General features: G+C 40.2%; 4 long non-coding RNA genes across 11 annotated transcripts; 3 read left to right on the forward strand and 1 right to left on the reverse strand.

The window, feature by feature from the left end:
* The first annotated feature begins 1598 nt into the window (after nucleotides 1-1598).
* On the forward strand, nucleotides 1599-11668 carry LOC106043151 (uncharacterized). Of its 3 annotated transcripts, none has more exons than XR_010830081.1 (3): nucleotides 1599-2035; nucleotides 9853-10202; nucleotides 10614-11668. It is a non-coding gene; the product is annotated as an uncharacterized lncRNA (long non-coding RNA). The 3 variants fall into 3 exon arrangements; XR_007168878.2 differs by having other exon boundaries at nucleotides 9853-10073; XR_010830080.1 differs by having other exon boundaries at nucleotides 9853-10073; nucleotides 10742-11668.
* A 2106-nt stretch (nucleotides 11669-13774) lies between these two features.
* Nucleotides 13775-31134, forward strand: LOC125184597 (uncharacterized). Its single transcript, XR_007168879.2, has 3 exons — nucleotides 13775-14570; nucleotides 28326-28423; nucleotides 29975-31134. It is a non-coding gene; the product is annotated as an uncharacterized lncRNA (long non-coding RNA).
* A 15805-nt stretch (nucleotides 31135-46939) lies between these two features.
* LOC106043154 (uncharacterized) lies at nucleotides 46940-60376 on the forward strand. Its single transcript, XR_001211539.3, has 3 exons — nucleotides 46940-47075; nucleotides 47183-47287; nucleotides 59516-60376. It is a non-coding gene; the product is annotated as an uncharacterized lncRNA (long non-coding RNA).
* Nucleotides 50512-110664, reverse strand: LOC106043150 (uncharacterized). Of its 6 annotated transcripts, XR_010830083.1 has the most exons (9): nucleotides 110405-110664; nucleotides 103372-103436; nucleotides 103047-103116; nucleotides 101620-101683; nucleotides 90566-90657; nucleotides 85509-85592; nucleotides 76185-76262; nucleotides 70993-71087; nucleotides 50512-50902 (listed from the first exon to the last, which is right to left on the reverse strand). It is a non-coding gene; the product is annotated as an uncharacterized lncRNA (long non-coding RNA). The 6 variants fall into 6 exon arrangements; XR_010830082.1 differs by lacking the exon at nucleotides 50512-50902 and having other exon boundaries at nucleotides 70958-71087; XR_001211532.3 differs by lacking the exons at nucleotides 50512-50902; nucleotides 70993-71087 and having other exon boundaries at nucleotides 75209-76262.
* Nucleotides 110665-144179: the final 33515 nt, after the last annotated feature.

Below are 144179 nucleotides of genomic sequence, written 5' to 3' on the forward strand. Positions count from 1 at the left end.
ATGATTTTTTGTTGTTGCTGATATATGGAGATTTGATGACTCCAAAAAATATTGATGCTTGTGGGGACTAAATTTCATGCTGTGAAATTTTAGTTTCTGGATTACTGTGTGTCCCAGTATGCTGGGAGATACAACTGGTGTCACTTTGTGTCCTTAGGCAACTGTATGCAGGGTGGAATTCTACTATTACCAGTAGATAAGGTTGTGCAGTAATGGTTGTAACTCAAAAATTTATAATGTAAATAAAGAAATTGTGGAATAATGGAGTGGGAGGTGGTACACAAAACCTGTATTCCCTGATGATCCCTGCCTCAGGAAGAGAAAAGGAAGAGACTGAAAAAGTGAGCTAGAAATGGCTGGAAAAAAAGTGAGCCTAGAAACTGTCTTTCTAGGCCGCCTAGTGAAGATTTCACCATGGATTTCATAGACTTTCTTCCGTCTTACCATGGACACTCACCCAGGAGCCAGATGTTTCTGGTGGGGCAGGTGGTTCTACCACTCTGGTATGACCTGGAGCATGCCCATTAAAATTAGTGGGATTTACACTACTGTCAGTGTGTGAGCTTTTTATAACCTGATTCTGCAAGGTGCATATTTCTGTATCCACTCTGTTTATCTGGCTTGTCCTATTAAGATTGAGCAATCTATTTAAACACTTAAAGTTAGGCATAAACTTAGTACTTCGACGAATCATGTCATAAGTGCAGTGAATGAAAACAACAGTTGACTTTACAGTTTCTGATTTTTCGATGCCTCCATCAGGAAAAAAATAGATCAGTAATGTTGTTTTAGACAATAATAAACTTAATGGTTACTGTAAAGTTATGAACCAGGTATAAGGTCCAGGATTCAGTAACTGATACTCTTTGTACTGTGAAAATTTAATAATGAAGTAGTGAAACTTTACGTTTGAGCAAACTGCAAGAGCAAACTTCAACTAAAATAAATTGTCTTTCTTTTAATGGAATCTATGAACTGTATGAATCTACGAAGGGTACCTGTGAGCCTAGAAAAACGGAAGGCAGAAAAACATGCCATCAATTATAACTAGAATAATTTTTCTTAAGAAGCTGTGTAAGAGCTCTTATCTTCTGCTCAGACAGATGCTTCAACCTGAAGCAGTAGCAAAATCACTGCATGAGGCAAACATGCAGGTAGGTGGGATCGGAGGGTAGTTTACAGCTAGACCATGACACCTCCATTGTCTCTGCTGGTGGCGACTTTGTTCCGTTCCTCAAGGAATGTGTTCCACCAGGATGCCTGGAGAAGGATTTTGCTTGTATCTTGCTGAAGAAAGGAAGAAAATCTTTTAAGAAAGTCATTTTTCTTTTTTAAAAAAAATTGGTGATTTTTCCCTTCACTTATTTTGCCATCATCTTCATTTTCAGAAGAGGGTAAAGGAAAGATGTTAGTTTGTCCCTCATCCCTACCACAAAACAACTCATTGTAGGATTCCACCTGAGATAATCTGATGCTATTCCTAGAGCATTCACTTCCCATTCCCTTGAGTTCAAGAAAAATATTTAAATACCATGTATAATCTCTACTGAAGAGTTAACATGTTTTTTATTTCTTTTTTCCCTCTAAAATACAAGAAGACAACTGTGTTCTTTCCTGTGTGGTCTTGTATGATCTACTGCTCCGCGGGGACAAAGATCACTTGTGTAAGAGAGAGCAATTGCTTATTGATGTGTTAGTAGGAAATGAAGTTGTTATAAAGGGTAGGTAAATGACAGCATCTTTCGGAAAGATATGTGGAGTCTCTCCTGCTTCCTCTTGGGGTACATGCAAATGTTGCCAGTTACTTGCCCTAAGGTGAGTCTGAAAATACACTGCTAGAGTGAAAGTTCAGAACATGAGCAACTAAGGAAGTCCTTCTTATCACTGTTCTCACTTTCTCTCTTGTTTTTCAGTGGTGTTTGTTTCCTCTCCACAAAGAAGACAACAGCTCTGGATTCTGATAAAACGAAGCTTGGCAGAGTCCCAAGCAAGTTCTGGGACTACACTCAGCTTGAGCATCTCATTTATCTCACAGGTATTCAGTGATTTTTCACATGCTAGGCTGGCCAGCACTGATAATTCTAAGAGTTGGGTTTTCTAACTGGGGTTATGCCTGTATTTGGATACCAATATTACATATTTTTTAAGAGGTCTTTGGGCAAACATAAGATCATTCTACCTGTGCTCCAAGCCAACAGGAGCTTATGTTGGTCTGCTATTGTAGGAGAAGATTTTATTAGCTCAGGTTGGTGCCATCTTAACTGTGGCTACAAGGTTTATCTTGGTGTGATGTACAGAGCAGATTAACTCACCTGCTGCATAGACATACCCTTAAATGTACAAAGCCAGATCCTTGATTATCATCGAGTCACTTTGTGAGGAAGTGACGATGGATAATCTCCACCTTCGTCTTGTTCCCTCTCCAACCTGGCGAGCTGTCAGTCCTCAAATGGCAGCGCCTCCTGGAAAGAGATCTTCCCCATCAGTTAGAGGACAGCCTTGGCCTGAGGTGCTCTTGAATGCAGCCCAACGCTCTCAAATACAGGAGGTCATGGAGGCACTGTGAGAGTAATTTGTTTTTCTTAACTCATTGTTTATAATGACTTGTCTTATTAGTTTTGGGTAGCTGTTTTTAATAGTATATTGCACAACTGAGCAAATTAATCTTCGTTTGTATACCAGGCATTGCAGTGCATATTTTATAGAATTAGAATTTTTTGAAGGAATAACCTTAATAACTAATATGTAGTGACTTCTCACTCACCAGTAAAATAAATTTCACCTGAGACTTGACAGTTGTAATATATTGTTGGATAGCACCTTATTGTTCCACACTTTGGGGGGCAGGGGAGAATAAGGAAGGCCTTGCAAGAATTTTCACACATCAAGAAATGAAATTCACTGTCTAGTCTAGTGCATTTTCAATAAGACGAATGCTTATTTATTTGCTATTGCTGTAGCTTGTATAGCCCTGTTTGCAATATGTTACTACACATGACATTACATATGCTTTCCTCTACAACTTGTATATTAATCAGAATATTCTGATCCTAGATCCCTTCCACCATTTAGACCCATTTTTAGATATTCAGCCAGACTGCTCGATAACTTTGTATTATGACTTTTCCACAAGTGTCCTCAAGGAAAGCATATGTCACTCTGAGGTATGCTGGCAACAGGTGAAATCACACTCTGTTTCACGCTACACTGAATCATTTGTAAGTCACCTCACAAATCATCATTTATTTTAAAAAGTTATTAAAAAACAAACAAAAACCAGCTTTGCCAATCAGAGGGTGTATCCAATATTATAAAACTGAAGCACTGGTCAAACTGTAAACACACTAAACACACATTTTTATTTTCTTCTCATACATTTGTTATATATTGAATCTCTAATAGCTTGCTTTAGAATCAATATTTACAATAAAAGCTCATTCATGCTGTTTTCTAGTCCTTGACAAGATGACAAAAACATTTAAAATAGAACGATAAGAAATGTGAAGTGTCAGGATGACTTTTTCAATCAATAATGTTTCTTGGTAAAATGCATTAATGCTTTGGGACACACTCTATTTTTACAAATACCAAGCATTTGTCTGACATCCAAATAGTGTAACTCCACTTGTGTTTACCAGCAAATTTGAAGAACATTTCTATTCCCCCAAAATACCTTAAAAAATAAAAATGAAAAAAGAATTTCAACCAGATTTTGTTGGCTGTAATTTATGGCCCTCAATGCATTATACAGAGCCTGCAAGCTCAAGGAGGTGTATTTCAATATGTTTTGACTGATGTTTAAGCAATGCTTAATATTATTCCTTCTGATGGCTCAAGTAATGTCCTAAGATATTACAGAAAGACTGTGCTATAAGATCTGGAGCAGACCAGAGCAGGGGGAGACAGTTCCAGTATGATATTCCTGATTTGTCTTCAGAATGTACAAATAACTTCAGAGAATTAATTAATATGATATCTGTACTTCCTACTTGCAAACTACAATGATTGTAAACCTAAGAAAATGTAAAGACTGAAGCCTCCTTTCCTTTTGGATATTAAGCTGCATTCTCACTATTCTGTGCTCTAAATAGCACACTGTCTCCATGGCAATGTGTGGTTCAGTTTTAAACTTTCCAACACATAAAAATGTTAATTTATTTGTTTTAAGCACTCCCACAGTTGTCATTGCTATGAAAGGCTTGGGATTGGGAACTTTCCAGGAGCAGTGGAGCCATTGGGTTAAAGACTGGGTTAACTGCCAGGAAATGCCCAACCTGAAGGTCCTTATTGGCAAATTATATTATTATTTCCTGTCAGCTTAGCTTGTGAAGTGGCACTCAAAGCATTAGGCAGTGAGCACACTCAGAGCATTCAAAGAAATTTGTTTTCTTTTGTTCTTGATGATAAGGTTTCTTGGTAAATGAATGCAGCTGTGATGAAAGAAAGATGTTAAATCCTGTGCCTAGCATGCCTGACTTTCACGGTCATTACCATTACAACATTACAACCTTTTTTTAATTTGTGATAAGGGTATACCTTGTCATCCTCTAGAGGAAGCAAAGCGATAAGTTTATATTTCCAACATTATTTTACTGTTGTTTAATCCTCTGATAACTTGGCTTTCTGCTGTAAAAATTGTTGGCCTTGAGACTGTCGGAGCACTGCCTGGTGAAGTGCAAAGCATTTTGGTTTTGATCCAATAGAGCGCTCAGGCAGATGTTCAGCTTCAAGTATGCAGGTAATTTTTACTAGAGACTAGAAAGACAAAAAAAAGAACAAACAAAAACAAAAACCAAACAAACAGCAACAAACAAAAAAAAACACAAAAAACAACAAAAAAACACCTCTTCCTGACCTTAGAGCCTTCTGTAATTTTTCTTGACTACAACTGGAGTATTCATTACTTGTGGGATTTAACATACAGATCAGCAATTCTTAAATTTTGTGCTCTGAGAAAAGCTTGAAAGAAATTCAGTTTTGCTTGATATTTTTGCTAATAAGGTGCTTGTCACCCTTTACAGTTAAATAAATTAATACAATAGAAAGTAGAGTACTGCCATGGTGCTGTAGCAGCAAAGAAGGTGGGCACTCTTACTGCAAATTCAAATAAGCTTAGGACAAGTCTTTATTGGGGATAAGAGGGGGGTTTGAATTTTTTCAGATAATGTTCACAATGCAGACCCCAGTCTGAGTAAAGGGAAGGCACAGATCTCATAGTAGGTCTCATAATTCAGTCTTGAGTCTTATTATTTGCATATAGGAAAAGAAACTCACTCCTCCTAAACAGATATACACCATAAAATCTTTGCATAAGGCTGGAAGAGGCATTTTTCTTCTCAACAAAGGAAAGACTGTCCAAAGCCATTCCCAACAGATGTCTGCTTCATCTGTTTTTCAGTATCATATTGCACAATCTGCCAGGCTTGTTGCTCAAGCTTTCTTCACATCCAGAAAGATCCCTTCTTGCTGCAATCCATCCCACCATGACATAGAAACACGGTATTCTTTCTCTTTTACCAGCAACAGATGAACTTCAAGTTTATGTTCACCTTCTCTAGGCTTCACAGATCAAATTCCATAAATTTTATTTGCAATTTTCCTTTCTTTAAACTTCTATTCAACTTTTTTGTTTGCCTCCAAATTCACTGTAGTTATCTTTCTTGAAATGTTGCCCCCTAGATTGGACTCTCAACTCCAACTTATGTTATGTAAGTGTATAAGCTTTATATATCCCAGTGCAACATCACTCAGTATTTGAAACAGTACAACACTTCTGATTGTTCAGTGTGTGGTTTACAGAGTTTTTCAAGTTCTTTTTTGCTTATGGAAACAGCACATTAAAATTGTAGAGTACAAGAGCTGAAAATGGGTTTGCTGGGAATGCAAATATTACTGCTAAAAACCAAACCAAAAACACTATCATATGGTCAGTAACTTCTCTGACACCAGGTGTCCTGACAAATATTTAACTTGTTTTGTCAGCTTGTTCTATTAAGAGAAGGAACTTAGAGAAGCCAGGTCCATCTCTTTCTATTTCCTGAGATTATGTTTTTCACATTAGTTGCTACCAGACGTTTTATAATGCTATGAAAAAACTCTGAAGAAGTTCAGAGTTTTAGGCGTTAAAACTAGTGCAAGTCTTTCCTTCGCCTATAATGAGAACAGAATGTGGCATTTAATCCATTGGAATAGCCAGATACCATCAAAGAGCTTTCTGAAAACAAAGTCTCTAATCTATATCATTTACAAATATATAAACAAGAGGTCTGGTTTGGTCTCTCAGATAGATGAAAGGATATATATGTAAACAAATTAAAATAATATCAGAAAAGCAAGAAACAAGCTACATCTTCTAAAGCTATTCACTGGATTTAAACAGCTGTGGATAGATCATATTAGAAAATGAGCATGAACAGAACAGAGATGGATGCATACCAACAGACAGAGCAGAGATGTTTATCATACCTTTTCATGGCAGGATACCATTCCATTTCTCATTTTTGTTTCTTAATGGTTCTGAAAATTGTATTTCTATAGATATGGCCATTGCTTAGAATTATTTAAGAAATGTTGCAAGGAAACATGTATATAGGATGTTCACTATGTTCCCTACAGCCTAACTGGTGGCCATTCATTCTGTGTCCTGTGCTTCCATGAATGTTGGTAAAATTCTAATTCTTAAGTATGTCTCATAAATAGAATGGCAAAGGTGTGTTACCTAGTTTTGGGTCATCTGTTTCTATTCCTCGTAGCAACTAGGGGAACACACCCCTCCTCTCCCACCCCTGCCCTTCTTGCAATATGTATGCGTATTCACAGACCAATGAAGCACTTATGATGAACCCATGCCAAGATGTCAGTCAAGGAGCTGGGAAACTTGCCAGAAAACCTGTCCTTGTGTTGGGCTAATTAACTTTCAGCATATCTGTAATTGTCCTTATTAGCTAGAAGCACATGTTAGAAGCAGCACTAAAAAGATGGTGGTAGGAAACCAGACAAAAGGGAACTTTATGGACTGCCTGTGTTTGAAAATGTAATTAAAACTATTAACCAGAACTACAATAAACTTGGCAGAGCACTCAGCATAGTCAAACCTGTGGTGGTTAGCATCACTTCAAGTTACTGCTATATGTAAGCTTGACCAGCTGGCAAGATTGTGAGCGTGTCCACCCCTCTTCTCGCCCAGTGCTCTGTATGGTGCCAGGTAGCATATGCTGCAACATCATGGGATTTCCCACCAACGTGTGCCCTCAAGTTGTAGGCAACTGTTAGTGGCAGTCATAAAAAAGGCATCACTGACAGCTTAGTGTCCTGACCTGGCACAAATGTTAATAGCAGATGCTGGTGGCCTCTAGTAAGGAAATAGCTTAAAAAAAAAAAAAAGCATCAAATTAATTTTCTACTGATGTACATTAATTAATTCCAATTCACACAAGTAAAAGGAAATGGGCTATGAACATGGTAAGTCAACACTTAAGTTTATAATCACCAAAGTGATCACAAATCATTATGATCACTCTTTACCCTCCATAATTACAGTTGTGAGTTTGATTCAAGCCTCAGTGCGTTCAAAGGAAGGCATACATTGATTTCAGTGTACTTTGAATAGGATGGAAGGTAAAATAATCCTATGTTTCATTAAGAAAATGTGTGATACACCCGAGGAGCTTCCTGATATATTAATGCACATGAATATCTCTCCTCATACTGTATCCTCATATGGACAGTTCTACTATATGAAAACATGCAGCTGCATATGCTACCCACCCTATACAACAGAAGCCCAAATTCTGTTTCCTGACTGTCATCTTTGGTTATTTGTTTGTAGCTTGAAAATTAATATAAGTACCAATTTATAATATAAACAGAAATGAGACAATTTGTTAAAGACTTCTTTGAATGTTACCTAGAAATTTATAAATCCAGACACTACAACCATAGAAATGAAATCAACTGCCCACTTGCATGATTCACTAAACATATTTCCAGAAAACCAAAATATATTTGCCTTTCACTCATTACAAGCATATATTTTTTCTGACCATATAAAAGTATTCCTGTTTAGACTCAGATTTTGCCCAGTGCGTAAGCATATTATGCTCTCAGCAGCTTGCTGCTGACTCCCTGAAGACGTGTTTTCATGAATATTTCTTTTGAAGCCTATCCAAAGTGTTGCACAACTGTCTTTTGTTACGTGTTCAACTAGGTCAGAATTCCGGCACATGCGACACTGGAGTCATAAAAACCAATAAAAATGACATGTGAGGATTAATTTCACTGTATGGAAGGGGGTAGGTGCTGGCATTAGGGTGTGCATGATAACTTTTTATTACATGTCCAGTCAAAAAGGATAACCCACCTCACAGAGAGAATACAATTTGATTTTTGTGAGCCATTAAAACAGGAGTAACCACAGAGAGGGCTGCTATTGCCCTGCACATAGATTAATGACCAAGCATAACATTTACAATAAATTTTCAGATATCTTTAGTGGGTGACATTTCTATGGGAACCTCCACTCTCTTTCTCCTCCATTTCCTCCAAGACATGGCTCTTAGTTTATAGTTCAGGAACAGCAAGCTACAATTGAATTTATATACGGTGATTTTTAAACCGGGGGGGGGGGGGGGGAGGAGAACAAAAGCCGTACAGAATTTCAAATGTCTTTTTTCTGCTCTTGTAATTGTGACTCAGATTTATTATTCCTAATCATTTCCATTTCATCAGAATAAGACTGAATGCTGTGTCATAGTGGGTTATGGATAGATTAGATACGCACAGTTGTCATTTTGTTTAAGATGTCAAGATGATCAGGAGTCACAGAGATAAAATTCCTCACTTTCTGAGAATGCTGTGGCTTGACTGCTGCATAACTTAAACTATCTGGATGTGCAGTAGGCTTATACCAACCTATGCAACAAAACCAAACTGTACCACCTTTAATTTTATGAGGTCTACCTCACTTCTTCGAACACTGTATTGGTTAGGCTTAAACCTGGCCCTGTGATTTTGACAAGGCAAAATGTTCGTTGACATAATGTCCCTCAAGTTAGTATTTCACCTCCTGGTATGTCCAATTAGTACTTCAAAAAAGAATTGAAGAACAACATGGTGAAAAAGGAGCTTTCCTGAAGTATGTACCTTCATTGAAATGTCTGTGTTTATGATAGAAAATTCCACATCCTTCAGTGTTCACTGTAAAACTTAAGCACATAGATATGTGAGAAATACCTCAAAAGTTTTCTCAAACAGGGTCTTCTGTGAATCTATTTTATTCACAATTGCAGTGACAGGCATCCTGCAAGCAAGAGCACCCAGCAAAAGTATATCATAACCTTATATTCCCTATTATCCAACACTTGATTCCCCCCTCCATTTCCTCATTGGCTGAGTACTACATGTTCATAAACAATTTGATACTAATTACTATAACATATGTACAATTTTATTCGACCAACCATTAATTTCTCCTTTTCCTTTTTTTTCCCTTCTTCTCTCATAACTAGAGGGCCCGTGATATTTTGTTTTACTGATTTTGCACTGCTTGTCCTGTTTTTCTTAGCTATCCTCTGTATTTTGGGACAGTGGGACCTTCCCCTTATCTGCTTGACATACTCCCCACTGCTATGCCACTGTCATGCCTGAACAATCACTTTTGAATATGCAAGGTTAGTGGAATTTTCCACTGCAAAAACACCTTCTACTGCAAAAACACAACTTTGTTTTTCACACAATATACAGAAGAGAATTTGAGGGCCTTTGTTCAAGACATAGCCTGTACAGATACAAAATAAACACCTTGTTTTGCTCACTTAAAATAGTGCCTCCATTCCTGTATTTCCTTTTCATCAGACTTGTCTGTGTGGTTCCAGAGGTCAGTCCCATGGCCCTGCAAAAGTTAAAAGGGAATGGGGAGAAGTAATGACAGAGCTGGCGACACCTTTGAATCCTCTGAAGTGGATCCATAGCCCAAGTGGTGCATCCTGCCCTACCAAAGATTTTAGAAGCACTTCTACTCCACATCTGTCTATTTGGGCTCAGCCCAGAAACCGTCAGTGAACTCTGATAAATTGGTGAGTTTCTACTAATTTCAGAGGAGCCCCATTTCATCTTACAGGTATTGCCCCATAGGTCTCCTGGATCATGACAACACCCAATACCCCCTTCCAGAACAGGGAAGAAAAGCTGTGGACTGCTGTTGGGTAAGCAGGGTGTTTCAGTGCTATTTTTCATGTAAGATTCCTGTCACAAGAATCCCATAAAAGTCGTCGTGAAGTTTTGTGACTAAATCCTCCTGGAAAGCCTTGAAAACTTACTCATTTTATCTCATCTTAATGAAGCCAGCTGTGGTTTAACAGGGTGCTTATAGATGATGGGAGAAAGACTGCTTCATTAAGTTACCCAACCTTTCTGAACTGTCATAACACAAGCAGAGCAGTCACAAGCTTGCTGTGAAAAATCAAAGCCTAATGAGTGAACTAAAGTATTACAGGTGTGTCCCAAACTAGGGTAATTCATTACTTCAGCTGTCCAGCTCATACAGTAGTTAGGAGTGCTCTGCCACTCTTTTCCATAGCTGTGGTTCAAATGTCATTTTTTCCATTTCCTTTTAGATAACACTGCACTTGAACAGTGACATTAATACCTAACCTGCTGGCAGCGTGGGCTTTGTTATGAATGCTTTACCCAGATGGCACAGACAGTAAGCTGAACTTGTCCTCTGATGGCTTTCCCTCCCCAGATGGCTGCAGAGGTCAGACTGTGAGAGCTGCCCCGTGCAGAATGAATTGTGGTGTGAGTGAACCTCAAGAGAGCTGTCCTGACCTGGATGCAAATATGCTTTGTGTGACGTTGCACTCTTACTTTCCTTCACTTCTGCCATTCCTATCAAGACCATGCCATTGTGTAAGAGGCACGGCAGTTTTGTTGGGAGCTGAGCTACAGTTTTGTCCCAGTAATCAAATACAGAGGCACTCTAACTTTGCTCAAGGCAAGCATGCAACAGGGAGGTGAGAGAAAAGGATGTGCTGCTTGGCAAGAGAGGTGAGACGTGCAGAGCCAGGCGGAGGATTGTACATGTTTTGAGTACCACACATCCAATCTGTGATGTGGATGTGAGGGAACGTTTTGCCTTTGAAGAGCTGAGGAGTCTGCAAAACCATACAAAGAAGTGGCTAGATAACCTCCTTCATATTGCCCAGGACTGGGTTTAGTCATCCAGCTACTCAGTCAAAATTTGTTGTCTGCTCATTTATAAGAGATAATTCCCAGATCATACGTTATTTCCCCAGACCATCATTTTCTTTTGCCTCATATCTTGTGTAAGAGGTAGAAGGGAAACTTTACCGTATATTGAAACTTTACCATATATTACCTTTTGTAACAAGTGGAGAAGCACACTGTGCGTGAGGCCTCCTCACTGGTCTTGACGGTGTTTCATTTCGTCTGTGCCTGAATTTGGAAGCAGTAGAGTTTCGGCCACTCACCTTTCATTTCAAGGTTTCTGAATTGCTTTAATGAAAAATGACTTGATTTTAAAGATGAAAGGTCAGACTGTGACATCAGTTTAATTGGATTTGGTTGTGGCCACTTTGACTTTCATTTGTAATAGGAAAAGCAGATTTAGAGGATTTTAATCACTCTAAAACTCCTAAACGCTGGGGGGAGAGGGGGGGGATGGTTCCTGCTATAGATCAGTGAAAATTTGTGAGAATTTACAAAAATTGGAAATCAGCCTGAGGCACAGGTATAAGGAAAACAACCCTAAAAACTGTCCCTGTGAGGGGAAAAAAAAAATAAAACCACACCTGTTATGTGAGGCACAAAACCTCACCTCTGTGGAAGCTTTTAACTTTTGTTTCCAAATGCCTACCAAGGCAGCCATAGGTATCAATTTCTTTGCATCCTATATGGTGGCATTAGGTATAATTGGAGGAAAGTGGCCATTAAGGTTTTTTTTTTGTCTTCTATGACTTCAATGGGCAAAAAGGCTCCCCTGATTTCTGTTTCATCCTTAATTGCTTCTGAAATTACTTTGATGTGTACAACTTTATCTGCTTAATGTGTCATGGAATCATATTCTTTCTCAATATATTGCTGCTTATTTTTGGACATAGAGCACTGAAATGTTGCATACAGAGTTATTCATCTTGCAAAAAAAAATGTGTAAAAATTCCTAGGGAATACATTTTTGATGTTAGAAGCGTAGAGCTGAATTACCATCATGAAACAACAAAATAACTCTACTATCATGGTTCTGCTAATAGATATAAGAAGAAGATAAACGAAGATCTGCTCCTCACTGCTCCTGAGAAGACTTCTTTAAAAATAATTCATTTAAAATGATTTCAGTTATTGAGGCATGAAGCAGCAAGACCTATTTTGGGAAATTAAAGAACAGCTTTGATGGCAGTTAAAATAAATGACTTGCAGGAGTCTTGTAGGTCATCAATATGCTGCTACACCTGAGTTTGCAGGTGACAAATCCCTGGACACAGTCCCAGGCTTTCAGCAATTTCAGTACAGTAGGGATTTTTTGGGGCTAGACAGTATTCATGGGGATTCAGGATTGATCCCAGGTGGATACATGGATTGTGTCTCTCTTTTTGGTCCCAATACTGGAGCAGGGAGGCTCATGGGGACCAGATGTCAGTGTGCTGTGGTGCTCCTTAATTTTGAGTGATGCATTTCTAAACAACCTCTTTCCTGGTGAATTGCTCTGCCTTAGAAACAATTATATCAGTGCCAACTATATAATACCCACAGGGGCAAGATCAGCATGGGAATAATACCTAATTAAAACTGTGATAAAGTAGGTCAGCTAATATTTCGTGAACAGCAGCAAGCTCTCCAATTGTTAATAGTTCAGAGTTCCTGTATTTACCATCAGAAAAAAAAAAAAAAAAAAACAGAGAAAAAAAGTATATCACTTAGAAATGTGATGAAGGCACAAGCAGAAAACACAAGTCATAGTGGGTTACAATTATAAATATTCATGGCATCAAGTGACTGTCATACCTTAACCCCTGCTGGTACATTTAGCAGTGGATTAATGTTACTCACACCTTTTTTTATGACTGGGAGAGGATTGTCAGAAGAGGGTTAAGCAGTGCCAGGTGAAAGGAGCAGATGAGAAAGCCCTAATTTCAGTAACACACACACAAAAAAAGAACATTGTAAAGAAATGTAATCCTGCTTTCAGATGCCACAATTGCTTGTAGTATCATAGGAATATTTTCAAAAGTTCTGAATTCAGAGCTTTAGCCAAGTCTTCTGGGGTTTACTAGTCTGAGAAAGTTGGTGAAAAATGATCATTTTCCCTGAGATTCATTCACCTTTTTTGCTTCCTCCTAGGGTGGAATTGGAAAAAAAAAAAAAACTTGTGATATAGCAGCACTTTCCATTTCAGTGGGATCAAGGAAGTGCAGTGAGAAATGAAAATTCATAGCAGTGTTTAAAATGTTTGTTTTTAAACTCTCAGAAAGAACATGCACTATTTTATTGTTTACTATGACTAGCTAAATGAAGAAATGTCTAGGAGTTTCATAAAGCCAGATGATCCCACTATACCGTGACTTCGGAAACACCTTATATCTGACCACATCTAGCCCCAAAGTCTCACAGCTTAGCCAAAGTGACATCTGTGTAAGAAGCAGGCTCCCTCAGTTTGGTCTGCTACCATAAATCTGTTTCAGGTCAGAGACCAAATATTTGATGTGGCAAAAATTCCTGAACTTTTATTTTCATTTATGAAAATAAATAAGTCAATCTAGAACAAGACAACGTAAGCCTATATATGAATTTTTATACATCTATACATTGTATAAAGATCATTCAGCACAGTAGTGCAGAAAGTTCTCTCAGCAGAGCCTACAGACAGTTGGTACATATAGTCCACCCTCTTATACTGCCCAAACAGCGACTTCACAGTCTACCAGAAACACCTCCTCTAGCCACATTGCTACCCCTCTCCTTGAACATGTTTCTTGAGTAGCTGGACCTTTGAATAGAGAGGGAAGTGTTTTTTTTATTTGTTTTTGTGTTTCTACATACAAAAGTTGCTCCTAATACTTTGAAGGGTCTCCTCATGCATTTTCTTTGCAGCAGCTTTTCAAGCCTCCCTGCAAACCAGGTTCTTTGCGAGGACTGGAAGCCTGATGATCCCATTGACTAATGTGATTTGGTGGTTGGCCTTAGAATTTCATTTGAAAACAAAGAAGAGTTGCCTGTGATAACTAGCAAGGACCAAATTTTAATCCATTCACTGCTTAGCAGTTTGTTACCTGGCTTAAATGATGCTGTCATTGGAAAGAAAAGGGAAGGAAGCCTCAGAGCCATTACATGTTGGAGGTTGCTGTGTGTTCCAGGTGAAGCATGTCTGCACTGCGCTGCACCACAAGTGACCCTACGGTGATTCTTTGGTGGGGCCTGAAACTCCTAACAGGTGGCAGGAAGATGTGCTTTAAGTTAAAAGCACTCAGAACAGCCTGTGCTGGGGAGGAAGTGGGTAGCAGGTGGGTGTAGCAGTATGTTATCTTCTTTCTGTTATGGGTTCTTCTTGTGGGACACAGGTAGGTTTGTTTGTTTTTTGTGTGTGTATATATATATATATATAAAACATATATAACATATATTGCTGCTTTAGTTGGCTGTTTTCTGTCTGATATAATTAGTGGCATTTTACTACATTAGGTGATATAATGAAAATAAGCATAGCACATCCAACTGGTTATGTAGGCAGAGGAGTAAGGCTTTACTATTAACTACTTGAATGAAAAGATGCATGAGGAATGCAGGTGACTCCATATGTTGCTTTTGTTTATACAAAGCTCTATGTGAGAAACTTCCCCAATGAAAGGCAGGTTTCGCTAGCAGTCCCTTAAGACCCTTTTGGTGACCCTGGGCAAGTCACAGCTTCAGTTCCTCTCTGTTCTATGGGTTCATCATAAGAAGTACATCAATCAACACCTCTCCTATGAAGATAGGCTGAGGAAGCTGGGGTTGTTCAGCCTGGAGAAGAGAAGGCTCCAGGGAGACCTCATAGAGGCCTTCCAGTATGTAAAGGGGGCCCACAAGAAAGTGGGAGAGGGACTCTTTATCAGAGAGTGTAGTAATAAGACAAGACTTAATGGCTTTAAACTAAAAGAGGGCAGGTTTAGATTAGGCGTAAGGAAGAAATTCTTTACTAGAAGGGTGGTGAGGCAGTGCACAGGTTGCTGCATCCAGAGAAGCTGTGGATGCCCCATCCCTCCAGGTGCTCAAGGCCAGGTTGTGTGAGGCTTTGAGCTACCTGGTCTGGTGGGAGGTGTCCCTGCCCATGGCAGTTGGAATTGTTGTCCATATGTGCTTTGGGACTACAAAATTATGATTCTATTCACCTAATACTTGTTCTACCAAAATAAGAAAATGCCTTAAAGATGGAGGGGCAAGCCCTGAATGCAGTCAGGTTGGATTACCTACTGAAGCCAGAGGCTCCAGCCTGCTAACACAAAAAGTGATTGAGTTGCATTTGCTGTCAAAAGCACAGGCTATTCCTTCAGGGCCTGGCTTTACTGGCAGCGGTCCTCCACTTTTGATGGGCTGGTCTTGACCCTGTAAAACATCTACAAGATTATATATGTGGCAAAAGAGCGTGTATCCAATACCACAGAGACCTTATGCCAAAAAAGACCTATTCTGTGAATGTTACCAGAACAAGGTAAGAGGAACATGACAAGTGGCTCAGTCTGGGCAGTCATGAGTAGGCAGAAACACTGGAAATGGCCAAGTAGGCAGGCCTTTTGTGAGGACAGGCAGCTTCAGACTTTGATGGTAACTCAGCAGGGATTTTCTAAGTTGCCATTTGAATTTAGGAGTTTCAATCAGTTCCCTTGGAACTTCTAGCCTTCATCTTCAAACGATGATTGTAATATTCCTTCTGCCATGGCTGTAGCATGGTCTGGGCATGTACTAGCCCAGGGCATCACCAACATGTTGGAATTTTAAATTGCTCATATAAATTTAGTAACAGTTGTTGCAGGGTCTCAAGGATGTGGTATTTATAGTTAGCTTAAATGACCCACATTTAAAGTGAGTGAGATTGAGCTATTCACACACTAATGAGAAGAAATTGCCTCAGCCAATCAAGGTGCGCTAGCTATTGTGCATGTTTTATAAATAAAATTAATGAATCACTTTGCAGTAAATGCTTCAGCAAGGAGGAATTTATTTTGCTATGCTAATTGTCACATGTGTCTCAAAACACCAACTGTGCAAAACTGGATTTCCCTGTTGTGCACAAGATGGCTGGCCTCTGTGCTTTTATTAATGTCATTGTTCCAATTTCTTTGCTGCAGCCGATCGTTTTGAACTTTGCATTTAATGCTGCATTATAAATGGTGGTGTTGGTTAAAAATTATTGTGGAATTTAATCCTCTCCATTAGTGAAAGGACAAAAGTCTTTCTCTAACTTAAGCTGTCCAACCCTACTTTCCCACTGTCGTGAATAAGTCTGACATTGTTTCTTTACGCACACAATTACCTTTTAATTATAATGAAATGATGAATTGCTGTTCAAGTCCTTAATTTACTCGACAGTCCCTGTGATTTTAATGGCACTTTCAAAAATTTTGACATTGTTCCTAACAGGTGTGTTAATGTAAGTGTGAGAAAATATTGTTGACTATGGACCAACATCCACAGCAGGTATAAAATAGCCTTGCAACACTGGAATGCATAAGTGGCACTGAAGTTCTGCGTCAATTTGTCCATTATTCATTCTGTTATTCTGGTTGTGATATTGGATGCAATTGTCCTTACATTTTTCATGCTTTTTACAATATTATAGCCCTGACGTCAGTGGAATTACTCAGAATTCACAGCGGGGTTAATAAGAGAATTGCATCTAAAAATACCATGATGGGATTTTCTTTCCAATGACAAATTTAAGACAACTTCCTCCCCCCCCACCCCGACTTTGGTATGCAGATGTATTTGACAAGAAGTGCAATGTAGGTTTGAGTAGTTTGTTTCCCTGTAAAACTATATTCATAAATCTGTTTCTATGCTTCATGCTTTGTTAAATGTGCTTCTGATTTCAGCTGAAACTATTAACAGTTGCTATATGCATAACTTCTCCCATACCATCGGGCTCTCATTTACAGTGAGAACAGACAGTGTTATCCTCAGCAAAATTCTAAAATGAGGATATCAGTCCCTTTGTCTGGGGTGTATGCACATTTCCAAAGTGGTCCATGAAAAATCAAAAATAGCCGTGTGTGCCTTTGAAGCCTGCAAAGCCGCCCACGGTGCAAGAGCAGCCTCTTTGTTGCCCGTGCTGAAAAACTCAGAAGTAGCAGTTTGGATTCTTTACTGAAAGTTAGTATGCACTCAGCTTCATCCTCCCCTCCCATGCTCAGCCTCGTGGCAGCAGTAAAAAATGATTAGTTTGTGCTCTGTTATATTTAGGTGACAGTCTCGGACAATAAGCAGGGTGTTACTGAGTTTAGGGGCTTTCACCAAGCGTGATGAATAGCCTGCAGGTGTCCCTGAAGATGGTGCATAGACAACTTCATTCTGCAGAATGCTTAGACTGAAACCCAAATGTAAGAGTGTACCTGGCCCTGCTCGTTGTACCTGTGTAACATACAGCTGTGGAGCAATACTGTTAGCCATTATGGGAAACATGACATTTGTAGATGCAGCATGGACTTAGGGACGTCTGTGCAGCCTGATGCATGCCCTCCATAACCTCAGCATGGTCCTCTCCAAAGCAAAGGGGTTCCAGATTTCAGGATCTGATAAGCATTTTTGTATGTGAAATTTCACTTACAGTGCATAGTATTTATACCGTGTTGCCCTGCTTTATTGAAGAGTTTTACAGACTTGAGTATTGTACCCCCAAAGTTTTTGCAAACTACTGTGCGTAGTCTAGTAGACTTCCCTTGCTTAGCAAGCCTCAGTCCAAGCCCTTTACAGTGCCAGCATGGTATCCGCTGAAAATATTTCACAGAAATGCAATATACTTAATGTAATGTTCTGACAGCCTTCTTGTAGGAAAAATTTCAGACCAAAAGGTTTTTGCTTGTCAGTGTATTTGTATTTTATCCTGACAGCTACCTGGTGGTGGAGGGGAGCTTTCAGAATATAAAGGTAATATTAGAAATCATATTGAAACATTGATTATTTTGCATCATCTTTTTGAACTGATTCAAAACACTGAATATGGAGATAGCTGATCTCCAGTGATGTAAAACAGACTAAGGAATGAGAAGTATGGATTTATTAAAGAGACTTGAATTAAGTTCCCCCTAGTATTTTTACCTGACTGGTCTCTACATACTGCTTCCACGTTATGGTGTGAGAGGACCTGCATCCCCAGATCACCATCATGAATTTTTACTCCAACGCTTCCACCTCACACAATAATAATAGGTAGATGGAGATAAAAATGTTGTTTTTTTTTTTCTTGTAAAATAAGAAATGTGTATTTTTTGTTCTATCTGCAACTACATCTAGAAAGTATCCTGGCCAAAATTAATCTTGCATTTGTTAATAAGGTACTGCTGGAAGCTGCTGGTTAATACAATGATGAAAGCAGCGTAAGAACTAAGATACTAAATGAAAAGTTTATATATTACTATTGCATGGGAAATCTGAGGTTTTACTCTGTTACTACAGATTTTTTAAGTGAAGGCTTGGCAACTGTGACTTTTTTATTTGCATAGAAATATAGATGCATAACATGAACAAATATGCCAGATTTGTAATTCTGCTAAGTCTTCTGGTCCTTGTGTTCTTGCTGGAGATTGATTATCAAGTGGGGGGAAAAAATCAGAATGAATTGGTCATCCTTTTTCTTCCTTCTTTGAATAATTTTATTTAAGAATAGTTATTTTTATTTTTTTCTATCAGTCTCACAGCTGTAGCTGTCAGGCTTTTTTCTCTTAGTCTCTGTGGCTTGGTGTCCCATTTCCTATATGTTTTTTTAGCTGCTGGGTAGATGCTGTTATGGCACATCCAACCTTTGTTATAAATAATTTATTCTGAAGGTTCAGTATGTTATAACGTGCGTGAAACATCTTGCATTTATATTTAATGCTCCTGCTTTGCTGAGAGCTCTCTCCAGCCAAAGCTGCCATCAGAGAACTGGCAGTCTTCAAGCGGAAGAGAGAAAATTTTTAGACCATATCATTCTATTTTTCTAGCTATAAATGATACACTTCTGGTGAAGAGTGAAGCAAACAGTTATTTACCCATTTTGAAGAACCTGGTTTAGATGATGTGAAAATGGCTGTTTGCACTGGGTGTGAAGTGTCTCTAAGCAACTTCAGTGCCCAAAAGCATGCAATTCGAGTGCTGATCCCTTCTGGGAAAGAAACTGGTGAATGGGCAGTTGGGTGACTGATAGGTACAAGAGGTAAAACTGTAAAAAAAAATAAATAAAATAAAATCTAGCTAGGGAAGCAGTAGCCAGGAGATGTTTGATACTAGAGCACATCCTGAGGGTAAATCCAGTCCATGCAATGGAGGATGAGAAAGTTCAGTTCCTATGTGGAAAGCTTAGGTGATCTCTGCAGAGAGGACAGTCATAGTGATCAGCATAGTCAAATGACAGTTTGCTCCCTTCTTTCCTTCGTGGTTCCCTCAAAAACTTGAGCCAGCACTATGGGCTGTTAGGAGCTAAGATTTATAAATGTGCAGGAATTATATCCTAGGCTGGCATTACATAATGGAGACAAGTGGTGGTGGGAGGCTGTTCTATTTCTCAGGGATGGTTTGGCAGGTTTTTTTAGTACTTCTTAGAAGTCTGGTTGATGTACCATCCTTGAAATTACACTGATTTAGTACAAAAAATGTACTATGGTTAAAAAAACAAACAAGCAAACTTGCCTTCTGATATTTATTAGGTAAATTGAATTAAAATCTACGTTGTCAACAGATAACACAACAAATGGAGATCTAGCAGTGCAAGAGATGTGGTTTCTAGTAGCTTTCCCTAAAAAGTGGAGCCTGATGCTATTCAGTGTTTCTATTGGCATGCTAGACAGTGATTTAATCTTGTGATCTGCAGACTATCAGAAAAGAGGACTGGTAATAGAGCAAGTTATGTCCAAGAAAGATTGGAAGAGGATGTGAAACTTCTGGAGAGAAATCAGTGGAAGGATACAATGATAGAAGGAAATGTTCCATACATACTAGTTTAGCATGTAGAGAGATTTAACTATTTCTTACTCGAAGTGATTTATGAAATATGAGACAGAAACTGGAACTGAACCACTAGCTAAATAAGAGGGTTTATCACAGGCTTTTTGCTTGCACATGTCTGTTCAGTGAAAATATTCACAGAAGAATTCACTGCTGTAAGTCAGTCCTGAAACCTGGGAAGTGGTACAATAGCAACTGCTACGAGGTATATTGCAGTTCAGTAGCTGGAAGATGAAGTTGAATAATTCAATTTCTGAATAAAAGGGAGATATCCAGCCACAAGGATGGAGAAAGAACAAAAAAGAAAGTCCTTAGAAGTGGGATAATTAAAAGCTGAGGTAGTTTACCTGATGAGTGAGCACTAGGAATCTTTCAGAATCATTACGCAGTATATTTCAGTCTGTGCTGTCTCTGTGGATGAATAATAAAACATTTTTTTCTCCTCCATTCTTGGTGTATTCATAACATTTTAGTTTTGAATTCAAGTCTTTAGTAAATTCAGTTAGCTACTGAATCCTGTGCTTCAGTCAATTGCCTGAAGGCCTTAAAGTTTCTTAATACTTTATTTGTTTCATCCCTCTTTAAACCACAAAGGGAGAGATGCAATCAGAGCCAAAAGGAGACCAGAACTGAAGTCTGGACAGTTATGTATGGATGCTGTTCTCAGTCCATTCTTCGCTTCATCGTTCTTAGCTACCTGTCTGGCACTTGTGAATGCTCAGGGTCAAATTCCAATCTGTTTTAATTAAGAGTTTTTGGTTCAGTGAATGGACTGCGCTGTCCAGGAGATCAGACTGTATAATGGAATGGTCTTTTCCATTCTTAGCATTAACTAAAGCAAGTATAGTCCCTACCAAAGATAGCTGTGCTCATGCTGTACTAACACACTTCATGAAAATGTCTATGCTTACAAACAACTTGGGCAAAATTAACTGGAGAAGAATGTTTAAAAATGTGGAATTATGTTGTTATTATTGTTTCTAGGAGATCAATCTTTGATTCTTGTGTTTTCTTCCCAGGGATGGGTGACAATAAGCATATTAGCACTGTCTGTAGCCTTCTCTGCAGTACATTAATGCTACAAAATATGCTGATTCCCATACATAACACTTTTATTTACCGTCTGCATGTTTCTCTGGAAGTGAATCAGTACTTTCTAAATATTCCATATGACTGATTCACTACTTGAGGAAAAAAAATTCTATATCTGCCCCATTTGTAGAAGTTAATACAAGCAGCAAATGCCACTAGCAGTGTAAGTCTAAAATGAGCTATCCTGCTAGGCCTTTTCTTTCTTTGTATTTGCTATGTTTTACTTGTCCCTGGCAGGTTACAAATGAGTGTAAGAAACATGATTTTTTCAGGGAAAATGAGCCACAGAATGGCTGAGGTTGGAAGGGACCTCTGAGGATCATCTAGTCCAACCCCCTGCCAAGCAGGATCACCTAGAGCACATTGCACAGGATGGCATCCACGCAGGTTTTGAATATCTGCAGAGAAGGAGACTCCACAATTTCTCTGGGCAACCTGTTCCAGTGCTCTGTCACCCTCACAGTAAAGAACCTCCTTTTAGGAGGCAATCAGTATTCTACATACACATCTGCATGGCAGGTGTTTGAACTGCAGAAGCTGTGTAGGCATCACTTCTCTTCCTCACTGTGCATGAAGAGAGTTTTTGGGGTAATCTGTGTATCAGGTATGAAAGCCCTCCTGAGAGAACTTCAATGAGAGAATTCTCACTGAAAGCCCATGAGAGAATTCTAAGTTCTAGAGGAATCTGTGGAGAAAGTTGTGGATAAATTGGCAGAATTTACATGCAGGGGAAAATGGCTTAGCCAGCTGCACCATTCACAGCTGCACTGTTCTTCTTATAACATCCACCTGGTCCTTAAAGTTTATTGCCCATTGCTCTGCACTGAGTTGTAATTGCTGGGTTAATGTAGCTTTGATACAGGAACTCCTGCATTCTTCCTACAAAGACAGGTGGTGTTTTTGCTTCCGCTGCTGTTTTCTGAAGGGGCGATATATGTACGTACTGATTAACTTTTATCGGTCCTTTGCACAGTTTATATATCACCTCATATTCCTGTATAGGGTTGTATAAGCTCAGCAGCACAGTGAGGAGCAAAGCTCAGACTGGTACTAGACCAAGTGCTAGCTTAAGCATGCTCCTGAGGTCAATCCCAGGTGTGTTGCCATATACCACATGGATGAAGGTATTTTGGCTGTTACCTCCTGCCCTGGAAGACTGCAGGCAGCAGTCTGGTGGAACACACAGCCTGTACCCTTAGCTCCTCATGGCAGGCACCTGGCTCTGCAGGTGCCCTACAGCAAACACACCAGCCTTTGCTCAGAACAGCACACCATGCTCTAGCCCTCAGTTCACAGCCATGAGAGATGTATCGTGACTTCACAAGTGGAGGTGCAGAACAGCCTCATAGTGTCCAACACTGCCAGGCTAGAATGGACAGAAACCTCAGCACATTGTTATATACAGATAACTTTTCTCTCTTCTAGTCTCCTTGGTGCCTCCCTGGTGGAAGTGGCACTTGCTGCTTTTGTAGGCAACAGAGTTTAGCTATTGTAATATCCCTCGTGATATAAATATTAAACCTTGGACTCCTCTGCGTCTCTGCATACCACTGTTGATCTTTTCTGCCCTGTACTGCTTCTATTATTTGAACTGGTGCACCTTGTTCCTCCTCTCAGCCCTATTCAAGACCACCCCTCTCTTTCTGAAACTGCTCTCCTTGAAGTGTCTGAAGTTCCTTCTAACCTGGGGAGAGATAAGTGGGAAGGGAGAAAATTTCTATTTCGGAGGAGTTGATACTGCAGCAGCAGGAACTTTCATCTGTTATACAGGAGACTCAGATTTGAACCTCTGATTGCAAGGGCCTTGTTCAGGATTTTCCCATTTCTGCTGAGTATCTTAATGATCGGGGAGCTTGATGCAGTGTTTCTGGATTGCCACTCCCTCACCACTACCCCCAGCCTGGTTTAATTTAGCCTTGGAACAAAAATTCTCAAAACTCCAGATGATTCATGGGCACTTGTAGACAGTTGGAAGTGTTGGATGATTTAGCAGTGCAATAACTTGCTATTATACCCATGATCATCTGTGTGTAACATGCAACACCTGGAACGAAGTAGAGTGACCTGAAGGGGCAGAGAGCTTAAGGAAGATGAGAGCAATAAAAAAGTAATTTATGCCTGGGAGCTCTGCCCTTTGGCTGTGCCAATGCATCCCCAGTCACTTAGTTAAAGCAGGTGGTGCGTGATATCGTGCTTGAGGCTGTTGATGGTGATAGGGATCCTGCACAGAGAGCATTTAACTTGTCAGTCTCAATTGCATCGTCCCCTGGAGCGTGAGGATGGCCACAAAGGGGACCATACACCTGACCCCGCCAGCCAAGCCTCCTGGTGCTGGAAGCCGTGAGACAATGAGGCAGCAGCAAGAACTACCTGCCCTTTGTCTCTGTTACAGCTGTCAGGTTTTATGAGTAAGGAAGGAATGAGAACACGTTTTATTTAAATAGAGCATTATATGGCTTTGTGTATGCTTGCACATATGTGGAGAGGGCAGGCATCTTGGGCTTTTATTACAGGGAACATGGTCATCTCTGATTAAAATAACTGCATGTGTGCCAACAAGCTTAGCAAATTAAGTAAAACAGAAGCAAGTCTGTAGAAGACTCACTGCTTGTATTAAAAAAAAAAAAAAAAAAGCGTAGCCCTTAGGCAGCCCATCTCATACACGTGTCTCTGAAGCATAAGAGAGGTAAAGCAATTCCCATCTTGCCCTGGTTCATTGCATTAGGGGACCTTGAGAAGAGGAAATGGCATCTAGAAATGTGGAGCTCTCCAAAAGACAGACTTTCCCATTAATGTCAATGAAATGATTTCCAGTTTCGTAATAAATCCCTTTGCATAATTCTTCCACTATTTATACATCTCATAAAGATTCAGCCTACATGGAACAAAAGGCAAAAGGGGAGGGTGGAGGAAACACTGGGGGGAGAAGAGAATTAATATGATTACACGTGGGCTGGGGAACTGACATTGAGTGTACCCTGTCCTAGAAAAGAAATGGTTGAAGCCGCATCATATTTATTTCAGTAGTGCGGATGAGAGATGGTGTTTTGTATTACATTTCTAGACTTCATATCACGTTTTCTCCCTCTGCTGGCAACTGGATACAATGAAGTTGTAACTAGTGGAAAACAACAAAACTCTCAAGACTGAAGCATTTAGGAATGTGAAAACGGTGTCATGTGCTGAAAAATTAGGTCATAACATACTTTAGTCCAATTAGCTCTGGAAATGGCTGACAAACATCCTTTGTACAGATCAGAATAATTCTTACAGAGGCTTTAATGTACGGCTGAATGCAGCCCTCTTTTCTTTAGAGAGACACCAGAAATCCTTGCTTGTTAATATTAGAGTAAATAAAGCCTACAGAATCAAACCTTGGAGTTAGTTACAATTTTCTGAAAGAACAACTTCAGGTTTTTAATTTTAGAAACAGTATCTCTGCTTTAAATTACAATGACACTCTGTTCTAATGGAGGTTACTAATTTCTGGAGTCTTCCCCTTGTTTTTTTTTACTCTTTTGAAAATATTTTTATACTTTATAGACTTAGGGGGGGAAAAACCTGGCTAAAGAAAGAAGATTCTGCCCTATGTGTATTTTTAAAACAAACTAACAAAAACGCAATTAAAAAAGGAGGATTAATTTTGCTCCAAAGAAATTCTGTAAAACGATGTGTTTATAAACAGCTTTATGTAAGCTTACCAGCAGTAAGTATTTATTAATAATACAGCCCTATAGGAAAACTAAATGCTACAGATATGCAAGGAAACATTTTCTTATGAAAAATATAATCTTGACTAAAACACAGGTAAAGCTTTCTGCTCTGTGGGACTGGGATATCAACCCAGCAAATAATGTTATTCTAATGACTAAAAAACATGAACTATAAATCTTAGAAATATATATCGACTTGGAATGATTATATATTCCCTGTAGTGAGTCAGAATTGGTACTATTGAATTAATAACATTAAGCCTCTTAACTGTTCTTTGAGATTTTGTAGTAAATATTACTGCCATTTTATGGTTGAATAAACTGAGGCAGAAAGAAATTTGTTCAACAGTATAAGAGTACTGTTTTCTAATCCTCCTTTTATTGATATACATTTTATTAAAAGCAGGTAGAGATTTATTTTTTTCTTCTTCCAAAGGGATATATTTACAACAATAGCTGATGAAGCTTAGAGAAGTAAACTGTATTTAGTGGGAATTTAGCTGGGAGAAAATGCTGGCAGATGTGAAGGAATATTCAAGTTAAACAAAGACATCTGTGAGGAGTGGCAGTGCTGGGAGACCAATTCTGTAGTCAGCAATAAAGAGATGAGAGCTGCCATGGCAAGCACGAGTGGGGCTGGGATGTCAGGGGAACTCTTCAGCAGTGTCATAGCTCAGTTTAAAGTGTCAGTTAGAAGCACAAAGTGCATAAATAGGGAAGGGTTTAAATTCTTGCACTAGTAGTAATGCTTGGAATAGAAACATCCTGGATTTTTCAGACCCTCTTGCCACTGTCTGGTTGCCTGCCCAAGCCAGAAATGGCTCAGTCAATGGGAGATGCTTCTTCCACACAAGCTGGTTTCTTTGTCAGTTGCAATTCTCCTGTAAAGGTTAGGAGAGAGGTACTCTTTTGTCCTGGAGCAACACAATATCTTTTATTAATTTCTTAACTATGTTCTGTGGTGGACACCAGTGCAGTGGTCCAGCTTCTTGATTTTTATTAACTGCACTCAAAAGCGAGTGTCTGGTTTTGTTTTGCTGAACTATACACAAAACCATGCTTGCAATAATGTATGGGAAAGATTTGCACAGAGATTTAACACCTTTGCGTTGTCATGGCTGTACATAACAATAATGAATACCCTTCCCTGTTTCTGTCTCCAGCTGTGGCCACAACTTGCCCAAAATAGCACAGTTTGGCAAGTTCATAGTGCCATATTCCCCAATCTTAGGGCTGAAGTGTCTATCTATTTTGACATGCTTTTTCTCTAGCTTAGGTTGAAAGACCATGAAAAAAATTGCCTCTTCTTTTCTCCCAGTGCTCATTCCCTATGATTGCACACAAAGCCACCACATGTGATGTGGAAGGTTCTTCTTTCCCCTCTGAAGATCCCAGATTAGTCTTTCTGCTGCCCAAATACATTAACATTCATGACTTTAGTCTTCAGCCTCTTCGTTACAGTGCCCTGAGGATACATTGGTAAAAAATGTTATATAATGAGAAATAGATGCACAGTCTTGTTCATTAAAACCATTCATTACTGTTCTCTTTGAGAAACATGTATGAAAACTGTTGATAATATGACAGACAGGGAACTTCAGGAGGTGGTATTCAGAATGGATGTACTACAAAAGATGGTGGGATATTGTTATGAGATGATTTATGAATCCTACCCGTTGAAGAGTAAGGCGGTGCCTAAGAAAAGCCTGGAGAGTTCTGGACACGTTTCCATAAAGCTTAGGGGTAGGGTACCTAGCAGAGTGTTTTGGAAAGAGGTGGCTGGGTATGGTCTGAATTGGCTGCTTCACAAAACCATAATCTGAGCCTGTGCTAGTAGATCACTTCTGTTTTCTGAAAGGATTTGTTCTTTAATAGGTGCTAACATACTTTTAACATCAGAGATATTCTTTTCTGTTGGTAATACTTGATTACAATATATACACAACTTATTTGTCAATCACCACCATTTCTGTAGCAGGTATCGTTGATCCTCTCTGTAGAGGAGGCAGATGTTTTAGCTCTATTTTACATATATATAAACAAAGGACCCCAAACAGCTTTGAAATACACAAAATATATTTGTGGATCTCAGTGTGAATTTGTAACTCCGACTTTTCCTTTGGATAAGGATCTTAGCAGCTTTAGATGATATCTCTATTGACTTTAGAGATGTTCACCTTTCACAGTGGAAGACAAAGCCTGGTAATTAACAGAGCCAGATCCTGAGCTCAGAAAACAGAACAGAGAAGGTCTGAATGCTGACCTCAATATTACATATCTGAAGTTGAGTGTCTCCTGGATCATCTGTTCACCTGTTATTGTCTGATTTACTTCTGTAGTCCTTGTGGAGTTAAGTTGCAACAGCCTGGTTTCTTTTCCATCTTTATCATGCTGCACATGGAAATGGATTTTGAATAGACTCTGAAGGTTGTCTCTGAACTGAGTTCAGCTATTAGTAACAGTTATTAATGCTATTCCCACATACTATTATGTTAACTGCACTGATTTCCTTTGGGTTTTTAAAAAGTATATGCTGAAACTGGTAAGGGTGAAATGGTGTTTTCATTAGTGTGTTGAAGTGATGGAATCAGTCCTGTTGGATGCTAAAGGCCTTCAGCTTCCATAGACCTCTGTGACATTTCAGCTCAGTGGTTTTTAATCATAGGTCTTTAGGAAGTATCTATTTTTCTTTCTGTTAGGTTTCAATAGTAACATGGATTTTCTTAGGGGTCGTCTTTTTTTTTTTTTTTTTGTCCACCTCTTTCCAAGGAGCTGGGTTGAGGACATGTTGAGATCTATTTTCTCATAAGAATAGTTCCCTCATTCTATGCCCTGTGGTCAAATGTAATGTCACACATTGGCAAGTTGATTGTAAGGATTTCCTTTGCAAAAAGTATGTCAGCAAGCCTGATGTCCTGCAGCATCCTGTAATTTGGAGAGTGTGTAAATGATAACGGATAGAAGTGCAGTTAAACATGAAGTAACAGGGATTCAATAAATCAAATATGAAAGAGATTGAAGCAAATTCCAAGGTAGTTCCTGTATGGATTTTAGGCAACTTGACAAAGATAACTTGCAAAAGAACTGCTTGTCTGATTAAAAAAGACCTTTCTCTTCCCTGTGCCTGTTTTTGAGAAGCAGATAAATGTGGTAAGTAACATTTTGATAGCAGAGTCAAGAGGAAAATATAGTCATACCTCCTAGGATATGTGTGTCTATATAGTGTCTGTGTGACTGTATAGTCAGTATGTATATACCATTAAAAATATATATATGTGCATATTGTTGCCAAGTTCCTAACAGTGCACCTTATTCTTTATTTTTCTACATGGATAGTGTCATTCTCCTTCCCTAAATGTTAATCTCACTGGAGCAAAGGCCAAATAATCAGCATAAAATCTCAGTGAATGAAAGATCTGTTTGAGGTAGAACAGGTAAGTCTAGATTTTTTCTTTTCTTTTCTCCTAATAGAGTAAATAAATATTGAAATACTTATGTATTCATACTGAGAGTGCATACCAGTCTTGCACTCAAACCTTACACGCACATGCTCAAATAGATGTTCGTGCTAATTAGACAACTGCCTAATTTTTATAGGCAAAACCATTTTTAGTTGTGCATTATGTGTGTCTGCTCCTATAAGTACTCTCCCCCTTCCAGGCACTTGAAAAATGGGCCACTAATTCACAGACACGTTTTCAGCCTAGCTTGCTATTGCTAGTTATAGCGAATGTAGTAGTTGAAAGGGCAAAAAAAGTTGGAGGAAGGGCTCAAAATTAGGGTTAAATGTTGATCTCATTTTTTTCTACTTGCATTGCCGTATATTAATGGTATTCTCTTACGAATTACAGTGCAATGTATGTTCATGCTGACCCAGCTATTCATCTATTGTGTGTGCCTGACAGCCCAGTCCTAATAGCTTTTTGCACTATTAACATGTCACAGTATGGAAAGATACATTAATGTGGTTTTGACGTTTCAACTGTGTGGTGCTATTGAGCATGTTGGATGTTGTAGCTGGTTGGTTTCGTGTAAATAAAAAGTATATATAACCTAAGGAAACAGGAAAAAAAAGTCACCTCGCAAGGAACCCTTACTTGCAAAGTAGAACTGTTGCCCTTCTCTATCCTGTGCCAGATGGCTGACATCTTTATAGGAAAGAGATTGTTTCATGTTTTAGGGTGCAGTATGCACTGTGGCTGTATTCATACATGTGGGAAGATGTCTCTCAACTGACCTTACCAAAACAAAACAAAAAAAAAAGGCGAAAAGGTACAATGAGAGAGAGAGGTAGAAAGAGGATATAGGAAGGATGGGAGAGAAACAGCATGAGACTGTTCAAGTATCTCCTGTATGAACAAAATGAAATGTGACAGTATTGATCACAGCATGCATTTGCTTCAGCCATGAGGGGCTGCACTCGTATTTTAACTCTGTTCCTTATCATAGAAGCACAGAATGGCTTGTATTGGAAGAGACCTCAAAGACATCTAGTTCCAACCCCCCTGCAATAGGCAGGGATGCCACCGCCTAGATCAGATTGCTCAGGGCCTCATCTAACCTGATTTACTTTTAGTTTCCTTTTTTTCCTTTCTCCTTCCAGCTTTAGCCTGGCATAGTTTTACTCATGGTACATACTCTGCTATCCAAACGTACAATGTTATCAGTCCAAATTTGGTGCCTTCCTTCTAGGACTCCTGTCAGGTACATTTTGCTTGTACGTCATGGTTGCCCAACTCAGGATGGCACTTCAGCATATGTGCAATGACATACAGGGAATACCACATTTCTTCAATATTGGATATACTTATTTTATTAGGAGTCATGGATATTTGAGAAATTGAGATAATATACTACAAAGCATGTATTATTCAGCCAATATTTCTGCTTTTCATGTTTGTGCCTTTTCAGAGATCCATAAAATATGTCCAAAATTATCAGTGAATCAATGTTATTGATTCAAATTCTTCAACTTATTTTTGCAGAAATTTCTAAGCAACACTGAAGCTTTATTGAGGAAATTTCTACCAGAAATAAACTGTGGTTTGCACGCTGCTTGTGATCATTTACTGAAAGTTTGTATTGCAGCAGGTGGCAAAACACAGCATGTGATATGGTTCTCATCTTCTCTCAGAATGGATTATGAGTAGCCAGCAAATGTGAAAGTTTAGATTTGAAGATAAAAGCTATAATCTGAAATTCATAGGTGTAAGTTAGGTAAAGGATTACTTATGTTTGGTAATATGAGTATTAACATAATGGTTCTTCTAAGTATTTTTTCTAAGCAATTGCACAATGAAAGTTTAAGTAATAAGACGAGCATGAGTAAGTGCAATGAGTTGGTCTACTAAGCTAAACCGCATCTCAATCAGAGTCCTACAAGTAAATGAAAAGAAAGGAGAAATTGGTTTTCTCAGACATAAAGTGGAAAGAAAGGAAAATGTAAGAATCATATGATTTTTCTGGAATATATGTATACTCACACTTTTTTTTATAGAAGTTGTTTTTAAAGGAAATATAGGGCAATTTGGGTTGTTCTGCCTCTCCAAAGTACTATTGTGAAAAGTAACTTAGGCTTTGCACTGGATTTATGCTGTGTTAGATTCAGCAATTTTATGCAGTAATAACAACTTTCCCTGTCATTGTATTTCAGTAGTATGCTACACATCCAAGCATTATATTACTTGTTCTGTCTATTACTTATGTTACTTGTTCTGTCAATCCACTAAGCCAGTTGTTCAAAGATAAACTTCTTTCAAAAGAAATCTGGATAATCTTGTCTGTTTGTCATCTATGAGAAGTGAGTAAATGCTATGTTCAAATTAGAAGCAATTACATTCTCTATTTCTGTCTTTACCCTTGATTATAGTCATTGCCAGTCCTGGGATTTCAAATATTTTTTTAGACTGCCTCCACACTAGTGTTTCCACTGTCTCTGTAATTTGGCCTTTTCACAAGTTACATAGAACAAATAAATTCTGCCTTGCTGCGCAAAGGACATTCCAGTTGCAAGCGTAAATGAGATCTTGTTCTGGGTAAAGGGTTGCTCCTGGTTGTTAGGACCTCTCCACCAGTAGAAGACAGCAGCAATGGGGAAGGACACCCATAGGCAAAGCTAGGAGCTTGCTAGTTCCCACTGCCTGTTACTGCCCATGCCATTGGTGAAATGACAAACATTACAGAACTGAAGGGGGGGGGGGGGGGGGGGGGGGGGGGAAACGAATTCATGAGAAGGTGTTTTAATCCACAGTGGTGCCCTTAATGAACAGAAAAAACTGAGATCAAACAAGCAGACAAGGGTGCTGTGTCCTCACACCCTCCAGACAGTTAAATGGTTTCAGTCAAAGCAAGAAAATGGCCCATGTTTTGTGATTTGTCGTAGTTTTTATCATTACTGCAAATAAGATATCCACCTGCAAGCATGGGTTTTGAATTGCTCTGTGGAGGCTAGTGTTTCTCTCCATTGACTGTAAGACAGCTAGAAAGATTAGCCTCCCAAGGAAGGAGTCTAAAAAGATTGTCCAAAGCTAAAGGTTATCCCCTTCCCCCAGCACACCTTCCTTTTGTACTTTTCTCCACTATGACATTTTGGAACAGAAATATTTTGTCTGGTTTCTCCCTTAAGAAAGTTATATTTGGAGACTGCTGAACAGGAAAAAAGATCTCTGCAAGCTGATGCACAGTATTATGATATGCTTTTTTACCCTCATTATTTTTTACTTGCCTTGGCTTATTTTTATAGTTCTGCCTTTCTTCCTCCTCACCAGATTGTTTATACTTAAAAAGAAATAAGCCTTCTGCTTGTTGCATAGTCAGTTCTCTTTACATTTTTCTTAAGTTAACATTGGTTTCTGTTGTCCTTTTCCATGTTTAGACATAGCCAGGATAAATTTCAATGACAGCCTTTCCAACTGTTTCTAAATATTTCTCACTTTTCTTGCAGACAAATTTCCATATGTTACAAAATTCAAATCAAAATTCCATAAGGCGCTCTCCCCATCCCTCCAGCCATCATCCCAAAAGTGAAGGGGTTCAGTTTGTTCAGGTGGAGCTCGCTTTTTACGCCCCCAGTGCCAGCAAATCTGTTCAGAGTAGGAGGACAGTGGAGCATGCCGCCCACAGCCACCTGCTCTGCCAGAGGGCCCAGAGCCTCGCCAGCACGGTGCCAAGGCACTGGCTCAGGGTGGGAGTCTGCAGGAGGCATGGATCAACTGGTAGATGCACTACTTCACTTCTCCCTTGCTCCTGGGTAACCTTTGCTGACAAAGATACAGCCCCATCTGTATTTATTTATTTTTTTAAAGTCATCTTCCTGAAAAATGACTTTGTCTTGCCTATTGACTTTATAGTCAATTGCAAGCATACAGTCTTGGTTTACTAGGTAGGCTGCTAGTTGTATAACGTAGGTAGGGTACAAACACTTCCTCAGTTAAACCAGTTAGCAGTGTGCACAACCACAGTATTGGAATAATAACATTTATATTGGAAGTGTGACCACCTGGGGAGGAGGCTTCATTGCTTCTAGCAGGACATTTTTTTAATGTAGACAAGACCTTAAATAGGGTCTGACAGTCCCCACCCCTTCTCCCCCAACCCCAAAACAACAACAAAAAATTTTCAAGTCTCATTTATGAAAAATGGAAACTACAATCTTCCATATATGCATCTCACTAGAATTAGTGGGTTCCATGTGGCTATTCAGCTATACTGCCTGCGGTCACTGCAGCTTTGCTGTAGTCTCTATTCTCTTAACAGGGACTCAGTGGTAGAGAGATGCCAGATCAGTTTCTTAGCCCTGTGCTAGGAAATTTTGCAGTGTGTTATTGTAACAGGATTTTTTCAAGCTGGGGTTAATGAATAGTCCTCAGAATAAATGTCTAATTCTGGTCTTCCTGCCTTGCTCCCTAGCAAATGGGTATCCCACCATGGAAGACAATGAAAGTGATAAGATATAAATTAGGTCACTGATTACTCTTTTTTAATATAGTTGAGCCCACTTCTCAGTTATCTGTTAGTCTAATTAGTTCCTTAAATTAAGTTATCTGAAACTTAATTGACTGCCCAAACCCTCGGAACACTGTTATGCCAGGATCTAATCAAACATATGTTGACTAGGTACAGATTGCCTTACATTAGCCTACTGTCCCTACTAGGAGCAAGTAGGGCAGCTCTCAGCATGACTTCTTCCCCATCTTGTTGGGTTGTGGATGTCGGAACTTGCCCAGGCATTCAGCAGGGTTCCAAGTATACTGAAGTGTGCACTAAGACCAGTTCTCCTGCAGCTATCTCAGAAAGCTTAGTTGACACTTTCTCACTTTGGCTAGAACACCTTGTATGTTGTTCCTTTTTTTTTTTTTTCTGCACACGACCATAAAAACATCCACTTCTGCTCTCTGAACCTGTAAAACCATGATTATTAACTGATGTGCTTTCTGTGATAAGACTTCTAGTCTCCAGAATCACAGCTGTACTTTCAGGCTATTTGGGTAAAATTGCATGTCTGCAGACGAGTTGGCACAGATTAGCCAGAGGCTTTTGGAACATCATTTCGAGGCTTTTGGAGCACTGGGTACCAGAATCAATGATATGGGCTGTCCAAGCCTGGGGAAGTAATTGCTGCTTTGCAGGTGTTTCTGCAGTGTGTCCCTGGTGTCTCAAGAACCCTAGGGTGTGATAAAAGACATGGGGGACCATGCAGTCATCAGGACATGTAGCCTTTTCCATGGGTACTTGCAAATTCTGTTCAATTTTTTTTTTTTTATCAATGATAAAGAAGTAGAATACATCCTCAGCAAGTTTCCTGCTGACACTAAACTTGGGAGTGCTGTTGACTCCCTGGAGGGACAAGAACCCTTGCAGAGGGATCTAAATAGATTGGGGCACTGGACAACCAATAATGGCATGAAGTTCAAAGGTAAATGCCAAGTTCTGCAGCTGGGATGGAGTGATACTGGGCACAAGTACAGACTGGGAGACAAGTGGCTAGAGAACAGCTCTGCAGAAAGGGATCTGGGAGTGCTGGTCAACAGCAGGCTCAACAGGAGTTAAGTCAATAAAGCTGGTAAAAGGACTGGTAGGAATGTCCTATGAGGAAAGGCTGAAGACATTTGGATTGTCTAGTCTGGAGAAGAGAAGGCTAAGAGGTGACGTGGTTGCTCCCTACAACTTCCTGAGGAGAGGAAGTGGAAAGAGATGTGCCAATTTTTTCCCCTTGGCAACCACTGACAGGATCATAGAATCATAGAATATGCCAAGTTGGAAGGGACCCATAAGGATCATCGAGTCCAGCTCCTGGCTCCACACAGCTCTACCCAAAAATTCAGACCATATGACTGAGAGCACAGTCCAAACACTTCTTAAACTCCAACAGGCTTGGTGCCATGACTACATCCCTGGGGAGCCTGTTCCAGTGTGCGACAACCCTCTCAGTGAAGAACCTCTTCCTGATATCCAGCCTGAACCTCCCCTGTTGCAGCTTGACACCATTCCCATGGGTCCTATTACTGGTCACTGAATAGGTCGGCGCCTGCCCCTCCACTCCCCCTCGTGAGGAAGCTGTAGGCCACAATGAGGTCTCCCCTCAGCCTCCTCTTTTTCAGGCTCAACAGGCCAAGTGACCTTAGCCGCTCCTCATATGTCTTCCTCTCTAGGCCCTTTGCCATCTTAGTAGCCAAGGAAAGGTTGGACCTGGTGTGTAGGGAAATGGTTTAGTAGGTGACATTGGTAGTAGGGTGATGGTTGGACCAGATGATCCTGGACATCTTTTCCAACCTTAATGTTTCTATGATTCTATGTTACACTGAGAGGCTAGAGCCTGAGCTGGAAAAGGTTATGTGAAACAAGGTGGATAAGGCTGCAGTTTGCAAGGTCCTGCAGTTTTGCCACCTAACCTAACCCATAAAAGTGGCCTAAAAAAAAGCTGGAGAGGGACTCTATCAGGGAGTGTAGTGATGGAACAAGGAATAATGGCTTTGAACAAAAGGAGGGGAGATTTAGATTAGATGTGATGTGAGGAAGAAATTCTTCACTCAGAGCACAAAGCGCACATGGGAATTAGGGCTGAAGATACACCTTGCTTCTATTGTTTTCCATACAGAATAGAAAGAAATTACCTAAAAAACAGTGTTAAGAATAAGCCCAGGGCTGCAGGACAGGAGGTACAGAGCAGTCCCTGTGGCTGAGGGGCAGCCTTTCTTTCTGACAAGCCAAATGGCCTAGCAGAGCCAGCCCCAGAAAAGGGGTCCTTAGCCCCCCCAACCCTCCTCCTTCCTCCACATGAGAGCATCTTCCAGGCCGCTCCCAACACAGCTGCCTTTGGCCACGCATGGGCCACTCCATCACAGAGGCTTGCTGAGGTCACAGTGGCCACCACTGCCCCGCCTTTGCTCCAGGCCCTATAAAACAGGACCCCTGCAGCTGGCCCACCATTCGCTGAGCTTCGAGGCACTCTGACAGCCACCTTGTGTGGCAGGAAGAAGAGCAGAAGCAGCAAGGTGAGTGGCAGGCCTCCTCGGTGTGAGGACAGCGATGCAGTCCGAGGAAGCACCAAGAAGGAACGCACCTGATGAGAAGTGCCGTGGGCAGAGGGAAAGCGCCTGCAGCACAAGAGACGCCAGTGCTCGAGGGGCTTCTGGCGCACAGCCCACAGACACGTATAAGCAATATCATTGGCACTGCAGTGACGCAGGGAACAGGCCGCCCCCTCAGCCATACAGCAACAGGAGGCCTGGGCCTAACCATTGGCGCAATGGTGACATGAGGCGAAGGCAGGAGGGTCAGGCAGACAGCCCTGTGGAGCACAGGTGTGCCTGTAGTCCGGAACGCAGCATGGGACCCAGGCATGGCCATAAAACAGACGGCAATATCGAACCCATGCACAGAAATCAACTGGACAGTGGCATGGGACCTAGAGGTGGAAGTAGATGACCCCCTGGTTCTGCACCCTGGCCTGAAAACATGCCGGATGGAAGGCATCCTGTCTGGGCAGTCCTGGGCAGGGAGTGGCTTATCCTCCTGCCAAACACCATGGAGCCTATGGAGCTGGATCCACTAGATGTGGAGTAACCAATGGAAATGGATCTACCTCGGCCAGATCACACCTGCAACTACCCTGGCATGTCTTTGCTTTCTGCCATCAGAGCGCACAAACAGCATCGCAGCAGTGCCTGGTGAGCTCCCTACTCGTTGTGCAGGCTCCATCCCAAGCATTAGCTGGGAGCCACCAAACACCATGGACATCCCGCAGGCTTACCTGCAAGATGTCCCGGCAATAAAGAACTCTGTTGCTGATTCTCAGGAGTTGTGTGAGTGCTTCTTTCCTATCCCCCAGCCCTTGTGCGAGAGGTGGCATCCCTTCTGCACAGAGCCTCGAGGAAGTGCACAAGAGAAGACCCAGCTTCCTTCGGGCTGCTGCAATGGGGTGACAGGAGGAGTCCCCGAGGGCTACTGTGCACCTTTAATATTTGTGAAAGTAGACTGAGGGGTGAAAACAGTAGTGTGTAAGCAATTATAGGTGACTAATTTCTTATATTAGGAGTGAGTTTCTGTATCTGAGTAATTGGCAATGACAGACATGGAGAAGGCCTCCTCGGCCACCAGAGCATACTGCTGGATCATGTTGAGCCAGATGTTGACCAATACCCCGGGGCCTTTTCTGCCAGACAACATTCCAGCTGCTCTTCCCCAAGCCTGTGTCATTGCATGGGGTTGTTGTGACCTAAGTGCAGTACCCAGCATTTAACCTTGTTCAATGTTGTGGTTGCATGTGGCCAGACTAGCCAGATCGGTCTGCAAAGCCTTCCTACCCTCAAGCAGATCAACACTTCCACCCAACGTGATGTTGACTATAAACTTACTGAGGATACGCTAAATCCCTTCATCCAGATTGTTGATAAAGATATTAAGAAGAACTGGCCCCAGTACTGAGCCCTGGGGAATGCCACTTATGGTTGGCCACCAGCTGGATTTAACTCCGTTCACAATGGCCCTTTGGGCCTGAACATCCAGCCATTTTTTTTATACAGCGGACAGTACATCTATCCAAGCCATGAACAACCAGTTTCTCCAGGAGAAGGCTGTGGGAAACAGTATTGAATGCCTTGCTAAAATGCAACTAAACAACATCCATAGCCTTTTCCTCATCCACAGAGCAGATCATCTTATCATAGAAAGGGATCAAGTTAGTCAGGCAGGACTATGCCTTTCACAAACCCATGTTGCCTGGGTCTGATCACCTAGTTCTCCTGTACATGCTGTGTGATGGCACTCAAGCTGATCTATTCCAGGACCTTCCCTGACCCCAAGGTCAGACTAACAGGCCTGTAATTCCCCATATCCTCCTTCCTGCCCTTCTTGTAGATGGGTGTCATATTCACCAACCTCCAGTCAAATGGGACCTTCGCAGTTAGCCAAGACTACCGGTAAATTATTGAAAGTGACTTGGCTAGCACTTCTGCCGGCTCCTTCAGTACCCTACAGTGAATCCCATATTCTTTAACTTTCGGTTAGCCCCAAAGTAATGAGGCAGTTGGCCTAGACGGTCTGTTAAGATCCCTTCCAGCTGAACTATTCTATTAAGTCTGTGTAGGGGCAGCAGGATGATGGATGTGTTGCAGAACAGTCTGTGCTCACAGCCTATCTAAAAGTACTTTTGCGTTGTCAGGTATGGGGGCACAACAACTTTGTTCAAATGTTCGTTCATAGACTTTGAGAGCAAGACCACAGTTCTCCTATTCTCTTGGTGAGAGGGAGTCAGTAATAACATTCTTTAGCTTGACTTGACTTTCCTTTTTATTTTATTTTTTCCCCCCTGTATATATTTCTTGGAGGTTAGCTGAAAAGGAAGGGCTGTGATTCAAAAATGCTTATGCGTATTCCATAAGAGCTTCTTATACATTGGTATTTAAAAAAATCAGAAGTAGTGAACAGACTATTGTCTTCAGTGTAAAAGGTACAATATCTAAAGAATAACTTGAATTTATATTAGGCTATAAAGATAATAACGTTGAGGGGTTTGTAGTCCCTCAATCACCCAATGATTGCTGGTAGTAATGTGACCATTTTGCAGTGCCTTCTATTTTCATTACTTTAGTTGTCACATAAATAAGGTGTCAAAATTTTAATACTTTGTGAACTGTGTTCTCTAAATTACAGTAATGTAGTATACTACTTTGACTTTTTCAATATTGTGTGATTTGGTTGGCTGGTCTTTCTATTTATGGCCTTGGTGAGTGGGGTGGCACGAGTGAGTGGATACCAGCTAATGAAAATACAGAATACTGGAAAAATGAAACGAAGGTACTATGTTAGAGCATAATATAATATTTCACAGAAAGTGTTGCATTAAGTATTGAAATTCTGATAAATCACTCTTGTGACAAAAGGTATAATGAGATTAGAAATTGCAACACAAAAACCAAAAATCCTTTCTAATGACATAGATTGCGCATAGGCAGGGAAATAGTGTGAATTTAACTTTATCTCATTATACTCCTAAATTTTTAATCTCATTTTCCTCCTCAGATGCTTCACTTAAGAAGGCAGCAGAGTATGTGTGTGTGACTAGGGGTGATATATTCTATATTTGGGAAAAGTTACTTAATCCTTCAACTTCAGTGCACCAGGAAGAATGAGTAATCCTCAAAGCAGAAGGAAACTTCCCTCCTAAGATTTGGAAGAGTCTTTTGGTTCTTAATCAAGGTTCCATTGGAAGAAACCAGGATTGACTGGCTCCATAAATCTTCCCTATGCCAGTGGTCTCAGCCCGTAGAAAGTCTGTTCTAGGCTGTGAGGAGAGATACTTGCAGAATAATTAGAGCAGAGAACTCTACACCCAAAACATAGATTACAAAGATGAGGTTTTGGCTGTCAGCAGTGAGCAAAAGCTATGGTTTGAACTGTAACATGCATGCAGTAGACCTAGGAGATGTTCTTAGTGAGCTATTACCCTCTGGATCATGACTTTTTTATTCAGTTGCTTCATGAAGCGGATGGCTGAGGAGTAGATGGGGGAGGTAAAGGATATTATTTTGTTGGAGCAAGTTGTATCTTCTCTTTCCTTGTTTACCATGTTTTCTCAGATATGTTCACTACAGGCAGACTAGAGCATGTCCAAAGAACAGCAATGAAGCTGGTGAAGGGTCTAGAGAATAAGTTTTATGAGGAGCGGCTGAGGGAACTGGGGTTGTTTAGCCTAGAGAAAAGGAGGCTCAGGGGAGACCTTATCACACTACACAGCTACCTCAAAAGAGGTTGTAGCATGGTGGGGTCAGTCTCTTCTCCCAAGGAACAAGTGGTAGGACCAGAGAAAATGGCCTCAAATTGTGCCGGCAAGGTTTAGGTTGGATATTAGGAAAAAATTCTTCACCAAAGGGTTGTGATGCATTGGAACAGGCTGCCCAAGGAAGTGGCCAAGTCACCAGCCCTGGAGGTTTTCAAAAGATGTTTAGATGTGGTGCTTAGGGACATGGTTCAGTGGTAGACTTGGCAATGGTAGGTTAACAGCTGGACGCAATGATCTTGGAGGTCTTTTCCAACATAAGTGATTCTGTGATTCTATGTTGTCTAGGTACTAAATGATTGCGCTCAAGGCTCTGACAGTTTCAGCTGTGCTCATTTGTTCTGAGATTATATAGAGTTTAAGAACCTGCTTATTCCTATGTATCCATAACCAAAAATGTGAGCACAGGAAGGAGCATCTTTCTCAGTGCAGGCATGCATAGCTCAGATCCTAACTGAAGCAGTAGAGTCCCAACCTAAAAATCTTGTATGTTCTTCTGCCTCACCACTGAGAAGGAAAAATAACATGGCATCCAGGTTTTAAGCTGCTGTCAGGGCTGGATATGCAGTGATTTCTATCTCATCCCTGTTCTAGGAATATGCATGAGCAAGTACTGAGACATTTAGGAGCTCAAATTAGTCTCTTCTCTTAGCAACTTTCTTCTTCCCACACCTCAAAACATTCTCACCAGTCCTTCCTTCTTTGTGATCCACCTCCAGTATTTGAGCAACACTGAAGTTTCCATAATGCAAATGACTTCCATAAGAAACCATCCAACAAAAGCAGCTGGCCAGAGAGGGAAGATGTGGGGAGAGTTAGGAGGGAGAAGTAAGTTTCTGCCTTCCAGCCCAGACACCGGGATCAGGAAGCAGCCAACACCATGGAGTTCTGCGCATTGCACAGAAACTCCAGCCTGCTGCTTCTGCCACCTTATCTGTGTAACTAGCAGCTGTAGTATAATTTCAAGACAGAATTTGGTCCTATTTCTTTTCTAGTTTGTTGTCTACCAATTCATAACTTGCACACTGCTCATTAGTGGATCTTTGTGCTGTGGGCACCCAAGCAAGACTTGCTGCAAGAGCACAAGTGCCCTTTTTTCACAGTCCTACTGAAAGGAGCCCTCTCTCCTGGGCTCCGTCTCTTCCTTCATTTCCGTTTATGGAAACCATACCATGAATTTGCTTCCAGCAATCCTGCTTATTCCTGTTTTCTATCTCTTTCCCAATCTCTGTCTCCTTGATGGTCACTTAATAACTTGTCTCACCCCTTCTCCTTCACTCTCCTTGTTTCTTTCTCTTCCCAGCTGTCAACCTCAGGCTTCATTTCTCAAACTGATCCCCATGTCCTCTATAACAGCCCCACCCATCTGTTTTGTTATTGCTGACAATCTCCCTGTTGTCCTCCTCTCCATTGCCCCAGTCCAGCCAAAATCTAAGCAGAGCAATAGATGAGATCCAACCCTCCAAGTCACAGTAGCCCATTGCTGGGCCTTAAAGTGCAAAATTATAAGCAGTTTTTCCTAAGAGCAAGCACAGAGGATGGGGGTAAACAAAAAACATACAAAAGCTTTTAAGATGGTCAACTTGGTACAGATTTTTGCAGCAACAGCAATGTTTAACATGAACATGACATCCTGCTATATTTCAGATCTCCTCATCAAAGCATGACATAGATAACTGGAATTTTTGCAAGGCATCTCTTTTTCTCTTTTTTTTTTCATCACAACTTCTAATTTGTGCAAATCTGTGTGAGCATGATGTTATATTTATATTCTGCACTCTACGGAGCTAATTGACTTGAGGCAGACAGTGGCATAGAACATTTCTGCCCAGAACATTAGCTTCTGAAAGCATGTTTAATATGGAAAGTGTTGGGCAATCTTACTATTGTATAGTAATAACAGTCATACCTGTAGTAAGCAGTTTGTTGGCACACAGAGTGGCTGGAAACAGCATTCAAGAAGATGCGTGACTGTGGGTCCAGAAAACTTGTCACTCGCTGAAGATTACTACCTTTTCACAGTTCTGTGTGTCCTCAAGGTTAACAAATCTGGGGGGAATTATGCTCTGCTATTTTAATTACAAGTGACATGAAGGTGGATTTCCTTCATACAAGAAAGTTTGACCATTTCCATGTCTCTCCCATTTCTAGAAAATTCATGAGTTTTATTTGTCAGTGTGAGAGCGGGAAATGAGTAACACGAAGTGTAATTTTTGTTTGCAATTACATTTGGATTAAAAAAAAAATCTGGCACAGTGTCTCCTCATCTCTCAGTTAAGTATAAATCTATAAAATACAAACTGCTCCCATGACAGTAAGGAGAAGAAGTTGCATCATGGGAATCTCTGTGGTGCACCAGGAAAACAAAACAAAACAAAAATGTAGACTCTCGACTCAGCCACTGGGAACATGAAGAAGAAAATTATTCACATTAGAAAATCAGGGAAAATAGATTTTTTTTCCTCCATCATTTTTGTACACTTTTGCACAGCTGTTGCACATATGTGCTGCCCTTCTTGACTTTGATGAAAAAGTTATGAAGAATTGCAGGACTCTGAAGGCTTGTGGTTTGAGATTATGTTTACAGAACATGAAAACTGAGGATGTACAAAGGACTTCCCTGATGTCTTGGGGAAGGATAAATGTCAGAAATTGTCAAGTTTTCAGACAGCAGCTGGGCACCTTGCTGCCATCCTCCAGCACTCCTTTGAATAGTGCTCCTCAGGGGAAGCAGAGACTAATACAGCAGGCTAGTCTTTCCCCATGCTGCTGCATGGCTTGAGGACAATAAAAATCAAGCAAGGAGATCATCCTACTTCAGAGTCTTGGTAGCAAGAACAAGCATCTGCAGAAAGAGAAGAGGAGAACCATGCAGTGGAGGAAGGCAGATGAGCAAAATCTGGAGGGATTGTTGAAGGGATCCAAAAAGGAGAATTCTCCTGACTGAGGCTCCTGGGTCAGGATCACAGAGCAGAGGAAACAGGGAAGGCTTGTACCATGTAGTATTAAGCTCTTATCCATCCTCTGTGGATGAATATATGCTCTGCGTGTATATATATATATATATATATACATACTCATGAGTTTGTATATCTTGCATCAAATCTGGGGACACAAACAGGTCAATGTTTCTAACAAGAGGCTGTTTTTTCCTTTTTCCCAAAGCAATTTCTCCTGGAGCTGCCCAGCTCTTACTCCTGACTAAGACAGGAAGTTTCATGTGCCAGAAGGATGAGATTCTGAGCTGGGGCAGTCCTGGGCAGTCCTGGACAGCCGAAGTACTTTCCCTTCAAGGAAGCACGCTGGAAGTATTTGTGTTTCTCAGGTGTTGTTTTATGCAAGCCTAAAGAAGTACAAAGCAACCTTAAAAGTAAAGATACTACCTTTGAGAATAGACCTCCTTTTACTTTGCCTTTTCTTCTTGCTTTTTACTTCACTTTTTGCATTGTGAGTCCTTTTTGTCAGTCTTGTATTATTAAATTGGTTTAACAGAGAGCAAATTGGAAAGCCTCTGTGACCTGGCACAGGCCATGCAAACTCTTACAAAAAGGTACCCTTTTTCACCTGACAGCTTGCCTTTGCAGGAACATCAGCACTTTGGCTGATGTTGTGGTGCTAGGGTTAAAACATAGCAAGCCTTGTTTGGGCTGTCCTCTCCCTGCTGCATCTTCCACTTCAGGGGCCAGTAAGTCACCTATTGGGAAGGGTTTGTGAAGCAATCCCATGGTTAGCATGCATGCAATCTTCCACCCCTTAAGCAAAACTGAAATATATTGATGTATCTGCAATAAATCAACCTTCTGTAGCATGGAAAACTGGTGGTAGTAGTGCCTCCCTCCAACTGAAAGCATAGCCTCAGCGTACCCCAGCATGCCCGCACAGTTTTCCCCAAGTTCAAAGAAGAGACAGTTGCTTTTGCTGCAAAACTGTCAGTTAACATCTACAACAGAAAATTAGGAGTTTTAAGTTAATATCATGTTTGTTGCATTTTTTTTCCCCATTTATGGGAGTGGTTGCTTTGTGTGATTTCTCTTCCTTACTGCCCCATTTCCCCACCCTCCATTAGAGTCACTATGACAATATTTATACCTAGGTGGATAAATGTACTCACAGGTTATGTTTCAAGGTATATTCATCTGCCGATTAAGTGGTTTTCTGGTAGCATTATGGCTGGTTAAGTATGTGGATTTCTAAATTTACTGTGCCAAAATGAAATTCAATTAGCAGTGCAAAATGACTTTTTGAACCATTAACATTGGGTAAAAAAATGAAGTACAGGTTTGAACTGTCTGCAAAATTCTTAGGAGATGGAAAGCTCCGTTGCTTTGGAGAACATCTAAAATATTACACCAAATTCAATACTGGCACTGGCATGCAACAATGATTTGGTGACCTAAAACCAATGAGCCTGCTGTTCTCTTTTCTGAAAACTTGTATAACAGGCAATTTATAAATCCCTTTCATTTGTCAGATTGTTTTACTGTCTTAAAGTTGTTTGACTACAGCATACACTTGGTACATTTGGAAAAAAAAAAAAAAAAGAAAAGAAAAGTTCTTGAAATTAAGTCCTTCCTGATTTGTCATCACGTAGTGCCACGTGCCTGAGCAGTTAAAATTAATGCAACAACCCGACTCATTTTGTGGCCGTGGCATGCCACCTCGAGCTGTTGAGAGAGGTCTGGAAGCATCATCTGACACCCCCCACCCCCAAGAGCTGTTGAAGCAGTGCCCCTCAAACCTCTACCATGCCACAAATTTTGTATACACCGTAAATCAGGCATGTTCACCTCACTTCGTCAAGATAGCAAAGTCCTCCAGCCTCCATCTCTGAAGTGATGACGACCTGCTCAGTTATCCAAGTTCAGTTTGTGGTTAAGAAAGCTGAATTTAAATAGCTTTAGGGAAAACATAAGCTGTTTAGAAGAGACAGTTAGACAAGTTAAGCATCATTCACATTAACAGCAATTTGTAAAAGCTTGGTTTCACTCAGGAAAGATTACATCTGCTGTTAAAAAGTGTTAACTTGAATAGGCAGAGACTGGTGATAAAGCATTTTAACTACACCCTCTAGGAGCAGCTCTGTATTGCTATGTAGAGGTAAATTCATGCCACGTTGCTGAATCTGGATTTGGATCCAAGCCTCCAAAAATTTGGTGCTGTTACACTGAACGTCAGGGTTGCCACACTTTCCAAATCATGCTTAATATAGTCTGTATAAAAGGCAATGGGACAAATTGCCCATCTTCTTCTGTGGTAAGGGTTTGGGGCAATTTAAATAAAAAGAGAAAAACACTGAACATACCCTAAATTAAATTTGGTGGTTCATAAGATTTGCTGCAGTGAGGCGAATTTTTAAAAAAGTCTTTTTGCACCTATTTTTGAAAAAGCCCATCTTCCAAAATGTGGGAATGGATGTTGATATAAACCTTTAGGCTGTGATCCAAACCTGTGCCTCTGTTCCATGAAGGCACTCGTGTTGCTGTAATGTTCCTCAGTGCTTCATCTTTCTCCTGGAAGCAGATATTACAGGAATGGGTGAGCACTGAGAAACTGTTGAACCATAACTGACTGAATGCAGGACTGTTCTGTGGCAGATCTTAAGTATATAAATTTTTGTACGTCTTTTCCAGATACAGGTCTTGTCTCCCTACCTGTAGTGCAAGTCACAATGCTACATCAAAGAAGTGATAAATGGAAAAAAAAAAAAACAACCAAGGGCTGACTTGAAGTGAGAAAATTCTTCTTCTTGCCATTGATCTCATATTGTTTTCTGTGGAGTTTCTGTTGTTGTTGTTGCTGCTATTGTTTTTTTTCCTAAATAGGTAGAATTAATCAAAACTTGAGCTTGAAAATCAGACTTGAGCTTGAAAATCAGCCATTCCAATTAAAAAGGTTTCCACAGCACCTCAGAGTTACAGTTTTGGTGTGTGGATATTCATGCAGCATGGATCTTGTGTGCCACTGGACAAGGTTCAGCTGGGAAGCTCACTACCACTATATAGGTGGAAAAGGATTATGCTCTATTTGAAATGCAATTTTTGTGATGTGTTGCAGTAACTTAAAGAAAATGTCCTCTGTTTTTGGCTTATCCTTTCTCATTTTCCATTCTTTTATACTAAGTAGTTAAAAAATAATAAATCAAACTTTTTTTTTTTGCTTTTTTTTGCTTTTCCAGGAAAAGCAAACACTTCTAAGAGTAAAGGTCAGTAAAAAAAAAAAAAAAAAAAAAAAGAAGAAGAAGTTAATTTACTTGTGAGGAATTTGTTGTGAAACTTTTCAACTACCAACAGCATTAACATTTCAAAAAAAAATTCTTTCTTTTCCACCCACTTAAAAACCTGCTTTACCATTTGTTAATGAATAAAAAAGATTAATGTTTGCAGCAACATAAGAACAAAATGAAACTAGTTAACCTACTTCTCTATTTTTCCATTATTTCCCTTGTTACTTATATATTATTCTGTGCTATCTCTTATCAACATGGACCTGTGCTGTGAAATTAAATCAATAACCACTGTGTCTAAACTGAACTCTGAGGGGTAAAAACAAACAAATAAACGACAACAACAAAAAAAACCCTCACACTATTTTTTCCTTTCATTTCTTATTTATTCTGCTGTTTTTGTTTTAATCTACACTTGCTGCAAGTGAGCACCAGTGGATATAAAACACTATCACATAAATAGAGCGATGTTGTACAGCTACTTTGTGCTCAGATAATACTGTTAGAAAGTTGAAACAATTTTCAAGTGATCTGAAATTTGCATCTTTCATGGAAAAAAAGAAGATGGGTTGTAACATGATTTGCTGCGAAGAAAATAGTTGTGGTGAGGTTTAAGAAAAATACCTCCAACTTCCTCCACTTGTGTCTTAGTTTATTTTCCAGCAGATGGACAGTTGTACAAATCTGAAAAGGAAAAAGGTGAGTGCATACATATAGCCAGTGGCATCACAGTAGTCTCTACAGAGCAACCTCCCATATGACTATTATTGAAGGTGCCATTTTTGCCCATAGTTTTTTCAACCTCAATTGGAATTTGCAGAAGCATTTCTTACACCTGAGGTGTGAAATCCACGTTTTTAGTGCCCAGCCTCAGTGGGTGCAAATGCACAGTGGACTGGATGTGACCTGTGAAGTGCATACTCTGTCCATGCCAACTGCCCTGCTCCTTGGTCATGTTGTCCTCTTTTGCTACCATGAGGTTTTATTTGTTTCACAAATATTTGAAGCTCACTTTGACAAAAAGACAGGTGAAAGACACATGTTAAATAAAACATAAGTTTGAAGAAACCTCATATAATACTGTGTCTGCTATTTATCATGTTCCAAAACAGTAAAAGACTCCACAGGAATGGCACTTCACAGCACACATGGGGGTGTTCTGGGTTTGGGGATTATTTTTAATTTTACTTATTTATTTATTTGTGGTCTCTTGTTATTTTTTCTGTTGCAAGTTGTTCTGAACCTCTGAGTGGAATGAATTAGTAAGCAAAACCTTGAGCATGGCCACTTATGCACTGAATTTAAACACTATTTTAATCATTATATTTATTTGCATTGCTTATTAGCATAGTTAATAAACTAATAATAGTTAATAAGCTAATAAAAATAGTTCTGTTTATGAATTTACACTCAGCAGAAAATTATTTCCCACACCCTCTCTTTTAGCTGCATCTGACGTGGTCTTTATCCCTATGCTATTCTTGTTTGCAGCCCCTGAAGAATGAGCTGGACTGAAGTGATATTGCTGTCTGTCCGTCACCTAGCTGACCTCACCTGGAATCATGCAGGCAAACGACTACTGCAGGTAGGCAGTGCTCACTGAACAGAAATTAATGCACTAGTATACATTGTGAGTGCAAAAGGAGCCCATGCACACCAAACCTTATTTCACGACCCTTTTCTGTGTTCCAGGTGTAGGCAACTGCATCTCAGAACGTTTTCGTGTTTATGCTGTGCTCTCTCTGAGCTAACTGGTGCACGTGGTATGGAGGGAGTTAAGTAATTGCAAGTCAGTAGGTGAGGTTCCTGTCTTGCTTTCAGTGAAGTGAGCTCCTGCTGTGTCTATTCAATACTATACCTTTGTTTGTTTGTTTTGCTTTGGTTTGTTTATTACTGATTGGAAAGAACAATAATGAAATATGAACTGCAGCAACATCTGTCCCACTGAATCTAGTTGTTCCAAGACCTGTTTTTCTGCCCTGGAAGTCAGGTAGTCAGACATATGATAGATTCCTAACCATATGGTTCAAAATGTACTTTGCTTAACTTCTTTGTGTCAACCTTTCAGCATACACTGAAACCTGAAATAGGCATAAACATTTAACTCATTTAGTGGTGTTGAGGACTGGCTGTGCTTGCAGTGAGACTGACACATCTGCAGCACCCTGAAGGGTGGTGACAAGCAGCAGGGAAGGACAAAGGACAGAATTGTCAGTGGCAGCAGAAATGGGATACACATCTACAGCCTTCCACTATAAATTATCTCAACTTCAATTTGAACTTTTAGTTTGACTTTCTGTAAGACCAGTTTTGGAGTTAAATTCAAGCTGGAGTTAAAATCTCCAAGGACAGAGATCCTCAGCTTTCCTGGGTGCTTACTCCATTGGTAGACCACCTTCACAAAGCTGTTTACATCATTCATAATTGCCCTTGTTTCAATGCAGTCATTGCCTCTCATCCTGTTGCTGTGTTACTGAGAAGGCTGGCTCTGTCTTATCTGTAGCCCCTCTAAGGCAACTGAAGACAGCAGCTAGCTCCCCCAGCCTTTGCTTCTCCAAGCCGCAAGAACCCCAGCTATATCACATGCAGGTTTAGTATGCATGATTTCAGATAACTAATCTCTTCTCACATAATGTCCTACTTCAAATAATTGATGACCATTTAAAATGTTTTTGTTGTTGTTGTGTTTGTTTGGTTTGGTTGTTTGTTTGTTTGACTGGATTAGATCACTTTCTCAAGCTCTTTCATTCCTGAGGCCAAAGAATAGCCTCACCAAGTCACCCTTTCCTCGTGGCTGTCTATAAGCAAACCTGAACTTTGACCAGCAGAAGAAATGCAAAGGCCATCTTCTGTGATTTTTCCATGTCCTCCTGCTGAGTCTAAGGTCAAAGAAGAGGTGGTTAATGAGCAGAAGTCAAAGCCTCTGAGAGCTTCTCTCTTCTCCCCTTCTTTTCCACTTTCCTCCAGACTTTCAAGCCAAACTGTTGCTGCTAGCTCTGCTGCATGCAGCCCTGCCCAAAAGGATGGCTACCTGGCCACAAAGAGCTAGGAGCTTTGCTAATGTGTCTGTAGCTTCTTTAGAATGAGCCTGACCCTGTGCCTTAGAGGGATGCTCTCCTGGTGAGTCTCAGACTGATCGTGGTCATTGTATCCTCAGGGTGGGTGTTGGCATACCAAGTGCAGCTCCCAGCTTCCTTTTCTCCTTCCTCTGTCAACAGGGTAGGTAAAAACAATTTTACCCTCTTCTTCAGATAATGAATGTACTTACTTGCACATCTTTTTAAAGTAGATGCCTTGATATAAATTGTTTTTCATTACTGGCAGCCATATCTGGGGACTCAGCTTGAGTCACTTGCCCAAACTTCTTACTGTCTGAGTGAAGCAGAGTATTTTATTGTTCATGTTGTTATTGCCATTCTGTGGGATATCAGTGGCCACCGTGAACATGGCTGAAGTTCATGGGTGTATTATCTGTCATTTCTTTAGGCTAAGTTCAAAGAAAATGTAATTCAGTGTAGAATTGAGATCTGAAACAGGAGTTGCTGTACAAGACAGTAATTAATAGCCTGGCAAACTTGAGAGAAAAAAAATCTTTATAGGCCAGTATTTTTTTAGTGACTTGGTACAAACACAAAAGCTGTGTCATATTTGATACTTCTGTGTGGACTTCAGGGGCAGAAAACAGTCAGCTAGGAGAGGCAGAGAGGCGACCAACCGAGAGAAGTCTGGGGAGAGTAGCTTTGGGAAGATACAGAGGGAGCATACCTTCAGGCACTAGGTTCACTAGAAACAGATTTGAAAATTGTAGTCAGACAGCTTGTTTCTGCATTTTCTCTCTCAGGAACACAATGTTGAATACATTCTTTGTAAGTAAACACAGTTGTACTGAAGGAATGCTGAACTTTCTGATTTTCTTAATGGAGTATTCTGGCAATGCATGGAATATTGGATACATTTTCCAGACTGAGCCAAACACATCTGTCATTCTGCAATAATCTTTATTAGTTCAACTTTGAAGTGAGCCAGAACATCACTCCAAATCTCATCACAACCTTAACAGAGCTTGGACAACTGAACAGATTGCTTTGCTGCTTAATATGGAGCGGCTGACAGCAGTGGGGCCACAAAGTGCTGAATGCTGTAGTGTGGAGCTCCAAGTAGTACCCAGGATGGATAAGCACCTCTAGAGAGAGAGCACATGCCCTGGTGCTTTATGACCATGCAGTGTGCTGATCAAAGCTGTCAAACAGGGATGTTTCCAGGACCTGATTTTTGCTCAAAATGAAGTTGTGAGGTGCATCTGCACTTGAATTCTAGCACATATCCTGAATGTACCCCCTTTTTGTGCTCTGGTGAGTAGATGTCACCCATCTTTAGACAAGAAATTGGGTATTTTCCCATTCGAATTGGAAAAAAATGTATTTATTTCCAGTTTTGTCCATTTTTCAAATCTGTTCATTACACTATCATCTTCAACATGGAGTGTGCATGGTGCCTCTGTGCACTTCTGTGCTTTTCCTATGCTCATTCTTTCAAGAGGCATTGTGGCTTCTATTGTGTTCACTGCAAAGCCTTAGAAGTGTTTCCTTAGTGAGAATTACAGGTCATCAGGACAGCAGTAACTGGCCTAAGTATACTATTATTTATTATTTATATCTTACATAGTGCCAAAAGTATAACAGGTACTTTGAGTCTGGTCTATAGCACAGTGAAATCAATAGGAAATGATCCTTAATTAATTGGGCTTCTGTTCCTAAAGTAATTCAGCACTTCCACTGAGAATTAACTCATCAGCTTCTCTTGCTAAGTAAACATCACAATAAATAATATAAACTGTTGCTTTCACAATGTTTTGTTTTCCTGCAACTCAAAAGAAGCTTTTGTTTAAAGTTTAAAACTTTTATGGAGCTATGCCTCTGGGCATTTTAGACAGAAGATGAATAAAAAATGGTCTAGAGTTTTATTTAGAAAACCATTCCTGTGCATATATGGGCTTGTCATTCTGAAATGAAATTTTCATACAAGCTTTCAGCCCAATGGACCAAGTGGAATCTTCAGATTTAAGAATTAATAAGTATTCTGCCACTCAATGGATCCCTGAGCACTCTGTCCACACAAAAATCTGTCTACACTCCCTGAGTGCTTTGAGTTTTTTTCATATTTACTGTGAGTTAGTGCAATGTGTTTTTACATGCTGCTACCTGCAATATGCAATTCATCCAGTAAAACTAGGCAACTTCACAGACTACTAATTATTTCTAACTTCAAACACCCGTAAAGGCATACTGCATCAGATCATGGTGAAACTTACAGCTAAGGTTGGTATCTATCACAAGAAAAACAACTTCCACAGTGCCAGGTCTCTCCAACAACATGGTTCTTCCCAGGTTGTCATAATGTGCTCTTCTTAGGCTGTCAGGTGGGAATACAACAAAATCAGTCCCGGCTTTGTACGAGCATCCCAACCTTTGAGATCCAGAGTGATTGTGTAAGGCTCTGTGCTCGTACCATATCTGAGATGCATAGCTTCCTTTCACTCATTTGTCCCCTTCCTCCCACTCCTGATTTTTCAGCTGTGACAATTTGCTTAGATTGCGTAGGATGTCTGAGGCAGGGAAGAGGCCTAGAGCAAAATCCCAGTGCTGTCTGTGGACACTGGCTGCTACCCCGTGAGCACCATCTAGCTGACTCCAAGCACAACAGCATGGGAGGCTGAGCAGATGCTTCTCCTAAAACTCAACAAAACAAGCTTTTTGTGCTACAGTTTGGTGATGTAAGATATATAAATACCATGAAGCACCTGGGAGACTGATATCCATATAAACCACTTGTCATAAAAGCATGTCAGGTTGTCTCACAGTGCAGTGACGTGACAAAAGTATCTTCTGCTATCTGGGACATTTGAAAGGAGCGAGTTTCATAGTCTAGGTTTTTCTAGGTTTTTTCATCTAGGTTTTTCAAACCTTTGTACTGTATAAATATCAGGAGTATTGCATCCTATTTGTTTTCAGCTGATTTTTGTAAAGACAAAGGTTTCTGTAAAGACAGTACTATGCCGAGGAAGAAGCACTGAATTGAAGCTGGAAAATCTCCTTTTTGCCTGGATACTCTGTGTGGTTACTCATCTGAGAAACAGGATTGAGAATTTATCTCATTTTTCTTCAAAAATGTTCTGTACAGATGACTTAATTACTTCTTGCATAGTAATTTGAAATGGAAAATTCTGTCATGTTCAAAATTAGAAAAGGTTTTTGCTCTCATTTGAAGAACTTTGGCTCCTTGTTTTTTTGTTTTTGTTTGTATATGTGTTTTATTGTTCTTCCAGATTTTAAATTTTCACTCCTGTTAGAAACAGTCTTGCTGAAGAATTTGCCTGGAATGGTGACAGTCTAGCATTTTAGAAGCACTGTTTGCTGTTAGCCTTAGCAATGCGCTGATACATGGGGAGGATGGCTTGCATTGTAGAAATAGAGAGATCAGAGATTCACTGGACTGAAAGCCACTGTAAAACTATGAAATCATGTATCCAATTTGTCTTCCAGTTTAAGTGGGCATCTGTTTATTCTTTTATTTATATTCTTTATGGTTCATGGGTTCATTTTTTCTCAGGCAAAGATAAAATACTGGCTTTCCTTAAAAGCGTCCCACTTAGTCGTCTTCTGTGCAGAATGGCGTTGTGAGGAAAGATGTTAGGTGGGAATGGAGAGAACATTGCGAGGAGGTGTGGAAGGATTTGTTTTTTGATGTATGAACTTCCAATCTAACTGATATTAATATAAATTAGAAATTCAGCTCATGAAAACTCATGTTTCAAATTAAAGAAAAATACAGTAGACACCTAGACATATGGAAATTTGGTGTGTAAAATTCAAGAGTTACTTATGGGGTCTACAGTGATGGGCTGTATGAACAGTGCAGCTTGAAAACATTTTTGTTAGTAAATTCAGGAGTAGCTGGAAACACCTGAAGAATATAGAGTATCAGCACATACATCCCTCAAGTACACAAATGTCAATCTTCAAAGCTAGTTTGGAACAGTATAAGGAGATTGTTATTGACTACACCACCGGCAGCAACATTCAACTCCATGGATTTTTTTAGGCCGTCTCAGTATTTTGGGGGGAAGGAGGATAAAATAACTCAGAAAAATTCAAAGCTTTTCAAATGATGACACCAACTTTCACCTGGTCATGTCTGGTAGTGCTGTGGAAGGTGCTTTGTGATGGTGCCAGCTACCCTCACAAGTCACGCTCTGTGTACCATTGTTTCAGTGGCTGATCTGGGCATGTTGCTGCTGGTGAATTTAGGACTTGCCTGCTACCTCTGGCCTACCTAAACAGTTACTCTATTCTCTGCCCTATCAAAATCTATTTGGCTTGGAGTGCTTTGTTTGAGGTTTGTTCTAGTTGAGGTAGTCATGTCTCCCCACCAGCTGATTTGAAGTGATTTTGGCAGTTGTCTCCTTGTACTGACCAGTATCAGGGAAGCTGATACTTTAGTAGGAGTTGGGTGTGAGTCAGTAGACTCATCGACTTCGCTAGATCTCTTTACACAGATATTATTTAATTTAATCCGAACAGGAATATTTTTCAAAGGTAAATAGGATGAGGGTTGGCAGCACCAGCAGATACACATAATTTGTTATTTTTAGTGCCCCAACAACATGTTAGCAAAGCCATCTTATCAACAGCTGGCTAGTTCCTGAAATTAGCAAGAATTTGGTTCTCCCTCTACAGAAGTACTGCAAGGTTGTAAAGGCAAGCTAAAGATACTTTTTTTAAAGGTAATCAATGATAATTTATAGCTATATTCATTGTGGAATTGATGTCTTGTTTCTTTGAGAAAAAATGAAATATGTTTCTTCCTTCACCATTTTTCTCAAATGCCTATTTAAGAAATGAATTCCTTAATCTCCAGATGTCCCTTAAGGTTTGTTTTAATCAGGGTGGGTTTAAGCATAAAAATTGTGTGAGAGCCTGCAGGTGATCCTCACATAGGGAAACTGGTGTGACTTTTATTTTCTGGGATGCGCTCCCCAAACACCCCACCTGCAGTGCTGAATTTTTCCATGCAGGGGAAAGAAGCAGTGGTACTTTGTATACTGTTCTGCCTTCAGAGGCTCAGAGCAAACTACAAGAAGTTGAGTACTCTCAGGTATAAGTGTACCCAAAGATGTAAATTAATGCCTACGTGCTTAAAACAGCAGTCACTTTGTGTTGATGTGGGACTTAGCACAGATATTCTCCTGCTCCCCTTATCCTTGTATGATGACAAAGCCCCTAAGAAGGGCTTGTATGCCACTAAGGGGCTACTGCAAAATTGCATTTCTCTCCCTGTCTGCATCCTACACTTGGCCTTCAGACAGTCTTCTGAGTTCTTTTGACTCCGTGTGTGATTAGTGAACTAGTGGTAATGGCATCTCTCTTCTTCCCTCAGCAGTTGGGAGGAGAAATTTATTAATGTTTGTAAGGTAATCAAATACGATGACAGGGAGCACATATATTCCTAGCTCCTAGGGGAACAGTCAACTAAAGACACGTGGGGCACAAAGACTTTGTAAAATATGAAACCTCTGTGAATTTATTCCTTTTAATTGTATTCCATATTGTATTTTTGAGTACCTCCTTGTAAAATGGTGCATAATCTTTAATGAACACAAGACTAGAAGGTCTCCTTTAGATTTAAATTTGAAATATTTGCATAAATTTAGCTCCATAAAATTATTTTATTGGCAAATCAAAATGCACACACAGATGTACCTTTCAGAGCTTAATTTTGTAAACAAGGCATCATATTCTGCTCTCAGTGAAGCTGGCAAAACTCTACGGTAACATCAATAACATCAATAGATTTACTTGAGATTTATATTTGGGTAACTGAGAGCAGCATTTGGCCTAAAGACTCCAGAGTGAGAAGCATGTAATTATTCATCTGCCCAGTAAGTGCAGTCTACTTGGAAAATTTACAGCTAGAGTAAAAATTTCGTGCCAATCAATTTTTAGTCTGTTTTAACATTCACATTTCATCCCTATCTCATTCTTTTGTTAGATAAATAAGTTTTTTTTTTCTTGCTTGCACACCAAGGAACTCAAAGAATCCAGCTTTATTGCAGATATAAAATCTCTGTGCTTTTATATATGACCAAAACACCAACAAGTTTAGTTTAGTGAGAGATTATGTACAGAGTGCAATGGTCTAATCGGGTCTCAAGGGCTTTGAAATATTAAGCTCCATTTCTGTTTCAAATTAGTCCTGTTATCTACTTTTCCAATGAAAACATGTTCAGCAAAAGGAATATCTTTTAAATAGCTTAACTGCTTTAAGATTACAACAAAAATTCCCAGCTGCTAAATATTGTATTATGACTGTCAGTCAACTGCGAGTGATATACACATATCCAAATTACCCTAGCCCTAATATTCAACGAGTAGTTACTTGCCTTTGTACATTGCAGAGAGATTTCTATTCAAGCAGCAGTCTGCAGTCACATGCCAGAGTCTGGAGCTAAGTTACCTACCCCTCTTAAATCATTTGGGAGTTCTGTCTGTCCAACATTATCTGACCTTCAATTTTTCTTTCCAGCAGCATATGCTGAGACTCATATTTTTAATTTCTTTCTGTCACTGAAACACATATACCACCGGGGCTCAAAACTTTAAATTTCAAATAATATATATAGGCTAAAGGCAAAATCATAAACTAAAACCACCTTGGAAACTCTAGGATGAAATCCTTTGAGCCTTTTGTTAAAATATATAGTGGCTACCACAAGTTAATGAAAATGTATTTTAAATGCATGCTAAGAAACCTAGGTGGAATAAATATAATGGCCTCATTCTCTGAAATATAATGTTGATATATAACTATTATACATAAAGTGCATTAGAACATCCAAAACTAATGGTGACCTTTGGTTTAAGCAGCACTTGCTGAATTGGAAATAACGTTTCTCTCTGGAAACAGATTGCCTTTTACTGGGGAGGAAGGATGTTCAAGCAGAGGAAGGCAGGGCTACCCGTCACCATGCCAGAGCAGGCTGTGGAATAGGCAACAGATCCAGAATTGTACCTGCAACAGTTATTCATATTTTTCATCAATCAGGCTTTATTAAATGTTTTTTAGGAGAGGGATGAAAGGGGAAAAAACCAACCAAACAAAAAACACTACACATGATCAGACACTCCCTGAATTTAGCACTCATATCTCTGATGCATTTTTTGCATTCAGTGATTCGCTTCTCACTCTCTATATGAGACCAGGGTGTCTAACTGGTGTCTATGTGGGGTCTAACTCTATCCCGTCTTAATTAAATTGCAGAATCAGCAGAAGTCAATGTCAGGGAGTGACTGCTGTGATCAGGGCTGCACAGACTAAGTCCTGAGAACAGAGTAAATGGTGTGCCGGGATAAGGCTGAGTCTCTTGAAGGACAACATATGTGGTCACCATCCTGTACACCTTTGGTTTAAAAAAGAAGAAAAAAGTGAAGGAGAAGGGGGAAGGATAGAAAAAAAAGTGATGTTTTGCTGGAACATTTAAGCTGTGGTGTGATGCCTGGGCTTTCAATCTCACCTCTGATAACTTCAGAAAGAGAAAAAAAAAAACAGTGTAAAAATTAATTGGTCAAAGCATGAGTATTGCTTGTTACACAAATGTAACAAACTGTTATTTTTCACTCATGTGTACTTACCATTAGAAAAGTTTTAAGGGTAACATAAAAAAATGAGATGATAGCTGCCAAAGGTATTTTAAGATTAATCAGCATGACTGCATTTTCAGAGAGAGGGAAGTTCAGAAACAACTTGATATTTTTTGACCTTAGGGTGGTGAAGGTAATGTGTTCAGTTTCCAAAAAAGGAGTATTTACATCTTTGTACCTTAACTGTACCTTTGTTCCTTCCCCACTTGCCAGTTTATTGGCATTGGCGGGGCATCTGGAGGTAGTTGTTTCTGTTTTGTGAAGATAAGGTTGCATCGTGGAGGATGTGGAGCAAGGGCAGGGGAATTGAGACACAGGAATGAGGCAGCAGGTACAAATCAAGGGAGATGAGCACAAGCACCTGCTTCTCAAATGATTCCCCATGTTTGCAAACTGATTAACAGCCAAACTCTTTCCTTTATTGAGGTGAGGAACAGAGCAAAAGGGGACTCCACTAACAGTGATAAGAAGTGTCTTTTTAGGCATATAGGCTAGGAGTTTAGATATGATTATTCTTTCAGGAGGAGCTTTTTGGTCATTGTGGGAAGGTGAAAACCGATTCTCAAAAATCCCTTCCACGTTGCACATTTTGCCTTTCAGATAAAAAGCTCTTCACTTCCAGAGAAAACTCATGCACCTCTTGACATATAATTATACTTCTTTCTTGCAAGTGGCCTGTTTTCAGGGATGCTGCACACCCGTCTCTTTGATCAGCACAATACGACCAACCCAAACATCAAATTCATTGCTTACCACTCAGCAGCAGATATTAATTCACTTTGCAAAAGCAGAGGTTGCTCAGATTGTCAGTGTTGTTCCATGGTATGTGAGAGCAGAGCTCAGCTGAAGCAGTGCTGGTACCTTGAGAGCCACTGTCGTGCTCACCAGTGTTGGGCATCATCTACACTGGGTGAACAGGGGCAGGCAAAAGGGCTGGTGTGAGTCCCAAACGGCTCATACAACAGCAAGGATCAGGGTGTGCCACCATGCTTCCCTTGGGATGGGTTGCCAGTGGCAAACATGCATTCATATAAGAGATGGTTGTGGTCCTTCCTTTCAGATCAAGGCTGCAGCAAGCCCTGGGTGTTGCATTCGGAGATAGATACACCAGCATTTAGCCCCCAGTTATGTGCACATCAGTCCTACTGAGGCCAGTATTTCTTCTGCAATTATAGGTTTTGAAAGGAATATAATTGTGGAAACCCTGCTGCATTATTAAAAATTATAATCAGCATATGTCAATGCCCCATTTCTCTGCAAATAAATTAGTTTGGATTTAAAGGGTTCTGCGTTTATTAGGCCTGCACCTCTGGTAGTCAGATACAGTCTACAGTCAGTTCTGTAGATAATATGCATTAATGTATGTGGCTTCTATATTGTATACATTTGTCATCTCTAAATGTTGTGAAAATTGCTTCGCTGACAATACTTCCTGGTCTGCTCTCTATATTTAATGGTCAAAGGAAGTGTGTCATCGGGTGTTCTCAGATAACAATGAAGCAGAAACATAAAGATCCAATTAAACTATAACAATAATCAAAAGTTAAAGACTCGTCAGTATAGCATTGGAGAAAAATGTACATTTAAAGAATTAGGCCAACCTTCTATCCTTCCATTTTTTGAATATCTAAATAGTTTGGTTTTAAAATATTATGACTGATTATATAATGTTAAAGAGCACTAAAAGTAAAAGGGTTTGAAATAATTTAGGAATTCTTCGATCTTCCTGCAGTCCTTACAGGATATTAGGCAGTGGGAGCTGGGCGATGACTGTGTAACAGCATGGGTATGCATTTATAAATACTGCTTTCTGGATACTGTCCTGGATAAAGTTTTAAAGTCTGTCGACTATTTTAGACTGCATGAACATCAGTAAAATGCAATCATGTTTTGTTTTAATACTTAGATGCCTCGAAAACAGATAACAGAAAACAACAACAACAAAAACAAACAAAACAAAAAAATTATGACAGTATTGTTCTGCGCTAATATTCAGCTTGCCCCCTAAGGCAAACTCATTTTATTCTGAGTTTCAAGGTTTTGACTAAAAGGACACAGAAACACTTGGATTGAAACTTAAACTATGAAATTTTGATGCAAGATAGGTTCCAGCACCACCACTGGCTGTTGTGAAGTGTGCTGCTCTGAGAAGCTCTGTGATGCTGTAAAAAAATTAACAATAATAACTGAATAAAGCATTAGTAATGACAGAAATGGTCAATTTAGGAAAAACCTTTGTACTGTTCTATATCCTGATTTTGATTTTATGATGTGTATTAGTATCTTTACAGCTCTGCTATGGAGATATTTAATCACAAAGTACAATGTTATTTTCCAAGATTAAAGATGTTTCTAAATCCTTTGTAAAGCACTTTTGAGAAAAGGCATCAATGAATTTTATGAATAGCAAATCTGTGAATCTATAATGTATTTCTGTAAATTACAATGCCATTATAGTATCGGTGTCTTTTAACAAAACATAAGAGAAATCTGAAGACTGCTTTAAAGTATTTTTGTTCTTCAATTAAAATATTAATGATCATTTTCATTATTTCAACTTCCTGATCATTATGAAAAATGCAAATTGTTTAAATTCACTTATTCAAATTTCACATAAAAAGGAAAAAGTATTGAATTCTACTGTGGACTGAATGACCACAATTTTCATATGAGTGTAGCCCCAGACAAGATTCTAAATTTGGCTTCTGAGTTTTAATTAAAATGTCCAGACTTTCTGTCACAATGAACTGATGAGGGGCAGAATCCTAGTGTATGGCTCATCGGGAAAACAAGAATTGTTATGAGGGTTTTCAGAGCATTACAGAGTGTTCATTTATCTCATTGTAATACAACCCCCACAAACATGCACCTCATCTTTATGAAGCTTTATTTACTTTATCATGTAGATACAAAAAGAGAAAAAAAAAAAGAAAGAAAAAAAATAGGTTTCATTCACTACATGTTCTCATTGCTTTTAGAGAAATGCTAGTAAATGATACTCAAGAATAAGTAGGACGGGTAGGACTGGTAAACCTTTTTTTTTTTTTTTTTTTTTTTTTCTGCCTGTTGATATTCATGGGGCTTGCTCAGTGCATGTTTTCTGCTTTCTGCCCTTGTGACCATTGCTCACTCATTTATTTTCAATTTTTATTCTTTTTCAGCACTATTCTACCCAACCCATCCCTCTACCACTAAGATTATTCTTTTCCTCTACCTTTCCAGGACTTATCCTTCCTAACACAGTCCTGGTTTCCCTGCCCTCCACTGTTCTCATTCTTCCCATTTGTTGCTCTTCATTTCCCTTCTGTGTTTTCTCTTTCTTCTGCAGGAGAAGCAGAATGCTGTCCTACCCACAGCACAGCCCGTCACTGCCACCAGGAGCTAAGCCTGCGCTGAGCACACCAGGTCAGGACTGATGCAGTGAGTGCTTCCCCCTGTTCTCACCAGGAGAATTTGCCCAGCTCCTCTAAGGATGAGAAAGATTGCAGAGGGGGTGTCTACAGTTTTTCTCCTCCTAACACTGTCTCCCACCTGGAAATGGTAAGCTACATGAAGCATTAAGTAAAAGGGTAGCTGTTTTGTGCATTTCTCCAACTTATAATTTCTGGGTACCTTTGAGTGTTTACTACACTTATATGCATATACATATAATTTATCTTTGTGCAGTGTATTATTTATTTGGGGAATAAAAACCTTTAGCAGTGAGCAAAACCAGCAACGGACTTCAGATATAACCTGCTCAAGAGTAAGAGAAGATTCACAATCTGTTCTCCAATGACCTGAAATTATTATGAATTTTGCATTACAGCCCAGTGTGACAGCATGGCATTTCACTGTATGACTGGCAATGTCTGCTTTGGGCACCATTGACAACATGAAATGAGTTAGAGGAGCACACCATATACCCTGCAAACTGTTGTGCAGAAATTCAGGGATTACAATTTTCTCTCCTGAGAAGAGAGAGTTTACCAGCTGAAGCTGTGTTAAATTATGGAAGAGAAAATCAAGTGCTATAATTGTGGGTGTTTATCACAGCCACATGTGTGTTTTTTTTAATTTATTTCTATTAATAGAAATTTGATCAGAACAGGGTAAATCTGTGCCCACAAAACAAATGTGATCATCTGCAAACAAAGTAAGTGAAAGGGACATTTTGTATTGTTTTGTTTTATAACACTCATTTTGAGGAACTAATCTTTATTTTATGTTTTTGTCATATGCCTTCATGTTAAAGTAAACACACTGTATAACTCTTAATAATAACTCTTAATACTCTTAATAACTCTTAAATAAAAGCAGTTTTTGTCTGAGGAGCAAAATAAGATAGCAAAGCTTGATTGAGCACTATCATGGTAGTAGATTTGTATAATCTGCAGATAGGGAAAACAGCAAAGGGTGTTCTAATTCCAACTATGCCTATTATATCAACAATAGCATAAGGAGTGCCTGCAGTTTCTTTAATATCATGTCATATTAGGGCAAAAAAGTTATTTCCAGAAAATCCCAGTACCTTTACAACACCTGAAGAACATCCCTTTCAAAGAGCTGGTCCTTTCAATCAGTATGTTCCTCAGTGAGGGAAGATCTTAGCTGGGAGAGAGCAGGTCCATGCTCAGACAGTGAATCCATGAGTGAATAAACAATATGTCAAAACCAAGAATATTTATTTGGGAAGGGGCCATGCTAGATTGTGATGTACTTGAACAATAAGTCACTGAAAGATGAGGCAAAAGTCAGTAGTCCGGATATACATATGCATTTAACGCACCCCAGGGGATCCTACTGGTTCCCCACAGCTGCTTTGGGAGGACATCTGCATCCTGCAGTCGTAGCTGCTAGAGTCTTGTATGGGAAGTCTCAAGGGGCATTGGTTACCCATGCACCCAACTGAGCTGGGTCAGTAGTCTCTTAAGAAGAGCCATATTGCGCAGGTTCAAACAGTGCCTGTGATTGTCCTTTTAGCTCTGGTGTTAGCAATGACAGGAGCTGCTTCTGGGAATTAAGAAGCCGTAACAAGAGGTATTGAATGCTATTAGAGCTCTTTCTCTCTTCCCGAGGTGCTGGTGATGCCTAGACAGCAGCTTTGCAGGCAGTGGCAACTTGAAAAGAATGGTAGAAAGCACATGGGAAAATTTCTTAGAACCATATCACAGAATGGCTTGGGTTGGAAGGGATATTAAAGATAATCCAATTCCACCCCCCCTGCCATGGTCAAGGATGTCACCTGCTAGATCAGGTTGCCCTGGGCCCCATCCAGCCTGGCCTTGAACACCTCCAGGGATGGGGCATCCACAGCTTCTCTGGGCAACGTGGTCCAGTGCCTCACCACCCTCTGAGTGAAGAATTCTCTCCTAACATCTAATCTAAGTAGCCCCTCTTTTTGTTTAAAACCATTCCCACTTCTCCTGTCATTATTTGACTGAGCAAAAAGTTGCTCTTCATCTTTTTCATAAGCACCCTTTAAAGAACAGAAGGGATGCAATGACGTCTGCCTGGAGCCTTCTTGTCCATCAGACTAAACATCCCCAGCTCTCTCAGCCTTTCTTCATAGGCGAGGTGCTCCAGCTCTCTGATCATCTTTGTGGGAATATTCACCTCTTCAAGCCCCTTACACTTTCCCCTTTTTTTCCCATACCCAAGAATGTAAATAACCTCATTTGTAATCGTGTAAACTGGATCTTCTGGGAGTGGGAAAAGTTTCCAGCTGGGTACAAACTTGCAAAGCCATTAACTGGAAACTAACATGTGCTTCTTAACAAAGCTAGTTTCATCACATTAGAGAAAATGAACACAAGCAAGAGATTCTTTCAAAACTTTTACTGTGTGGTAGCTTGAACCTCAAATGTTATTGCTAGATAGCCTGTGGTTTACCTGTCTGACCCCTGACCGGAGGTCACTATCCAGCATTAAGCTTTTCCCTTAAGGAAAAATAGGTGTTTCACGGTGACACCCAAAACAGTGAGGATGCTGAGGACTAGCAGGAAATTGGGACAGAATCACAAGTCCCATCACTGTCTGTAGCAGGGATCTGGGGAAGGCCTCTGTCCAGTCAGGGCCCTTGAATTCCCTCCCAGAGAATCAGCATTTACAAAAACACTCTGATATAAGCATCTCAGGGGTACAATTCTCTTTCTAAGAAGATGACTACCCAGAAAATGATAGTAGCCAGGCCATGGACAAGAAAACACTAAAAGTTTCATGGGACCAGGGAGAAATGAAAACAAAGCATGACTGATCACTAGGCAACACTGATGGGAGATGGCAACCCTTGATTATCTGAAGCCTGCTCTTTCCACTGCTTGTGTTGAAGAAAATAGGCTCCGTTATCATTTGGGTGTATCATGATCCTCACCATGACCTGTAAAGCTGACTACAGTGTAAGTGAAGGACCCACTGAATTTCAGTTGTCTTTGATCTTTGTAAATAGGCACGTGTTTCTTCTGAGTTCACCATAAAAATAAATTAATAATTTATTAATTAATATGCCACAGTTTGTGCCTTAGGTTTAGGAGAGCAGTTGTGGGAAGAATGCACATCTGCCTCCTCTCTGCCCCTTCCCACCAAAGGAGCTGCTGACTGGTGTGGCTCAGGACTCATTCTCATCAGCATGACTTTAACCTGAGCTGACCTTCTGCTGCCTGTGGGAAACTATCAATGAAACAGTTTGTTTCACCGACAGTGAGTAGCAAATTGGTTCATTCTGTAATTTCAAAATAACTTGAATCCTTGGTCATTCATTGGTCAATCATATTTTCCTTTTTTCAGCTTTTCAATTGATACAATGCCTTATTTTAAAGAGGAGATTAATAGTTTCTCATTAGCAGAAGCTATTGAAAAATGGGAAATGTGGGCCTGAAACCTTTTTCTCTTTAACTTTAAATAAAAATGCCCTTCACACACATAAGAAAACTTTAACTTATTCAATTTTCTTTGCTGCAGAATGTCCCTCACTGACTGACCCACGGTGCTATGCGTTTGTTATAAATCATAGCCAGAGTGGGAACATCGAACTGTGATGTACAATGCTGTTCAAATCACACTTGCTTTCCTCTAAGGAGCTTGCTTGTTATGGAGACTTGTGAGTTATAAATAGGACAACATAAAATGAGCTCCACTGCAAAATGTGCCTGAAAATATTTTCTCTGTGGGGAGAGAATCTTTTCAAAGAGACTTTTGGTTTTTCTTCTCCAGTACTTCCTTCTTCTGTTCTCTGTCCTGAGTATGTCAAGACTCAACCAGGTCAGTAGGACTTTGCTATTCAGAATGTGCTACTGCTTTCCTCCTCTTTGCCACAGGCCCTAATATGGTGTTTCGGTTTGATCATCCACAGAATAAGGAATTTCTTTTAACTTAGATTATAATTTGAGGACCAGCATAAAATAGCATTACCACACAGGACAAGGGCTGCCTCTGACAGTGTAAAATACCTTTGAAGGTGATTGAATCTTTGTTCAAGTCAGAAGCAGAGGAGAAAACTAGTTGTAACTCAGAGTTAGATTCCTTAACCTGTCTTCTCTCTTTTTGTCTCCAGATATCCTGTGTAATGACTATGGAAAGCAAAAGCTTCCCCTGATCTTGCAGTTTTCGTATTCCCTGCTGCTACTGGTACCACAGCCTCAGTCACAGAGAAGAAAGGAAGAAAGAGGACGATGGTTTTAATGCCTCTGTGAGTATGAGGGCTCATTGGCATAGCATGGAAACAATAGTTATCTGGGACAGTTTAACAGTGAACTGTTAAACAGTGACACAAACCACCTTCCCTGTATCTACAGCTCACCCTGAAGCATTGTGACTGAATTTCTAGAAAGCTTTAATGGCTGCTGGGTAGGGGATGGAGAACCAGAGAGCTACGCTCAGGTCCGGACAATGCCACTGGCTTGCTGAGTGACGACCCTGAGTTTGTCTCTTCATCTCTTCATCTCTCAGTGGCAATTCCTTTTGAGTTTGGTCATTGTGAATCTCTTCCTGACAGGAAGGACGGCCTCTTGCTGTGTATTGGCATTAGCATATAATCTCCCAATTCCTAGTATTTCTAGCAATAAAACTACAGTGGAATGCAAATCTTTATCATTATATAGCTACTAATGCATCATTCGCACCACTTTTTTTCTGAGTTCCCAAAATTTTATGTGTGAAAAAGTAAATAAGAGCAGTGAATTACTGGAAGATCATCTGGAGGGAGATGTGAAATAAATCAACATAAATCATGGAACAATAAAGTCTTAATTTTTAATGTTTTTCCTTTTCCTACTTTAGTGATGGATTTTATTCCTTCCCCTTCAAGTTCTAGTGGCAGTCGGCTGTTACACAGCCTCCATTAGGAGAACATACTTTTGTTGCTATAGCAATTCTTTCTCACTCTGATATTTTATTGCACTCAGATGCTGCTGGGAAAAGAAAAAAAAAATCATCACTGACCTCCTCACAAATGGTCAGCCTCCCTGATCTCTTATTTCTGAGCAACTTTTAACTATATCTCACAGCAATCTATATTCTGGTAAACACTTTGTGCTAGGCACCATCTAGAAAGGTTTATCATTGCTCTATAAGTGGCATACTGCACACAGCAGGACGTGCCGCAGCACAGTGTCTGACATAGCGGATATAGATTACTGTTAAGATAAATTCATCCTTTTTGATCTGAACATTTCACCAGCTTCCAATCTGAAGTCTTGATATCACCCTGTCAACCAAAGGGGATGTTATTAAGCAACGGAAGAGTTATCAAAGGTTTCCTCAAAGTTCCTTTTAGGATGTTTTCTACAAGAGCAAAGATATATGTTTATTGGGGGTGAGTGTAAGACTCATCAAAAATGCTAGACTAAAATCCCTGTAGATATAAAGCATCAGATACTGAACAGAAGCTTCAAGTGTTTTTCTACCCTGTCAAAACCAGATGCCTAAACCATCGACTAATTAGGCACGGAAAGGTTATTAATTCTCTCTTCTGCTGTCTGTGGCTGGGTGCTCCCTGCCCCCCAGGACACCAGTGACAGCCACCTGAAGTAATCGTCTCTCCCCAGCCATGTAACTCAGCCTGCGACCGGCAGCAGTGGGGACAAGTGGCTGTGCCTCTGCCCGGGTAACCACGGGATGCCAACCTCTTGGGACAGGTCTGATGACAGCAGGATCTCCCACTTTGTCCTGGAGCTTCCTGCGTGCTCCACAGCTCAGACATGGATGTGGGGTTCCAACCAGTGAACGGGGGACGTGGTGATAGGGTGGTAAGTAGCTACCAGCCTGTAGCAGTACCCATAAACCAGAACACCAGAGTAGGAACATGCTGGGATCACACAGGCTGGGACTGGCTTTCATGGTGCAGTCTGTGGTGAATCTTGAAATGGTGAAGTCATTTGCCTTGCCATTAGCTGCCTGGATGGGCAAAACTTTCTTCTCCTTTCATGGAGAAAGCCATGGAAAGCCCGTGTATTATGCCAAGGTTCATGGGGGGCTGGCCACGGCTGCTACTTCTGTGCCCCTGCATTGCTGCAGGGAAGCATTTCCATCAGCAAGGCTGGGAGAGCAAGCACAGCTCTTGCCAAGGCTGGCACAGCCCCTTGCCTCCTCTCTGTGCCAGTTTCACAGCTCCTCAAGGAGACACAAATGAAAAAAAAAAAAAAAAAAAAAAAAGAGCTATTTCACAGTCCAGTAAGCGTGAGACTTGGTGTAGCCTGAGAGTGAGGCATGAAGGCGTGACTGGGAAGGGAGCAAGCAAGGTCAACTGCTGCCAGACTGAAAGGCAAGGGGGAAGCCCTGGGGGACAAGCTTTGCTTCCTGACCTGCACTGCGCTTTTCCTGCGTGCAGTTTTGTCTCAGCAGGATGCCTCCAGCTGCAGACTAGTGTGTTTGTAGGGGACTGGCGTCAAAAGCAGTAGGTATGCATGGCAGTAGTGTACTTGGCATTCAGATGGACTTGGTGGGCTTGGAATGGGGCTCTTGATGTTGGCACTGCCACCTCTGTGGTGGGCATCATTGTGCTTTTGGAACTGAACTGAGACCTACTCATTCATTGCACTCGTAAGCATCAGACAGCAAAGCAGAACAAAATGTGGTAGATCTGAGTTGTGTGTCTGCATAGAAATCATAGTTATGATTAGCCAGGTCCATCAAAGTATTCAAATTTCATGTGCCATTTTCAATCTGAGATTGTAAATATCTTTATTTTGTCAATGCACTTATATCTGAGAGGAGAGTTTATGAATAATCCTAATTCAGTTTAGTTTGTTTATAGCATAAATAGGTGCGTGTTGCATCCTTATCACAACAAAGCCCGTATTGTTTAGGTGCTTGTAATTTTGGCAAATGCATCTAAGTTGAAATGTTGCATGCTTGGACTCAGTCCATAGGCAGAGCTTCTGGTTGCTGGAAGTAAAATGTATTCAGCAATCTTTGAATTGTTTGTGCTTTGATGCCATATATTCCCCCCAAAACACAGCATGTTGTTGTTTATCCTTGTAGTAACATAAAAATGGGTGAGCTGAGTCATTTAAACTGCCTTGTTTTGTAAATCTTGCAAAGATTTACAAATAGAACTTAAAAAAAAAAAAAAAAGCGCAATTTTGAAATAAGTTGCTTGCCATGCCATGCTAAAACAACACATATTTTTCCAGACTTACACCTCTCTCTCTCTCAACGTCTACCCCCTCCCATCCCCCATATACACAGGGGATTGAGTTGTTTGACTTAATGGTTCAAAATACCTGGGCTTTTTCCAAGATCCTATACATTGACAGCAAGAAATTGCTGTTACCTAGCTAGCAGCCATACAACTCCTAGGGAGACCCTTTCCACAGGAAAACACATTTCTTTGGTATGGGGTTCCCTCTTGTAGGATCTTTTATTTTTTCCCATCAGGCTTGTCTGGCATTTACAGTTTAACAGAGACTGGTCATTAAAGCCTTGAGGGTAGGGTTTTTAACTAAGCTGCAGCTTGCTCAAATATTTATAACTGGTAAAAGATTTTAACACTTTACATTTTCTGTTTATTATTTGTTAGGGTGGATCATTCTCTCCCATCAGATAAGCCCCACTAAAGATGTGAAGGCATCAGCAAAGGGTGTTCATTCTGCTCACCAGCAGGTGGTGGAAGGAAGAAACAAGGAATGAGGTCTTATCCCATTTTCTTCTCTGGCTGGCTTTCACAAACATGACCATTTTCTTATTGTGGTGCTTCTAGAGCAATGTAAGTAAATGTAATTACTCCCACTTTATGGAGAGGGACTGTAGCTCACCCAAAATTAAAGGGAGGGAGGGGAATGTGAAGAACTAGGGCTGAGATTTCAGCCCTCTATGAAGAATTGCTGTGAATTTTTGCAAGTAAATTCTAGTTGAAATCTATAGGAAAAATAAAAATAAAAAAATAATGGCAACCATATTAAATAAAAACACTGTGTACTAGGAAGGCAAGTGTACTAGGCTGTCTAGTATAATCTGTGCTGCATAAGGATCATTAGAATTGTTTTTCTTTGAGCAACTGGTAAGCAAAGAAGTTTAAATTCAATTTTGTGATTCATGTGTGTATTTACACCTTAGAATTGCCAGAAAATTTCTTGTCATGAATTTCTGTGGGTAACTTCATTAAACAACCGGTATTTGCAAAGCCAAGGCAAAAGTTCTGCTGTCTTCATTTACTACATTTCTGGTCCAGCAGAGAACGTTTCTTCTTCATACGTGCAATCTCATCAAAAACAGTGTAACAGCATTTATGTGGCTCGTTGCAGAACTCTTTGCAATAATGAGTAATGAAAACCCAAAGAAGTGATGATAATTTCATAATTCAAGACATAACATCTGTAGTTAATAGCCGTCCCAGTGTATGTATAGGTATGTCAAGCCTATTGGAAAAATGTCATTTTTGACAGGATTATGTTGCTTTCCATGAATATGCTCAAAACTGAGAACATGAACCTAAGCAGTTCGTGCACATTTCTCCTTTGGTGCTGCTGCTGCCAGGTAATGCTGCTGTGTTCACAGCTGGGCCGCCTGGCTGCAACCCTCCGCTTGCCAAGAGCCTCCCAGGTCAATTTTGGACAAGCAGCAATCTCTCTTCCTTAGTGCATCACTTGTAAAATGGATAATAATGGTCCCCTCTCTCCATATGTGTTAACATTAGTGATGTTACATGTGGCAATGAGGACCACACACGTAGCCCTGCCATATTCAGGATCATGCCATCTAATTAGGCTGCATCCAGAGCTAGGATCCTCCCTAAAGCACGCCCTTGGCTCAAGGTCTTTCCACTCTGATGCTGTGCTAAGTGCAAAGCTTTGTTAACAGTCAAGGATGTTATCCCACATGCAAGTCCACTGGCTTTGTTCATACCAAGAGAAAGCACTATCCAAGGAAACTTTTTGCTTGCAAACTGTCATCAGCTATGATGTGAGAGAGGATGAGCCATGGTCCAGTGGCTTATGTATTTAAAAATACAACTAATGTGAAGTTTGACATCAGTTGGCTAAAAGGGACAAGTAACAGAGTTCAAAGGAGCAGCTTACCACAAGCATTAAGACAAAGCTTCTTAATAAATGCCACGCCACAGCTGCAAAGCAGCAACAGCAAGTGCCCAGCTGCTAATGGCTTTCATGCTCGATAATGTAGAGGTGCTAAACCAATCTTAATGCCTAAGTAATTAACAGTGTGATATTTTTTAAACAACTAACACTGGCCTATGACTACTGCTGTAGCATTAACAGCTGAGCAGCTTTGTTACTATCTGTGTCTTTTCCTGTGTAATCCTTTCAGTGTGAAAAGTCTTTAAATTTAGTTCTCTGGAAGAGCTGTGAAGGGGCAAAGGAGTCAGCAGTTATAAAATACCCACTAGTTTACAGAACGCACAATTCCATTTATATGTGGTAGTGTAGTATGAGCAGTGGTGTATTATCAGTTGCTTGAAGTAACTTACATGCTGCAGTTTTGTGCGCTTCCTTCTAGAAACAATAACTATATTTCCCCAAACACTACAGAAGGAAAAGCAAGAAAAAAGTAACAGGAAGTGTTTCTTCTTATAGCATAGAAAAGCCTGGTACAACAGATATGTTGAGAGTGCTTTGAAATGATGCTTGCATGATAGTAGGTTATGTTTACATTCAAGAGCACACAAAATGCAAATCAGGACAGTCCCATCAAAAAAAAAAAAAAGGAAAAAAAAAAAGCTTTTCTGTTCTGAACAAGCTATTTTAGCTGAATGTTAAGATAGTATCTTGTTAAAAACACATTTGTATTTTTAAGTCAGGTGAAGACGCACAGGCAAGTGGAAGGTGTAGTTTCAAGTGTGGAAAGAATATGCTAAGTTAAACCATGTCCACTGCACTTAACCTATTATGTGTCAGACCTCCAAGCATATCAACGTGATGAAATTTAGTAAACGTCATGCAGTAACAGACAGTAGTGCAGTTACTCCAGGCTACTGTTCACGTTGCTGGTGAGTTGTATACATCACGTGCTGACATTATGCGCCATCATTTTCCATCAGAACATGAATACCTGGCACTGCAGCAACAATAGGATCCAAATGGATTATGTTTCTCAGTTCAAACATTTTTCTTGTTTTCTGGGGATTTGGAGCACAGTTTGTCTTGCTTTAACTTTGATGAGAGCCTTGGGGCTTTTGTTTCACTTGGCATAGTGAGATGTAGCAGGACTTCATTTATGATTATATACCGTATATTTTTAGAGAATATATTGCTGAAAGAAAACTACTGTTTTATGAAGGCCCCCATGTTCTGCAGGTGCAGCACATGAAGCAGGGTTCCCCTGACCCTGCTCTCAGGAGTTCAGAGTAATTGCTGTTTCTTCTAAGTGCAAAAAAATGGTTTAGGAAATTTGTGATTTGACTTCTTAGAATCATAGAATGGTTTGGGTTGGAAGGAACCCTAAAGATCATCTAGCCCCAAGCTCCCTGCCATGGGCAGGGACACCTTCCACTAGAACAGTTTGCCCAAAGCCCCATCCAGCCTGGCCTTGAACATTTCCGGGGATGGGGCATCCACAACTTCTCTGGGCAGCCTGTTCTAGGGTCTCACCACCCTCATAATAAAGAATTTTTCTTATATCTAATCTAAATCTACCCTCTTTTAGTTTAAAACTGTTACACTTTATCCTATCCTGCCTTTAGGAATGACAAAGGGCAGATCCCAGTGGATGTGGTTCCTGATCCAGTAGATATGCCACTGGAAATGGCAGATGCAGCAGCCAGTGCAAAAGAAATCAAGCAGATATTGCTGGATGCAGTGTCTCTGTCATGTGATGTCTCAAAAGCCGTGATTCCAAACCATAATCATGTCACAGGCAAGGCCATGCTCTTATCGCTTGGCCTGAAGCTGGGAGATCGTGTCGTTATTGCAGGACAGAAGGTATGCTGAGTAACTTGGTGGGTTTGCAGATGACACCAAGCTGGGTGGTGTGGTCGACACGCTGGAGGGAAGGGATGCCGTCCAGAGGGACCTGGACAGGCTTGAGAGGTGGGCCCATGCAAACCTCACAGAGTTGAACAAGGCCAAGAGCAAGGTCCTGTACATGGGCTGGGGCAATCCCAAACGTGAATGTAGGCTGAGTGGTGAGTGGATTGATGAGAAGCCCTGATGAGAAGGACTTGGGGATATTGGTGGTATTCTAGTCATTATAATCTTCCCCAGTTCTTGGCCTAAAGAATATGCAGAAGTGGAATAACCCAAAGAGCATCTGAAAGGCCAAGCAAAAGGGGCTTGTCTTCTCTTTACACCATTTCATAACTTGGGATTGGGGTGACTATAAAATATATTCTAAATTGACTGTCATATCTGTTAGAATGTTATCTTCCATAATCACCTTTTGAGAATTCCTTGATCTAAACAGGCTCCTTAGTTGTACAAATACATCTTCAAATACAGATGATAAATTCCAGAAGCAATACTAGCAGATTCCTGAAGGCAAAAATAGGAGAGAGTGAGAGAAGTGAGAAAGAAAATTGAGACATTGGAGTGATGCCTGTGAAAATTTAGTTGGCCTGAAGCTGGGGCATGTATCGGAAAATATGTGGTTTAAGCAATCAGTTTTCTACTTCAGGGGATGAAATGAAACTTTTGCTCTGAAACTAATGTGTGAAATTGTTTCCTTATGTCAAATCCCACTTAGCATGTAAATTAGAAAGAAGAAAAAAAAAAAGAGACAGAGAGATCTGCTTGCAGTGGTTTTATTTGACTCTTTCTATGATTGGCCTTTATTACTATCACTGAATGAGAATTATTGTTGTGTCTTTACTGTCCTTTCACTGCAGATTGTGGCTATACCTGCAGCTGGCCCCAATTTTTCTGTCCCTGAAGACAAGAGGCAGAATATCACCTTGTACTCACACTGCTAAACTCACTGCACCTCTACCCTCCCCCAGACAAGGACTTTCCATACCTGCGTCTGTGGACAGTCACTCTCAGAGGCCAGCCAGCTAACCTGAGCCAAAACTGGCAGGGACAGAGCTCAGAGGTAATTGAATGAAGTCGAGTCTTTGGGTGCAGCACCACTGCATGCCTCTCACAAGCTGGGCAGTGCTCCTGGGCAGGCTGCCACATTCCAGCAAGCCACATCTCCTCACACTGCATAGCAAAACCTAAAGGCTGCTCTTGGTTTTGCTACTGGCCCATTTCATCCCTCTTGAGGACAGTAGTGGAGGAGGAAGAGGCCTTTTTATCACCCTTATCTGCCTAAATCCTTCACTGATTGCAAAACAGATTAACTACAGAGTTTCTTTTTTCCTTCTTTCCTTTTTTGTTTTTTTTTTTTTTTTTCATCAGAGTAGTTAAGTTTTCAACAGTAGCTGGTCTGCTCAATTTGGCACTGCCTTGAGATATCAGTCTTCATTTCAGTGGGCAGTTTCCAATGTTTGTGGTCATGCTGGAGGTGATCAGTGCTTATGACTATCAGAACCAAGCTGCCTCAGATGTGCTCCCAAAGATCTGAGACAATAGAAATGAACACTAATAATTTAATTCTGGGTCTAATTTATTTTCATGAAAGCAAAGCTTATTGCAGAAGTGTAATATACTCAGCTTACTCTTGATAATATTTTTGAATGGCATCTACGTTTTTTGTAAGTTTCTGTACCTGGTGCCACCTCCTTGTTTTATGTTACAAGTGTATGCATGAGAAAATATTCCTTATTTTGGTAATTCCTATAACTGCATGTGTACAAAGATGGAAACTTTTTTTTTTTTTTTGAAGGATAGCATTGCAGTTAGTCAATGGAAAACAGATCCTGTCTTGAGTTTCTCTCACATCTTTTGTGTCCCTTGTTTGTAATTCAAATGTCGTACTTCTGTGAAAGCTGGTTCTGTGGTAGAGGACAGTGCTGATGGGTAGGGCTCCTGTACTGGTAATTTGCTGCCCCGGTGACTTGTATGACCACCTGGATATGATATCCAATATTCATTACAGGGATAGGCTCCCACTGAGCTCACTGCAGACTGCAGCAACTTGAGGGGAAGCTCATCAGGATCACCTAGCTGCTTGTTGGTTTGCAATTTGAGTGTTGTTGTTTGTTGTTGTTTGTTGTTTGTGTTTGTTTAAAACCAACATAAAAAACATAGGAATGCCAGCAATAAATGCTTCCTTAGAGTCATCAGGTTTGCTGGTGTGATGAGCTTAATTAAAATTAACAGAGCACTTTAATTATGTTGTGATTTTTGTCTCTAATGGATTACCCTCACAACCTACCTTAAATAAAGCCATGTGGTGCATTTTGGAGACCAATTTTTTGCCTGCAAGTAACATATCTATCAAACGGCCATTTGACCAACTACTCCAAGCCAAAGGAGAGAACTATTGCCCCCTGCTGTTGCCCTCATACAGGGTAAACCTAGGAGCAGTACAGTGCCATCTCTGTATAGACTCAGCAGAAAGCCAGAGTCTCTATTGTAACTGCCTGCCCTGACAAACTTTGAAGTGAATGTGCTCATGTTCATGGCCTCAAAAAACAATAGTGAGTTTTTATTTATTATTTTATTTATTATTTTATTTATTTATTAATATTTATTCCATTTTACAAGCAAGCCAATTAATATGTAAAGTTGTAAATATATAAATATGGCTTCCACCAAGCCAGTGCTGAACCAGGTATCCTGGGATGCACTCTGGCTTCTTCATCCAAGAGACTCAGCTAGCTGTCTTCCTTTTTCTTGCCTATAGCCTGGCACGTGTTTCTCAGACAGGCTGGCTCGTTTGACTGACGAAGGTTGTCAGATGCTTTTTGACATTAGGTGTCATGCTGTGACTGGAGCTGTGCAAAATAGGTCCTGCTGCAGTAGTTTGTCAGCTGCAGTGAATCCTGCTGTCAGTTTGCTGGGCTGTGTGCTGTGTTCTAGCATAGGCCTTGGCACTGAGAAGTGTCCCTTGCTCTTGTTAATCCTGTCATCAGATTTGCAACGCATGGGGGTTGGTACCATCCGTGCTGTTATTCAGCTTCCTGGTGACCAAGTGGTTAACCTGAGGTTTTTGAGGGGCAGACTGCCTGCTGAGTGGACAAAGAGAGGCTGGAGATTTACCACCATGTCACCTAATTTTAGCACAAAGTTGAGGCATAAAGCTGAAAGGGCTCTGTGGATTACCTTGCTCCTATATTTTGCCTTTAGTGTAAATTCTGAGTGTTATGCTGCTGACAAGATAAAAAGTGCATGATTTGAGATGGTTTCTCATATCTGCCTTTCACTCGGCCTTTTCCTGATGCACTGAGGTGAGCAGTCCCTTCACCAAAAGGTGGATGTCCTGCCTGGAAAACTGCATGCCTTGTGCCAAGGCAGGTGATAGATTTTCCCCAAGGGGGAGGATATTTAAAAAGACAAATAGAAGTGGGAGGTGGTAATGAGCCTAATCCCACTTACTACAGAAAGTATCAGCAGAATTAGAAGTGTTTTGGTTGCCACCACCTGCCTGCTGGCCTGCTCAGGAGGCACCTCAGGGCTCTTCAAATTCTTTGAGGTGTCTCAGCTGCTGTTTTCTCAGTGCAAGTACTTCCTGGTGCCTGCAGTTTGTTGTAACAGCTCTGAGGTAGGTGCAAAGTCAAGCCTTATTTTCCACTTACTAAAATGCAAAGTTCTTATTTAGTTTCCTGGGATTTGGTGTCTAGCAATTTGCTTAGCAGAATGCAAGCCCACTGCATGCTACTACAAGTATTACTGTGACTTGTAAGACCACTTTTAAATTGTGGTTTCTTTTGTTGCATTTTGTCCCAAGATGCTAATTTACAGTGAAAATACTTAATTGTGTGTCTGGAGACTGTGTGCTTGCTCTAACAAAAATGCAAGTTTATGGCTTTCTACTGGTCCTATGTTAAGGAGTTCAGATTTGTGAGATGCCACTGCACTTGTCCTAGCATTTCTTCATGCTTTATCTGCACTTTTATAGTTGTTCTGTGTCCGTACTGCATCGTTGTATAGTAGAGACCATAAACTCTATAGGGAAATCATTGTCTCTTTCAAGACTATTAGCACAGAGCCTCAGCTGTGCATCCCAAAGCCCCAGCTAAAGTAGTTACATTTTTCAGTAACATTAAGAACAAATGTGTGCTTTTCTTGGGTGGGGTTATTGTCTAAATAACAGCTTGTTAGCAATCTGTCATGAAGAGGTCATCTACCACCATCCCCTTTTCTCCTCCTTTATCCCTGAGCTTGTGCCTGCACCCAATTTCCAGCCAACACAGATAACTGAATGGTGAAGGGGATATCCTGTGTGTGGTATCAGTACCATAGATTAAAAAGCTGTAATTGTTGATTTTTTTCTATGTTATTTTTTTTTTCTGCCAAGTCCATGATGCTTGCTGGCTGGACAGCTGGGTTCACTTCCAACCCTGCTGCAGTGGCATAGATGTAGGAATCATAAAAAGCAGAGGCGGGAGGGGGTGAAAAAGCAGGGATGCCTTAAACTGCCCCTGCTGCTAGGGAAGAGATGAAGTCACACTAAACCATGAGCAACTTATCAAGGTGGAAGTAATATACTGAGCTGAGACTTTCTGCAATAGCAGAAGATGCTTTTAGTCTTTTGCTAGAAAACAGCCCAGGCACTCTAATAAAGTTGCAGTATAATATATATACTGCAGTTAAATGCTACATTGTTCACAGTGCAGAAAGGTTGACTACAGTAACAGGATTTCTTATGTAAACCTACAGGAGGAGTTCAGGAGTCCTGTTGAACTCAAAGAGGTTGCATAGTGGGTCAGTACTACTTAACTTTTTTTCTGCTAATAAATAATCTTCTTCATTAATGAAATTAAGAAAGCTGGTATTATTTGGGATTTGCACAACTTAACATTAACATATATAACTTTTGGAATAACGGTTCCAAGGAAAAGTTAATATTAGCTTCTGCTGACCTGTCTCGACTGTGTTTAAGTTCTGAACTTTGGCTTTGTACAATGGTAACTTTTAAAATATTTGCTTAAATAGCTGCTAGTACATACTTTTGAAAGAAACGATGCTGTCAACCATAAGAAAACTATTTTTCCTCCCCCTTCCCCTGAAACTTTTTTTGCCATTTATTACAAAACTTGCAAACTGCCTTCAGTAGGATAGCTGGGGGGGGAGGAAAGGATCAGTAAATTTGTCTATTAATTATACTGAGAATTATACTGAGAAGACAATTTTCTTATGAAAGATTATTTTTATGGTGGGATTTCTTGCTGAAAAGTTTAAGCAAAACTAAGAGTGGAATTTGACTCTGAAATCTAGATTTCTCCTGTCCTTCATCCAAAACACAGCTGTGCAGCTTGATTTGGGTGCTAAGGCATTTGCATGTATATTATTTTGGCTGGCAGGTACCAATGAACTAGAAGCCTCGTTTGTACTACAGAGGCCTGTCAGTATAGGTTTTCTAGCAAACCGTCACACAGCAGACAAAGCGTGTACTAAAACAAGATCCCTTTTGCTGGGAAAACTTGGAAATGCTGTTGTAAAAATAAATGTCACATTCAAGTTATATTACTTTTTTTTTTTTTTTAGTACATAAATATTTGCCCATCTTTGAATTAGAAAGCTGACCTCAGTTTCAAAGGTGATGCATGAGGTGCAGGTAGTAGCTGACTCCTCTGTGGGTACACTCTCCCATTGGGCAGGTATCTGTAAAAGAAAAGGCTTTATGGCAGCATTTGAGCTTTGGATATTAAGCCCAAATGTCAGCCCTGAGTGTTGACTTGGCAAACTTGCTGTTGAGCAAGCATGCATATGTGAGTTGCATCTGGAAGCATCTCTGTAGGATACAGGGCTTTGATGCCAAATCCCCCTCCTGTCCTTGTTCAGGAGAAGCTTCTCCTGCAAGAGCCTAGTGCAGTGGTGGGTTGCACTTTCCAGGTGATACCAAAACGTACCCACTACAAGTGGAGATGTTAGCAAAGAAGTCAGGCACTTGTAGCAGGGGTGATTTAGAAGCAGAGTTATATACTCTTGTCCAACCTTTGTAGTAGAACCCAGAATAGCTCTGGGGGTCTACTGGGCTTTTATGACCTGAGCCAAGGGTCCCTGTCAAATGAGCTTAGAGTCTTTAAAATTTTAGTGAGAGTGAAAATAAATCCCCTGCTTGGGTTTACTCTACACTGTGAGCCTAGTCTTGGTTATATTTTTGTTGTTTTTATCCAATCTGTTCCCTGCTAGCTAGCCAGGCAGCTACCTGCTGCTGCTTCTAGTCAGCTCATGCTGGGATGATTGTTGGCTTAGCAGGATGCACATTAAGTGGCACTAAAAATAAATAGGAAATAGGGCTTTCTGGCCTTTTGTTGTTGTTGTTGATTTGTTTTCCTTCTTTAAATGAAAGAAATTATTAAGATCTTAAAATCATTAAAACAGAAAGAAAACCAAGAAGCACCTAAACTGCAAATACGTCCTGAAAGCAGCGCTGTGTGGGAGGAGATGATGTTCTCCGTGGGTGCTGTGGTGCAGGCATCTCCCAAACAACCCATTACACTCCCACAAGGAGCTCCACAAGGTGGTGGCACTTCTTGAGGTGGAGCACACAATGCCACAATAAGTCACTTTGAAATATTGCATAAGCAGCTTCAGAAATAACATCTTTTGACTGAGGCTCCCCAAAGCCTAGGGTGGGGTTAGCACAATTTAATTTTAAATGACCCATTTGCAGGAGACAAATGAGACCATGCTAACTCCCTCCTTTTTTTTTTTTTTCCCCAAATGTTGTAGCTGTATAGCAGTCGTGCCAGACTGGTTGTTGACAGTCTCTAACATAATTTGTCTGTACTAAAATTAATACTGTACTTTGTGCTATATTTGTATCTATCCTCTTTCATGTCAGATAAGTTCTGGTGTGTGGGATGCATAACTAGATTGACTAAAAAATAATTTTTAACACTGTGATGTCTACATGCTTCCTGCAGGTAGGAAAGGTTGGGGTTATTTTAATACCAGCAGTTCTGATGTAGTTTACTCTTTTACCTGTCATTTTATTGGGTTGACTTTTTATAAAACTATAGTATGGAAGTTGTATAAACCTCACAATAGAGGTTTTTGCGCAGTGCAGCAATACAAAGCTTGCGATACTGTGAGGGCTGTCTAGAGCTTTGCATTAAGAAGTAGTTCTGGAAACAAGCTCAGCTGTAATTATAAACCTTACAAGAAAACTGAAAAATGTAGAAGCAATATTTTTGAAAGATCAATTTTTCTGTTAATAAAATTAAACAAATGGGAAAAAAAAATCTTGAATCTGTGTAATTCATTTTTGGCAATGATTTGCTAATTGGTGTATAGGGAATGATAAGGAAAGGATCCACTCCCCTGTGTCCAGATTAACCTTTTGAAGTACTAATAGTCCAAGGCACCTGTAGCATATCTGTAGTCCAGAAGGAGCATTAGCTTCAGCTGGGAATGTGAACCACAGCACTTGAATCTTGCACCTGTGCCTGCTACCTAGCTCAGGAGGTTGGCTCTGTGCTGCAAGTGTCATGCTTGGCTGCAGCAACTCTCTTCATACTGAACTCTTCCCAACAGGAGGGAAGAGAAAAGAGGCTTGCAGTCCTGTTTTGGTTACAGTCCAGGAGGCATTCCCCTCCATCCTTAGGAGATAGGAGGTGTCTGAACTTTCTCCCATCAGGTGGGGTAAATCAGAATGCAGAGGTGCTTTGATGCTCTCTGTGGACTGCACAGGGAGGCTGGTGAGATGATTTGATGTTGTACTAACTGCTTCCAGTAAAGGTGATTGCCTTCTCCTCTTTTCAGAGGGCAAGACAAGTGGTAAATACCTTCGAAAATATTTATATATACGTATGTATATTATTGTCAAAGATATTTCTTTAGGTTTGTGTATGGGAAAGCATAGCAAAAGTGGTAACAGGAGAGCGTCAAGGTTAACAGTTCGATAGCTAAGGATCTGCTCTTCTAAAGTTGAAACAGACAAGGACGAAGATTTGAGCGACTGTCTGGCTTTACTTTCTTGAGACAGAGTTCTGATTAAAAGCCCTCTTAAAGCTAAAGCAAAACCATGTCTTATTTGCCTACCTTTGTGAGTGCTGAGAATGGCAGAAGAGGTGCTCAGCAGCTGTAAATAAGCTTGGCTCTGATGCCAAGACAGCTGCAACAATTGACATCAGCTGAAGGCATGTCTATAGCTAAGTATAACCTATAGGTATTAAAGCATGATTTACAAAGGCTCTTAGCAGCATAAACCCCATATGTTTTATAGCTGTTGAAAAGGAGAGGAAACTGCCTGACAAGTAGAGGCATATTTAGTAGCATTTTTATATGGATGAAATTGCCAAGTTAGAGGTTTCAGGAAATAGATTTGCTGTGATACACAGCACCACATAGTTCAAGCACGTAATACCCCAATCATTCAATTTATCACAATCTATCACGTTAACTTGGTTAATTTGACACTGTTTCCTGCCAACGTTGGTCTCAGACAATTCTCTTTCTCACAATTCTGCATTGTCTGATAATCATGCAAGCCTGTGGGAAGGACTCTAAAGAAAAGGAGCTCTCGGTATTATGTATTAGGGGTAATGGAGGAGTGGGGGAGGTAGAAAAAAGAACTGATCTCAGTTACATTAGCATTACTTATAATTCACTTAATTTTTGAAAGCAGCAGTAGTGAAATAGTGTTGCTTCCATGGTGTGAGTAAATGATGGCAAATTTCAACTAAATATGCCTCGAAGGAAGGTTGATTCTCCAGGTCCTCATTGTTGAAGGAGTGGATAATGAGCTGAAATGTGATAGAGAGACAGCAAGGGCACAGAGGATGTTCCTCCTGGAGTGGTAAGATCTTGCTTAAAGGTCCTATAACCATCTGAAACCTCCCTCTGGGTAGGTGCTTGCTGAGCATAAGAAGGCAACCGAAGAGATGCTGTTAAGAGTTTCTCATAGAAATTTCAACATTTTACCAGTGTCTGCTCTAAGAGCTGATATAGAGACTCTTTTACTGCAAAATCCACCACTAGGAAGGTAGTGATACTGATACCCCAACCAAAACACTACTGCCCAAATTGCTAACACTGCACACATACCAGACTGACCTCAGGTGCAGAAATAAGAGAGATGGGCTACTGCCTAATGTCAAGATACAATTCCTTGTAGTCTAAGCAAAAGGTAGTGCTAACCAGGCCCAAACTGCAGAACAGGGGCAGATGGTAAATGGTGAAACAAGAAAATGGATAAAGATGTTACCATTGGTGGTGGTGGTCCTGTGGGGTAACAGCCACAACTCAGTGCATAGGTGGTGATCGAGAGGTGGCAAGTCACCTCTTTGGCACAATCAAGGCTGGATGTCCTAGTTTCCCCTTGAGTTGGAAAATTAGGTAGTCTCTAACAAGGCTGAAGAGAAGAGGAAGGTGTAGTTAGGCTGTACCTTTGTAGATCTGATAATCACAGAAATATAGAATTTCCCATTTTCCAGTCACCAGGGACTTCACCTGACTGCCAGGACTTTTCAAACATGATGGAGAGAGGCTTGGCAACTGCATCAGCCAATTCCCTCAGGACCCTGGGATGCATGTCATCAGGCCTCATAGACTTGTACCTGTTCAGTGTCATCAAGTGATCTTGAACCTGCCCTTCACTTACAGAGGGAAGGACTTTGCTCCCCCAGCCCTCATCTATGGGTTCAGAGAAATGAGAGATGGGAGAAGCCTGACTGGCAGTGAAGACTGAGGCAAAGAAATGTTGAGTACCTCAGGCAAAGACATTCTGAAAGATAGCTGAAGAGCCAAAGGTGATTGTTTTGCCTATTACTGGCTTGTTGTTACTGAATATCTTCTAATTGATCCTGTATTGTGTGTTTTTTCTTTAATAAACACTTTATTTTTTATGTGGAATTAGTACTCATAAGTATTACCTGTTAAATGTACTGCGGGAAGTTTTTATTATTCCCAGATACCTAAGTACAGGCCAGTGTCAATTTGATTTTGTAAGCTTAAGAATTTGGAATGTGTAGCAGCCCCTGACTCCTCCTGACAGAAACAGATGCTACCACCAGACTCTTGATGGTGTATGCATCAAAATCCAGGCTTTCCACATTGTGTGATATGTAGGAGTGTCTGTTTGGTGTATATAAAAACAAATGGGCATACAGGGTAGATGAAATGTACTGACAGCCTAGGGTGGTAGCATCTAGATCTCTGCTTAGAAGGGTTTCTTTGTTGAGTTTGTGGTCCCTTTTAGACCTGAAGTTTCAATTGTAAATGTGAACAAACTTCTACATCTGAGATGAAAAAAAATATATATATTCATTTTAATTATAAAAGAACTAGTGTTTCGTGTCTGGATATGGGCTCTTGACAGAGAAGTGAAAAGAGCTACAGTAAGATCAGTAGCACTGATGTAATAATTCTTTAGAGATGTCACTAAGAAATTCCTCCCTGCACTGGATGCATGCAAGGAAGCAATGCAATGCCCTGAATTTATACTGACTGCAATAATGGAGCAAACTATTTTTGTCATAAATTATATGTAACTTGCACTTAATTTTTTCATTTTGCGTTGCTCACAATTTACCTTTTCAAAGTCAGAGGTCTGTTGATGCATCCCAGCTTTCCAGCTCAAGTGTCAGACAAAAAGCCTGTATTTTAGGGCAGGTTCTCTTCATGTTTCTGTTATTCAGGATGGGCTGTTGGTGTTGGTGAGTATCACGTAACAAATAGTAAGAGAACAGTAGAATCAGTCCTTGGCTGACATTTGGGTGTTTTAGTTGGCTGGGGGTCTGTTTACAGAACCTGGAGTGAGGAGCATGTTGTGATTGAACCTGGCAGGCAGCTAAGCACCACACAGCCATTTGCTGACCTCCCCCTTCCTTCTTTCCCCCCAAGTGGGATGCGGGAGAGAATCGAGGTGGGTGGGGAGAAGTAAAAGCTCATGGGCTGAGAAAAAGACAGTTTAATAGAACAGAAAAGGAAGGGAAATTATGATGATAATTATAATAATAGAAAGTACAAAGCAAGTGATGCACAATGCAATTGCTCACCACCCACTGAGTGATGCCTACACTGTCCCCGAGCGGTAGTCCCCCCCACCTCAGCAAACCACCCCATGTTAATTGTTCATGGAATTTCCCTCTGGCTGCTTTGGGCCAGCTGTCCTGGTTCTGTCCCTTCCCATCTCCTCGGGCACCCCCAGCCTCCTCGCTGGCAGGGGAGCATGAGAAGACGAAGAGTCTTTGACTTAGTGTAAGCACAGCTGTGCAGCTAAAACACCAGAGTGTTATCAATGTTATTCTCATCCTAAATTCAGAAAAGCACCATTCCACCTTCTAGGAGGAAAATGAAACTCTGTCGCAGCCAATATCAGGGCAGGGCAGCACCAAACAAATCAGAGTATCCTTTCAGGGATGTACTCTCAAGTCGGTGTAACTAGTTTTCTTGCTCATATATCTGAAATACAAGGTTCCAAAACAAGCATCTTCTGGGATATAGATGTAAAATTTGTATAGTGTTAAAAAAAATAAAAAGTTTTAAATTTAGGTATTCTCTGTCACAAATACATAATGTTTTCTCCTGCATTTAAAGATGGCATATACATCATGATAAAAAGAGATCAAATTGAGGTTGCATTGATAGAATCAGTTCTGGTATTTTCTTGATTTTGAGACCTTGCCTATCTGTATGTTGGGGGCCTTGTTTTGGTTGATGTTGTTGTTGTTGTTAGTTTTCTTTGCTTTTCCTCTGTTTACTTTTTTGTTTGTTTGCTTGCTTTGTTTTTCTGTGAGGTTTCTGAAAACAAACGCAATACATCTCATGGAAGCTGTTCTGCTTCCTGTGTAAAAGATCATCGGTGTAAAAGATCATCAGTGTAAAAAATCTATGGCACAAAATTGCTGTGTGAGCTACCAAAGTGGAAGGCACCCAGGGCAGGATGTCATAGATGCCAGTGAGGCCCTGGATCAGGATGAAACATCAACTTCACTATCTTTCTGTTGCCAAAAAATAACAGTCCCTCTTGTAATTTCAGGTTCCTGTTGCACTTTGCAGTTCTAGGTGACAGCAGAAAAGGCTTCCTGCTTATTCTTGTTCTCTGTCCACAATCGACTACAGGTACCAGCAGCCTAGCAGTTTCTCAGTGAATGAATTAAATAAACTTTGTTTTTCTTTCTGAGGGTAACACTTTCTATAAACTCATGCTGAGGAATCAATTTGAATCCTATGTCCCAACACCTCCCTACACTTTTAGTTCATCTTTCTCTTGGGTTTGAATGCTTTTTCAAATTGGGAAATGATACGTAACCTGAGAGAGTCAGAGCCTAGTTTTGAAGGAAAACAGGTAAGGGGAACTACATGGTCTGTTAGGATAAATCCAAATGGGAAAAAAAAATGGTAAAAGCATTAAAAAGTGAGGAGAGATGTGCAGAGTTTCTCAAAGGTGAGCAGATGATTAGATTTTGTTGTTGATTCTTCTTTTTTATTTTAATATGTCATCTAGCAATTGTAGTTTGTCATTATAACAACACATTAAGTGATATGTAAATGAGATAAAAGTATGTTTGTTTGCTTTTTAATGCTTCAAATAAAGCTAAAAATCTATTTGGGAATCTTGTGAATGTATTTGAAATACAACTCTCCTTTTACTGCCAAATGAAATCTTTTGCAGAATGAGCTTCCTGTTTGCAGATTGCATTTCTCCATGGTGTCCTGGATTTGGTTGGGATAGAGTTCATTTTCTTCATAGTAGCTGGTGTGGTGCTCTGTATCAGATCTAGGATGAAAATAATGTTGATAACACACTGATGTTTTAGTTATTGCTGACCAGTGCTTACACTAAGTCAGGGGCCTTTCAGCTTCTCATACCATCCTGCCATCAAGGAGGCTAGGGGTATGCAAGAAGCTGGGAAGGAACACATCCAGAACAGCTGAACCAAACTCACCAAAGCTGTATTTCTTACCATATGGCATCATGTTGATAACACCGGAGAGAATTGGACATGAGGGTACCGTTACTCAGGGACTGGTAGGGTATCAGTTCGCTAGTGGTAAGCAATTGTGTTGTACATCACTTTTTTTGTATATATATATATATATATTGTTTTCCACTTCCTTTTGCTTTCCTACTAAAATGTCTTTATCTCAATCCACTAGTTTTATTTTTATTTATTTATTTATTTCCCCTCCCCCCCATCCCACTGGGAGGAAGTGAAGGAAAGATTCATTTGCAAGGATCAGGGGAGGTCTCCACTCTATGAATAGTACCTGGTGGTGGAACAGGAATCAATATAAGAAGGAAGTTAAAAAAGGGGACAGCTTATGTATGTGAGCCTGTAGCACCTGAAGACCAAAGGTCAAACTCCTGGGATTTGCCCCCTTGCATTAAAATAAAATAACAACTCTGAATGCAGATGATACAACTTAAGCGACATTTCCATGCCAGCAATCTACGTAAAGAGCAATCATCCAAATGCAGGAGAAGAGTGAAAAGAAAATTAAATAGCTGGAAATTGAATATTTGGAGAGCACCAAGGATGCAGAACAGCTAAACATAATTAAATTGCATACAAATAAATTAGTTGCCATAATGGTCAAATTAGGAAATAAAGCACAGAAGTATAATCCTGCCAAATATTTGAGTAGAGCACCAGAACTGGAACTCATCTGAACTGACAAATGAGAGGGAGATTTATAGCTCTTTCCTAAATTTACAAACAGTTATGAGTATTTAAATTTTCTTGTCACATCTTGAAACAAACACAATTCATCCTTCCTGAACCTTGTTAAAATCCTAAAATTAGTTCTGTTCTGTAAAGTTTTGAATAAATCTTTGTTGATGTCTTTGGCTGAATTTGTTAGACCTAATGGTCTCAGTCTGCTCACATATGCAGTAAACTCAAATTCAAAAAGAAAGTTAGGGTTGCGAATGTGTGAGAAACAAATCCTTGCTCATCTAAACACTTGTGAACCAGAATGGCTGCCACTGGCACAGCTCTAGTAATAACAAAGTCTTGTACAACATGAGCCATGGTTGTGACCTAATTTGACGAGTTTGCACTTGGAAATACTGCAGACAAGGCTAAGCAGCAGCGAGGTGACCTTTTAGCACTTCCTGAATTCACCAGGATGAATTAGATGCTATTATTTCATCATCCCCCAGTTGCTTGTTGTTGCCTTTTGATGCTTTTGATTTGTTCAGTAGGATGAAGCCCATTAGTAGGTGGCAGCACCTCCTCTGTATGCATAATATGTCGCTGCCACCAGGGCTTGGAGCAGCAGCCGAAGGAAGTGTTTTTTTTTCCGAAGGGAAGTATCATCTAGTATTCTTAAAATAAAAAGATTAAAACCAGAACCAGAAGGTGCCACTGAGGCCAGGAGATGCAGTGTGGCACACCTATCCAATGTGCAATATCTCCCCAAGCTGTAGCTGTCCCCTAACATACATGGATGTCAAAGAATGCACCGATTAGGTTTCCAAGGGACTGTTTTTTGGGCTGGTGTTTGGTTTTGCTTTTTGTATTGTTGTTGTTTGTTTTTGTGTGTGGTTTGTTTGTTTGTTTTCTAAACTTTGACCTTTCTGTATGGCTCTGTTAGGATCCCTGTTCTTCCAATCTGAAGGTCTTTTTCTGATGGCTAAGTGTGCATGTAGGTCTGTCTTTTGTGTTGACTGTGACTTTGGGCTGGCAGGGAAACAGATCTTTTTTTTTTCTTTTTTTTTTTTTTTCCCCAATGATAAATCTCCACATGCTAAATTTTGACCTTTTAGGGAGGGAAAAATATGAAGGTAGTAAATGATCTATAGGAAAAATCCAGATACTAATAAATACAGTGAGAACATAGCAGCATAGAAGAAGAATTGGTTTTCTTAGGTCCAAATTTTTGTTTTGACAGTATGAGTATAGATGCCATTTATTCACCTTTGTGACTTGTTTACAAAGGCAGATGTATTCTTACCTTCTTTCTTATATTTTGAGCCTTCTTTTGGCTTAGAACTTGAGGTTCAATAATCATATGCTGAGTCTGCTGGTGTTTATTTTTCTGGGAAAAACAAATGAAAAACCTTGGATTTGCACAGTAACTGTGAGTATGACAGTCCAAAATGGTGGCAATACAGAAATGATTAGCTCAGCCTTCCGGGCCATTCATGCTCTGCATCATAGGAACACTGCAGAGCCATTCATGATTTTGTCTGCTTTGTATTTTCCTTGTCTCTTGTAATGAATTGAGTGAAGATGCATGAGCTGCCCTGTGTTCAGCATGCAAATAACTTTGATGGCTAGGGTAATGGAAATGCTGAATGTTATGAGAGAACCGTATTTGTAAGAACCCTTTAAATAACATATTTAAACAAACAGTTGGGCAGTCAGCACCTCCCACAGATATGAAATTATCTCCAGCTTCCAAGAGGGGAAAAAAAAGTTTAATTTTTCATTTCTTTCATGGTCTGTATTTATTCAAGTAGTTAACATTCCTCTCCTCATTAAAATTGCTAACTTGTTAAAGTCTCTGGTTTAAAAAAAAAAAAAAAAAAGAATTAAAAAAAAAACAACTCCAAAATATGTTCTGCTGCCAAAAAAAAAAAAAGTGTGAAAAAAAATATCTTTTACATTTCAATAAATGCAAAATAAAGGCCAATTCTACCAGAAGTTTACTATGCTAGGAAATAAGGAAATAAATGTCAACTTAAGCACGCTGAGATGTTGGCTATAATGGTGTCTGCACTGTGGCGCATCGTGGCTTTAGTGGGCCATGTTTCCAGCCTTGGAGCTTTGAATTCATCTGAGCTCATGCTGCCTGCAAATACATTAAGGAAACGCTGGTGGTATGTTAATTGATACTCTCGAAAGGCTTGTTGTGATGCATTTGTGTGACATACTTGTCCTTTCTAGGCTTCTTCCAGTTCCTCTACATGTAGATGCTACTCCAAGGTCACCAGGAGTGAGTGGCTTTTTGCACGTTGTATTATTCTTGCATTCTCTGCCTCTGTGGTGGTGTCTTCCTCTCCTGACTGTGTCACCCTTGGCTGCCAAGAGGCAGGATGTGCCCATATTGCTGGTGGCAGTGGTTGATGCAGCTCCAGGCAGAGCACCACAAACCTGACAGATGGGCTGTAACAAGTGAGTCAGAGTTGTTGCATAAGCTGCAAGGTGGTAAACCTTGCCTACCAGAAATGTTCCCAAACCAGAAGTCTTCTCCTGCTCCTGTCCTCAAAAATCATGGAAAACATGTGAAAAGATCCTAAGATTACACACATCTTGTGTTGTGGATTTTTGTATTTTAGGATGCATGTAGTTTACAGTTTCAGGCCTAACTATAATCTCTAGGGATAGAGACATAATTAAAAGGAAAAATGTGCTTGTATGTGTGGGTGGGCGTGTAATATTCTCAGGCTTATGGCTTTAAGAGGAAATAGTAAATAGCATATGAAACTCCATAAAATGGTAACCGTCGGTGGTTTTGTTCCTCAAGGATCATGCACTAGCCTAAAGAAGTGAAACTGTTACTTAATAGGATAGACAGTATTTCCTCAAAAATGAGACTGGCAGGTATTAGGCATGGGCAGAACATTGTCAACCTAGTGTTCAGTATAATTAAAGTTTTCTGCTAGAAAATGTGTGACAAGAAATTTTCAGCAGTGAATTGTGTTGATTATTTGCAAAGGTTATAAAATACAAGCTTTTTTTTTTCAGAAGTAGCATGGAACAAATGTTATTTTTCTTCAATTGCATGAGCTATATGCCACCTTAATCCTCCCACAATGTAGTAGATAAATCAGAGTCAAATATACACATAATTGAACTACTCTATTTAAGAACCTAGTATGCCAATAAATCAATATTTACTTGCTGTATATGCAATATATACATGACCCATTCACAGATGAGGTTTCCCTAACTGCTCAATACACTTAAGTAAGGAAACTGCTCAATACACTTAAGATCTTAGTAGCAATGACTAAAATACAATCCCGATAGCATCAGTTGAGTACAAACAATTTTACAAAATAGCATGGGACTTATATAGGGTTTTCTGGTAGCCTCTTTGTGATACCGCAAATGTGGACCCACAGCAGGCAGAAAACCTCTCTAGAGAGGTTGTCTGGATAGCAAATGGGTGCTTCAGTGCCCCTCCGTGAGGGATCTCCAATTACTAACACCCTCTGCATCTTTTTGCTGGCCCAGCTTGTAATATAGCTGGTTGGTTGGTCCAACTTTTGTACAGTTGTCCTTTCCTGGGTCTTGCCCGTTACCCACACATCCTCCATTTTTCAGCCCTTGAGCATTGTATATGTTGCACAGGGGAGCTTCAGAGGAAATAAATTCACAGAACGTGGGATTTATTGCTGAGAAAGAAAGTGAAATGATTGTTACTTTATCTAGTAAAACAAATGTGTCCTTCCCAACAGAGATGATAATTCCTTCTGAACTGAATGCTGATAGATTTTACCACTAAATATGTAATTTTCAAAAAAACTCAGATCCTATTTCAGCATCTAAATCAAGCTCTTGTAATACTTGGCTACCAGCTGCTGTTCCCAAGGACTAGATGCAACAAATTAAAACATTTTATTTTTTTCCCCTTCGTGTCTAAATTGGTATCTTTAGGTGCTGAGCTCATTCAAAGTTATAAGGTATTTGAACGAATAATGGTAAATTGCACTTGGAGAGCTGCTAAAAAAAACCTGGTGCATATTACAAATTGAAATGGCAGCTTTTTAGCACTGCTGTTTTACAAAGTAAGTATCCCCAATTAGTCCCCTAAATCTTGATTTAGGCACCCTTCTTTATATCATGTGTGTATAGATATAGATGAAGACACAACACTCATAGGTACCCATTTTAGATCATCAGTGCATAAAAGCTAACGTGACTAAAATAAGCTATTACTAAATAATGAGCTATTTCCACTTATTTGCTGCAGAACTGTTGTGCTGAGAGGTGGACATTAGGAGGAGCACAGGGAGCCTGCGTGCTGACTCTCTCATGTTATTAAGTAAAAGATAAAGAAATCATCTGAAAAACTGAACACTTGTGCAATAGCTTTTTGGTGAAAAGACTGTTCTCTTTACTCAGGAGGGTCTTCTCTTTTCAGTAGTAAAGGTATAACTGGTGATTAAATCCAGGCTAGCAAAAGAGCTAGAGATTAAGGGTTGTATCAGCAACCGAGGGTCTGTCAAAACAGACAATATGGATATTTAGTGTTACAGAAAGTCTCTCGTGTATAATTGGACTGTTTACTGAAGAGAAAGAAATGAAAATGAGAAGGCATTAGAATAGTACATATAATAATATAAAAAATGCAGATGAGGACTTGTGTAAACCCTCTTCTCTGCTACAGAAGCGAGGGGAAAACCTGTGAAATCAAAACCACTAGCAGTAAGAAGAGTTACACAAGGATATAAATCCTCCAGTTTGGGGCCTCTTGATGATCCTCTTGACTTAGGGCCCTTGCATGGCCCTGGCACATACAGGGAGATTTTAAGTGACTGCATGTTCTTGTGTACCCACCTCATAAGGGGATTTTTTCCTCTAGAGATGTTTTGGTCAGTGCTAAGGATGGGATGTCTGACTGGACAGGCAACTGCTGAGGAACCTCTTCAGAAGGGATCTCGAGGACCTGTGCAGTTTGTCCATCGTTGCAAGCATTTGATTTTGATTTAAAATATGTGAAAATACCTTGATAGGTTCAACCTATTTACATTGAATAATCAGGTAGGTACTTGGACTGACATCTCTTCAGCTGAGCTCTCTTCTCCTGCTGCTCTGAAAAGAGCTGAGCTCCAGGTCAGTACTGAAAAAATCTGAAGCAGATGGAAACTGGAGAGCAGGAAGAGGAAAAAAGAAATCAAAATTGGCTATTTATAGTCATCTCCAAATTCGCTTGATTTTGGGGTATGCCTGTGGTGGTTTGTGATAGGACGTGCTTAGCTTGGAGACAACATCAGGAGAAAACTCACCAAAGCACACGTCTGATATGATCTGCATAATAACATGCATCTAGTGTGCATAAAGACAGTTTCAGCTGTTTCTCATGCAGAAAGGCAACTGCATTTAGGGACTAGGCCACCCACTGCCAGGAGAAAAATGCTTGAATCTTCAATACCTTTGATTCATGGGCTTTAGGAGGCAAGAATTGTACTGTGGCAGCAGGTGCCTGGGAAGCATGCTAAATTTCATACCCCTCATCCTCTCCCCGTCTCCCACATCCTGCTTCTAAGCTGAAGCTTCTGTAGCTGAAACTTTTTTTTCCTGCTACCTCTGCATAAATTGCCTATTTTCCATTTTGACAGGAGTTTTGCTGAAAAGTTATTTTCCCCTTGTCTCTGCTGCACTGATGATTTTGTAGTTGTCCTTTCCTGAAATATCCAAGTTAATTTTGTAGCTATTGAACAGTGCTGTGTAAATGTAGCTTTATAACCTTTAACCACAACACAACACCCTCCTCTCTGTAATCTCCGCCTCCTGTACCTATTCTTGAAAACTGCCAGAAGCAATGTTTCTGCCTTATAAATCTGAGCCTTTAAGATAGGTAGGCACTGCTACAGCTGAAGCTGTCCATCTGACTGATTTTCTGATAACGTCTTCTTGATGTATTTCTGGTAAACAGTTTTATTTGTAGGAGATTACAGTCATAGTAAAAATCCAAATAGTGACAAAATAGTTATGAGAGGCAATGCTGGAATTTCCACTCATTTTGCATTTATCCTTAACCTCAAGCTAAGCTTGCTGCCAGTGATTTTTTCACTACCTTCTAAATACAGACCATGAAGAGAATTTTGTTCTGACTGAAGTCCCACACCATCAATTAGTATAGAAGAATACTTTCCTTGACAGTATTTGATTCCCTAAAATGAACAATATTTTTCTGAGTCCTCTGCCTGCAGAGAAACTGAGTCTGCACCTGTGTGGAAAACAACCAGTATGTTTTCATGTGAAAAACCCTTAAACGTAGCAATTACATAAGCCAAATTGTGAGTGGGTGTGGTTTATTGGTGGCTGCATTTATTGTACCTTATCATCCGCAGAAAATGAATCATCTGATATAGAAGTGGCTCTTCAGGGACTTCAGCATGCGGTTGGAACTGCAGAATTGAGTCGATTCTCTGAAAGATAGGAAAGAGATCCCTTAGAATATAGTTGGAACAATAATATTGAAAACAGTGATTTTCTGTCAGGTAACTAAGAAAAAAGTATTTATATTTGGGTACTTAGGCACCTAGAAAGAGTCCTGATTTTTCCATATGGTAACCCTGAGAGCTGTGTCTTGTTAACACATCTAAAAATCAGGCTGCTTATGTTGATTCTTATGTCTATTTCCAGAGCTGGCTGAATCAAAGGATAGGGGCAGAAGCGCCTTCTCTTTGGAGAAGGAAGCAGGGCACGTGTAATGGCAATAGAGACATAAAGATCCACATGGGCCCATGGACTCACTGTCAGACTGGTGTGGCAAAATATGCTGGCACAGCTTTTGTGAAGTCCTGATTATACTGAAGACCGAGGCTCTATCCGTCCACATGTGTTTAAAGTATGTCTTCAGAGTCTTGCTGGCATAGAGCAGCTTGTTTTTCAAAGCAGACATGTTAATCACAGCCAAGGAGAGAGTAGGAATTTGTCCCTTTCTACCTGTCTCCTTTAGATGATTTCCAGACTTCCATCTGAGCTATGTGTTTACGTTTCATTTCTCCTTACTCCTCATTGTGATTTAACTCCATGATTAACTGCTCTTTTTCTGTTACATTTCACAATGTTTAAATAAGGGTGGTACTCAAACCTCTTACTGTTTCCTAGAAGATGACAGAAGACTTCTGGTACGCTTGTGATGTGAGATCAGAAAGTATAGTTCAGGGAAAAGGATTCTAAATTACACTGTTGTTTGTAGTGTATTGAAGTGTGAGAAGTAAAGGCAGGAAGTCCATGCAGATATCATTTTGTGATTCAGTGGTTGAATTACTTAATGACAAAGCTCTTCTTGCCAAATTTTGATGTCCTCTTGCCTTCACAATGTCGGCACTAATCAGATATTTATACTCACTTTACGTAAGGTATTGTTCTCTTGTCACTCTTGGATCAGCAATACCTTTCAGGAGAGAGACAGCCTCTTCTTACCTAGTTTGCTCAGTGATCTAGTTGAATGCATACTGAAGTACCACTGACAGGCATTTAACTAGATCACTGAACAAACTACATTAACAGGTTCTTTCTCTCTCATCTAGCAAGGCAGACATGGTCACACAACTCTGAATAGTAAGGCTTTTGAGGAAAGAAGAGTCTCTCCAGACTAGAATAGGCCAAATGTAGTTCAACTGCAAAGCCATGCCCAGAGTGCAATATTTACACCCAGGGCAAAAGATGTGACTACTGCTGCTTGAGCTAGCATTTTATAAAATTAACAGACAATAAATAATAGAAATAATAGATTGACAATAAAAAATAGATAATAAATCTAGCAGATTTATTTAAACTCTGGTGAAGAGTTGGATGCTATATGTCAGATTATTGGTTAAGCTGGACAAGTAGGAGAACTGAAAAAATAGGGTATTTTTAACAGCTATTGTGCCATATTATAGGTTGTCTTCAATAGTCATCTGATTCTATAATTCAGTTTATTCTAGTGTGTTGGTGTTTTCATTTGTTTTGGTTTTTTTCTCATCACCATTTCAATATTTTTTTGTAAAGTGTTAAAAAGAAAACAAGAACGCCAATCTTTCTCCCCCAAAAGTACTGAAGAAGGTATTCGTTGTTCATTTTTTCCACTTTTAATTATTTTATGGTCCTGTTTTTAAAAGCAACTATGTTAAAGAAAAAAAGACAGCTATGGCACTTTTGGCACTTAATTCTATCTGTCAGTTTCCTATGATGAAACACAGTTTATACTGGCCTTCCTCCTGTTACCTTTGCAGTACTAGAACAACAATAGGAAGTTTTCAGTGAAATTGGACCCAGTCGTGGAGCTGCTAAATACTAGAGAGCATCATCCAGTTATGAAGTCCCCCAAGTGGAAGGCTGAGAGAGTATTACAGGGGAGCATCATATATTGATATATTGAAGTCTTGCTCTTACTCTTTCTTAAACATCCATTTATGTCTGCAGCTGTACACAAGGTATTAAGTTAGACAGGATTTTTTTTCTTACACAGAAGTGCAGTTCTTCTGTAGGCTGAGTAGGAGACTGCCTTTATGTTGAGCAATGTCAAATAAATTCTGCCAGCAGTGGCTATCTGTAGAAAACTGGTCTGGTTTTGTCACAGAACATTAACAACAAAAAATAATCAGGAAGGACTTTATCATTCGTGATAGAATAAGCTCTTGGAAAAACTTGCCTTTTTAGTTTTAATTTCAGTGTTTGGTTTTCAATTTAGATTCCAATATTGGTCTACAGAACTTATGTTTTCACCTGTAACATGAGAACTGTGCTTTGAAATTGTGAGAAACACTCCGTAGCCAATAACTTAGGCTCAGGCGAGGATCTCAGTGAAGTAGTAATTTATTCGCGATTGCAATGGCGGGCGCCCCACAAGCAGGAGAGCGCACCTACTAGTTCCAAAACACAGTTTATATACTTTTTGATGATAGGACCCTCCCCTGTTTCCCCACTGGAGTGGGTAATCCAGGTTCACAATCTATCTGATGCTTCACAGACAATGCCTGGCCTTCAGTTGCCGGCCTGTTTTTGAGATGGTAATGTTTTCTCCCCTTATCTGGCTTGACTTAACATAGTGATTTTCACCTGATTGCTCTAAGGAGTCTGGTTGTCTGCATTTTAAGAGGTCACCTGCTGAGCTTTCTTATCACTGTAAGCATATCTCAATACCACATTCCTTCCTTCTATACAATGTAACACTGCAAAAACAACATTTCTTTTCCCACAATTCCCCCTTTTCTCTTTTTATAATTTGTTGATTTTTGCAAAATTTTTTTCTCTAAGATGTAATTTGGTAGATGTCTTCCTCTTCTTCCCTTTCTTTGCTTTCCATTTCCTCTAATATCATCATCTTATCTGAGTAGGGTGGTGGATCCATGGTCATTTGTTTCAAAAGTGCAGTTTCAATTAACCGCTGGACAAGTCCCCTTACACAGGGGATAATGCAACAACCAATGGCTGTCAAAACTCCTGCTACTACAATCAAGGATGTAAATATGGACACTACCATCCCTTTCCATTTACCAGACCAAGATTCCAACCATCCTGTGATGGAAGTGTCTGCTCCTGAGTTTTCTGCCAATTCATTGGCAAGGGTGGTAAGCCCTTGCAATGCTCTAGTTACTGTGCCATCCGGGGCAGTATTGTTAGGGATAAAAGTACAACAACGGTTGCCCAGCATCACGCACACACCACCTTTCTCCGCAAGAATCATATCTAATGCTATTCTGTTTTCCCAAGCCATTTTGCTGGTGGCATCTAGTTGTTCAGCGATTCCTCTTATCGCATCTCTTGTATAGTTTATGAATCTCTGCTGATTATAATAGATATAATTAATCCAATCCACATTTTTATTAATTGTTACCCACCAGAACAGTGACTCAAACCCTGCAGCAATTTGATTCCTGGCTTTATGTTCATCAGGAACTCCTCTAGGCACCCCTATAGAATCTATGTATACTCTATCATCAAATGATATTCCAAAGCCTCTTTTACTTCTTCTGGGTATCTGTGATGTTTCACTTTCAAATGCCAGGGTGAAGGGTATAGCTAATTGAACAAGTGCACAAGTGCCTCCCCAGTTAGATGGTAGGGTGGACCGTAAGATCTTCCCTCCATAGTACCACCAGAGATCTGCCCTGGGGATCTCAAGTCTGGAGCAGTTTCCCATCAAGTCCTCAGTAGCATTCAAGGTCCTCGTGCACAAGGCAAATTCTCCCAGATGCCAGGTAGCACTCACAGCCTGCCGTGAGAGGCAAGCTGTATGGTTACCTATAGCTGTGGAGAATACAGGGGGAACCCTGATATTGCTATCATGCGAGGAAGGGAATAGTAAAGAGAGAGACTTACAGGCCTCATTTCCCCAGGCAGTCTTTTCTTGGTACAATGCAATCATACATCGCATCCCTCGGGAGTCCTTGGTCCACCCCAGTGGGCAGGGCACTATCTGGGCAATCAGTCATCCCGAGGCACAAGCATAGCAATTGCTATGGTTGAGACTCTGGACAGTATATTTGACCCATTCTATCCAGGCATTCACATCCCCATACCCTGTTTCAATCTCAAATGTTTGAACTGCCGCATTTCAAAGAAGGCCTCCTGTTTTCTCTCCTGTTTTCTCCTTGAGTTTCTCCCTTTCTCTGATGGCAATAGAGGATCGTTTCCATACAGCTATTCTCAATCTGGCTGTTGGGTCTCTACCAGTTATTTGTTCCCTCTGCTCAATTGTCGTTGGGCATTTAAATCTCCACAAGCTAACACCTCACAAGCATCAAACATGGCAGATTGTGGTACATAACCCTCTGTCACATTCACCCATATTTTTATGGGGTATCCCATCTTACTATTATCTGGTCATGCCTTTTCCAAGTTGCCAATTGACCAAGGCTTTCTCTGAGGCCTATAATCACTAAAAACAAAATTAATAATTGATTTTTCCCTGTCATTATTTTTAAACCTTAGGTTTCCAAATAATTATCAATACAAAGAATAACCATAACAAACCCCCCTTGGGAACACTTCAATTCACTATAGGCCAGTCCTTTCTCTCAATCACAAGTCACACTCATTAGTTACCTGTGAAAATAAAAGGTTAGTTTACAATCGCAAGCTCTTATCCCGCTCAGAGTCCACTATGAGATTTTTCTCTTCGATTTCAGCTTCCAACAAGTCTTCTGTAGGAACAGCTTCCCAGGTACTAGGGTCGATGGATGCCTTCACTCGAGTATAGTGAGTCCAACCTTTTTCCGCAGTTCCTATGGCTGTTTCAGTGGTTAGTAGTACTTGGAAGTGTCCTTCCCATTCGGGCCGGAGTTGATCCTTTCCAGGTCTGAATCAGGACCCAATTTCCCACGGGTCCTGAGAAATGACAAAGAAGAGGACAACCCCAGAACACAGTTCTTAAGAAAACTCTCTTGTTTCGAATTGTGGTATCTCATCCCTTCTGCCCAGACAGGGTAATCCGAACAGCATCTCATACGGTGAAATTCCTATATTGTTTCTTGGTGCTGTTTGAACCTGGAGGAGTGCTAAAAGTAAACATTTTACCCAAGGAAGTTGGGTTTTTAACACTAATTTAGTTAATTGCTTCTTTAATGTCTGGTTCATTCGCTTTGCCTTCCCAGAAGAGGAGGGGTGCCAGGGGGTGTGAAAAGCCCACTCAATCTCTAAGGCCTGCATTAACCCTTGCAGTACTTGTGAAGTGAAATTATTTCCTTGATCTGAATCAATGTTTTCAGCTATCCCATATCTAGGGACTATTTGCTCCGGTGATACCTTAGCCACCGTGTTTGCAGTGGCAGATAAGAGGGGAAAGCTTACACCCATCCAGTCACGTGGCCAATTAGGACAAACAAGTACTTAAATCTCCCTCCTTTACGTAACTCAGTAAAGTCTACCTGTATACTTTGTAAAGGTCGAATCCCTGGCTCCCGTCCCCCTCTAGGTTAGTTACAAATGACCTTTTTATTTGCTTTTTGACATATGGTACATCCTCTGCATATTTGCTTCACTAAAGTGTATATTCCTACACAGACATACTTTCTTAGCACAACATCACACATTGCTTGCATCTCCCAATGACTCTCTTGATGTAAAACATCATATTTGCCTCATTGGTGCTTTATTCAGCATTTCTCTCCCATCAGGGAGTATCCATTTTCCCTCAGGCTTCGTGGCTCCTGATTCCTTACAGAAATCTCTCTTAAAAACTTTTTAGTTCTTTCTTAGTTTTCAACAATTCCCTGAATCCTCTCTGGATTTATTCTCAGTTTTCCCTCAGACATTAGATGCCTTAAATACCTGACTTCTCTTTCTACGTATTGTAATTTATTTTTCAATACTCCCAAGCCCTGCTTTCCCAGAAAGTTGAATAGCTTGTTAGTAGCTTCCTTCACAACTGTTTTCTCCTGTCCTGACAATAAACAATCATACACATTTTGTAACAGAAATTCCTCCTTGGGAGGTTGGAATTGCTCCAAAATCTGTTCTAGAACTTTGCCCAAATTAATCAGAGGCCCTGTAAACCCCTGAGGTAAAACTGTCCATATGTATTGTTGCTTCCGCCCCCACTTCAGAGTCTTTCCAGTCAGAGGTGAATATATCTTTGCTCTCAGGGCCTGAGAGCACTCCATTAATACCACTGTTATTCCAGTCTAACAATTTACTATTTGAATGCCCAATTTCATCATCAAATCCCTTCCCAACAAGTTAGTCCCTGCCTTGGGTACATACAATAATTGCCCAGAGATCATTTTATCCCCTAGTCTCAGCTTGGTACCCCCCAAAGGTGGCACTGTTACCCCAGCCCCTTCTACCCCCATCACTTGTTAGGGTTTCATTAGTTAATTTAATCCCTGATACTTTACAGGCCAGTAATGACCTAGCTGCCCCTGTGTATTGTGTTTGATGGCAAGGTTCGGGAGGGGGCTGCAGTGGCAGCCCCCACGAGGAGAATCCAGAAACCACCCCGTAGCAGATAAGGGACAATTTCATCCGGCCCCAGAGGGGCCCACCGCTGCCCAGAGCCAAGCCATGAGCAACACAGTCCGTGCCTCTGTGAGAGCACATCCACGAAAACAAACATACAAACAAACAAAAACCTGCTGCTCAACAGCAGCTGGGAGAGCGAGGAGTGAGAAACCTCCCCGCAGACACCAAAGTCAGCACAGACGGAGGGGGTGGAGGCGCTCCAGGTGCCGGAGCCGAAGCCCCCTGCGGCCTGTGGAGAGGCCCCTGGTGGAGCAGGCTGCCCCCCCTGCCCCCCCCTTCTCGATACTTGGGAAATTGACCAAACACCACAGCAAATATACCAAAACTTCTAGACGGTTACTTAGATAATGCCTACATCCTCTTTCCCTGCTCATTCAACTTTCCCAACTCATTCAAAAAACAGCTCTGTCAAACATTACATACCACACCTTTAACACCTTCAATAACTCTTCTTAACACTTCTTCCTATCTTTCTCCAGCCTGTACTTTCTCCAAAGTCTCAGTCATTAGCCAACTTAATTCCATACCTTTCTCCCTCATCCCATTTTCCTTCTCTCCTCCTTCTTCCACTCCGGATATTCCTACCTGAAGTGGCCAGCCTGCCCACACTTAAAACATCCCATCAAAGCCTGTCCCTGCTAAGATTCAGGCCACAACACGGGTAGCTTTCCTTGCCTGCCATTCCTTCATCTCTCTTCCCCTCTTTTCCATCCTGGCCCTGACTCCCCCTGAAGATTTTCTTCCTCTTTCTCCAACCCTCTGCCTGACTACCTGCTACACTGTCAATACCATTAGTTTCACTCTCTGCTTTTCCTTCTCATCTCCCCTCTTGACACACACGTTCAGGGCCTCCCACAGGAGGGCCCCCCAGTGACTGTTCACTACATCCCCCCCACCTTCTGGAGCATTTTCTGTGCATCTTGCCAGGCTTCAATCACAAAATGAGCTTTCAAGAGCCCTTGGGATACCGGGTCCTCAGGATTCATCCCCAAGTACTTTTTCATTCTGACCCCAAGTCTCTCATATGATTTCTGTGTTGCACACTATTATTCTTCCAGCCAGGATCGGCAAGTGGTTATTTCTGCCCTGCCGGTATTACCCCTGGTCCTGGAGGATGAGTTCTTTCCCATTTTTGTATTGCAGCTCTCCTCCTGATCATTCCCATTTCTTTCCCTGTAAACAACATATTTATATACATAATTCCCCCTCCCCAAGAGTATAAGTTAGGCCCTAGGAAACTCCTAACCTCTCTGCTGGTAAGGAGGGGGGGAAGTTCACTTAAGAGGATACACAGATAGTGTTAGTGCTGTTAGTATCAGGGAAGGCAAAATTCTCAGTACCTCTTCTACCTTGTTCTAATTCTTTTACCAGTTTGGGGTACCTCCTGTTCCCAGAGCTAATGTTATCTATAGTTCCTGTCTCTTCTTTCGGAGAAACTGCTACAGCAGCCGCTGCTGCTGCAGCAACTTGGGGGTTATAAGGAGGAGGTAAGTTATCCAGAAGGTCCCATTTATCACTTGTCTCTTCCTTTTTCTTTCCCTCTTTATTCTGATTTTTGCTCAAAACCAAATTTATTCCTTGTATCCAACAAGCTGCATACTCCGATTCTTCTTCCGAAAATGGAAATTTGTTATTAACATAAAAATTTAAGGCCTGACATACCCAATCTTTGTCAGACCCGTATTTTGGCCAAAATACTGCAGCTCCTTTAATTGGTTCTTTCGTCCAGACTGATACACAATATTTAACCATTTTCTTCCTATCTTTTTCCTTAGTTTTGGGGTTATTCTTCCAATTTCTCAACATCCTTCCTAAAGGACAGTCGGGAGGCACTCCCCCAGGGATATCTCCCTGTCCCCTGGAACTCATATTTCCCATTTTTCCTATCCTGGAAAATGGGGGTGTACTGCCAAGCACTACCCCGTGCAAGGATTACCGCACACCAAATTTCCCTGGTGTACTGCCAAGCACTACCCTGTACAAGGCTTACCGCACACCAAAATTCCCTGGTGTACTCCGAGCACTACCCCGTGCAAGGATTACCGCACACCAAATTTCCCTGGTGTACTGCCAAGCACTACCCTGTGCAAGGCTTACCGCACACCAAAATTCCCTGGTGTACTCCGAGCACTACCCCGTGCAAGGATTACCGCACACCAAATTTCCCTGGTGTACTCCGAGCACTACCCCGTGCAAGGATTACCGCACACCAAATTTCCCTGGTGTACTCCGAGCACTACCCCGTGCAAGGATTACCGCACACCAAATTTCCCTGGTGTACTGCCAAGCACTACCCTGTGCAAGGCTTACCGCACACCAAAATTCCCTGGTGTACTCCGAGCACTACCCCGTGCAAGGATTACCGCACACCAAATTTCCCTGGTGTACTGCCAAGCACTACCCCGTGCAAGGCTTACCGCACACCAAAATTCCCTGGTGTACTCCGAGCACTACCCCGTGCAAGGATTACCGCACACCAAATTTCCCTGGTATACTGCCAAGCACTACCCCGTGCAAGGCTTACCGCACACCAAAATTCCCTGGTGTACTCCGAGCACTACCCCGTGCAAGGATTACCGCACACCAAATTTCCCTGGTGTACTCCGAGCACTACCCCGTGCAAGGATTACCGCACACCAAATTTCCCTGGTGTACTGCCAAGCACTACCCCGTGCAAGGCTTACCGCACACCAAATTTCCCTGGTGTACTCCGAGCACTACCCCGTGCAAGGATTACCGCACACCAAATTTCCCTGGTGTACTGCCAAGCACTACCCCGTGCAAGGCTTACCGCACACCAAATTTCCCTGGTGTACTCCGAGCACTACCCCGTGCAAGGATTACCGCACACCAAATTTCCCTGGTGTACTGCCAAGCACTACCCCGTGCAAGGCTTACCGCACACCAAATTTCCCTGGTGTACTCCGAGCACTACCCCGTGCAAGGATTACCGCACACCAAATTTCCCTGGTGTACTGCCAAGCACTACCCCGTGCAAGGCTTACCGCACACCAAATTTCCCTGGTGTACTCCGAGCACTACCCCGTGCAAGGATTACCGCACACCAAATTTCCCTGGTGTACTCCGAGCACTACCCCGTGCAAGGATTACCGCACACCAAATTTCCCTGGTGTACTGCCAAGCACTACCCCGTGCAAGGCTTACCGCACACCAAATTTCCCTGGTGTACTCCGAGCACTACCCCGTGCAAGGATTACCGCACACCAAATTTCCGTGGTGTACTGCCAAGCACTACCCTGTGCAAGGCTTACCGCACACCAAAATTTCCCTGGTGTACTCCGAGCACTACCCCGTGCAAGGATTACCGCACACCAAATTTCCCTGGTGTACTCCGAGCACTACCCCGTGCAAGGATTACCGCACACCAAATTTCCCGAGACTCTTCCTTTCTCTCCCTTATCTCACGCTTCGTCCGTCTCCGGCCGCGCCCCTCGCGGAGCTACGGAACCGCGGATCAGGACTCCACACTCGCTTCGTACAAAAGTACGTCTCAATCACACATCACACATCACACAGAGTCTCACCCGACCCCCAAAGCAATACTTAATATTTCTTACCTTGGTCTGTGCACAGAGTTACCGGATCAATTCTTAAAACCCTGAGTGCCTACCTTCTTCCCTTTCCCCACTACTTCACGGATCCTGCCTCTTTCATCAGTCTCGGGCCCTCTGTCAGCTCTCCGCAGAACCGCCACCGTCGATGCACAGGACCGCTGAAATCAGCGGGGCATGCCTTCCTGCTGCTGCGGCGGTGGGGCTCCCCGGTAGGTGACTGGCTCCCGGACGAGCCCCCAAATTGTGAGAAACACTCCGTAGCCAATAACTTAGGCTCAGGCGAGGATCTCAGTGAAGTAGTAATTTATTCGCGATTGCAATGGCGGGCGCCCCACAAGCAGGAGAGCGCACCTACTAGTTCCAAAACACAGTTTATATACTTTTTGATGATAGGACCCTCCCCTGTTTCCCCACTGGAGTGGGTAATCCAGGTTCACAATCTATCTGATGCTTCACAGACAATGCCTGGCCTTCAGTTGCCGGCCTGTTTTTGAGATGGTAATGTTTTCTCCCCTTATCTGGCTTGACTTAACATAGTGATTTTCACCTGATTGCTCTAAGGAGTCTGGTTGTCTGCATTTTAAGAGGTCACCTGCTGAGCTTTCTTATCACTGTAAGCATATCTCAATACCACATTCCTTCCTTCTATACAATGTAACACTGCAAAAACAACATTTCTTTTCCCACAAAATAAATAAGATACAGTAAATCTGAAGTCTTCATTTTAAAGTTGTATTTCCACTAATGTCCAGAATGGCACCAGAAATTCACTATTTACATTTTACTCTTAAATGTCCATTCTTCAGTGCTAATTGACTCTACACTTCGTAATCCTCTATTTCCATTTCTTCATACATCTACCTGTTCTGAACATAACTCATTTGTATGTCTTCTGTAGAGTTTCCACAGGTGTCCTCCTCCTCCTCTGTGGAGTAAATGGTGATGAAAAATTTATTGTGACAACTTGCCTACTATTTTTTAATTTATCCAAATTCAGATATTGTTGGAAATTCACCAGATTATTATTATTTTAGGAGGAGCAGGGGAGGGGAAGAAGATTAAAATTTGGCAAAGGAAGTTAGTTGAATGGGTGTGGACATCAGGACCATTGCAGACTAATTTTGCTGTTTTTTTCCTTGTGGTTTTAGTCAGTTTAGGGAAGCTGAGGAGTGATTTGGGAAGCACGGTGTGTCAAAGGTAATGTTCAGCTGAAGGTTATCAGTACATCATAGTCTGGGTTGCCAAATACAAGTCACTTTACCAATTAGTGTGAAACTCAGGGATTATGGTGTACTGATTACCAGCTGAATGCTGACTTTGTCGATACAGACAATGGCTAGAATGATGATTTTCTTAGGACAGATTTTTTTTCTATTCAGTTTATTTCTAGAATATTTACTTGAGGCTGGACAATGCCTAATGGTTAGACAATGAGGTGAAGTAAGGCAACTCATGTCACTGACTAATCCAGATGCTCTATGCATAGGATTTAGCAATTACCTCACACTCTATATTCTTTTTCTGCTCTAATTTTGTGATCTTCAAACCTGGATTTTTATTATTTTGTCATCTGTGTCAATTCTTCCACTGAATAATTCACAAATCCCCTTTTAATAAATGAATACTAATGATTAGCTAATACATCAAAGAATGCTGATGTAAAGATTTCTCCATAATTGCCACCAAACCACTGGCAAGTGTGGTGAATCAACTATTTTATGTCTTATACTTTAATATTGAACATGCTGAATTTTATGGACTAACTGAAATAAAAATAAATGACAAGGAAAAACCCTTTATGTAGCTGAAAATGCAAATTGAATGGATTTCAGAAGTTTATGTATTCCTGATTTCTTGTTCAGAGTAGCAAGGTAATGCCACATTAAAAGTGGTGGGAAAAGAATTACTCCAATGATATTCAAAACTCATGGTTGATTTAATTTATACACATGTAACAGTAATACTTGAGGACTCCACATCTAAGCACAAATAACTTTAGATCCAAGGTTTGCTCTTTGTTTTATACAATATATATATATCAGGTTACCTCAATGTATTGAATAAGCAGAGTAATTCACAGTATAATTTGAGGAGAAACTCAGAATTTTTGCCTGGAGCATATACAATATTTCCAACATTGATAGTATTATGTATGTGGAAATCCAATACTGCAATGAAATCAAGATACTAGTACTGTATCTAGAGTCTTACATACTCCACGAAACAAGTTGCTTTGCACGTTCTAACTGTACACAATTTAACTAAATTTACATACTGAAATATTTTACCTGAAGAGAGATTGCTGGATGTGGTGTTCACACACCAATTGCCTAATATGTAGGGTCTATAGTTCAATACCTTTGAAAGCAATGACAGTGAAATTGCATTAGTGGACCTTTTTCCTTTGTATGTGTTTAAAGATAAATAAAACAGCTTAAGAATGGTATTTCTGGAGAAGCAAAAATATTATGGACCCAGACTGGGGAGACTGAAAAACAGAAATTACAATTAAGCGCTACAGTCAACATATTTTGAATGTAGGTCAGATTTCAAATGCTCTAATGTTTGAGCATTGGTTGATGAATAAGGCTTAGTTATTCCAATGAAGCTTACCTAAGCCTCTCTTGCACTTGAACTTAAATTTTTATTCTCTCATGCATTAGTTGCAAATCAGCATCCTGGAATAAAAGAGAAACAGGTGCTCAAAAATATTTCAGTTGAAATTATTTTTATTGAGTGAAGAAAGGGAGTTAAAATATTTGGACTGGTTATTTTGGAGTGCAATCAAAACTCTGATTTTACTGTTACCATTTGACAGGCCATGCCCACTAATTTTCCACACCTCAAAGTGAGGGTAAATATGATACTAAGATTCTAGAATTGCAATTTCAGTCTACTTCTTTTCTTCATGCCAATTTTATTCCAGGCATGGGCATCCTCTTCCTGATCTTACTTTCCTTCAGAGTCATTAAGCTTTTCTGCGAGATGGATCCTTCCAGCTGATCAGAACGCCATGTTCTCTGAACACTGGTGATCTAAAACTAAGTTCAAACTTCAAAACTTCAAGATAAATGGGAAACCTGACATACATTTGTTTTTTTCCTTCTGTAACACCAACAGGACAATCTCCGTATTCCCAGGGCATAGGTAAAGCAGGGGAAGGTCAAGCAGATTCCATTCTGTATGGTGCATACATAGAAAATGCATGGTTATGTTAAGAACTTGAAAATTTTTCCAAGAACAACTGGGGTCTTGAGTCGCTCTTGTCTTTCTGCCACTCTGGATCATATTGGGTAATGTTTCGTGAAAACACATCATGTGCGAAGTAAAATTCTTTGGATATACTTAAAATCATTTAGGTTGCTTATGCCATGAAAAGATGCTGATACAAGCGATGAAGACTATTCAGATTATTTTTTTTTTTAAATAAATGTGTTTCTGAGGATAGGCCTTACATTATTAGAGTGACTTGCAAGGTGAGAAAATCAGAGTGAGAATACTGGTGACTACTATACAGCAGTGCTTACTTGTAAAGATACATGTTAATACATTAAAATATTTAATATTTTTTTGCATAGTTAGTAATCTTTCTATTGCCTCTTTCTTGTCTCCGTTTTTTAAAAAGAAAGGAATAACATGGCTGTCACAATAGAATATTTTTCAGCAAGAAAACTAATCTCCTGTGTCGCCAAACTCCCTCAGCAACTTGAGAGCTATACAAGGCCACTTCTTAGCAACAAAAGGGACATTTTTGTCCTTGGATGTGTACAGATGGTATTCAGTGAAGTACACAGAAGCCAAGGCATGTCTTAGTAGTAGAAATAGCTGAGATTTTTGGAAGATTATGGTTAGAAAAGAAAAGCAGTCTATTTCTTTCATTCCTTTATAATTGGTGTGACTGTTGGACACTGGGGAAGCACACGCAAATATATAACAATTCATACTATGCAGTAGGATTACAATTGAAAAAGGACACAAAGACGTGGAGAAAGAGAGAGTCAGTCATTGTTTGTCTGCTTGGTTAAGGAAAAATATCAAGCCCTTCCCTCTGCTTAAAAATAGTCCCACTGGTATCAGTACATTGCTCTCCAAGCTGTAACACAGGGAGGAGTAGGGAATGTCCCTTCCACTGGATCTGACCATTCTGGTTCTCCTGCCCTGCTAAGGTCATCTATTTATTTTTTGTAAACTAAACATTAAAAGATGCCGTGTCTGAGGAAGAGCCGTGCCTGACTCACCTTTGCAGCAAGCAGCACTAAGGTAAACCCTGGATGGCTGGTGTGCCTGCTGCCAACAACAATAGTGTTTTGTTGGTAAGAAGGCAATGTGCACAGACTAAAAACACAGTAATTGCAGTGCTGACCATTTTTGCTGGATTTGATAATTATCAGCTGAAATATCTGTTCTTTCCTCCTTTGGGAAAAATGTGTTTGACTGTTGGTGGGTTTTTTTCCCTTTTTTTTTTTCTTTATTTTGTGAGATTTAGCATGGCAGTTTACACCCTAAATGAGACATCCATGTGTTTCTAGGTTCTGGCAATAAACTGACCTGTAGGACTACTAACTAACAGAACCTTTATTCTGCACCTCCCTGCCCTCCCTCCTCCCCCTCCCCCCTTAAAAAGTAAAATGGCTGCAGTTGAAAATGCAAATGCTATTTGCAAGATTGCATTTTTTAAGGATAATTTGTGTTTGCATTTATATATGTATGCCTTAAATAGTCAGTGCTCTAGTTTTTTTAAAGTCTTAAACAAAAATATTACAGCACGATAGCGTGCCTTATTGGTTACCAAGGGTAACATGAAGTATGGGTTTAAAGGCATTTCTGTTGGCATTCCGTACATTTTACATTTTCTCTTGGATGATGCTAGGTGATATAATGTTTGCACTATGTCAGATTTTGAGATGTTCTCTTTAAAGGTAATAAAAATGAGTTAATTGGGTATCATTGAAAATCAGGAACTGTGCATAAGGAATTTATACCCGCACATTCCCCATGTTCTCTCTCCAACATTAGAACAAGTTAAAATAAATAACTCATATTATATACAGTGGTTTCTGATATACTTGCACCTGAGCTAATATGATAACTACATAGCTTGAATTAAGTTGTCTCTAAGGTAAAACTAAAATAGTTTCCTAATCCCAATATTGCAGAAAGCAAACTGGTAACATTTTAAAATCTTTGTGTTGAAAGCTGTCTTTACCCCAGTCCAAAGCAATATCTTTATTCCATTTTTACCATGTTCACCTTGAATTTTTGTGAAGCTGATACATTTTGGTTATTAAGTATAAATCATGGTGTACAAAACTGATAATATTAATTTCTGCAATGTAGGTACCACTGGTACAAGCTGTTCTTTTCTGGATATTACTTCTTTGGATGAATTTGGTTAGCTTCTATGGAAAATCTAAGATTTTCTAGGTCTTTCTGTATTAGGTTTATGTGGCAAGGTTTTGGTAGTGGGGTCTGAAGGGGTGGCCTCTGTGAGAAGAATTCAGAAGCTGCCGCATGGGCCAGTAAAGGCCGATTTTATCTGTCCCTAGTAGAGACCCGCCACTGGCCAGAGACAAGTCAATAAGCGATGTTGTTTGTGCTTCTGTGAGAGCAGATTTAAGCAAGGGGGAAAAAAAATACTGCTGGGCAACAGCAACTGGGAGAGCAAGGAGCGAGAAGCGGCCCTGCAGACCCCAAGGTCAGTGCAGAAGGAGGGCAGGAGGTGCTCCAGGCAGGCAGCAGCAGTTCCCCTGCGGCCTGTGGAGAGGCCCCTGGTGGAGCAGGCTGTCCCCCTGCAGCCCATGGGTCCCACACGGAGCAGATCTCCACGCTGCAGCCCGTGGAGGAGCCCCCAGTGGAGCAGGTGGATGTGGCCTGGAGGAGGCTGCGGCCCATGGAGAGCCCCCGCAGGAGCAGGCCCCGGGCCGGAGCTGCAGCCCGTGGAGAGGAGCCCACGCAGGAGCAGGGAGTCTGTCCATGGCACGGAGCCATGTGGGAGCAGTTCTTGAAGAGCTGCTGCCTGTGGGCAGCCCCCGCAGGCTCAGTTCGGGAAGGACGGCATCCCGTGGGAGGGACCCCACGTGGAACAGGGGCAGAGAGTGAATGTGAAGGAGTGGTGGAGATGGAGGTGTTAGGGACTGACTACAGCCCCCATTCCCCTGCCCCACACGGGGGGGGGGGGGAGTGTTTTTTTTGTTTGTTTGTTTCTCACTGCTCTAGCTTGTTAGTAATAGGCAATAAATTACATTAATCTCCTTACACTGAATCTGTTTTGCCCATAACGATAATTGTTGAGTGATCTCCCTATCCTTATCTCAACCCTTGAGCCCTTTTCATCATGTTTTCTCCCCCTTTACCTTTGATGAGAGGGAGTGAGAGCGCAGTTGTGATGGAGCTCAGCTGCCCTGCTGGGTAAAACCACCACACTCTCTCATGATAGGAGCTAGATGATATCATAAGTTAATGAGCTCACCATGACAGGATAAGGATAGGTAAGGATAGCAAAGTTTGATTTGTCATGTTGTCCTATACAACTAACAACCTTTTAAACGTTTTTATCTGTAAACTGGAACTTATGGAACATATGGAGCAGACATGGGTTCAAATACATACAATAGCGGTAGCACCTTTTAGTGATCATCTCATTTACAACTGATATATGATATGGAGTTCTTGACCACTTGAAATTATTTTTTATAGCCCTCAGTCTTCATAGATGATGCCTTGACCAATTCTCACTTGTGATTTATTTCCTGCATGCCTAGATGTTTTTCTACAGTTTAAACTGGATACTGCAGTTTTCAGCTGGTAAACCAAACTGCTGCACAACACAACATTTTGGTGTTGGTTCCACCTTACATAGCCGAGTCTTATTTATTTGTTAAATGATCTTTAGGTGAAGTTTGAGCATTTTCTTTTGAAATGTCCAGATTCAAAATGTACACCTGCACTTGCTTGACTTCAGATGCTGCTGCTTTTTTGAGGCAGAGAAGGCTGCTCAGCTTTCCCAGTAGCTGGACTGTGAATGAACAGTGATGCCTCCCTGGCTGATCTGGTATAGGGTCTAAGGTTGTAATTTGGAGTGGGCTTGGAGACACCTCATCCCCTGCTCTGGACTGAGCAGTTCCTCCTGGATGCATCTGTGTAACCTCCTTGTAGTGCAAGGAGGTTATTTGGATTTGCCACTTTCTGAGTCAGTCACCTTCTTTCCCTTATATACAGCCATTCAACATCTGCCTTGTGGTTCCACTGTTGGAGCTATGAATCATTATAAAGCACCCAGGCCAAAGATGCCTCCTTGAAACTGAAAAAAGATGTCTATAAGAAATTAAGAGTCCTTCTCAACCTACCATACAAAACTCTTTTAAGTATTTGCCACTGTCTGCCAGTATGTAACCTGAAAGCTGTCGTGTTTAAAGCAGATTTTACACAGCACAGAGTGGAAAATACAATGTACAGGGCTTGGAGCATCAAGAATGAGAACTCTGTTACTCCACATATGAACACTAATGTCCCTCGGATGTAAGAGCAGTGGATATCTCAGAGGGAATGGATAAGACAACTGTCAGATGAACAGCTAGATTAAGTAACCTTCTGTGATTCTCTGACATATAACCATAGTATTAGATGTGACTATTCATAAATACCAAATGAGCTTTTTAATATTCCATGTTTCTCAGTCAGCTAGAGATCCTTGTTCTAATTCTCAATAGCTTATAGAAATCCAGTTAGTCAAATTATATTTTCAATGAATACAAAAGGTGAGCATTGCGTGTAACCTCTATCACCTTTTGGACTATGCTGCAAAACTGTGTCTTCCTGGATCTGTAACACTGTGGGCTTCTGACACTGTCAGCTGCATTCATTGTCAGTGAGCACAGGCACAGAAAATTTGGCAGAATTAAATATTCTGAGAGCAGAGTGTCAACGTCAGATCAAATGCAAAAAATAATGTATAGGCAGGTTAGCAAAATACAGGCTTGCTGCGGCTTCTGGTAGAAAACAATGATCTGCTGCTGCCCTAATGAAGGTCCACAGGCCAGCAAGTAAAGGGCACGTCACCATTGTTAATTTACTTGAATGTCCCAGGAGAAGGCCAATATGAAACACTAATCCCCGTGAGAGAGAAATTACTGACATGACCTTAGAGCACATCAGAAGCGTGTCCGCATGTGGAATTCCTCTGGCAGTTTGTTGACAATTTGGAGTAAGGGCAGCATAATCCCTACATCTGTGAAGTCACTCTGCATCTTCATCACGGAAACTTTTCTCTCTTATTATTTTTTTCATTCTCCCCTACAATGGCATTATTGCTGTGGGTTTTTTTTCAGCTTTGCTATGGCATCTGGTATGGGCAAGAGTATGAAGGAGAGCATAGGCCTCTAAATAAACTATTTCTGAACTAGGCAAGTTTAGAAATCTGCCGCAAATGTGATTTGTGTCAATGAATATTTGGAGAGAAAGGCTGCTTGTGTGCAAGTGGGACATAGTGTTCCTGACAAAGTCCAATAGAGGACAAAAAGTGATATAAAAGCAACAAATTGCAATGCTTAGGATCTATCTTTCACCTGTTCAGGGTGCCATATAATTTATATGACTAAACAGGATAGCAAGCATTGAGTGTGCGTAATTGTTTGCCAATGTATTATGTATCAAGGACTACTTGCTGTAGGCATAGCCTCACAGTTCTATAATGAATAAGCCAATAAATTATTGGTTTGGGGAGTAATTCATCATCAGAAAAAGGGAAGAGAATTCTTCTCATTGGTTATTTGATGCAAATTCTTCACTCAGTCGTATTTAGTCATTTAAACACTAACCTAGCAGGGGGAAGACAAGACCTAGCATATGCAACAGTGAAAATAACATTTTTGTTAATCACTCTGAACATTTAAAGATTAATGAAGTCCTTCATCTGCATTAATGCAGCTATGGGTGTTCCTGTAACTACTGGTTCCCTGGCTGGTTTCCAAAACATGGAGTTTAATTTCTGTAAAAAGTAGAAAGAAAATCCTGTTGTGTTCTATACAGTTTCCCTGGTCAAAGCAGGTGTGATCCAGCTGCTGGCTACACAACTAGTACAGGCTCACTTCAGAATACCACAGAAGGCAAAGCCAAGGGATAAGAAAAACAACAACAAAAACCATAACAGATGCTGCCATCATTCCATCATTGTCCTTTTAATCACTTCCAGATTGGCTACCTGTGGGCTTCAGTTGCATTTTGGGCCCTATGAACTGGTGTGACTAGAAAATATAAGCTTTAATAAATTCCTGTTTAACAGGAAAATGGCAGCAACTGAAAATGGCATCATTACTTGAAACCCTGTGTAGGTCTGTAAGCTCTTGGAGGGCTGTCAAGTATTGTATTTGCCTGTACAGTTCCTGGTACAATGGGACATTGACCTCTGACCGGGATTTTAAAGTGTGACTATATGGCTAAAGATAATTAACACTAAGGCTTAAAATACGGAGATGAATGCATCTGTTGAATATTCTTTTGTGTTACTTAAATGAATTAGGTGAGGGCGATGAAGCAGGAGCAGAAGGGCGTAGTTTATCCAGCTGTTGCCAAAACAAGGGAGCTATACTGCAGTCCTCTCTCTCTCACACTCTTGTTCACATATGTTTGCTTGTTTGTTTGTTCTTACCTGTCTTTCTTTGGCAGTGTTGCTGTGTGCAGATGGTCCTCTTGAGTATTTTGCTCCTTACTTGCCCTTCTTCAAGTCATGCAGAGAGTGGCCAACCTACACCTTCCTTACCTTCAAATATCCTTGGGTATTTGGGGTCATTGATAGATGGTGTTTTTACTGTAGTTCATCTGCAACAGACACTAAAAATATTTCGGGAGTTAGGTTGCTTTAGTGGTGACATAATGCCAACACTGTCACCTAGGTAATGGAACTAATCACCATAGCAACAAGACTTTATCATTCAGCCGCCCAAGCGTTTTTGACAGATGGAAAGCCTAAAGATTTGAAGTAGGACACAAATGAAACCGATCTGATTGGGCTAAGTCATATTAACAGTTCATGAGCAGGAATCTTCTGTGCAAGGTGAATCAAATCAGAGGAGATGATGTATCTTTTACAGGCCCATTCACTTCAAATGCAATTGTTGAAGGTTAAAATTTTTCTTCCTCTAGGGAAAAAATGGCATTTAACTAAAATAAGTAGATAATAAACCTGATTGTTTAAATATTACTGTGCGGTCTCTAGGTATTACTCCTGTTTTAGGCATTGTATGAGACTAAATGACAAAGTACTCCTAAAAATTTTAGCTGACTGTTAGTTCACTTCAGGGGTAGTAATTTACCTTGTTGAAATGAGATTATGAGCACCGACATGGAGAGCACCCCACACTGAGCCCTGACCTAAGCAGCTCCAGTGAGGCTGCCAATTTCCAGCTGTGCTACCTCTGCCTTGGACTTAGTTGGGAAATACATCACCTCAGACTACAGCTAGTACAGTCAAATGCAGCTGGGATTAGGCCCAAGTTGAAGAATAATCAGAGAGAATTTCTCTCTCAATATAATTTTTGCCATTGACTCCAGCAGACCCACATTTCACCCTGTGGATACTGCTCTGTTGCAGACCATGTTCAGTTTTCTTGGACGATGAAAGCTGAAAGTACCCCTTCACTTTCTGCTATGGTCCTTGGGCTGTTAAGCCATATTGCTCATCCATGCAGGCAGCAGTGATGCTGCTTCAGGTGACATGGCGTAAATCAAGAATGACTGCTTTAGGGGCAAATGAGAAGGACCTGGTTAGGCCTCCTTTATCCAATAGATGAGGGGAAAAGTTTGGATAGGAGTAAACACGTTCTGCAAGGTAGCCAGTTGAGTACATGGGTAAAAGCATCTTTGCCAGCAGCCTGGTAAAGAGATCTTTAAACTACACGAGTCTTGGTGATAACACCTTGCAGTTAAATGAGGAGACAGAAGCTGGGGTAGTAAGTATATGGGGGCAGGATGAAGTGCTCTTTGAGCAGTCTGAGGAAGTTGGCAAATAAAAGGCCTTAGTCCTTGTGGGGAGACTTTGGCATCACCCTTGCAAGGGCAGCCCACTGGGAGGCAAGCAGTGTGCGAGGTTTCTGGAGTCTGTCAGTGGTAGTTTCTTAATGTAGATATTAGGTAAGTTAAGTAGATATCATGCTCTCCTGGATGTGCTAATCACAAACAAGGAAGAACTGGTTGGGGATGCGACCTGGCCTCGACTGTGGTGATCATGAAAGTGTGGAGTCCGGGCTGCTGCCTGGTGTGAGGAAGGCAAGTAGCAAAGTGCAGACCCTGGAGCCGAGGGGAACAGGCTTTGGTTTATTCAGGAAACTGATTGGTAAGATCCTGTGAGAGACAGCTGTCTCACCCATATTCAAAAATGGCAAGAAAGACAAACAGAGAAACTACAGGTCAATCAAATTCATTCTGTTTCTAGAAGCAAATCCTTTCAGAAACTATTTTTTGACATATGAAGGAGAGAGTAGTTGCAAGTAACCACTATGGACTTACAAAGGGCAAATCATACTTGACTAGAGCTGTGGGTGATGAGAGATCAGAGGATGCCGTCTACATTCACTTTTACAAGGGTTTTGACACAGTCACCTACATGATCCTTGTATCCAAGCTGGGACATTACAGTCCAGATGAGTGGACTACTCGGTGAGTGAAAAAACTGTCTGGCTCACCAGAGTCAAATAGCAGTGATTAATGGCTTGTATCACACCTGGTGGAAGCCAACCATGAGGGGGGTGCCTCAGTACCAGTAATCTGGAGGAGGAGACAGATTTGCACCCTCATCAAGTTTGCCATTCAGTGCGAAGTCCTACACTTTGGACAGATTGGCCCCTTATATCCAGACAGGCTGAGGAGCAGCTCTGCTGAAAGGGCCTTGGGGGTCCTGGAGTGCAGCAGGTTGAACGTGGTCCAGCAGGGCTACAGAGGTCAACAGCATCCAGGGCTGTATCAAGAAGATGGTAGACACTAGATTGAGAGAAGTGATTATTCCTTTCATCTTGGCACTCATTAGACTAGATTAGACATCCAGACATCTAGATTATTGCATCCTGGTTGGGACCCCTAGCAGAAGAAAGTGTACTGGAGGAAGTACAAGAGAGGTGACTGGAATGGTCAGGACAGGAGCACTTGCCCTGTGAGGATAGTCAAACACAGCAAGAGGCTGCATAGAGAGGTCATGGTGTCTCCATCTTTGGAGGCTTTCAAGCCCTGACAGAGTCACGAGCAACAGGATCAGAATTCTGTGTTAACCCTGCTCTGAGCAAGAGGTTGGATGAGAGATCTCCCCTGGTCCCTTCAAACTGGAATTATTCTGTGATATATATATATATATATATATATACACACATATATATATTACTGGAAGATACAATTCTTTTTTATTCCTCTTAATCTTCCTACCTGTATCTAATCTCTTAAAGCTGTACCCCTATAGTGGTTTGTGAAGCAACAACAACAAAGATCTTAGAGTTTCTTTTCTATAATAAATAGGCATGTATCATATTTAGATGAAATGCAACTGATCACAGAATATGGTATTTAAACATAAAGTCTGTGTTATACTTTTTTTTTGTACTGAGATATACATTACCATTTTAATCAAAATGGCTTATATTGATTTAGGCAGCAACAGTGAACAAAGTCTCAGATAAAGACAGTGACTCACTGTTACTTTCTGTCTTCAACTCAAATATTAGCTGCCCTCCAGTAAATGCAACTCATCTGTGCTTAGAAATGCAGTACACAGTAGATTAAATGCCATTTCTTCCATTTATTTACCCATATTATAGAAGCTCAGTAGTAACCTAAGTTTTTCACTCTGGTGGAATTAGACGTGGTAATTATTTTTAACATATTGTCTGATGTCTTTCCCTATCAGGAGTTCAGGTTTGTCTTCCCACCTTTAGTATCAGACACTTTCTAATGGAAAGAGGGACTTTGGACAAATAGGCTGGAGGGTCAAAATAATGCTGGTAATTACTTTCCATTCTAATTGAGCTTGTGAAGACATAACTCAGCATTTAGAATTTCTCCATGCATCTCGTGGGTTTTTCTCATCATCCCCCTTCCAGGCAAACATAGACACATTGTGGTTTATGTTCTGTAACCTCAGTGGCTTTGGGTCTTGAAAGCCACTTTTAAAGGCTCAGGAAAATCACAGCAAACAGCTGCTTGGTTTTATGAAATACAAATGGTACAGTTGAAAATGCACAGATGGCCTCTTGCTGATGTATTTCAGAAATGTGCTTAGATGTTGTTCAAAATATGAATTTGAATAAATCCATGATTGATTAATGATTTTCTAGTTGGTGACAGCAGCTATTGGTGGGATAGAGCAAGTAGTCTGATATCACAGTCTGATTTTTCATACTTAGATATAGTTCCCCACTTTTTGCATTTGGTATGATTAAAACTGCTATCTAACTTTTATTTGAAATTCAATTTTATTTTTTTCTTCCAGTGGCTTTGTACAGTCTCAAAACAGAGGATGGCAGATTACCCTGCTAGAGACAAATTCTAGATTCATTACAGCTTGAACCACTGCATTATTATTTTTTTTTCTGAAGGAAGTATGTTCTCTGTCTTACTACACTGTATACATGAGAAAGGAGTAAAGAGGAAGGGATGCTACCACCTTTACAACTTGCGCAGAATAATTTTGCGTCACAGATATATGAGTAAAAAATACCTAGTACTTTGCAATATGCTTGCTCAATGAGTGCTTTGAGAGGCCCTTCATTTAGTGCTGGTAGGGATTTATTCTGTGATTTAAGCAGTCACTAAAAGGAAATTGTTTGTTTTGGTTACAGTACATGACAATACAGGTTTAAAAGAAGCAATTGAATGCTTTTTCTTGCATACTAATCATTAAATGGCTATCAATAACTGCCTAATAAAACTAGTCCAAAATAAATCACACTTTTCTTAAGTACTTGATAAAGATTGGACAACACTTCGGTATGCTTCTCAATACAGGAGCACGTTACAAAAGCAATCCATCCTCCAAGCACCAATTACTGTTACAGATTCATTAAAATGTTAAATAAATGTGTTCAAGTTTCTGTATTGGAAAGTGAAAAACAGCAACAAAGCCAACAAAGATGCATGTGTCTGATTATACCATGCTGGAAGTAAATAATAGAGCATTACGCAATTCATGGTACAAGTAATGGTTTTTGGATAATGGCATACATCGAATTAAAAAATGATGGACATGTCAAAATGAAGTATGCTATAGTCAAAAAGTACAAGCTTCTAAAATAGATGATGATATGTTCAAGAGCTGTACCCATAATTTTCAGAACAAAATAATTTTCAGACTCAAATAAGGCTTATTGTTTCCTTAAAAAAGAAAAAAAAAAAAAGAATGGCAATTGCAATTTATTTAATTAAAGTGTGCAGCTGCAGTAAAATGTTCCCAGGGTTTTCCAGCATGTACTTTGTATTTGTGATGTGAACTCACAAGCTTAGAGCAATTGCAGGCATGTATTAAGAGTGAGAGGGTATTCAGATGGAAGCATGCACATTTAAAATATTTCATACTAGTCAGAAGTGATCAACCTCACACTGAAGTCTCAGAGATGCTTGGGATTGATCTTTGTTGAAAATAATTGGGAACTACTAAAATCTAGCGCTTTAAAAAAATTGTGTCTGTAAACAGGTATCTGAAATCAATGAGCGGTAACGCTATATGGAAATGCTGGAACTCAAATCCAACATAGTAGTCTGCATTCATTTGGTAGTGATTTAGCTGTAATCGAACATGGAGATAAATCCTGCAATATTTTAGCTGAGTAATTTTGCTATAACAAAGAAGGTGTATGGGAAGGTGCATGGAGTTTTTCCTGTTCTTTTGCAGTAATGAGGACAGAATCATCTATATCATAAGTAGGTCTGACTCTTCTCACTGCAGGCCTGCATCTGTCACATCTGAGTCCCTGACCTGCTCCATAGAAGCTTCAGCCAGTGTTGGAGAGTTGAGACTTTTGTTGCTCCTTTTACTTGGAGCATGGTGTTGTACTCTGACAGCATACACTCCCTGGATGTGGAGACCCTGTTTATGTGTTTTTCTGGCCAATTTGATATTCATTCTCTAGTTTCATTTACATTGTGTTTCTTAGGTTGCTTATGAGGATTTTATAAGTGATAAGGTCAGAAATATTACTAAAGTCAAGATACATGGTATCTACTGCAGCTTCTCACAAAGTACAAGCATGTTACCATGCCAAAGAAAGAAACTATATCATGTTTTTGTTGTTGTTGTTTTTGTTGGTTTTTTTTTGGTTTGGTTTGGTAAAAGGAGCTCTTTTTTTATCCTTTTGGGGTGTTTGGGATCTTCAGATTTATTTTTATTTTTATTTTTTCAGTTTTCAAAGCTAGGCAATCTGAGACTGCTCCAACCAGTTCTGTAAGTATTTTAGGAGAAATTTAATTAGATCTAGCAGTTTGGAAAATATCTAGCTTATCTTTATCTAAGTATTCATGGCATTTTTCAATGAGATCGTTTGTCCTTACCTACAGGTGTTTAAATAAGTAAGCACCTTAATTACAGCTGACCTTTTAAATAAAGAATGAAATGTAAAAGGCGTTGATATTGAGATTATGTTCATTATCTCAGCTTTCTCAGTTGCTTGTTGTATTGGAGACCACAACCCTAAGATAAAAAGAAGAATAAAGGACCTCTCTGAAACCATGGGACATGATAACCCATCCTGTAGAAGTTTGGATCAAATTTTGCTATGGCATAAGTGTAGCTGGGATGTGTTCAAGGACTTAGTGTTACTTTGAGCCATGCTAGTGAGGAGGGATAAAAAGGGAACACAGAGATTTGGAATAGGAAAGTATTTCAGGGGTTCATAATAAATTAATATCTACAGACAATCTGTCTGTTTTGTCCCCAGTGGCAGAAGTGAACTCCAAAGTTTCAACAGTAAATGTCTCCAAAGGAAGGTGATAGTCTACTTTACACAAAAACCTAATCTTTTTCTCATGCTCTCTTTTTAAAAGTTTTTAATGCCATGTTCTGACATTAGAGAACATTAGCTGCAATAAAGAGCAACAGCAAGCCTGACTCATAGATGGGAGTATGATAGGATTATAGAAGACTCCATAAATCCTAAAGGTTTTAGCAAATGAAAATCAGCAGTCGTTAACTGTTGTTCACTCAATGTGCAGTATACAATAAGAGTTAATTCTCATGCACTTCCATATATCAAAAACATTTTCCCCTTTAACATCCAAAACACTCTCCAAATATAAATTTTGACAGAAAGCCTAAATGAGTGTGAACTCCACCATTAACAGAAAGAACAAGAAATAAAATGGTTATGTTTCTGTCTCATGAATAGATACGCCATTTATTGCCAGGAGTGAGGTATCTATCTGGTCATTTGGTCTAGTAGGAGAATCTCACAGGATTTGTTTCATACTTGAGGAAAACAGCATGAAGTAAAAGTCTTAACTCTTAAAAAACACTTTTAATATTACTTTAGCATCTTAGATAGCTCCTGCAGTCCTGAAATAAGTTCGAACAGGAGTCACGACTTCTTAGGATGACTGCAAGAAAACAGCAAATGCTGGAGGAATTAGCAGCAATGTAGCAACTGGGGCTTCCTTTATTGTATTTGCCACAAACCAAAAATTGAAAAGGATGATGATTTGGGAATTGCTATCATGCACAATAAGATGCTTTAAAAATGCATACATGTGTATGCATGTGTTGTGGTTTAACCCGGCTGGCAGCAAAACACCACACAGCCGTTCGCTCACCCTCCCCCCTCCCTCGCTGGGATGGGGGAGAGAAACGGGAAAGTGAAGCCGGTGAGTTGAGATAAAGACAGTTTATTAAGACAGGAATATAATAATAACAATAATAATAATAATAGTGATAATGATAATAGTATTAATAATAATAATGTGTAAGAAAACAAGTGATGCACAATGCAATTGCTCACCACCCGCTGACCGATGCCCAGCCTATCCCCGAGCAGCCGGCCCCCCCACCCCGGCCAGCCACCCCTATATATTGTTTAGCATGACGCCAGATGGTATGGAATACCCCTTTGGCCAGTTTGGGTCAGCTGTCCTGGGTCTGTCCCCTCCCAGCTCCTGCTGCACCCCCAGCCTGCTCGCTGGCAGGACAGAGCGAGAAGCCGAAAAGTCCTTGGCCTGGTGTAAACACTGCTCTGCAACAATTAAAACATCAGCATGTTATCAGCGCTCTTCTCATCCTAATCCAAAACATAGCACCCTACCAGCTACTAGGAGGAAAATTAACTCTGTCCTAACTGGAACCAGGACAGCATGGAAAGAAAGCTCATTCCACTAAACTACTCCACTCTACTCTACTGTCCTTTCTGGATAAATTGAAATTAGGGAGGAAATATTCAAAGGCATCTTCCTGCAGTGCTGTCTGTTGTCATTCCATCAGGGAGGAATCACAGGATCACAGAATGGTTAAGGTTCGAAGGGACCTCTGGAGGTCACCTGGTCCAACCCCCCTGCTCAAGCAGGGACACCTAGAGCAGATTGCCCAGTACCATGTCCAGGATGCTTTTCAAGATCTCCAAGGAAAGCAACTCCACAACCTCTCTGTGCAACCTGTAAAGAAGTGCTTCCTGATGTCTAGACAGAACCTCCTGTGTTCCAGTGTTCTTGTGTTCTGTATTCCAGAACACTCTGAACTAGCTCAGTACTCCAAGTCTCTAAGGCATGGAAAAGCTGGAGGAAAAGCACACATGTAAGCAGTATCCTAGGCTTCTATAAAACATCAAATGTTGTGCCAGATGGGAAAATATTAGTTAAATTTATTGTAAGTTAATTAAGCTAAGATGGAGATTGATGTGTAAGAATTATAAAGTGACTGTGGAAGTGGCCCAGCAGAAGCTGGCAAAAGACTGTACTGAAAGGAGAACCATTAGAAAGTATTTAGTGAAGTACGATTATTGGATTAGGGCATAATCTGATTTAATATTTTCATTAATGACCTCAATATTAGAAGTAGGGGTGAATTAATGAATTTTTCTGGTGGCATAAATTTGGAACATGTTATCAATAAAAATGGGAATTACCATATTATATGGAAATAATTAGATGACCTTGAGAGTAGGAATGATACAGAAGTGATGGAAAATCAAAGTACAAAATGCAAAGTTATACACTTTGAGGCTATGAACAAGAATTTCAGGCATTAACTGATGCTTGAGCTGGAAGAAGAGAAGCTAGATTATATATTTTAGTTAGCTCTGGACTCCTGAACTCTGGTATGATGTAGCTGTGAAAAAGCTCGTTGGCACTTGAATAGAGAAGCTGTGGCTGCTCCCTCCATAGAGGTGTTGAGGGCCAGGTTGGATGGGGCTTTGAGCAAATTGATCTAGTGGAAGGTGTCCCTGCCCATGGCAGGGGCGTTGGAACTGGATGATCTTGAAGGCCCCTTCCAACCAAAAGCATTCTATGGAAGAGGAGGACCTAAGTAGAAGCAAGAACAAGATGTGGTATTCAGCATGGTGTTTAGTAAAAGATCTGATGCAAGCTCTGCTTTCCTGGTGTTGCCATTCCATCTTCTTCGACATCATACGAGATATGACGTATAAACAAGAAGGTTTGAAAGTTACAGTACCTAACACACAGGTGTCATGTTTGACTTGACTTCTCTAAATGCAGGGCTATCCCTGATCTTTGCTTTGATTGAAAGAGATTTTACAAGCACACTCATTCAACTCAGCTTCTGTAAACAATTTGGCCAGTTTTTCCTGGGATAAATTTGCCTCAGAAAGAGGACAAAGATTTCTGCACTTTACCCAGCACTGTAGAATCACATGCAGGAACAATGTTCACTCTGTCACCAGTTTCTCTAATAGAAAAGAAATTGTCCTGCACACTGTGACTGGCTTTTCAGTTCACAGACAGGAGGAGGGAGATTCGCTGAAGCTTTGAAGCAGGATTTAGAATTAATACTATTCAGTAACAAGGAACTCTAATGTGTGTTTTTTTTGTGTGTGTGTAACATCAGAGAAAAGCTCCTTGGATTATCATTAAAATAGGTGCATAAAGTAGATATTGTTTTCCTGACCATACGGAGTCTGCAGCCATATGCTCACAGTCAGAAATGGCATGAGGTATTATTCATAATGGCTTTTATTTATGACAGTTTCTGGGATCCAGGGTTCTAGCTATGATGGCTCAGCAGGTTTCCACAGCTCAGCTGTGACAAGACCTAATTCTGATTCATTCAGACTGCTCCTGCAGCCGAGAGCAGCAGCAAATAGAAAAGATACTGCTGATAAATTGCAGATAGAAAAATATAAAATCAATATAACAATTATAGCTGATCCAATCAGAAAGAAGAGATACTAGGGGAAGTTCAAAAAGAACAAGGGAATAAAATCCACTGCAATTAGTAACAAACGTGAAGTACTTATCACAAAAGAGATACTTAAATATTATGCAGTAGGACACAAAAAATGCTGAAGAAATGCAGCCAGAGAAGCAAGTATGTACACTTAAAGCCAAGTGTCTTGCAGGGGCAGGAGTGATTTGCAACAATAACACCTATGGCATCACATTCAGCTCTGTGCTTTACACCTCTCCTCATTTCTCTGCTTTTGTTTTTTTGTTTTGTTTTTTTCTTTTTTTCCAGTCAATTGCTACTTCAGTAGTCAAGAAAGTAGAGACTATAAGAAGTTCTGGTTTTCCAGATCATGGTGTCTTCTACATGTTTGCTATGTTATGGAAAGCAAAGCAATCCATTCAGTGCTATGTTGGAATAGACATCAACCCTTACTACCTTCACCATCTGTGCATGTAGCAAAGGAGCATTTGTTGTTTCAGCCAAAGATTTAGCAGATCCTATCTAGACTTAATGTTATTTCTTTGCAGGAAATAATTTCAGCAAGGTGTAGGCTGAGGGTAAGGGGAAAACATGCTGAAGGAAAGTGCATTTATATTGGTAATATGTTTAGCATAATGTTACCTATGCTTAACTACTTTTGGCTGTTTAGCTGTCTTTAGTTGATTAATTATTTATCTGGGGGAGAAGAAGTCACAGCTCACCAGAAGCAACTTGCTCAGAAGCCTTGCGAGCTTGCTTGGATTTATGGGAAATTAAAAGTTACAATGCTTCCCTAAAATATGTTGCCTGCGTGTCAGTACATGTTCTGTCCCATTTTTACTCGCCATGGCTGGTTCCTGTCTGTTGCAAGGAAAGATTTGTCCCTGCCCAGCACTGGCATGAGGCCTTTTGAGGCATGAGTCACTGATATTCCTGTGCTGAACCCTAAATGTCCACAGTTTGTAATAAACCACAGTACAGATCCCTAGGTACCCAAAGCAGAGGAAGTCATGTCAAGACGTGTTTCAGTCAAAGCTGCTAAACTAAAATACCAACAGCATCGTCCTAGCAATTATAGAATCATAGAATATCCTGAGCTGGAAGAGACTCACAAGGTTTATTGAGTCCAACTCCTGGCTCTACAAAGGGCTACCTAAAAATCAAACCATATGTCTGAAAGTGCTGTCCAAACACTTCTTGAATTCCGTCAGGCTTGCTGACGTGACCAGTTCCTTGTGGAGCCTGTTCCAGTGCCTGACCACCCTCTCAGTGAAGACCTATTTCCTAATACCCGGGTGCAGAATCCAGCACTTGTACCTGTTAAAATTCATTCAACTGGTGATTGCCCAGCCCTTTAGTCTGTCAAGATCTCTGCAAGGCCTCTCAACATTTGAGGGAGTCAGCAGCTCTTCCTAATTTAGTATCATCTGCAAACTTATGTTGTATGCATTTGATTCCTCTGTCCAGATCATTTATAAAAAACACGGAAGAGAACTGGCACCAAAATGGAGCCCTAGGGAACCCCACTAGTGACTGGACACCAGCCTGAGGTAACCCTATTTACTGTAACCCTTTGAGCCTGACCCATCAGCCAGTTGTTCACCCATCATATTGTGTACTTGTCTAACTGTATGCTGGACACTTTGTCCAGAAGGATACTGTGAGAAACAGTATTGAAAACTTTGCTGAAATCCAAAAAGATTACATCAAGTGGCTTCCCTAAATCAACTAAATGGGTAACCATGTCCTAAAAGAAATTAAGTTTGTTAAGCAGGACTTTCCCCTCATGAACCCATGTTGGCTATGACCAGTGCCTTCATTGTCTTTCAACTGTTTTTCAGTAACTCCCAGAATAATCTTTTCCATAATTTTACCATGCACTGAAGTGAGATTAATAGGCCTGTAATTATCAGCATCTTTTTTCTTACCCTTCTTGAAAACTGCAAAAATGTTTGCCAGCTTCCAGCCGACTAGGACCTCTCCAGATTTCCAAGACCATTTAAAAATAATTGAAAGTGATCTTGCAATAACATCAGCTATCTCTTTTAGTACTCTAGGATGAATCCCATTGGGCCCCGCGATTTAAGCGCATCCAGATTAAGCAGCAAATCCTGCCCAAGTTCAGAGTTGGCTGTGAATTCTTCGTTCCTGCAGTCACAGTCCTCCAGCCCCTGGATGCAGGGGTCCAGGGCCCATCAGTGGTGTTAAAGACAGGCAAGGAAGGCACTAAATGTGTCTGCTTTATCTCTATTTGCAAGGTGACCATCCCCATCAAGTAACAGACCAGTGTTATCTCTGTTCGTCCTTTTGCCATTAACTTACTTTAAAAAGCTCTTTTTGTTGTCCCCCACAGCACAAATCAACTTCAACACTAATTGAGCTCTGGCCACAAAAATTTTCTCCCTACCATGACAAACATCTCTGTAGTATTTCTATGGTCCTCCCACATTACCTGAGCTTGTTTACAGTGCCCATATATTTTCCTTTTCCACCTAAGCTCTAGAAAAAGGTCCCTGCTCAGGCAAATCAGCCTTCTGCCCCACTTGCTTGACTTCCAGCACTTTAGAATCACCAGTTCCTGTGCTCTTAAGAGATGGCTCTTAGAAAGCAACCAGCACTGATGGACCCCAATACCTTCAAAAGCAGATTCCCAAGGGACCTTACTAACTACTTCCCTGAGCAGCCTGAAGTCTGCTCTCCCCATATACAGGGTTGAAGTTTTGCTGTCAGTTTTCCTCCTATCTCCAAAGATTTTAAACTCGACTACTTCATGGTCACTGTGGCCAAGAAGGCCACCAATCCCCACTTCACCCACAAGACCCTCTCTGTTTACAAGCAACACATCTAGGAGGGCACCTTTCCTGGTCAGCTCCCTTAGTACCTGTCCCGGGAGGTTATCATCAATGTGCTTTAGGAATTTCCTGGACCTATTTTTATCATTTAGATTCAAATGGACGTGGACCGTTCCTCTCACACCTCAACCTAAATGAAAACACTATGTGTGTCTGATGTGTTCTCCATCACTGCAGGACTCAGACCTTCCAGATCCAGGGATGTCATGGGCCGGGCAGATGGTCTGCCCTGGTCTGCTGCAGCACTTGCTTAAATAGTAAGCTGTTACTTCCTTGGACCTTGCAACAAGCCCAGAAAGTGGCCATTGCCCTTGAAAGGTGAAATAGTGTGTCTTGCCAATGGGTACTGAAATTTCACTGAGCTCAACTTGACATGGCACTGCACTGCAGTGCAGTTGTGATCACCAAGAATGTTTTTTTTCTGTGTTGTCTGCCATAAAAAGTAAGCTTTGATGATGACAAATCACATGTTCTTTGTTCCATAAATTCATCACTGAATTTGTGGGCACCCTGAAGTGGTGGAAACAGTGTAGAAAACTTTATGGGTGTTGGAATTTGCATGATTGATGGTGATCTGCAGAGCATTGTTCCACCTGTAGTAAATGTACAGTTCTCAATACTGACAAATGCAGTTGAAAGTAATCTGATTAGGGAAAAATAAATAACACCACAAAAACAACAAAAATTTCTGTAGGATGCAAACAGGCATCTTGGCTCGACTCTGAGGCAATGTCACCGGTTTTTTCCCCAGTGTGCTGCAAAGGGAGGCCCTCTGATTTTCAAGAGCAGAATGTCGTGGAGGCTTACAACTTTATTGCCACATAACTCATACTGTGGACTCTCCTGCTGGAGTAAATATACCAACACAAACAATAATATTATCAAATGCAGTTTGTTTTTTGCTGTTTCCCGAAAACAAACAAAATAAAGTATAGCATTATTAGCTCTTTATTTTGCCAGAAAAAACAAAGAAAAAATCTAAAATTCTAGTAGTTTGTCGCTGGTACCCAAATTCACAGAACTGAGTGACAAAGACCTTGGACAACATTCTTCCCTGCAGAAGGCAGCTGTTTCCATTTCTATGTGTTCCTCTGGAGACACCATTCCTTGAATTTTGCATGAGTGAAGTGACTGATTCTTCTTTGCCTGCCTAAGTGTAAGTTCTTCCAAAAGGGAGGAGGCAGGGAAACAGAGGAGCAGCCATGAGGCCACCTCAGATTCTTTACCTTGGCTTATGACATTTGCCCAGCACAGAGAAAGGAAAGCCAAGTGTTCCCTTTTACTCCAGTCAAAAAGGCTGGCAGGGCTGCCTTCAGACAGCACCTGTGCCAGGACTCCCCCGTGATTAGAGCACTTTTTCATGTGTGTGTCCCACACTGTGGGCTGCAGTGTAAAAGTTATACCTTGTACTCAATCTGCATAATTCAAACATCCAGTATCCCCACTACTTTGCCAGGGAGGATTACACTTTTTTTTTTTTTTTTTCACAAAGTGAACAAGTATGCTTTCAGAGAAAAATATTTCCATGGCTACAGATCCTTCTCATGCAGTGGAATGGCTTACGCAACTCAGCCAGCAGAGAGCTAATAAAATGACAGGAAGAAATTAAATGAAAGGATGGTTGGGTATTTGATGACATTTCTTTTTCCATCTGAGACTCTTGTGACTGTCTCAGGTGACCAGAGATGCTGTTAAAGTCTGTGTGTTGCATGCAGATTACACTTGGGCTTTGGTCCTCTAGGTTTTTGCCACTGCATTGTGCACTGACATGGCCCTTGTGCAGTTTTATAATCCTGGTTGCTCCACATGCTGCTGTGCGTTTGTATCTCACATGTAGGAAATCAGACCAGTTATGCAAACAGGTGTTTGTCTTATGTTGCTGGTACAGGTATGAAGCAATAAAATCATAGAAGTTCTTAGTATTAAACACCAACGAATATTTATCTCTTTGTGCAAAACCTTTGTGATAGGAAGTACTAGAATTAAAAACTCCCTTGTGTTACCAGAAGATGATGGTGCAGGGAATCGCTGGCAGATAATTTTTGTCTGTGGGTTGCTTCCTTGTGATCCCTAGACTTCCATGTTTTCTCTGACGTGTTCTGAGATATGGATCATACGAGTGACATAAAATTTCCTCATCTCTACCTAAGCTAAAATATAGATTATGGGTAGACTAGGTATATGAGTTCAATGTAAGGGACAATGAAATTGTAAGTGGAATCTGATTGTTTTAAAGTGCCAAATTCTTGTTCTTTTTAGTTTATCTTTAATCATTTATGTAGCCACATGGACTGCTTGAATAGGAGGAAGCACTCAGCATTCCTGTTCATCTTTAAATCTTTAAAAAGTATATTTTAAATGCTCATTTCCCTTATAAGGCTAAGTGCTTTCAGTTTTTAAATGAAATCCTAGCATCCTAGCATTACAATGAACCCAGGATGAGTCCACCTAGTTTAATGAGGAGATTGCTTTTCATAAGGATTGGACACTAGTCTGACACACATTTGTAATTTTAAAAATAACTGGCAAGCTAGGATTAAATTCTGTGTTAACTGAAGGGCAGCTTCAGTAAAGATAAAATTAAAAAAAAAAAAAATCCTTCTAATGATGTACATATGAACCAAACAGATGGTAAAGACATTTCACCAACATCCTCTAAGTATTAGTAAGTAAATGCGACAATATTAATTTGGGTGAAGTGACCTGATTAGTACCCTCTGACTTTTTTTTTGTAACAGCAGAATCTAATGTATCCTATTTATATGAGTGTGAAGAGCTTCTAGTCATATTGTAATGATTTCTAAGGGCCAATTTGAAAGAGTTTGCACTGTAAGTGTCAAGTTGACAAGCTCACATCCTCTCCTTGATGTGAAGTGCAAAGTTCATGAAGATGTCAGTTTCGTGTCTTGCCAAGTCTCCCAGCTGGAGAGTAATACTGCATAATAGTCAGGAAACTTCAGATCCAAATTTATCAGTTCAAACATTGCAGGGCTTTACACGGAAAACTATGGCACAAGTGAGTAATTTTTGGATAAGTTCCGTTCAATGGCATTATCAGAATTGATCTCATATTGAGATGTATTGCTGGGCAGATGTAGAAAATTCAGATTTGCTGTTTCAAATCAAGTAACGCTCCTTGTAATATTCAGTGGAAATTTTGCCTTAACTGGTAAAACATCATGAACTCAGTCAACTTCGTTCTGTTTCAGGAGCTGTGCGTACATTAGCACATATGAATAATATCCACACCTCAGCACTAACATTCTGCTGTTTTTCTTACACTATTAGCGTTGCTGTGATAAGCAGCAGGTATCTGAACTGAGGCTTCTTTGATTAAAGCGAGTGAAGAAAGAAGAGCCAAGCATTGGCATACTTCAGAAACTCTTGCAACCTGGTCTGAAAACGCCTCTTCTCAGTAAGAATAAAACTGAGTCTGAGTCAGGGCACATTGGCACGTCAGGGCATATAGGCAATTCAAGGCACATTGCGGGATTCAGTCTCTATCCCTGCTGTTGGCCTCTGAAATTAGTGAGACAGTAGGGAAGGAACAATTGAAAGGGTATGGAACTGTGACAGTGTGGTTGAGTTTACGTGTGGTGGAATATATCTGTAATTCATATGGCTGCTTTTGAGATGCATTCTGAAGTTATACTGAGAGTGCCTATGTATCCGGATAGGAGCCTTTTAATATTGCTTCTGTATATCTAATGAATCAGTCAGTCAACACCAGATTAAAGATCTGTGCTTCTGAATGCCAGCCAGTGTTTTGCTGTCACAGTTTTTCTTTTCTGTATGAAATTGTTGCCCGTGTTTTAATTTGTACTTGCTAAAATACATATTCTTTTGAAGCACATACCTTACAATAGACAGCTTGAAAGCTGCCACCAGGCTTACCACTCACTGAGTTGCTGCTGGCTCAGTGGAGGAAATTGTCCATCTTGTCTTTGCTAAACTAATAAAGCAATGCTCTTTTTATTCTATACCTGCAAATGTAGCTAATTTAAGATCTGAGTGAGACGCTTGTCACTCTTTGGTGGTGGCCGTAAATTGTTTGAGCTGTTCTGCGTCATATTCACAACGTCCAGAAAAGAACCCCTTTAACTGCTGCAGTGTAGTTTTCTGTCATCTCTTATCCACAAAAGAACATATTGGTGGCTTTATCCATGCCAATTAGGCTTACATGAGTCATCCTCACATCTCCCAGGGTGACCACTGTAAAGGCATGCCTGTGGTCCAAAGGTTCTCACTTCTCGATGACAGTGAAGGAGAGAGCCCTGAACCTACCAATGTCCTTGCGGTCCCTGAGAGAACTCATTAAAAAACTTCTCCCCAGCTCCAGTTCCTGACTTTTGTGACTTTGAGGGAGAGAAGATGGGCCACAGAAATGTGGGTCAGGTGAAGTTCTCAGAGTCAATGTATACTCTGTTACTTGTCTTGAATTACCGTATTTTAGCTTGCTTTCCTGGGTGCACCCAGCACAAACCATCTGTCCTACTTAAGTGGCCCTTTGAAACCGCAGCACCCAATTGTCTTGTCTTGCGTGTATGCAACCTTAGAATGTATCTAGGAGGTGTAGAAGTACTAATCCCACCAGGAGGAGCTAAACTGTGACACTTAACGGCTTTACTGCCAGTGGATTGGTGTCCACAGTGCTCTACGTAACAACACTCTTTGTGCATGGGAAAGGCACTTTGATCTGTAAGAGGTCCTCATACTGAAACTGTGGGTTATCTAACACCCAAACACTTATGCAGTTGGCTGAGGATTTTTCTGTCTGCCTTGAAGCCCTGAGATGCCTGAGGAGTTCAAATGTAAAGCTTTATGCTTGTACTTTAACCAATGGTCCATCTAGCCTTTTCTAGGTATAGCAAAGACCTTATTCTGGTTCAGGCCTTTGAGCACTTGGGAATATTTATTCCTAATTTAAGTAATGTATCAGGTAATTTTCTTTCATAAGCTTTTCAGATCATTCTAGTCCAGTCTGTCTTCTGTGTAGCTTCTGGACTTTTACTGGAGTATACAAAGTGGGTAATATATAATCTTTGACACAGATCCAGTAACATGTTGAGGATTCTTGTGTAATTTGCTCAAGAGGTGTTAAAAACAGGAATAAGTGTGAAGCAATTAACCAAAATGCATGATTACTTGTCCTCACACAAACCTCGAGTTAAAATACTGAACATTATTTCACTTGAATGTGTTTCTCCTGGTTTATTTGTTAAACTCTCCATGAGAATAAATTTGATAAGCTTTACTCAGGGCTTGTGAGTTATGAAAATGGAAGTTTCATTGCTGTCCTGGTCCCCAAAGACAGTAACTTTATTACCTTTTTAGTTCAGATTCTGGGCATAATATTATGTTTAAAACCATAGATCAAGCAGAAAGGCAATAGGTTTTATGTAAAGCATGCTACTTTTAGAAGATATAAGAATCTGAACTGCTTTTCTTCATATGGGTATGAAAGACCATTAGAAAAAATGGAATGATTCCCCTTCTGTGCATTAAACCCTTGTTGCACCTTGTTATGATACATCGTGCTGGAAGACTCACATTTATGCTACCTATAAGTTTTCTAAAACACCCACATTAAAGTAGTTATGCTAACCAACACATACAGTCTCGATCTTTATGGTCTTGTTACGAGCAGGACCCAGGGCAGCAGGGAGAAGTCTATTAGCTACAACATAAGCAAGAATGATGAATTCTCCCCTCTCTGAAATCACCCTGCAACCCCACTGTGGAGCTATTTGGAGAGCAGCGGATGAATACACACACACGCTAAATCCATCTGCAACTTATGGGGCATTGACTTCCTAATGGAAATTGTTTTTAACGTGAGCAAAGGCTAATCTGTAACTTACATGCTTGAGAAAATCAATCAATAAACATGCCTGTGACAAAGGGATTTTTGACAAGAAGCACTGCAAAATCTTATTTACCTCATCTGCACAGCCAACACATTTGCACCTGGGAAACTGTTACTTTTGGTGTAGACATATAACTTAATGATTGAATGACTGGTGCAGGCATTGGCTACAGAGGATAAAAAAGAAAGCTGGATTAGCTAAAAATATTTGCATTAAAATTGGTTTATTTTCTTCCTTGAGGAGGGAAGGAAAAAAAAAAACACTAATCTTGGACTACAGGTAGAAAAAGTTCAGGTCTTGCCCTTCTCATTTTTGAAAGATACTTTTCTAGTTCAAAGGGGCTTTGGTTTAGCTTCAGGGGAAATATCAAGGATTATAATTGGAAGACTTTTCTAGTTTTTTGCTAGCTGGATTTCAGAAACATGGTATGTACTTAACAAAACCACACACAAAAAAAAGAACAGAGCAACTTTGAAATAAGCCTTTCATTCCTACTGCTGCCGTGCAGTCTATACTGTCACCATACGTTTTCCCTGGGAGGGAAGAGTATGGAACAAGGGGTGAAAGGTATCAGAAAAAAGGAGAAGTGCAAGATTAAAAATAAATCAAGAAAGGGAAGGCATATCGAAAGGAGTGGATTTATGTCAGCCCCTAAATTTTCCTCTTAAACTGATACACCTGAAAAGATTTGTCCATGTGTACTGGGATTATTTTCAGAAATTAACTGCAACAAAGTTGATTAGAAATGTTTGTGTAGCTCATATGAGGATGGACACCAGGAACTGGTAATTTTAATTATTTGCCTATCTGTGCTGTGCTCTGACCTTCCCCTTACTGAAAGTTATGGAAAATGAAATAATGCTGGCCCTACTGAAGTCAGGGGAAGCAGTGTGGCTGACTTTGGGGAGCAGGGAGATAGGATTTCACTCTGGGAAATATGATTTTGATGTTAGTGGCTATGTATACACTTGTGCCTATATTTTGTGTTTGGGGAGTGAGACAGCTGACTTTTGTCTTTTCCTTAAGGAAATAGTGTCTTTTCCTGTTCTTGCCTTTTCTTGGGATGTACTTTGTGTTGCACTTGTTCTGACTAAATACAGTCTTCTGGGCACAGCCATATTAAATATTGAGAAGGAAACATTTCAGTAATTATGCAGTAAGGTATATTAAAACCATAAAGAACACACCTTCTTTATGTAAATCCCCAAGCCAGGAGCTCTTATTTTGAAAAACAAACAAACAAAAACCCTAAGCATTTTAAACAAATGTTTTAGATTGCAGTAAATTAACCGCTTTGCAATTATTACATTTTAGAATAAGGATTTTTGTGTTTATATATTTTAAGAGCTCTAACAAAGAAGTCTTGCTATTTTTCTAAATTATTCCTGGATTGCAACATAATTGAAGACACACAAGTCATTTTAATCTTTTAATACTGCCTGAAAAGGATGATAAATGCTACTAAGAGTCAACCAGAACCACTTATTCACACTTTACTAGTCACCAGGAACATTTTTTCTTGAATATATTTCTATCATGTTTACTGTTTGCAGTTAAAAAACAACTTTGATGTATGATACAAGGCTTATAGCATTTCTCAGTCCTCAGGAATGATCAGGCTGCCCTTCCCATGAGGTTAACTGTAGAGACTTAGAGCAGCCAATGCTCTCAAGTATTTAACAGCTGGTCATTTCTGCAAAATCACCTGGCTCGCGTGATATTCCTTCTGCTGGAAACGTTAAACATTAAAAATCTCAATTTTGATGCATTGACTGCTGAAGATTGCATCACCTGATAGATTGATTTTACTGTTATGTTCTTCTGAGGGACCCCTGAATGGTGAAGACTTGTGTAACACTTGGATCTCATTGTTAACAGAGTTTTGGACATAGCATCCAGAAGTAAAAAGCTTTAGCGTTCGAGAAGTAGCTCATCTGATGATTAAAAAGGCTAGTGGGAGTCGGGGCTTCTGAGTTTTATTCCATGCTCTACCACTGATTCATTATTTCCTTAAGATGCAGAGTGCCTTATTGACAAGTCTTATGGTGTTGATGTTTTATTCTGAAAGCACTGGTTCAAAAAATCACTTAATAGGGTATCTCAGCTTGCCATTGTTAAGGAGAGGAGAAGAAAGAGAAAAGCCAGTTTCTATGTAACTTGCTGAGAAGAACTGGAAAACGTAACTTGTGAAAATGTTATTTTTTAAAGGTTGTTATTTAAAAATATCAAAATTCTAGGATCAGAATCAATAGTATATCCAAATATGGCTACTGCAAACTGTCCATCTGGATGCTGGTTTATGCTCAGATCTCTCCGCTGACTAAATCCAAAGTGTTTGGTTTTGTTTTCCTCTGCTTTAGGAAGTGTTTTCTTTTATATTCTTAGAAATATTCTGAATATTAAAGCTTTATTAATGATAGTTTTCATATTAACAATCCCAAGGTTCCTCACAGAAAACTTACTTCTAGCTGCTACCTTTTGCCTCCTTCTTCCTTCCTGCTAAGATTTCAGTTTTTTACTGTTTCATGCAAGGTGATGGAGAAAGATCCCAGGCACAGCCTGTGCTACAAGCTTCTCGGTGAGAACTACGATAAATCACTATTCCTGTTTTCCAGATGCAATGGTCATCTGCATGATGTGGTCAGTGTTTATATCATGGGGCTCTAGTTTGGAGTGAAAAACCTGACCTGAACTGGTGGACACAAAACTGTAAAAACAATGGAAGGAGACTTAATTATTCTGGAAATCGCTGTGGGGCTATGACTCACCATAAGCCTCTGCAACATACATTTTGGGTTTTCTGGACAAAACCTTTCTCTTGCAAGTGTGTTCTAAACTTGCTGTTACCTGTGAGTTTTTTGTTTGGTTGGTTGGTTTGGTTTTTGTTTGTTTGTTTTGTGAAGTCTGAGAAAGCTGGAATGCAGCAAGCCTGGTAGCTTCTGGGCCTCAGGGGATGGAGGTAGGGGAGCTCTTATTTTTTGAATCCCTGAAAAACTAAGAGTTAGAGTTGTGCTGTTTGGCTCATTTCCATTCTGAATTTTTTTTTCTGGCTATGTGCCTAGAGACACAGGATATAAAAACGTGTAGTTACCTGTAGCCTTTGATATTCGCAGGTTTATGCAGGAGCTGGTGAGGGCTCAGGCCATCTTTAAAATTATTACACTCTGTGAAAAAGCTAAGTTGAATCCAACACATTATTTTTAGCCATTGTGATCAATTATGCTGCAGAGCCTGATTCTCACTCACAATACACCCCTACATCTCCAGCACAGGAAAGACTGCCACCTAAATGCAGACCGTCTGTAGGGCTGGACCCGTGCAAGGAGATCTCTGTTTGCTCTTGGAGATTAGGTCATGATTACAGATATGCTCAAGTCCAAGTCTCTGTGTTATTCATCTTTTTGCATGAGGAGGAAGGCAAGCTTAGAGATGCAGGGTGCATTTGATAGAATTAAGGGGAACAAAAGGGCAGCTCTGGTATGATGGCTTTTGACAAGGAGGACTAAAGAGAATTATGGTAACCTGAAGTTGCCACGTAGTCTGCTGTAACTCAGACTTTGGCAGTCTGTGAGAAAAAAAAAAAAAAATATATATATATATATATATAAAATCAATACTCTATTCTAGATGGCAAATATTATATGGTTTTGTCTTATTATTCCTAAGGTATGAAATCAGCATCTAATAGTGCAACCTGTATCTTGAAATCAGACATTGTGGAGGAAATTTCACCTCTTGTGAAGAAAAAAAGGAAAGTGTAATTTCTTATCCACCTTCCTATTACTGCTATCTACTCCCTTCCCATTCCGGATCAGAAAGATCCCTTCAGGAATCACTTTTACACCTTCACTCAATTTGCCTGGTGATTATAATCTTCTCTGACTGTTTCCATAATCATGCTATCAGAGAGGATGCCTCTATGCTCTCCTAAGACTTTTCTGGGGAAGGAATGTGGGAGGAACAGCCGAGGTTGCATTGACTTCAGGACTGATGTGATTTTGCAGTTGACAGTGGGAGGTTTTTTTCCTCCTTTGCAATAACATTTGCTGCTATTGGAACTGTCAGTAAAGTGGGAAAAGCAATTAATATTTTTGCCTCGATGTCTTTCACAAAATCCTTACTTTTCTGCAAGCAAAGCTCTTGAAAGAAATTGTAGTTCACCTTGAGGAATGACAAGAGAGGAAAAACTGTAAGAACTTTCTACGTGTCCTTTGCTCATTAGCAATGACAGACTGTGGAGGAAAGATATCCCACAGCACAAATTTTGTAAATACAATTGCAATAATATCTAATTTCAGGACAAATAAAAATCAGAAAAGGAAGCTAATTGGACATTTCTTTCAAAAGCTACTTTGTCTTCAACTTTATGTCTTAACAAGTTTAGCCAAAACATTTCGCAGTCTGAAATCGTAACAAAGGGAGGAATTATTACACCTTAGGTCAATTAGGTAGAGTATTTTCTTAACTAAATATACCCGACACCTTTGCAGATTAGAAAAGTGGAACTTAACCCCTGTGAGTGCCACGTCAAAGTCCCATCGCTAGTACTTTTATTGTTATATGCAGTGCTGACGTTTCCTGAGCCTAAAGGGAAGCAGCAGGAAGACATGATGTGGTTAGATCAAACCAGGTGCTTTCCACAAGGTGGTGAGCTGCACACAAGGTGGTAGGGTGGTCCCACTGGAGTCCCAAGTTCTCTTTCTCTAGGGCATTAGGTATTTGAGGAGACAGGAGACTGCTCTCCTTGGCAGAACACCTCGTTGTATCTTTTGGGAACTAACATTTCTTCAAGTACTGGTAGGACCTAATGCTCCACGTGAAGCTGGTATTGCCTTTGTTGGATGATCACAGAACCCTGAGAAAATCACTTCTTATACGCTGTGCAAGACATGTATGTATAAATTGACAGAGACCATAGCAAGCATTCAACAAAAAATGGCCTCTACTCTAGAGAGCGTGCAATACAAAGACTTCCATTTGCAGTCTGACTTTCAGTGTGGGACTCTCATTATCAGCATAGCACCTCTACTCCTCCACTATTCAGAAGTGTGAGATGACCAGCTATACCCTCTTCAAGTTCACAGGAATTATGTATCTAAATAACTCCAAGGAGGAAAACTTTAGAAAGTTATCAAGCTATTTGTTGCTGCAGTGGAAGTGTGAAGGGCAAAACTCACACTGATGGTATCAGAATTAGGCTTCATCCTTTCTCTTTAAAACCTCAATCTCTACTGCACTAATTTTACATTTTATATTTATATATATTATTTTTTTTTGCAACATAAAGAATTCAGTAACATAATGGGCAGTGCGAGAAGAGCTAAGCTACATTCATAATCCCTTTTCCCTCAGCATTAAGCAGGTACCTAGTAGAAATCATCCCCTTTTTGGGATGCTTAGGTGCTCAATAAGACTCTCAGAACTGCTCTCGTTCCAGAATCATACACGACACCTGATTTACAAGGTTGTTAACATTTCTACGTACATTTCTTTGAAACAAGAATATGCCTTAAAATATCTCAAAGAATTAAGATATTTTTATAAGTCGTAAATGTCTTTGAGATTGAAATATTTTCTTTCTCAGTGAAAGGCCAGCTGTGCCTACGAAGTTTGCATGGGGGATGGATAATGGCATTTAAAGCTTCAGCAGGACGTTAACAAAGGGAAAGAATTTTCTGTGGGTTGGTAGGTTTTCTACAGTGTCTACTTCCATGTCCAGCCTGTATAAATGCCAGCCTTAGTAATGAATCTTCAGTCATTCCAGGTGAGAACAGATGAGGTGACAAGGTTCAGAGGAGCCAGAGGTTATATATTTTGCTCCCATCGCCACCTCAAACATCAGCCTTCCTCCCGTTGTTTAATTCAGGCTATTCCTATAACTAAAAGTCGGACCATGTGAGTGTCTGCACTTTTCTCTGTCTCTGGATAAGACTGAAGTGTTCACCAGGATGCTTCTTGGTGAGGCAGTGTTCAGTGGACCCATGCCCTGAAGTCAGCCTCAGTATGTAACCTCATGTGTGCTTGCACCAATATCACTGTCCAGCAAATCAAATGGGCACCTTTCTGTCCATGGCTAAAGCTGCAGCAGCTTGTGCCTGGTGATTCTGGAAAGCAGAGAGCTTTCTAATTCCCAGTGAGATGTTTCTGAATAAGTATTAATCAAGATTATTTATGAAAGAAAAAACACGCTCTACACGTTTTAATTTCTCACTGAATCTAAAGGGAGCAGCAAGGTTTCAGAGTGCATATCTTAAAATTCCCATGTGTGTGGTTTGTTTCTCTGCTAGGTGAAAGTTTCATAGGACCAAATTGAGCTTAATGTCTTTAAATGTAAAGTTCACTGGGATCCTGGGATGGAAAATTCTGTAGGAGTTTGGAGTCTCTATAATGCTTGGACTAGGTTGTCTAACCTCTTCTTTAACACAGGAGAGATTATAATCCTAGAGGTAGGTTTCTTGTGTTGTGAGGCTGTGTGTTGGGAACTGATGGATCATATCCCCAAAGCAGACTTCAGATGAAGTCTATAGGATGTGGTGGTTACAAAGCATTTTCCAAGATGGAAATTATATTTTACAAAAATCTTGATTTTTCACTCCAGTAAATGGTAATGTTTAGCTGATTGACAATTTAATATTTTTCTCAAGGATTAATGTAACATATTATTCTAAAAAGAATTCTTGTTTTTAAACAGAGACAAAAATAATTATAAGTAGGAAAAGCTTTCTGAAAACTCAACTTCAAGCCTTTCACTAAGGCCAAGGAATACCTTGAAAAATTGTAGGGAATAATGATATAAACAGGAACTGAGACAGTTTGATTTTTTCATCTGGCTCTAATCAAGCTCTAATCAGATGTTTGCCATGAGTTCCTCTGCCTGCATTGGACATGTTTAGCAAAGCAGCTCCCTTGCGGCACTGCCCAGCAGTGGGCCTTGGCAGGGCTGCCATCCCTCCACCCCAGCCACCCGGTTTAGCTGGTGGGGAGGATGCTGCTGCTGGTAAGTGCCAGAGCTGTACTGCTATGCATGAGAGCTGAATGGAAGCATGGAAGGAATTGTAATTTGGAGAGGTTTGCTGGCAGCACAGATTGGACCTCTACTCAGGGCTATGCCTATGAAGTTGCTATGTAGTCTTTCCACTAGATATCAAAGCTTTTGTATAAAACCTGTTTTAATTGAATTAGAGGTCTCTTGTTTGCTACACTCCTTGCTACAAAATCTGTGACAGCACTGGTAGACACAGAAACACTGAAAGAGGGTGTTGTTTTTTGTTTTGTTTTGTTTTGTTTTTCATATTGCTCAATATTCTGTCACATTTACGGTTACCTATAGGGGTCTTATAGGTATAAATGGACATCTTTAAATAAGATACTGACTTCATTGAATTTTCCTTGCCTGAGTAATAAAGTTGAGGATGTCACTGTATGAGTTGTGCAGGGTGGAAACAAGTTGCAGATGCATTTTCTTCTACTTCCACATGGTGTAAATTTGAACCTGAGACCTTCTGCACAAGGTGAGAACTTGCCCTATTTGTCACTACACAACTCAGTTCTGTCATTTTCACCACTAATGGGATTTTGCGACTGAGTGACCTTGTTAATACAGCAATATGTTGCCTGCCACATCATCAGTAACAACGCTCCAAATAATAAAAGAGGGGGAAAATGCTGGCCAAAAAAAAATAGTGAAAAGAAATTATGCTACTTCCTTTCCATTCTTTTTCAGTAAAAGAAGAAAAGCTTCCATTATCTTAAAAATTATATTACTTTAGAACTTTACTTAATGTGATGAAATAGTTAAGGGACTGCTCTCTTCTAGCACAATTTGGCAAAATAGCTCTTTGAAAAACTTCTTAGGGGAAAAGAGGAACATAAATATGGTGTGGATCCTTTCAACATGGCAAAGTCCGTCATTAGACTGGGAGGATATTATAACACCCGTTATCACTGAAAAAATTTCAGTGAAGGGTCTCTGTGATAAAATTGTGTTTTTCAGACATTTGTTATTTCCTGATGTTGTAGTTCAGTGTCTTGTGCTATCTTAATAATAAATACTGTTAGTACTGAAGTACTGCTAAGTCTGACTGTTTTCTATAAGTAAAGATGGTATGCATTGTACATAGTTAAGACTGACCTGAAGAGTCTGTGAACTGAATAAATAAGGAAGTGGAGAAAGGTATAGGGAAATCGAGTGACAACCAATTCTCCTGGGTCCTTGTTCAGTCCTAAACATATCAGAGCACACTGCTTCTTGATTTATAGGCTAAAATCTCAAAGGAAAATTTATATTGCTGCCTGTCAAAAGTATGTTTGAAATGAAGTCAGAATGACATTCATCTGGAACCTAGAATCTGCAGATCTAGCCAAGATGTTGTATAGGCAGAACTGCAAAGAGGTACTTGAAAATTCCTCTAATTATCACTCTCTCCATAACAAGCCAAGAACATTGTTTTCAGCAAGCCAATAGATTAATTCAAAGGCCAACTTTTCAACAGAAGAGACAAGAAGGTTTATGGGATTAGTGATCCATGGGGGACTAATGACAATGAGGAAATCTCCACTGTCCAATGAAGCATCTTGCTGTCTCACTGAAATGAAGGCTTTCTTCATCTGAGCTCATCCAATGGCATGATGCAATACTGAGGTGCTAGGTCTGATCAAAAAGCAGGATAGCTGCACTGATAGCTAAAAAAAGTACTAGCAAAGATGTTGCTAGCGTGAGAGTCTGTGCTGCGCTGCTTTGGGCAGTGTGGCCACAGAAAATCATGCTGTCGCCCACAAGGCTATACTTTCTGATAGATTTAAAACCCTATGTAGTGCCAGAGCTATTTTATTTTTTATTTTTTTCTGGAGGTGTTGTATATTTTACAACACATGAAAGTGATGTACTGAAGATTTATACATTCTTGTGTATACTCAAATTTTTGAGAGTTTGCACGTTCATATCCCAGCTAAATTTCTGTCTGGCATGTATATACCCTGCCCATTTGGTTTACCTTCAATTTTTTACTGGATATAGTAATTACAGCTGTTTACACAGCATTAGCAACAATTCAAGGATGGAAGAAGCATGTATAGTACTTACTATTGTACTGACTTTTGTATATCCTTCCAACTTTTATTTAGAAATTCATAACAAACTATAATCAGTTGATTGATGTTCGTGCAGTTCCTAGACAACTATTAAAAACTAATAGCTAAACATGTAACGGTTTGAAATGTCCTTGTTAGGTTATGTATTCATTTCCTGGAAGGGCAAATAATCTACAAAGATTGGAGCATCTGGAGCATGTTGCCCAGAGTGGTTGTGGAGTCTCCATCCTTGGAGACGTTCAACTGGACATGCCCTGGGCTCTAGCTGACCTTGCTTTGACCAGGATTTGGACTAGATGGTTTCCAGAGGAGGAAAATTCTCAACTTTTATGCAGTTCTGTGACTGAGTATTCTTCAAGAGCCCATCCTTCATGGAAAAAGACAGACCTGAGTTAGGAAAGGAACAATAATTCAACTTATAAACTGCTTCAACATAGAGACTGCTTATATGGTGAGCACCAGTCCAATGAAAGTATTTTTAAGTTTAAGTATGCAAGTTGTGTAGCCAATAAAGCAGGCTTCCCACTTACACTGCAAGTAAATGGGGTACTCTTATGCTAGAACCTAACATCACTAATTGCTTTTTTGAAACCTAAGGAAGAAAATAAGTACTCCTTAATAGACAGTATACAAAATTTTCCTAAATTAAATATGTACATTAAGTATTGTTTTAATATATGTTTAAGTACGTTTTTTAAGTTTTGTTGGGGTTGTGTTGGGGGGATGTTATTTTTTTTCTCTTTTTAAAATTGAAATAATTCATAATAATCAACTTTGTCAGCCATCATTCAGGCCAAGGATTGGTGTCAAATGAGGTTGTTCAAAGCACAGGGACTGCCAAGTGTGCATCTGTCTTTGCAGACAGCTCTAATCCTTCATGGTCCACCAACTTTACCTTTATGAGTTCTTTTGATTGATAATTGAGAGAATAAATCTTTGAAGAACTTATATAAATGCAAAAAAGAAACCCCATTAAGATTCAAGCAGTAAAGTGCATATTTTATATGGTACCTTTTCAGTCCTCTACCATTTAAATTCATTTTGCCAAACAAAGATTCAGGATTGGCATTCGGTTATAGATTTTGTTTTCTTATGCACTGTCAGCTGCACCCTCCATATTTTAACTTTTAGTACCAGCACAGTAAGTGATCTGTTCTGAGAGCTGGCTTGCTCTGAAGCACTTCACAATATTAAAGATGCAGAGCAAAATAAAGAATTCAGTGTACTGACATCATTTGGCCTCCCTAGCCTTGTTGAATTTATACAGATGAGGCATTCTTTTTAGTAGGTGTTAGGTCTGGTATGGAAAATAGGATTAGATAGTGGTGGATTAATAGCTCTGTTGCTAATGATGAAACAGAAAGAGTGAGGTTTCAGTTAGAGTAGAGGAGGCACCTCTGGGCAAGCCTTCTTGTAAAGCAAGAAAGCAAGGTGGGATTGCCTGCACCAGCTACCTACCTGCTATGACTTTAATAGCCTGTTAAGCATGGGATACTTTACATTCATTTGTTTTTCAGACAAGTCACCACAATATCCTAGAGGTAAAGTAACTGAAAAAAAAGGGGAAAACACAAGTAAAATCTCTAAAAATTATCTTGACTGTTTTCAAAAATCTATAGTATGTTGCTCTGTCCTTATAGGTTTGCTTTCTAGTAGGAAGAATTGTCTCAACATGGCTTGTTAGATTAAGCATAACCTCATGCAGAGGATGATGATTTGACTTCAGTAAATTTGGAAACCTCTTGGCTTTGTGATGCTCCAGTTATTCATTCAAAATTCCTCCTCTTACATGTGCCTGTTGCAGGATAAATACAATCACATTTAAAAGGGAAAAGTGACAATTTTTTGTAAAATAATTTGAGGAATTTCTCAGAAAACTCTGAACCATTTGTATCATTTATATGTTTGTGTAACAGTTATACAAGCAGTATTGCAGCAACGTAGCCATGATAGTGCACTATTCAAAGGCTGAGTCACAAGAAATATTGCATAGATAAACAGAATTGTAATTTTCCATCTCACCCTGTGGGGTTGTGACTGTAAAACTTGCAAAAAGTGCTTTTTTGCATTGCGAAAAGACAAGCTCTGTTTATTTAAGCTAATTTACACACTTAATGACTGTTCTCTAATATCTAATATACAAGGTTAGATACAATTTCTGTAGAAACATCCATGTCCATTTTGGCTGTAAGATCCATTGTGCCCTCTCTTTGATATTGAATGGGTCATAACCTGTTTGTAGAGTAGGTGAAATACGAATGGCAGGCCTTATTTTTATCTGCTGACATTGCAGGTAATATTAGACAATATTCAAATGCAGACCCCATAGCAAGATTGTCACATTCAAAGCCTGACCTCTTTCTGAAAAAAAAATTCTGAGATAACATTTAGAAGGGGAAATCCTATTACTGTTTCTGTCTGCTAAACTCCAAGTGTGGACCAGAGGAAATTTGTCATACATATCTGAGTAATTGTTTAAACAATAATTGGGTAGGAGTTGTTAAATTCTCTTGGCAAAAACCCATGATGGGTTCTTAGATCTAGTGTGTTCATAATTATTATGACTTATTTATTTTTGCTTTGCTTCATAAATCAAAAGCCCTGGCTTAGACAATTCATAAAACTTCACGATACCAAAACAGAGGTACCTTTCCATTGATATGGACTGGGGAGAAGGGAGAATAAGGAAATACTTTCATTTCTGTATTTTTCATAGAATTTAATACTCATAAAGATGTCAAGTTGGTAGTCTCAAAGACTAAAAGGTTTTGTCTGTCCAAATACAGCATATGTAGTGCAGTAGTATTTGCAGTAGTGCAAATTTTGCAGTCCTTGCCATGTCAATGTCTGCTGCTCTGCAAAAACAGAGAGATCATCAGGGGGAGTATAAAGGATGTGACCTGGCTGTCAGGCTGACATGGCATGTCCTATCTCATTGACAAAAACTGCATCCAGAAAGGCTTTGGTGAAGTGAAACTGACTTCAGGGAGAGGATCATCTGAAGCCCTAAATATTACAAAAATTTGTAAACACATGATGTAAGTAATTCAAACTTTTGATTCAGTCTTCTGTGTCAAATAAATTTCACCCCAAATTAATGCCACATTTGACTTATTTAAACTTTCTATTTTTTCTTATGTTGGTGTCCTCTTCTGCTTCCTGTGTCATACTTCTTCCAAATAATAACAGATGTGTGAGGTTTTTCGGTAACAAAAAATCAGACAAGGTCTGGGTATATACCATCTATAATTGCTTTATCTACCCACACGGACACGAGTCATAAGATGAGCTGACCCAGAACATCTCCTTCTTCCAGCAGTCTTAGCTCAACCCCAGTACTTTGTGCTCTGACTCCAAAAGTGACCCAGAGCTCAGAGGAGGGCACACAGCCCCTGGTGAAATCCTTACACAGTGCAACCTTGCACTCTAGCTTGTCATCAAAACCTACTTCATTGCATCCACACCAAGAATTTGGAGTCAGTAATGATGCAAAGAGATGCTAATTGTCAGAAAACTATGGTGGCATTCTTAATGGGAGCTTTAGTGTTGTCATGAAGACCTCTGATATCATTAAAATCTGATCACGACCTCCCAAATGAGTAGTGTACAAAAATTGCAAAAACCATTTGCCTGAAGGAAGTCTTCTGGGAAAGCACTAGTTTTAAACTATGCTTAACATCATACTCAGATTTTTAATAGTTAGTATAATTATTCCTTTTATTTAATCTCTGCATCTGCCCTGATCTCATGTTGTCATCTTCTTTTACTTTTTTCTGCCTTTCCAGACTGAATTTTTACCTTTTTTTCCATCTGTACCATATAACTCCTTCTCTTTCCCATCATTCTTGTTTCCTCTGGAAATGTACAACCTCCCCATCTTTTTCTTCTCCATTGGACATAGTGTTCTGCCTTACTGTCTGGACAATTCAGGGATTTTTGCTTAATTTGTAGCTGCACTCCCTAACAGAAGCAGCTGTAATGGCTTTTCCATCTTGCATTCAACTTCTTTTTAATAAGTGTAGTTATGCTGGCAAGCTTTGCTCTGCACAGTCATATATGCACAGTTAACACAATACATTTCATATAATTCTTCAGGTTGTCATTAGAAATGTGACAGCTTCACAGTAGCTGTTCCCACTGTCTCTAACCAGGGAATGAAAAGAGCAGCAGCTTCGCAAAAAATTCTGTGCTACTATAGGGCAATGTTCCTAGGGCTGCCATGTATTTAAAGTGTATATGTTTAGTATGAGAAGTTAAATTATAGGTAAGTGCAGCAGCATCATTACTGCATTTATCTTTGTGTATATCTAAGATAGCAAGGGCAGATACTCCCAGCTTTAGATGCCTTTGCCATTTAAGGTGTAAAACTAACATAAGAGTAAACTAAAATCTCAACGTTAATTCAGCCCAGACTATTTTTCAGCCCTGAAATGCTATGGTGTTGTCTGAGTTTGCCTTGTATCATGCTTGGAATTCAGTAATTTTGATTATTCTGGGATGGAAGGGAAGAAGAGCCAGATCAGGTCTTTCAAGTAGTTGTGCCCCTAGCCCCCTCAAGAGGTAATGATAGCTGTAGTGCAGCTCTCAGTATTTATGTGAGCAAAGGAACGGTCAACTATGGGGGGTGGAAATGCAGATCTGATACACTCTTCTCTCTGCTTGCCACATACACTGTCATATGTGCCAGCGTAATTTGTCTTAGAATTAGCACTTTGTCCCAAGTGTCATACCAGGAGCACTTTGGGCACTATGGCTTCAGGGAACACAGAGACTTGGACAGGTGTCACTGTGGTGATTATACTTGAGCAACATGTTGAGCTTTCATTTATTTATACCTTCTTTTAATTTAATTTTTAATAGAGCTTGATGTATTGCCAAAGTGGAATCGATTCAGTGGCATCTGCCTGAGCCCTGGCTCCACAGGTCCTGCCTATCTCTAGATCTTCCCAACCTTCACTTAACTAACTAATATGCATATTTAATGATGTACATACAATTTCTCAGTCTTGGAATGCAGTATCATGTCTGGCTGGAGTGAATTCAAGTTGTTATTGCTCCATTTCTGTTTCACGTATAGTCCAAGGATCTGTGCTGGACCTAGCTCTAAGTACAAGGCTCTGAGCAAAACAATTCATATTTTTATTTACAAGTGTAAATGAAATATTTCTTGAAGAAATATTACTTGAATAAAACAAAAGATTAAAGCTGACATTCTATAATCTTCTACATATCAGGTACATATTTTCTCTTTCATTTAAGATCACCAATTATGCTGTTTGGAAGGTGAGAATGGGATTTATCATGCTGGTAATGTTTGTTTTTTCTTTCATATTAAAGCAGATATGAGGTTCAACAGATAAGTTAAATGTTGTGTGGAATTTTCTAGACTCCTTTTCCCCCAAGCACCAATAATTCCCACAATGCCTGAGTCTGCAGAAACAATTTCCCTGAAGTACATTTAATAATACTAACCTATTTGGTTCACTTTTTATTTTTCATTAAAAAGTAACAGTTTATTTTTTCTTTGATAATGATTTCTTTTCATTTAACACCTTAATGAAAACTAATGTAGGAGATCAAACTGGAGATAAAGTACTGGTATACTATAATTGGCATTGACCTTACTAATTAAATGTAAGAAGAATTAAAATTGCATGTTTTCTTAATTGCACATTTCATAAGTGGAAAATATAGCTTGTCCATTAAATATACAAAAAAAATGCTTAGTTATTGGATTAAGTCCTTAATTTTATGGAATTCAATTACCAGTATGGGAAAAGAGAATGTTATGAAAACATGTTATGAAAAAAAAAAATACACAAAGATTATTCTCACTTTACTTTTAAAATCGAAAACTCCAATCCTAAAAATATTTCTCATCTCAAAAGTTTTAATTCACTTCTATTAAAAGTGTGTAAAGGAATGATATGTCTTCCAGGAAGTGTGCATAAATACTTATTTTAAGTCTCTTTAGCATTCAGCATATAAACCAATTGTACATGACTGGCAGTTGTTCCTTTTTGATGGCCATATGCAAGTTGAGCATGAAGTTTGAGTAACTTTTGTTATCAGAAGCTCTGTTTTTCTCTCCGGAGTATTCAAATCTTAATGGTCTTTCACATGCTCATAAAGAGGAAATGCTAGTGTGTGTACCAGGTTTGCGTGGAAACATTTTGGTAGTGGGGTCTGAAGGGGTGGCCTCTGTGTGAAGAGCTCAGAGGCTGCCCCATGTTAGATAAGGGCCTGTTTCAGCCAACTCCAAAGGGACCCACTGCT

The sequence above is a fragment of the Anser cygnoides genome, chromosome 3, assembly GCF_040182565.1.
Source record: "Anser cygnoides isolate HZ-2024a breed goose chromosome 3, Taihu_goose_T2T_genome, whole genome shotgun sequence".
NCBI lineage: Eukaryota > Metazoa > Chordata > Aves > Anseriformes > Anatidae > Anser > Anser cygnoides.